The following is a 144,179-nucleotide window of genomic DNA, read 5'->3' on the forward strand; positions in this document are numbered from 1 at the left end:
AGTAAAACCTGAAATGTTTGACCTTTTGGGGACATTTTTTCGGTCCCCATGAGGAAAACAGCGGTTATAAATCATACTAAATGATGTTTTTTGAAAATGTAAAATTGCAGAAAGTTTTCTGTGAGGGTTAGGTTTAGGTTTAGGGGATATATAGTTTGTACAGTATAAAAACCGTTATGTCTATGGAAAGTCCCCATAAAACATGGAAACACAATATGAGAGTGTGTGTGTGTTTGTGTAAATAGATTATATAAAATTTTAAATTTGATTTATGTATGGAATATTTACTTATGAAAGATATTATTTATTTATATATGCATTTATTTGTTCTCACAAAAATAGCTTCTAAAAATGTAATGGTTGGAAAGAGGTTGGGATTCACTCTCAATACACAGTAAAATAAAAGAGGAATGGACTGACTTTCCTGTCGTCAAAGGCTGCAGCAGTGCACATGTTAAACCTTACTTGTGCTGTACTTCTGTTTGTATATCTAATATATTGGAATTTCTCTTATTCTCATTTTGTAGACATCTATTTTATTTGTATTTTTTTATGAATATGATGTAATTTGTGGATGTTAATTAGGCAGGTTCCTATTTAGACAAGGAAAAACAGCTTGGCTTCATGGCTCTGGATTTGTTGGTTTTAAACTTAAAAGGATGTTCACTGAGTTTGATTACAAACGAAAATAGCATTGAGCAGTATTTTTAAGAGGGATTGCGGATGATTGTCTATAGTGTTGGAATCTGAAAAGATCTGAAACATTTTTAATCCAACTAATTTAATGCTCAAGAATACATTTTATGTTTTCTTTATGAAAAATGTACTTCATTTAAAAATGTAATCTTTGCCGATGTTATTTTTAACACATATTTGCCAGTACAAGTAGCCATATCACCCTGTAGCTCAAAACAGGCTGCCAACTGAAGCTAAGCAAGGTTGAGCCTGGCCAGTACCTGGATGAGAGACCTTCTGGTGAAAACATTGGTTGCTGCTGGAACAGGTATTAGGGAGGCCAGCAGGGGGTGGTCACAGTGTGGATCTCAGTGCCCCAGTATAATGATAGGAACATTATATTGTAAAAAGGCACCATCCTTTGGATGAGATGTGAAGCCGAGGTCCTGACTCTTTGTGGTCATTAAAAATCCCAGGACACATCTTGTAAAGAGTACAGGCCTCCTAACAATCCCCATCCATTAATTGGCCCTATAAATCTACTCTCAAATAGCTGGAGTGGGGTTAGCACTGGTGAACTATGGCTGCTGTTGCATTATCCAGGAGGATGCTGCACACTGGTGGTGGTGGAGGAGAGCCCCTGTTTATTGTGTAAAGTGCTCTGAGTGTAGTGTCAGTAAAGTGCTATATAAATGTAACATACATTCATTCATTCATATTATAAAGTGTATCCCCTGTATAATGATGCATGCATAGATGTCACTGTGTTAAGCCCTGGATGTCCACTGACCCTAGAGCCGCCCCTGGCCAACTTCTTAAAATTATATGACCAGCTGTCTTATAAGTCAGCGCAACATAAACCAAAAATTGTGTGCACCTTTCTGGACAGACAATATTTTTCAAAATTCAAGAAGAATTAAATTATTCAGTCCGGGTTCAATTAAAGTTAAGCTCAATCAACAGCATTTGTGACATAATGTTGATTACCACAAAACCTATGACCTCTAATTTAACAGATAGAATTAATGTTAGAATTAAAGAGTTGAATTAATTTTTAAACATTATGCCACAAATGCTGTTGATTGAGCTTATCTCCTCAGGACTGAATTCTGAGACTGCTTCACTTTGTAGGATTGGATCTTCCTGATCAAGAATGTGGACATGTAATAGCTGTAAAGATCAGAAACACAGCCAGGAGGAAGGGAGAGAGCCTTGACTGTGTTTGATTTATTTAATGGTTTTAAAACTGGCACAAGAAGCAGAGGCAGCCTCTAAACACAGAAGATATACCGAGTGACAGTACGGATCTTTTGACATTTGATCTCACTGCACGTCTCAGACCTAAATTGACCACATCAACTCCTTTGTTTCTTCCTGTCATTACCCGATTGCGATGGTGCAAAAATGACAGCCCTCTCCTTTAAGCCTAGTACTCTCTCTGTGTAAACTATAAAATGTCATGTCTACCGCTGGTCGCCATGGCGCACATATTAATTTACTGCCTAAACACAGTCTGTTGTGTTTGTGTTCTTCCTTTCTTGCCTGACCTTCACTGATGAATATGTATGGCTTGGTCCCTTACTCGACAACATGCACTACTCTAGGCATGGGGCAACAGTGAATCCTAAAATCAGATCAATCACTAGGCTTGTCAGCACCAGCCCACTACATACTCCACCTAATCACATTTGGATTGCCTTGGAAACACTGGAAGGGAGAGCGAGAGCATTACATGCTGAAGAATAACCAACACTTGCATTCAGCTGATGACACATGGAGTCACATTGTTGTAGCTACAGTAACAATTTTCCAGTTGGATGACACAGTGTTGGTCATGGAGTGTTGGTCATGGGGTACCAAATTTGAGCATGTGGCAGGAGGATGGCTAATTGTCTCCTCTGGGAAGAGCAGATCTAGAGATACTCCACTGTGAGAGAGGCTATATAGCTTTGATGCACTTGCAAAAATGGGAGAGAAAACAACCAAACAGCCAGCATGGAAAAAGAATAGAAAAGGGTTTCAAAAATGATGAAAGATGACTTTTTTTGCTTTTAGCATCAAGAATGACTTTCTCTTCAATAAGGTCCGAAACACTTCCCCTGTCAACCATTGTTTGGTCATACAGATAGACCCACCCAAACTCAAATGGCTACTTTACAGTTGTCTCTGCCCATTAAGCGTGGATGACAGAAATAATTTTTAACATTAAACAAATTACACGCAGTAGCATTAGACTTCGACACTGGTAAATGCAAAAATGTTATACAACTTCTTAAGTGATATTTTTGTCCTAGACAATAGGTAAAGAAAAATAAACTGGTGGTACTTTATTTTATAGTACTGTTCTATTTACGTACTATATAATTACAACAACTACAGTAACTACTAGGTACTAACCCTAAACTTAACCCCAACCCTAACCCATTTTAAGTACATGTAGTTACCTAATATCACTCAGTTCTTTCTTGGGTAAGTACACTGTAAGTATACTGAAAGTACACATAATGTAAAATAAAGTGCAACCAATAAACAAAAATTGCAGTTACAATATGACACTTACACTCACCTAAAGGATTATTAGGAACACCTGTTCAATTTCTCATTAATGCAATTATCTAATCAACCAATCACATGGCAGTTGCTTCAATGCATTTAGGGGTGTGGTCCTGGTCAAGACAATCTCCTGAACTCCAAACTGAATGTCAGAATGGGAAAGAAAGGTGATTTAAGCAATTTTGAGCGTGGCATGGTTGTTGTTGCCAGATGGGCCGGTCTGAGTATTTCACAATCTGCTCAGTTACTGGAATTTTCACGCACAACCATTTCTAGGGTTTACAAAGAATGGTGTGAAAAGGGAAAAACATCCAGTATGCGGCAGTCCTGTGGGCGAAAATGCCTTGTTGATGCTAGAGGTCAGAGGAAAATGGGCAGACTGATTCAAGCTGATAGAAGAGCAACTTTGCCTGAAATAACCACTCGTTACAACCGAGGTATGCCAGCAAAGCATTTGTGAAGCCACAACACACACAACCTTGAGGCGGATGGGCTACAACAGCAGAAGACCCCACCGGGTACCACTCATCTCCACTACAAATAGGAAAAAGAGGCTACAATTTGCAAGAGCTCACCAAAATTGGACAGTTGAAGACTGGAAAAATGTTGCCTGGTCTGATGAGTCTCGATTTCTGTTGAGACATTCAGATGGTAGAGTCAGAATTTGGCGTAAACAGAATGAGAACATGGATCCATCATGCCTTGTTACCACTGTGCAGGCTGGTGGTGGTGGTGTAATGGTGTGGGGGATGTTTTCTTGGCACACTTTAGGCCCCTTAGTGCCAATTGGGCATCGTTTAAATGCCACGGCCTACCTGAGCATTGTTTCTGACCATGTCCATCCCTTTATGGCCACCATGTACCCATTCTCTGATGGCTACTTCCAGCAGGATAATGCACCATGTCACAAAGCTTGAATCATTTCAAATTGGTTTCTTGAACATGACAATGAGTTCACTGTACTAAAATGGCCCCCACAGTCACCAGATCTCAACCCAATAGAGCATCTTTGGGATGTGGTGGAACGGGAGCTTCATGCCCTGGATGTGCATCCCACAAATCTCCATCAACTGCAAGATGCTATCCTATCAATATGGGCCAACATTTCTAAAGAATGCTTTCAGCACCTTGTTGAATCAATGCCACGTAGAATTAAGGGGGTCAAACACAGTATTAGTATGGTGTTCCTAATAATCCTTTAGGTGAGTGTATAACGGAAGTGATGGGGCCAAATCATACAAATTTTAATACACCATGTTTCAAAAGTGCAGCAACAAAACATAAACAATATATATGTTAACATGATGTGTGTTATAAAATCTACATGAGATATCTTGTTTTAAGGATGTTTAGGTATTTTTACTGGTGTAAACATATTTTGCAGTTAAATATTAATTTTTGTTCCTCCAAAACTAAATAGACTTCAGTCTATTTTATAAGTGACCACTGGCAAATTTTAAGGCTGGAATATAGAAATATTAAAATCACCCTTAGAAATATTTGAATATCAATGCTAAAAACTTGCCTATGTTCTTCAACGGCAAAATCAACCTTGGTCTTGTACTTGAATCATTTATACATTTTAGTCCACAATAATATCATGATGGTGAGTCCATACTGTGCAAGTTTCAGAGAATGGTTATTTGTGTGAATGTGCAGTTGCAATCAGCAGAGTTGAGGTCTATAATCAATGAGCTGAGCAACCGGTTTCTCTCTCTGGGGCAGGTATCCTACCAGCCATCAGTCAATAAGCCAAGGACTCACACAGGAAGAATCAATACACACACTCAAACACTCGGCAGCTGACAAGTGATTTTCCCCCCAGTCTATTAAAGAGGTCTGATGAGGACTCAGAGGCAGTGGAAGCTGCTTAAAGAAACCTGTTTTAAAAGATGGGACTGAATCACAACCACTTTGAATCTCCCAGGAAACAAATGGACAGGTTAATACAGAGAGATCTTTAAAGTCATGACTGTCAATAAAAGCAATTCTGCGAGAGAATGAATTCTGTCTTCACACAATGGTGCGATTAGCAAAATGTCATACAGCATGTCTCTAATGAGACAGAGCAATTCAGTTATAAAGTCAATTTGTAGGCCAACTGAGAAGTCTAATTCGCCATGGATTCCCTCTGGAACTTCTAATGAGTTTTTCAAGATATTGATTAATGAATCAAAGGTCTATGGTAAAAATTATTTGAAGAGACTTTCACATTCTAAATTATACAGTAAATTACACGCAGTCATACCTCAAACATGATATGTGCTTTAAAACTTAAGCAGCTCTGTAGGTCCATACATGCAAGTGAATGATATGAGATCCAAATATCACAAAGGCATCATAAAAGTAATCCTCCAGTGGTTTAATCAATGTCTTAAGAAGCGATCCAATCAGTTTTGTGTGAGAACAGACCAAAATATAATTATGTGGTGGCATCCCCCCACCCAAGGTGATCCCCGATTTGTCCTCATTGAGCGAGGTCACCCGTACCCTCAGCGTGCTGCCCGGCTGGCTGGAGCGGGCGAGAGGAGTGATCTCCAGCGTGACCACGGCCACGTCATCTCCGCGTGCCCAGCCACCGAAGCGCACGCCACCCCCGGTGGGTACACGCCTGGTGGGCCTTCTCCCCGGAGTTGGCTTGCCGTGGGTTCAAAGACCCCGAGCCCGACTTCCCCGCAGGGAGGGGAGGCCGGGGCACCCACCCGGGGTCTTTCCCCAACAATCCATTCTGTCAAGCACTAGGAAGTGTAATCAAGTATGAAATCATGATTGTTCCTAGAGACTGCGATGGCAAGATGTACAGTGAAAAAGGAGTTACATTTTTGTTTGTTCTCACCCAAAACCAACTGGAATGCTTCAGAGGACATTTATTAAACCATTGGATTCTTATGGATTAGTTTTATGCTGCCTTTATGTGATATTTGGACCTTCACATTTCTGGCCACCATTCACTTGCTTTGTATGGACCTACAGAGCTGAAATATTCCTCTAAAAATCTTTCACAAAAAAGTAATACACTTCTGGGATAACATGAGGGTCAGTAAATAATAAGAGAATTTTCATTTTTGGGTGAATTATGTAAACATTCTTGTGGAAATTTAGTTTAAATTTATTTCACTTTAAGAGGAAAATGAATCACACGCTTCTCAAGGATAAGTTAAAAACGTATTTACATTGTGATCCTTGATATTGTACAACTTTGATGGCAACTGGTACACTGACATTGCCAGTATCTGTCAATTACATACTTGGTACAAATATATAACTTAATATAATATAATATATAAAAATGCATGTAATTACTATTAAGACTAAGATAATAATATAACTAAGAATCTAAACAAGCTTTATAACTTTTTGATTAAAACAAACCATACTGGTTATGCTCCTAATGCACACCTGTTTTAGTCCTTATGTAGCAACTTATCAACAACATAACGCACACAACAGCTTCATATCTGATATATAATGGTGTGTAGTTTTTGTTGTAAAAAAAAAAACCTCTTTCTTTCACCTGGAGTGGTTGACTATATAAATCCTCTTAAAATTACTACTTATCTTGGCGTGGAATTATTCTAGAAATAAATAATAGCTGAATATTCTAGTCATTTTAAAATTTATCATTTTAGTTGACTCAGACTGGCTCCTAGACTGTCGGCATGATGAGCCTCTTGTGGCCTTATTACTCAGCTATCTAGCAAAGGTATGGATGGTTCTAGGTCCTCACAAATCTTACACAGTAATGATCTCCAAAGGGACGATTCTCTAAGAGTCTCAGCCCATGAGCAAAACCAGAGTTATTCTTCAAAAAAGACTTAAGACTAGAGATATCTGTGCATAGATGCTCCTTCTAATATGAAAGTAATGGAGGTTCTTGCAACAGGTATCCTGTCACTGAATGACTGTAAACAAAACACTGTTTCCTGAAGGAATCACTAACACACACAAAAAGTAATTATATGACCTTCCATAATTTTAACATGAAATAAACTCCACAGAAATGGTTCCACAGGTCCCAGAAAAAAAGCAGACATTGGGCTAGAAGGAACGAGGAAAAAATGATAAAGACAGACGAAAGCATGGTTATACAAACTCCTGACAAGTCACAAGACAGGGCTCGACAGAACTAGAGCAGAGCCCCCTCTTCACCTTCCTCCTCCGCAAAAATCTGCACTCGTCTGCACACAAACACTGTGAAAGATGGCTCCCGGCAAATCTACAAGAGGGGAATTGGCAGCTAAAATCAGCCTCTACTGATGGTAGATATGTCTACATTAGCTTGCTGTGCTGCTTTGCATGGGCAGAGCAGGTTTTCTCTCACAAGGGATTGGATTATGGTAGGCACAATTGTTGCGTTTTGCCATTTGTTGTCTATTTCCTAGTACTGGGCAATAAAAACACTCAACGTCATAGATAAACAGCCATCTGTAAAATGCAGTAATCATACTGACACAGGAAAGAAGGCAACACACAGAAATGTTACTCACTGCTTTTAAAGTGGACAGAGGAAGAGGACAGGATCAGTGAGAGACGCATCCCTCAGCATATCTCAAGAAATAGAAAAATGCAACAAAGTTCAATGGTGTTGTTTTCTCTTGACATTTATGAATATTGTTACAAGTATAGTTCATCCAAAGTTAAAATTCTGTCATCATTTACTCACCCTCATATAGTTTCAAACCAGTTGTTTTGTGGAACATAAAATTAGACATAAGGCATAATGTAGGCCTCATTCACCATTCACTTTCATTGTGTAGAAAAAAGATGCAGTGAAAGTTAATGGTGTATGAGACTGTCATTATGCTTATCATCTAATTTTGTAGTCCACGAAAGAAGGAAAGTCATGCAGGTTTGAAATAACAGGAGGGTGATTAAATAATGATAACATTTCTGGGTGAACTATCCCTTAAGTGCAATGTGGCAATAAGACATTTATATATTTTCTTTAAAACTCATCCTATTTTAATTTCACCATTTGTGTTGCATTAGTCTACATTTAAACTGCACTATACATTCAAGACATTTATGCCAAATCACATCTATCTATAAGTGTAAGCAATGTGTATTTTACAGAATCAATACAAGGGTGCATAAATTAACACGACCACAAAAAGTTACTCAGTGAGAATTTATTATATTCTATTATATATATATGAGTCTGAGATCAAGCATATATACATTGTTTTGTATGTCTCATTCCACATATACTGATCTCTACATCTAGTCTGTTCAGCAGTGTGTTGCTTATTCAGGGCTGTTCAGCTGTAGTGCATAGACGAAACATTGTGGAAGAACATGCCTTAACTTTAAGAAAGCAGGTTGTCATAAATCACTCAAACCCCTGAGACAAACCTATGAAAGATTTAGTCTCAGCGTTCCACCTCATATTATTAGGTCATTGTATTTCCATCTCCCAGACTACTGGCCTGTAAGATAGGTCTAAGAATGAGGCAGAACATCACAAAATAGGGCAACCCCTAGAGGTTTGCCTTGCCACTGTGTGTTTCATTTATGACTGTTTTTATGTCTGCAGTTTGCTACTGTTTAATATTCTAAGACATTTAGCAGTCTGACTCAAGAAAGAACCCACAGTGATGGTCTTCACTGCTTGTGTGGTGTGACAGCAGGTCTCACTCCAACAGCAGTATCCTGAGCTCCTGTGGGCAGGTGATGGGGAGGGCACAGGTGAAGTTCTCGCACACATACGCAGTGGCTCTGTCATCCTGAGGAACCAGGGTGGAGAGGATAGACAGCCTCTGGTAAAGGAAGCCCTCTGTGTTACCATCTGCCAACATCAAGACCTGAAAAAAAAAGAGAGAGAATAAAGGTGTGGTCATTTTTACCTTCGCACTGCAAAATACAGTCATCTCAATGAGAATCCGTGCGATCGTAAATTTCGCACAACGAACTTCCGGTTATGAAGAATTTGCACTTGCGGATTTTGCGTGGAGTTCAATTTTGGTGAACTTAGAACTCCACGCAAAATTAGGTGAAATTAGGTGAATTTGTCACGTTGACTTATAGGAAGTTGCTTGGTTTGACAGTGACCACTGTGTGGGTGGTGCTTCATACATAGCAACACTGAATATTCAGTGGACAAGGATATAATTTTAGCAGTGAGTTTCTTTTTAACTTACAAAGAGCAGCATAAAAAGAGGTTGCTTGGTAGTTATTTTTTTGCAGATTTCACACACACCTGTGACCTGTCTGCCCATACCATCAACAGACCAGCATGCAAGTCCATAAATGTAGCCTAATAAATACAGTGCATTCATAAAGTATTCAGACCCCTTTTTGTTGTTGCAGCCTCAAGCTAAAATGCTTTAAATTATTATTATTTTTTCGTGTGATGTGACAAGCTTTGCACACCTGTATTTGGGGATTTTCTGCCATTGTTCTCTGCAGATCCCCTCAAGTTCTGTCAGGTTGGATGGGGGCCATCTATGGACAGCCATTTTCAGGTCTCTCCAGAGATGTTCGATTGGGTTCACGTCTGGGCTGTGGCTGGGCCACTCAAGGACATTCACAGAGTAGTCACTAAGCCATCCATTGTCTTGGTGGTGTGCTTAGGGTCATTGTCCTTTTGGGAGGTGAACCTTCAGCCCAGTCTGAGGTCCTTAGCACTCTGGACTAGGTTTTCATTAAGCATATATGTATAGTTTGCTGCATTCAGCTTTCCTTCAACCCTGACCAGTCCCCCAGTCCCTGCCGCAGAAAAACACCCCCACAGTATGATGCTCCCACCAACATGCTTCACAATTGAGATAGTGGGCTTTCATGTGTCTTGCACTGAGGAGAGGATTCCATCTGGCAACTCTGCCATAAGGCACAGATTGGTGGAGTGTTGCAGTGACGGTTCTCCTTCTGCAAGTTTTTCTCATCTCCACACATGATTTCTGGAGCTCAACCAGACTGACTATTGGGTTTTTATTCACCTCTCTTACCAAGGCCCTTCCCCCCTGATTGCTCGATTTGGCAGGTAAGCCAGCTCTAGGAAGAGTCCTGGTTGTTCCAAACTTCTTCCATTTAAGAATTATGGAGGCCACTGTGCTCTTGGAAACCTTCAATGCAGCCAAAACATTTTTGTAGCCTTTCCCAGATCTGTGCCTTGACAGAATCCTGTCTCTGAGCTCTGCAGGCAGTTCCTTTGACCTCATGGCTTGGTTTTTGCTCTGATATGCATTTTCGGCTGTGGAACCTTATATAGACAGGTGTGTGTCTTTCCAAATCATGTCCAATCAATTGCATTTGCCACAGGAGAGAAATGGGATGCACCTGAGCTAAATTTCAAGCATCATAGCAAAGGGTTTGAATACTTTTGTCAATGTGATATTTCAGTTTTTCTTTTTAATACATTTGCAAAGTTATCAACAATCTGGTTTTTGCTTTGTTATTATGGGGAATGCAGTGTAGATTGATGTGATTTTTTTTTTTATTTAAAGCATTTTAGCATAAGACTGCAACATAAAATGTGATAAAAGGGGTTAGAATACTTTATGAACACCCTGTATATATATATATATATATATATATATATATATATATATATATATATATATATATTGCTTCTATATCTTCTTGTAATCCCAGACTGACTCTGTGGGGACCATGACATCTGTTGCATGGCTCCCTGTTCTTCTATTCTATTCTATTTGCAAAAGAAATCTTTGGGAGTCTAAAACATTTCCTATTGACACACTAAAGCTGAAAATATAAATAACCATCTTAAGACAAATGTTTTTGCGAAGCATCTTATGTGCCTCTTGCACTGTGTGTGTGTGTGTGTGTGTGTGTATAGATTTAATGCGTTAATTCAGTGCAATTCATTTTTATTAAAAATAACGCATTAAAAAAATTAATGCTATTAATCGCAATGCCCCCATATTGTAATAAGGAAGATTCCTGAGAATGCAAGCTTGTAGTACCAACTGTTTACTCCAGAGGGCAGTAATTAAAATTTCAGCGGTGTGGCAACGCGCATTTTATACAGTGAAGAAAACAACCAAACAGCACAAAACAGACATTCTTTACATTCTTGCATTCAAAACATTTGGCGGAGTGCAAATCCGAACTAAGGGATCCCAAAATGTGTTCTAAGTATCAACCTATATTTAACTTGACACAGAGACCTAAAAATGTTTGTGTACCGAGACGGTACACAAGCATGTCTGACGCTTGTTGAAATTGATGGGTCCTTAAACAAGCCCTCATAATAAATCTCGAACTGATTGACAAATTCACTTGTGAAATGGATTGCTGTGACCTGTATGCCAATGATTGACTTATGATCAATAATATGGTAGTAAACAATACATTGTATTCTAAAGCCGGTTTTTGTATTGTCTTATTAATGATTAACTCTTCTGCTACAAGAATGTAATGCATTTTAATTATCTGAATATATATATATATATATATATATATATATATATATATATATATATATATATATAATTTTTAATATTTAAAGATATCTATGTATAATTATTTGATTATTATATATTGAATTATTGTTATTTGAGGGGCTTACTCAGCAAATATTTGCATATGTGATGAAATGCGTTTAATCACGATTAATTAATCAGGACATCGTGTAATTAATTCGATTAAAAATGTTAATCGATTGACAGCCCTAATATAATATATATATATATATTACATGATATTTTATTGTCAAAATATTTATTATAATAATAGTAATATTTTTAATTTATTTATTACAAACCAAACACAACCATGAAGTTAAACTTTGAAAAACTGACCCAAACCTGGCCTGAAACCTGACAGAGTCCTGTTGAGCCCGGGTCGAGCCTCTATACAGCATCCCATGTTGGGGATCAGCAAAAAAAAGGGGAAAGGGAAGAATAACAGAGTGAAGAGGGCGACGACTAAGTCATAACTGTCATCATGATGACAATTAGGTGGGATGTGGTCAAGGGTGAGTATGGCCCATATACTCTTACTCTAATGAAAAATGTATGACACCAATGGCTCGATATGCCTCCTTGGCTAGTAATAACCCATGATAAAGAGCAGAGTGATTACAGTGACAGCCCTATAAATGGTTAATTTCTAGGGTCTTTGTTTATATTTGGCTTCTCTATCCCTTGGGGATTGAACAAACCCAGAACCAAAGAATCTCCCGTGAGTGAGATGACCATTGAATTTCTGTCCTTCGCATTCACATTTTATAGTCATCAGGATATAAACAACAACTCCACATCTATACAACCAATTATACATCCTTTTACCACTTTGCAAAATATAGTCACTGACCATATAATAACCTCGGGAACATTATAACCACCTAAGCAATGCTATGTAAATCTTCTCTCTTAATAATTCTATTGATCAATGCAGACTGTAGCATAACAACCATCCCATTCTATTAGCTCTCTAAATGGGGGGGAAAGTCTGAAATAACTCCATCTGGGCCAAGTCTAGTCAGGGGGGCTGGTTGGCACAGCAGCAGGGGAGGACACTTGTTGTAGCTATTCTGGCTTCTGTCTTTCGAGGCAGAGGAAAATAAATTGAAACCTTCAACCAAACAATACCACAGCAGCTTGAGAGACAGAGCACAAAGAAAAAGCAAGAGGCTGAGCAACCCAGTGGCAAAGAGTTACCATAGGGAAAAGGATGAAAGAGCAAATCTACTTTTCCTCAGCGAGACGATTTTATTGCCAAGCCAAAAGCTGCCACTGCATGAAATCCAGGAGGAGGGCACGATTGGACTTGTGAACGTGACAGAGGTTACATTTTAGGACAGCTCTCGAGGCAGAGCTTAGAACCAGCTTTTTGTAGAATGTTCCAAGCCTAGCAAGAGTATGCTTCTAGTTCCCACTCTTGGTCTTCACAAAGGAAGTGTGTGATTCTCTGTGTGATTTTTTTTGACAGACATGGTTAACAACTCAACTCTGCGAGTTGTCCCTAAACCTGTCCCTGGACTTCTAAGCACAATATATTGTTCCTGTCTGTTTGCAAGGATCTTCATTTTATTGCAGCTCAGGGGCAGAGACAATTCTGCATCATTACTTTTCTGCTAGCAGCCTGGCAAGGCATTCTGTTATATTTGCCATGACCTCATACAGGCTGTCTGCAGACTGACTCAAAGAACTGAATAAATATATGTTCTCTGACTGCAATTTGAAACATTACTGTACTTTTGTACTCTCTTGACTACCTGATCTTTGCCTCAAGTTTTAGCCCTTAGTCTCACGTTCTTTGGAGTAGTCTGCTAATGTTTATGGGTTTCTCTGTCCTATGTACATACTGCTGTGTTTTTTGATTACGTCTCAGCTTCTGTGTTTGTTCATTTATTTAAAAAGCCTTGTAGCCCAGGATCTATCTCCTGATTCACAAATTCCCATGAGCTAAACTATGATTCCATCCTTGCAAGCTTGCATTGATACCCTCAGCTCCTACCTAGTCTCACCTAAACACATATACCAAACACATACACACACACAGTTGATTAGTCTGGGGAATTGCACAAGCTTTCTTTGCTGGCAGGTTGGAGGCTCTCAGGAGAGTGTGAGGCTGACAGCGCATACAAGTGGAGCACACAGCCATTAGTCATTTAATTATCTGCTGTAAGTTTATTTCATGGTAGGACAGGAGCAGAGCATCATGACCTGAATTATTCCTGTGTCTTTGTGTACGTCTCTCAAAAATAAAGGCCAATGTACAAAATAAGTATTTGGAGCATAGTGAAGTCAGTGTTTCTAGGACAGATCAAAGATAAGCCATCAAAGGAACTTTTTAATATGTTTGATAAATATATATGATTTGTATTGTCATCTAATGATGGTCTAGCAGCACCAAGAGAAAGTGTGGTGTTATTGTCATAAAAACTAATAATTACAACATCAACTTCAGTGCATTTAATGTTTGCCAACTATGTCTGATCTCTGTGGAACAGTCCATAATTTTCTTTATAGTCTAAAATAGAATATATTTATGTATTTGTTAGATCGGTCTCTGTTCATTTACTTTGTGCTGAAATGCATTTGAAAGGTTTTGTGGTGTCTTCACACTCATTTCTTCATGTTTAAAGAAAGCAGCGGCTTATAATCTTATTTCAGTGTGAATAATGTCCTTTTAAGTAATTATAAAAACTTTAAGTAATGAAAGCCGGTTTTACGTTGTTGCTCGGTAGCCGCGTGTTTCGTGTTTGTAATAGGAGAAAGATGGTGGACGGCTGAACGGATGGAAGCAGCAGCACTTGATCTTTTTGCGCTGTTGCGTGTCATTGAGCCCTCAGACATGACTTTAATCAGCCAGCATTTCGCTTTTTATGTCAGCTCCTTTAAGAACAATCTGACTGATCGCTCCCTATTTCCTTTATAGAGTATAGGGTACTGTTTGGGTTTATTGCAGGAAACAAATAAAAGGAGTATAGTATACATAAAATGTCATAATTATATTAACTAAATTCTTTTTACACAAAGTTAAATTTATGAAGACCCAATCTGTTTTCGATATTTTTTTTGATTGAATTGAGATTCAGGATGCAATTGAAGAATGCAACTAAATAATTTAATTTATTACAAAGCCTTGGAATGACCTAACTTTGGTTTACAAAAAGAATGTATCTTATTTATTTTTTCACTCTTTTTCCTCTTCTTTCTTCAATGTTAGGAAGAAATAATAAATTGTATTTAGTTCATTCTCTTTGTTTTATTAGCGTTCATTACAGTGAACACGGAATACAATATTTACATGATTGCCTCATTAAGAGATAGAAAACATGTTTTTATTGAGCTGAAGCAGTTGTGGGCATTGTTGTGCTTGCGCTGGCACATTTTGCACCACCTCTCGTGTCATCTATGGAAAATGCTTGCAAAAAGAGGTAGCAAGATCACAAAAAAGTGAAAACTGCCTTAAGATATGAGACGTCATCACTAAATGTAATCAAATGCAACCGTTGCAGATAGAAAAGTATTGACAAAAAGCTGCAAATGTAGTGTCGGGGTTGGGGGTTGGTTGGAATGGAGTTGCAGTGGCTGATCTTGGGTGAGTAAATGACAACATCATTTTTATTTTTAGGTGATCTATACTTTAAAGTTTATTTTCTTACACAAACAGCAAAATATTTTTTCTAGTTTTAAGCATAAATATAACAAAATTTATTCTGGTTGATGCTTTATGAATTTTTGATTTTAAAGATGTTTGAATATTTTTCCAGATAAACAAGACAAAAATTATACTCATTAAGAAAATTAGCACTTTTTAGAATTTGGTTGATGTTATTTTAACATACACTTACATTTTCTAAATGAAAAGTTGTATACATTAACATTTGTAAATGCATTATGAACTAACAAACTAACAATTCACGACTGTATTTTCAAAGATTAACATTAACCAAGAGTTCATGATGCCTAATGCATTAATAATGTTAACCAAAATAATTGTATTGCCAAGTGTTACCGTTTACTTTTGCACAGAAAACTTAGTACAAGACATCATCAATTGCAGAATGTACTGTATAAGGCTACCACCAACTCTGTCACTATCAAGCATGAGGCAATCAACAAAATTAGACTCAACAGAAGTAATGCAACAGAGAGAACATTCCATTTCCAACAAAGTTAAAGATCAACAACCCAAGCAGAGAACATTCTCTTCTTTTCTATTTAATCTGATCTACAGCATAACCTCTGCAGAATCTGCTCCTCTGGTCTGAGTGGCCAGGATCCTCCAGGAGACTGTGGAGGATTTAATGATGTTAAGGGTTGACAATTCCTGCAGGGTTGATGCATAGTTCGGTCTGCGCATATATCAGGATTGGCTCAAAAGATGGTCAAAGCATGTCTTACTCTTGACTCATGAGACATCCGGATGCCAATGGGACATACATAGGGAGACTGCACCATTTTTAAAAAGACGAAGCTAGCTGAAAATGAGGAGCGCTAGCTTGTCCGTCTGAAGCCCATTTCCTATAAAACACTGAGTTCTCTCTTGGATTGCTCATTAAAGATTGTCAGGGATTTATCTGTAGCAAAGAAACTCTAAAGCGACTTTTTCCCATGAGGTGGAGTACCTGAGGAAATGGTCTCATAAGGTGGATGAAAACTTGCAGGGGATTTTAATTATTTGAAAAAAGTGTCTCTCTATGCGGTTTGTGATTTGATGTAATCAAATCATTAGGTTCTCAAATTAGTTTAGGCAAATTAAAGGAACTGGAATTGGTAAGGTAAGGCCTTAAAAAATTTGTGCAGTAACACCATTTTAAATAATCTTAAGAATGACTATATGCATATACAGCAGTAAATGGTCTGCACTTACGTATATAGCGCCTTTTAACATTTGCGGTATTCAAAGCGCTTTACACTGAGTCTCATTCAACAATTCACACACACATTCACACACCAATGACGGCAGAGCTGCCATGCAAGGTGCTAACCTGCCATTTGGAGCAACTTGGGGTTCAGTGTCTTGCCCAAGGACACTTCAGCATGTGGAGTTGTGTGGGCCAGGAATGCCACAGCTGCCCCGTTAACTTAAAAATATCCACACACATTAAAAAACGAGAAAGACTAAATATAACACAAGCGTCTTGTCATGACACTGATTAACAGAGACAAAGACCTTGTTTAATCTGACAGCAGTTGATTTAATGAAGACATCCCTTAAGGGGCCATCTCATGGTATGACACACCTTAAAAAAAGTGTTTTGAGCAGAGCATACTGTCAGCACACAAAGCCATTAAAATATCTGAAACCCTATAACAATATTTAAGAATCAAAATTCTTTGCTTTATTTAAATTTAGGGTAAAGGAGAGCTCATTGATTCGCTGTAGGTATCAACAATATCCACTCATGACTTAACATCCAATCATTACATTATCTAGGATTGTGCAAATGCACTCTTGGTACCCTTCTGTTCAATCACCAGGGGCATTCATATATCCGCCAAAATCAGTAAAACCTAGAACAAATAAAGACATGAAAAAACTGAATAAATCTTACTCAAATCTCAGGGTATTTAAGTGTTCAGCATTCGCTCTCCTGAAAATGAGACCATTTCACATGGCACACTCCTTGAGCAGTTCAATATATCTTCTGTATAATATCTATCCATGCATCACTTATTGTAATGCTTTGGCATATATTTGGGGTTGAGAGATATTACAAGTTAAGCATATCAAGTATCACTCTCGGGGGCTGATTCTACACATGTCACTAAGTATTGTGGAGTGTGCGGGGGAGTATTTTACCGCCCTGTCCCCTGAAGATGAACATGCGGATTCAGATTCTTTATTAGACATGATTGATGATGATGATGATGTGTGACTTGAGTTTGGAAATATGAGTCGGGGCGAATAGATGACATCAAATATGTTTATAAAGAATAGACAAAGACCGATCATGGACTCTAAATCTAAGAAAAGTGATCAAAACAGAAATGTGATGTTTCTTTCATCCGTGCTTAGGAGTGATAGTGCTAGTTTTTAAGCAAATTGTTGGTACTGGGTGTGACCCTTTTTTCAGATTGTAAGAAAATAATCACAATCTTGCCTCCTAACCAGATCCACTATAATATAACATTGTGTTGTTTCAGACCTTTACTGAACATTTGCGACACCTGACTTCCATCCTTCTGTACTCTTTCTTTCTAGCTGGGTTGCCTCGGGATGTCTCTGACTGTTGTCACGTCTCTGCGGTCTTGTTAGAGAATCAAAGCCATTTATCTCAGTAAACAGACCAGAAAGTCAAGATCTCTCTGTGGTACAAAGGGCAACGCTCTACTGTAGGTATAAAAAATAAAAAAGCATACAGGGTGACCAGGGATTAGTGAATAAAATGATCTGATACTTAATTTTTTATTTGGCTTTAAAATATGGATTACTTTATATGGAACTTTAGCTGCGTTATACCAGCCTTCTATTTTTATCACCTCACTCATCAAAACAGTTTTAAGTTAAAGGAAGTCTTTAAAAGAAAAGAACAAGACAATGTCAATGAATATTTAAACATGTAAATCCTATTTTAACACAAATGCATTTAACATATTCATAAAAGCTTGCAGTAAGTTAGTGTTTCAACAATGTTCTCTTTACATACTAATACTGTATCTTGTACAAAACAAATTCACTAAAATAAATAATGTTTAAAGTAAAGAATGTGCCTTCTCAAAGTAATTTGATGCAAGATTCAGTAGTTTAAGATTACCATGAGCCAAATTAATCAAACCCTTTTGTGTTATATTGACTGTCGTGTTAACACTTAGAAGTCTGCTGTTATCACAAAGTATTGCTAAATGGAACACACATAGTTTGAAGTATCAATGTGTATCAAGCAGCTTGTCACTACACACCAATGAATGAGGACTGATGCTTAGCTCTGTGTTTATTGAGAAAAAAAATATATGGGTCAATCACCCATCATAATCAATGGCAGTGAAGACTCAGAAGTGGCAACTGAACTTTCAGAAAAAGTCTGGATTTCGGGCCAGCTTTAGCCCACATGCTCTACTATCCTGCCAATATCCCATCTTTCCTTTTTCCCACTCTGCACTTAAATGGATAGTTCACCCAAAAATGAAAATGACTGTCTTCTTTCCAATAACATGAATAATGACAAAGCTCACACAAAGTTATCTTGTGTGTTTGTTTTAAAACTTTCCATTGTAAAGCTTGATCCATTGTAATAGCATGGAAAACATATCTCCTTTTCTGTTTAGCGAAAGAAAGCAAGTCCTTTTTGGATGAACTATTCCCTTAAACAAAATAAATTACTAAAAAACATCCATTGATGTTATTTCAAAATAAATTAAAACTTTTAATTGAAAAAAAAAAAAAACATTTCTACACCTGGACAAATAGTGCAAACAGCTGTAATATATGCTCATGTATTTGGATGGTGTAAATTGATCTTCCAACAGGCTCTTTCTCTGAGGACAAGGAAGTCATGTGACTGCATGGAGTGCCTGTTCTAATGCCTTGTATTCTACTATAACAAGCCCCACGAGGACACGCACCTGCACCACACCACCTTTATAATCAAGAAAGACTTGAGCCTAATTAAAGAATATGGATAAATTTACCCCAATCATTTTCATCATGTCTGCAGATTCCATTTGGTGGAATTAATTGATTTCAAAGGGTGTCTTGTATTCAAGAGTCCTCCAGCAAATTTTGAATTTAATAAGAGAACAGAGATTATTTTATTGCATATTCCCTGCAGTTAAGCCCTCTGCCCTCAAATCAAGGAACAGATGACACAACAATTGGATTGCAATGGAAAAAACATGATCTAGTCTTGATGGCTAACGTATCGCGAAGAATGCATTTTTTCTTGGTGTGCTTTAATAAACCTTTACTACACTTTGCAGTGAGGTTGAACATGCCATTATCACATTGAGAGCACAGCAGGAAGCAATCAGGGGATACCCAATCCTTACAGTGGAAGAGGAATTATTAATTTTTGTGTTCAAGTCAAGCATGTAAAAGCCTCAGGTCACGAATAGAGAATTAGTACGTGAATAAAGAATCAGATCACCATAGGGACTGTTAGACACGTGGTCACATATTCATAAGCTGAACCAGTTTTCATGGAACAGCATCCACCTTCTTCAATGCACCTATATACCCTGAATATACCCTGGATGTTTTAATACTGGCAATTGCATGCACAATTAATAGGCATGTGAGTATTCTGATCTTATCATTATTTACATACACATTTTCCATCTCCAAACCAAATAAACTTGAATGCTTATTGGATTCAGTAATTTTCAGGTGGTATGTATTTGTGTAATGAGGGAGGGTGTGGCAAAAGTGACTAACACCTTATATCAAAGTGTGCATAATTATTAGGCAGCTGCATCTCAGGTAAAATGGGCAAAAAAAGAGATTTAACTGGCACTGATAAGTAAAAAATTGTAAAATGCCTTTCAGACGGATCCAACACTCTTGAAATAGCTAAACTATTGAGGCGTGACCACCGGACAATCAAACGTTTTGTTGCAAATAGTCAACTGGGGCGCAAAAAATGCATGGAGAAGAAAAGGCGAAAATTAACTGCAAAAGACTTGAGAAGAATTAAACGTGAAGCTACCAGGAAACCAATATCCTCCGGTGCCAACATATTCCAGAACTGCAACCTACCTATAGTGTCCAGAAGTACAAGGTGTCAAGTGCTCAGAGACATGGCCATGGTCAAGAAGGCTGGATATTATGGACAGATGAAATGAGAGTGATTCTTGATGGACCAGATGGATGGGCCCGTGGCTGGATCACTAATAGACACAGGGCACCACCTTGAGTCAGGCGCCAGCAAGGTGGAGGAGGGGTACTGGTATGGGCTGCCATCATTAAAGATGAGGTAGTTGGACCTTTTCAAGTTGAAGATGGACTTAAACTCAACTTCCAAACCTACTGCCAGTTTCTTGAAAGTACTTTCTTCAAGTAGTGGTACAGGAAGAAGTCCTCAGCATTCAAGGCCATGATCTTTATGCAGGGCATGCTCCATCACATGCATCCAAGTACTCCACTGCTTGGCTAAAAGATGCCCAAATAATGAATTGGCCCCCTCCCTCACCTGACATAAATCCAACTGAGAATGTGTAGGCCCTACTAAAACTTGAGATTTACAGTGAGGGAAGACAATACACCTCTTAGAAAAGCATTTTGGAGGATGTGGTTGCTGCAGTGAAAGTTGATCGTGAACAGATCAAGAAACTGACAAACTCCATGGATGGCAGTCTCATGGCAGTTATTGAAAAGAAGGGTGGCTATACTGGTCACTGAATATTTTTGAAAGGCCAAAAATGTTATTTAATTGTCATTTTGTGTTACTTATTTGTTGCGCTTACTCTAAAAATTGAGAATAAACAAATGAGCTGGGAGAAATTATTTTTGTAATTTATTTGCCTAATAATTGTGCACACTTTTATAATCCCCTGAGAAAGACAAAGCTCACTTTTCTTTGTTAAACATTCAGGTTTGAGGTTCAATAACATTTTGGATTGACTGAGCGCATTGTATAAACTTAATCCTGACGATTACAATTTGCCTAATAATTGTGCACGCAGTGTATATATATATATATATATATATATATATATATCTCAGACGTTGTCTCTTAAGCCACATTTTGGAATTCTGACAGCACAATAATAATGGATAATGTCTACTGCATTTCTATTCTATTAATAGAATATTCTATTCTAATCTATTCTGCAACAAAGTAAAAACTCATTTAAATGATGGCATAGTATTTGGTTCTAAATAAAACCAATTAGAGGAACCAAATTGTTAATTTTTGGACAGTGTTTCCTTCCAATCATATGTAATATGTACTGAAAATTACAGATTCATAACTCTGATAAAGTAAAATATGCAAACTTTCTTTGAGGAAATTACAAACTTTAAGACATGGCCTCACCACTTGCAGTTCTTACAATGCTAATTTAATAAAAACACGATGCCATGAACCTCACAAACTGGCAAATCCAGCAAGTGATGAGTTACAGACATACAATTCTCACTCTTAAAGACTGCACAAAGGTTGATATTCTAACATTTTATTTTTATTTTCAAGAACATTATAAAGCATATACAGCGATTAAAAACACACAACTGGTCTTAGGCGTGTGCGAGGACAATTAAAACAAATTAAAATAGATCCTTCCAAGGCGTTTAGAAAACAAAAGTTAATTTTGCTCATGGGAATCAATTCCACGTAGGGGCATGACATATTATCATCATTGGTCGTTCATATTTTTTATCATAAATAGTGTAAAGTATGCTTAATATTGCAACATTTATCGTACAAATTCACTTTGCCTTGATTCAGAATCAAGAAAAATAGTCTGGAATTGACTCTTGGAATCTGAATCCAACATTTCTCTAGATGAGACTAAGGTTAGTGGGGCCTTCTTGTTTTATTTGTAAATATTTGTAAACAATTTACTACACATAAACGAGACCTTGCTGATGTAACGTAACATGATGTAATTAACTGTTCAACATGCCTGTATTCAAATACCAGGTTTTTTAATTGTATTCATTTTAAATCACACGTGTCTGCTCTGTTTTTCAGATGTTTTTCTATGTAAACATGGACGTCCCTGACCATTGTGCCGCATCTAGAAAATTTCTGCATCTCCCACAGGACCACCACATTTTTTTAGACACTTTGTCAAGTTAAAAAGAACTTCAATATTTATAAACGCACCTCGAGGCACATGCGTTCCGTTTCACCATTTGTTACGCTGCATTTAGCTTTTTTTTTTGCAGAGTAGGTGTCACTAATATTCAACATCCTGAAGAAGTTCAGGTCGCAAAGAGGACTTAATTTGACATTTACAGTCACACAATTCCAGATTGTTTTTCACCTGGCAAAGTTTCAGTGCTTTTTAAATGGTGAGCTAATGTTTTTTTCCCCTCTTTTGCTCTGGTGTGCAGACAAAAATTACAATAAATAAATGCTAAACCATATTAAAATCAATGTATCCTGTAGAGACTAATAAACCGCAGCAGTGTAACTCCACACACGACAATACTTTCATTCGCTGCCTCACTGCATTTAACTTTTTTTGTCACATAGGAAATTAGATCATGCCTTTTACAGTGGGTATGGAAAGTATTCAGAAATATCACATGGTCCTAAGTATTCAGACCCTTTGTTCAGTATTTAGTAGAAGCACCCTTTTGATCTAATACAGCCATGAGTCTTTTTGGGAAAGATGCAACAAGTTTTTCACATCTGGATTTGGGTATCCTCTGCCATTCCTCCTTGCAGATCCTCTCCAGTTCTGTCAGGTTGGATGGTAAACGTTGGTGGACAGCCATTTTCAGGTCTCTCCAGAGATGCTCAATTGGGTTTAAGTCAGGGCTCTGGCTGGGCCATTCAAGAACAGTCACGGAGTTGTTGTGAAGCCACTCCTTCGTTATTTTAGCGGTGTGCTTAGGGTGATTGTCTTGTTGGAAGGTGAACCTTCGGCCCAGAGCACTCTGGAGAAGGTTTTCGTCCAGGATATCCCTGTACTTGGCCGCATTCATCTTTCCCTCGATTGCAACCAGTCGTCCAGTCCCTGCAGCTGAAAAACACCCCCACAGCATGATGCTGCCACCACCATGCTTCACTGTTGAGACTGTATTGGACAGGTGATGAGCAGTGCCTGGTTTTCTCCACACATACCGCTTAGAATTAAGGCCAAAAAGTTCTATCTTGGTCTCATCAGACCAGAGAATCTTATTTATCACCATCTTGGAGTCCTTCAGGTGTTTTTTAGCAAAGTCCATGCAGGCTTTCATGTGTCTTGCACTGAGGAGAGGCTTCCGTCACGCCACTCTGCCATAAAGCCCCGACTGGTGGATGGCTGCAGTGATGGTTGACTTACTACAACTTTCTCCCATCTCCCGACTGCATCTCTGGAGCTCAGCCACAGTGATCTTTGGGTTCTTCTTTACCTCTCTCACCAAGGCTCTTCTCCCCCGATAGCTCAGTTTGGCCGGACGGCCAGCTCTAGGAAGGGTTCTGGTCGTCCCAAACGTCTTCCATTTAAGGATTATGGAGGCCACTGTGCTCTTATGAACCTTAAGGGCAGCAGACATTTTTTTGTAACCTTGGCCAGAATTCTGTCTCTGAGCTCTTCAAGCAGTTCCTTTGACCTCATGATTCTCATTTGCTCTGACATGCACTGTGAGCTGTAAGGTCTTATATAGACAGGTGTGTGGCTTTCCTAATCAAGTCCAATCAGTATAATCAAACACAGCTGGACTCAATTGAAGGTGTAGAACCATCTCAAGGATGATCAGAAGAAATGGACAGCACCTGAGTTAAATATATGAGTGTCACAGCAAAGGGTCTGAATACTTAGGACCATGTGATATTTCAGTTTTTCTTTTTTAATAAATGTGCAAAAATGTCAACAATTCTGTGTTTTTCTGTCAATATGGGGTGCTGTGTGTACAATAATGAGGAAAAAAAATGAACTTAAATGATTTTAGCAAATGGCTGCAATATAACAAAGAGTGAAAAATTTAAGGGGGTCTGAATACTTTCCATACCCACTGTATATTTGGAAGTAATATGGCCAGTATGGAAGTGTGTTTGTGTGTATGTGTGTACGAGCATGCGTGTTTGCGTGCAATCCATGATCTTGTCAAGGCCAGGATTTATGTGACTATAATGAGGAAGAGCAAGCTCTGTTTTCCTTTGTTAATAAAGATTACCCAACGCCATGGTGCACGACCTGCAAAAGTGCAGGATCTGACTGATTCAGTGAGTTAAGATGACAGCTCTCATTACATTAATGAATGTCTTGACTCTGCAGGTGAGAACCATTTATCCCTCTCTGAATCAATGTTAATGTGACAGTTTCAAATTGTTGCTCAAAACAAACAGGAATTTTTATAGCACCACAGAGACGCTTGCGAATTCACTAAAGAGTTGTGGCACTTTTGCGTGTGGTATTTCAATGCAAAAACCTGCATATTCTCTAACCACACATCTTGAGTAAACAACTAAGTCATTTTAATTCCTTTCGGTGAAAAAAAAACACCTCCGTTCACTGTAAATCAGGCTCATTACAGATAATACACGGCAAAGTTAAATTATTTTACATTTTATTTAAAAGAGATATTTGTGAACATTTGTGTACATATCAGCAGTATTCATCAAATAATGATAAAATGATGGAGAAGAGCATTATAATCTGGCATATATCAAGATGTTTTTGTGGTAGCATTTGCACCGTGAAAAACAAGAAAAGAAAAAAGAAATATGCTTTTACTGGTCGCAATTCAAAGTGTTAACAATTTGAGAAAATTAAGCTACTAGCAGTCGTCTCTGCATATTAAGCTAGGATAAGAGAATATATTTTAACATAAAAGTTACACATTTCAGCTTTAACAATGGAGCTTTAATTAGAAGGTTAAAAGACATCTACCAATGAGCCTTACATAAACAGTGTTGTGCTTTTGAGAAAGTTAAAGATGTCTCAATAAAAAAAATAAATGCATTCTGTTCCATTCCTTTGTGATCTTTCTAGTGATTTATCAATGCAAGTATGCATATTATGCAAATGCTCAATAAGAAACGTATCTGATCAGGGTCAGGTGAACCAGAAACCACACTAATTATACGGGGGTTACTCGTGTCATTCAGGCAACCCAATGACTAAATCTAAAATATTACATTTTATTCTTTTATTTTTATATATATATATATATATATATATATATATATATATATATATATATATATATATATATATATATATATATATATATATAATTTATTTATAAAATAAAAATTATTATACAAGCATTAAAAGATTTGTTTGCTCAAAACTGTTGTTCCAAACATATATAAAGACAACTTTATTTTCCCATGGAACACAAAAGGAGAAGAAAGGCATAGGCTTCAGTCACCATTGACTTTCATTGCATCTTTTGTGAAAGTGAATGTTGGCTGAGGCTAACATCCTGCCTAACATCTCCTCATGTGTTCCACGGTAGAAATAAAGTCATAAAGGTTTGGAACAACATAAGCGAGAGTAAATTATGCCACGATATTTGGGTGAACTCTCCCTTTAAATGCAAGAAGTAACACTTTTCTAAAAACCACCCAACAATTTCTCAACACCAGAATATGACAGCTAAAGCAGTAATTTATCCATTTCTCTAAGAATAGCGAACCCCCCTGAGGTTTTAAGGCAGGAATGATGATTTGACTACAGGTTCAACTCAATAACAGAGAGTCATCTATTTTTCAGTAAGCCTAATGCAGCCGGATCTTTCGATCATGTCCAATTCAATTAAACAAACAATTCAAACCAGGGTCCGTCTGAGGCTTAGTCACAGCCAGGCAATGAGAAGTGTGTGTGTGTGTGTGTGTGTGTGTGTGTGTGTGTGTGTGTGTGTGTGTGTGTATTTATCAATTTGTGGGTACCAAATGTCCCCATAACGATAGTAAAAACTGAAATGTTTGACCTTTTGGGGACATTTTTTCGGTCCCCATGAGGAAAACAGCGGTTATAAATCATACTAAATGATGTTTTTTGAAAATGTAAAAATGCAGAAAGTTTAGGGGATATAAAATGCAGAAAGGTTTAGGGGATATATAGTTTGTACAGTATAAAACCATTATGTCTATGGAAAGTCCCCATAAAACATGTTCTCTTTATCAGTGCCTGACCAGATGAAGTTCTGTGTATGTAATAATTTGTATTACTTTACTAATTCATTACAGTCTCTCAGGGCAAAGTGGTTCTCTTTACCTAACAAATCCAAGGGATGTGCGAGACCTGTTTAGCATGTGGATTGAACACATGAGCACATGCAGTTGAATTTAGATCAAAAAGGAAAACAAGCCTGGGTTGCTGTATAATGTATGCTATTTGCAGAAGTTATCGTGCCAAAGTGATAAGTGAGACTGTATTCAGGAAAGTACAGTGAAAGGAAATCTCGGAGACCCACAGTGCCTTGTGCATGTCATCATGATGGATTTGTTTGAGCTCAAATGCTCCTGGAACAAATGGGTGAGACTCTGTTTACTCAGTAGGTCACAGAGATATGCGAATCACCTGCACAGGTGCTCCAGATTTTTCCTTCAATTCTGTGCGATTAAATTTGAATGATTAATGTACTCTGACACACACCAAAAAGCGGAGCTCCTATAATTAGTCAACAGCAAATGTGCTTATTATGAGAATAGTGGCAGAGATGGATTGGCAGAAATCATTCAGAGGAGAAGGACTCCATTGCATACGTTCCAGAATTATCAAAGCACAGGAAAATAGAAAAAACCCAACTCATAGTCATAGCTAATAAGATGAATTTTACAACTAGCTAAGAACAAGAAAGATTAGATATCTTAAACCAAAGTGTGTTGAAGAACTGTGTTAACTGCATCTAAAGCCATTTTTCCACCATCGGGACGAATGGTTCCCGATCACGGTACAGAATGATTACAGTGGCATTTCCACTAAGGCATGGTCCGGCACGATTATAAACAAGGATAGCTAACTGCACTCAGTCATGCTCAATCATACTTGTGGGATGACTTTAGTGTGGCGACTCCTTTAGTTTATCTTTAGCATTTTATTATGATGGTTTAACTAGTATTGTAGGCTACATTTAATTTTCTTCAGGGAAGTAGATTACTAGCTATTTAAACTCAAACTACATCCATATATTCTCATATATTATTTTCATATAATACTTATAGAACATTATGCCAATAAAAATCCTTTTTAGCTTGTCTGGTAACTTTTACCTTTCTGCATCATGCACGGTGGTAAACACAAGCCCTCTTGATGGTAAACCTCTTGCCTTTTTCTCTTTACTTTCCTTTTTGAGACATGGTCTGTGTCTTTGCTGTTTGTTAGAAGTGTAAAACCAGGGGGAAAAGTCCTACAAAATTTAAATATGCAATCATCCTCCACACCCCACTGCAGTGGCTCCATTGCATGAAGGATACCAATGAGCGGATCCCCCTTTTAAGTTCGAGGTGGTCCACAGGCTGGGGAGCAGATGGCTCTTTCGGATTTCCTCTCCAGAAACAGTGGAGAGTAAGTGCCAGGCTGGACGGGACTGAGTCGGGCGATGGGGGTATGTGGTGATGTGGGCATGGCCGAGCAATGTCTGTGGCGAGGCCGGGAGAGGAAGAGCAGTAAGGATTGACACCTGTGGGAAATTATCTCTAACAGCTGTTTTGTGTTGCAGTGAGAGCTGGAGAGGGATAAAAGGGCAATCCAGACCGCCGGAGGGGAGAGAGTCGCAAGAAGCTGTGTGTGTATGCAGTATATGGCTGAAAAACATTATTTTGTGTGTTACACTGATAAGTGTGTAGACCCTAGTGTGTATTCTGTTGTGCTTGATATTGGTATTTCACACTGAAAACCAGTAAGGACAGATTCACTGTGCATATGTGTGTTTGCTGTCTGTCGCAATGCGAGAGAAGAGAACAGGGCGGAGAAGCGCTGGGGAAAAGGGTAGGAAGAGTAAAAGGAAGAGCAAAAAAAAAAGCCAAGCCTAAGGCTAACGTCGATGGAAAACTCAAATTGTAAGTGTGGTGTGGTGGGTAGCTATTGTCTCTGCCCATGCCTTGTAGTATGTGCGTCAGCAAGCATCAGACAACTTGACCTTTAGCTGGAGATTACTTTGGTGAACTCATTAGCATGACTGTGCTCCAATGCATAGTACTTTCTGTGTAAACCAATGAATGTGTCATGTACAGGGGAAAATGTCTACATACAGTGAAGGGCCACTACAATATTTTAAAAAGGTCACGTTATATCAGCAACTTTAAATAATCAATAATGCTCCAAATTAAAAAATCTATTTTATGTCTACTATGCAAAATTGTGACTGACATTTAGCTTTATTTTTAGACAACACAATTAATAACAAACTTTCAATTTAGCTAAGATTATCTGAGATTTATATTTATGGTTTATGGAGATGATTTCAAAATGCTTTAGTTTGTTTTCATAAAAATAATGAATTAACAATATAATATTAAATATATTATACTACAACAATAATATATAATAGAAAAAAATGTGAATAGAATAAATATAAGTTTAGTTTATATTTTACTTTGTTGAGTACTAATTTTTTATTCATAGATTTATAATATTGGTTTTGGAGAAGAAATGCTTGTGCTTCACTGCTTCCAGCAGCTCATTCAAACAAATAAGGGATATAAAATGTGCACTCCTCCAATAATCTACACTTTGCATTATCAGGGCTCCAGACTAAAAAAATGACTTTGGAGCAATTGGCTCCTAAACTGGAACATTAAGGAGCCAAATGGCAGTTTTTGTAGCCAAATCACAGATTTCTCGATTTAGATTGCTGTTCAGAAACAAGATAGAAAGCCAAAGGAAAGGAAGTCAGCTGATAACGTATTAATCAAAGGTTTAATAAACAGTATATATGGTTGGAAGATAAGTTTGCATTCCTTTTGTCTAATAAATGTTCACACCACTTTCATAATTTATACAAATATGAGAGATAAAATATTTTTTTTTATTTAGTACTGCTCTTCAAAATCTACATTACAGATATTTACATAAAGTATAGTATGCATATAGTAGTGTGTTGTCTTCTTGTGCATGAATGAGCTCACTGAAGGCTGATTCGCTGAGCAAGTGAATCGGATTCAAACTGCTAACCTGAGCTCCTGAGTTCAAACCCTCAGTTCTTTTCGGATGATTCATGAAAAAGATCCAGTTCAAAAGAGTAATTTGTTCATGACTCTCTTGCGCTGGGTTTGTTGTTGCGTAAGCTGGGTTTGTTGTTGCGTGCGGTGCAGCAAGCTCATGAGAAACAAAATGGGTGAAAAGTGGCTCGAGACACACTGGTTGTGCACGTTCTAAAAATCTATTCAATAACTCACAAAATGATAACTGACGAAACCACATATGAACATACACAACCCGAATGTTGAGAGTAGCGACTAGATTGTAAATTATTGTCGCAATCAATTATTTCTGGTCACATTTGTCACCATTTTAGTCACAGTCTGGAGCCCTGTATAAACAATTAAAAGTAAAAATTGTCATATTTCATCAACACTATATCATCATCATCATCAACAGTTGATCTCTAATGATCGCTTGTCATAAATTTCCGATATGGCTTAATGATTGTGAACTGCTCTACAAAAGCAGAAAACACTCACAAGCCCCCACGTGCTTGAAGAAAATACACATTGCCATATTTTCACTCTGAGGGATGCAGCGCATGCATTTATTTTATTAAATCATATTCTTTTGATAATCACATTAGGTCATATCACGATTCCTGCCTTTCCGCTCCCAAATTTGAGACCTCTTTAAATAAAAAATTTGGTTTTTGTTGTATCATTTAGATATTCAAGACTTTTTAAGACCTTAAATTTTGGAAAACTGAATTTAAGACATTTTAAGTATTTTCAAGGATCCGCGGGAACCCTGGTAAAGCACACTTACTTTATGGGGTAGAAAAAGGGAGTTGACACAGGAAATCAAACTTGCAGTGTCCTCGGCATCAGGCTGGCCACAGATAACAATCTACAAGAAAAATAAAACATTGTTACACTGACCAGAACAACTGAACAAAAAAAAACTTATGAACAGCTGAATGAACAAATGAGAAAAGAATGAAAGATATGAAGAAAGGGTCAGTGGTGCTTGTACAGCACTGTAATGAGGTGGGCAGGTGTTATGTGGAGCAGGCTGCCCTTAGCTGGACCTCTAGCTTGTTATTCCTCCTTCTCTGATGACTTCTCCGCTGGTGAGCTCTGATGGCCATGACACATGTTCACAGCTTTTACAACTGTCCGGGAACAGAAGAAAACTTGGGAAAGTGCCATGACAGGAAAAACTTTTATCCAGCTACAAGACCAATCAGTCTAAGGGATGCGTTAGTCAAAATGTGACTAATCCAAGAGCTAACAATCATGACGATGACTGGCTATGAATGCTGCACTCATATTTTTTTAACAAACAGGAGCTACAAGGGTCATACCATGTTAAAAAAACATATGTTGTGTTTTGGATGCTGATCACTGTGATGGAATGCTTGTGTACTGGTGTCACTACCGAGCTTCATGACTGGCTTATCTAGCAAGGCCACCTTGGTCAACAAGCTAAGATTTCATGTTGAACAGTACAGCTATTGCTGATCCACAAGGGTTAAATATAAAGTATATACAATTTTATTTATTTGAGTCACAATAAATGTGTTTAAAACTGGGCAAAACATGCATGGAAACATGAATAAATACAAAAAAGCATCAAACAACCAGCAGGGAGCTGTGAAGGGCACAAGAATGTGATGCAAAGTACTTTTTTCTGCAATCTGACAATTCAACCTTGCAAATTAACTCAATCTTATCTGTGGCGCTAGGCTAATGGTGCTAACTTTAGTCCGCAGGCTGATGCATTAGAAGTGACAGTCCCAACTGGAGAGCAGTTCACTCTCAGGTTTTTAGAGCATTAAGAGGTTCTTCAGTGGGACTGGATTACATCATCAGCCGTGTCCTTAAATCCATCTAGCACTTGTGATCACATGGTAATATTACATCTATTAGTCAAACCACCATGTTTTAAAGACCAAGATTACTTAGCTTGTCATCAAGCTAAGGAATCTGGGTCATTGCATCTCTTTCAGTCTGTGGATCCTGGCATTCCTTGTGGTGGCTTTGAGCACTGACTCAATCATATCTCATCATTGAATGATGAGAAGGTCTACTTGGATTTGGTGGAGCCAAGAAGGTAATGGTGGACATTTTGGAGAAGGTGAATAGGGCCCCTAAGTGAGTAACAAGAATCAAGATGCTGAGATCTTTTTACCATGCATGCACAATTGAAAGCATCCTGTCAGGGTGTATTATTGTCTGATACAGTAGCAGCACACTGGCCTGCAGCGACATGTAGAGGCTTGTGCGGTCAACCGCACATAACACCTGTGGTGTACCGATCAAACCTGCAGAACATCTACACTAGATAGAAGCGCACTAAGGTGAGAAAAATCATTAGGGATCCCAGTGACTTGATCAATGGTCTCTTCTCAGTACTGTGGTCAGGAAACAGCTTTAGGAGAACTCAGAAAGGTGCATGAGGAACTAAATTAATTCAAGAAATGTGGATCCTAAACGACGGCCTCACTAACTGTACAAAAAAAAACAACAACAACCTTTTCCACCTTAAAGGGATAGTTCACCCAAAAATGAAAATTCTCTAATTGTTTACTCATCCTCCTGCCATCCCAGATGTGTATGACTTTCTTTCTTCAGCAGAACACAAATGAAGATTTTAGAAGAATTTTTCAGCTATGTTGGTCCATACAATGCAAGTGAATGAGTGTCAAAATGTGTAAGATCCAAAACTATCAGCAAAACTAATCCATACAACTCCAGTGGCTAAATCCATATCTTCTGAAGTGATGTGATAGGTGTGGGTAAAAAAAAAAAATGCACATGCCAAATTTTCTTGACAGTAGTAGGTTTTATATAAACATATACAGTATGAATATAGTGTTTAATAGCTTATTCATTTCTTTAGTACTTTAGCAGCCTTAATATGGCTTCCACAAAAATAAATTTTTAATTTGAACTTAAAATTAATATCAATTTTGAATGAATAACTTAAATTACTAAAAGTATATTCTATATAAATACAAGTATAGTAAGTTTAATAACATATTATTTTCTGTCATATCAAAATTGGAACAGAGAATTGTATAACTGTGAAATGTTGCTGATATTGGTACTTTTTGTCACAACCCTATTTGCTTTATTGAGTAGCTGTTCGGTAAACTGAGGTTACCTGTTTAAGGGTGTAATGTTGGGCCATTACACTGCGGACCATTTCTGGCAGTGCAATCGGCACTTTAATGAGTCTATCAGAGAAGGCAGCCAGTAATTGTTGAGAGCGTTGTATCCAATCCTGTCTGCCTGTGAGGTGGGAGAGCCGCAGCAAGTTCATGGCAGAAACAGAGTTTGCACTGGGCTCAGCACCATCCTGATCTAAAAAAAAAAAAAAAAAAAAAAAAGACACAATGGGAGTTTTTCGGTCAAACAAACAGCCCGATGTAACAACCTGTATGTTTTCCATCACACTGATGTAAACAGTTTAGCTCTGGAAAAACTGCCATCATAACATTGATGGTTCCAATATCAATTTAGCAGGGGCTCATTTATGAGGTCACGCAGGGCTTAGAGTTGCTGGTATCATGAGCAAAGTGGCTCCAGAGCTGTGAGCTGATTTTGTTTATCTGCTCTTTGTTTGTGAATGCGCGTGCTGGGAGTTGGTTCCCGTGCCCTGTGTCACAATGTAATGAGCTGACTGCATCTGGGAACTGAGAGGGACTGAAGAGATGAATGATGAATAACAGAAATGCTGTCCCAACCAAACACATGCCTGGTAGCTCGCTCTTTGTAAGACACAAGCACCATACACAAACACACACACACACACACACACACACACACACGGAACTTAACTAACTTATCGAATATGAAGACATAGGAAATACTCTTATTCTTTTCTTCTAAAGCTATTATGATTATAGACTAACCCTAGCCCAAATCCTAATAAATGTTTTACTTTGAGGATGACCACAAAGAAAGGTTTTGCTGGATTTAGATTAGAGTTTCCCAACCTTTTTTTTGCCACAGCACACTTTTTACAGCTAAAAAATTATACGGCACACCACTATCCCACATAGACTAACCATCATCAATATTTGTCCTTTTCAAGAACTTGTCCATCTTAGTAGCGTGTTTAATTGTAATGTTTAAAATTCGGCTATGCAAAAATGTCAAAAAAATTAGACCTTCTCATCGTCCGTCATATTGAAAGACAGGGCCTTAAAAATTCCGTCATAATCTATTATTACCCGTCATTTTAATTTTCATATTTTAATGATAATAAGACATTTAATAGCTTTATTTTCATTCACATTTTCATTTTTAATCATGAATTTACTGGACGAGCATATGATTATGCATTTATTTATTTATGAAGAGAACAGATGAACAACTGTGCGTAATGAAATGCATCAAGGGAGACTGATGCTGAGGCAATTGTCATTAGATTTAGCATCTTTGCCTCAGACAGACGACTTCTCTTGGCAGTTTTAATTTGGTTCTTGAAGCTGAACCCAGCATCAAGTGCCGCATTGCCCCTCCACATGACAAGATTTGTCACAGAGGGGCGATTTTACAAGTTTGCCACATAAAAAAGCGGGATGTGTGCACATTGAAAACATGTATTTAGAAAAGAGAAAAAAAAGCTTGCAGTTGCTTTGATACTGCAGAAAGTAATAAAAGGAGGTTGAAGCGTTTTCTTGGTGAATTTAAATTAGTTCAATTACTGGGGTCTCTGATATTCATAAAGGATAATGTAACATTCAATGTCTCTTCACAAATTTGGACAGTTTTTAAATATTTCTTGTTGCTTAATACTCTCAAAGACATTATTGGTGAAGCAAAAATGTGTGTGTGAAAAACACTTTGGTGTAGTCATTTCATAGACTTCAATGTATTCTGCAGTGCTGACATGAGTCATGTGAAAGCGTATAAATATCAGTCACATCTGCACAGTAATCATTTCTCTTCACAATCACAAAAGTGACAGATTATGGTTTTAAAATGGCATTTTTCATGCATTTATTTATTTTATGGATTTTGATCATTTTCAAATTGAAAGTGGCACAGTGGTTGGGAAACACTGATTTAGATCACACCTTTAGCATTTGTCCCCAAATGTCATCAAAAGGAGGTTTTGTCAGAGTTAGCTGATTTCTTTTGTCCCTGAAGTACTGCTGTAGTTATCCCCACACACAGCAACACACTTGATCTTTCATAAAGTCAATATGGAAAATAACAGACCATAATCTATAATAACGCAACCATACTTCACAAACAACTTCAGTTTTGCACAACACCAAAAAACCCAGAAGACTCTCAAGCCCAAAGAAACCCAATAGGTTTATGTGATGAGGAGGGCATTGCCAGGCCATGAGGGTACACAGCCGGGCACTGAATCAGCTGATCAATGGGAGAGACGAGATAAAGTGGGGCCGGAGATTCCAGTTTGAGAGAGCCGGAGAGGGAGGAGCTCAGGCTGGATGTGAAAATAAAAGCCAATCACAGCACCCCGGACACTTGCAGAGAACACATCTCACCGTCACAAGTCACGGACGTAACCCGGTTGCAAAGAAAAGACGTGTTCTCGCATCTTCATGGTCAAACGAACCTCATAAAACACAATATGGAAACAACCCCAGGGGTAGTGGTATGCAGTAATCACTAACAATTTCCCGAGCACAAAAAAAAAAGTGGGTCGAGAAGAATTAAAGGATGCTGGATATGGGGGTAATAGAAGAATCCCACAGTGACTGGGCAAGCCCTGTGGTGATGGTTCTGCAGAGCGATGACTCGGTCCGGTTCTGTGTGGATTAAAGAAAAGTCAATGCGGTGTCTAAATTTGACACATATCCAATGCCTCGTATTGACGAACTGCTCGATCAGTTGTGTGCGGCTTGCTTTTATTCAACACTGAATTTAACTAAGTGTTATTGGCAAATCCCCTTAACACCAATGTCCTGTGAGAAAACAGCCTTCTCCACACGTTTGGCTTGCACTAATTCGTGACCCTTCCATTCTATTTTTTTGGAGCCCCAGCAACATTTCAGTGCCTTATGGACCGAATCCTCAGATGCCACTGCCTATATGGATGATATCATTATATATAGTTATGATTGGCAGCACCATATGCAGCATTTGAGGGCAGTTTTGAGGTCGCTGTGACGGGCAGGACTCACGGCAAAACCCAAGAAGTGCACAACTGGATGGGTGGAGGTGTGGTATCTGGGGTTCCACTTGAGTCACGGGCAGGTGCACCCCCAAATTGATAGGACTGCTGTGGTTTAGGTACGCCTGAGACCCAAGACCATAAAGGAGGTTAAACAGTTCCTGGGGCTTGCTGGCTATTATAGGAGCCGTGTTGTCACAGGTAGTTGAGGGGTAGGAGCACCTGGTGCTGTACATTAGCCGTAAGCTTTCATTGAGAGAGGCGAGGTACAGCACCGTTGAGAAGGAATGTCTGGCCATCAAGTGGGTGGTTCTCACCCTTCAGTATTCCCACCTGGGATGGGCTTTCACCCTCTGTTCAGACCATGCCACGCTCCAGTGAAACGCTCACATGAAGAATACCAATGCATGGATTACCCGTTGGTATCTGGCTCTTCTGTCTTTTAAGTTTGAGGTGTTCCACAGACCGGGGGCACAGGTGGCTGTCATGGACTTTCTATTCCAGAAAGGGGGGGTACTGGCAGGCCAGATGGTCCCCCCCCTGAGTCAGAGATGGGGGTATGTGGTGGTGGGGGGTGTGGTTAAATGCCGATTTGGGAATGGAGAGCGAATTTAGAAGATGAGAGCGGTAAGGATCATCACCAGGCAATAATTGTCTCTATCAGCTGTTTGTCATTGCAGTGAGAGTGGAGACTGTCTTTTAAGAGTGAGCCAGATGCCAGTGAGGCAGAGAGAGAGCTGCATGGAGCAGAGTGTTCCATTGTGTGATTTGTATTGTGCTGAAAAGCCTTAATTTGAGTGTGACCTCTGTAAAGTGGAATATATATACACTGTGACGCAATGGGAAATAAAGCCCTTTTGAGTTGGATCTCGCAGTCTCCCGCTTCCTCCCTTGTCTTGAAAACTAAGAAATTTGTTACAGATTATTTTACAAAAAATATATAAAGTGGTTACACTAAAGTGTTTTTTATCCAACTGCAAAGCTGGCTGGTTTTGGTTTTGTCTCATTTGGGCAAGGCATAAATTGTAGAGTGCCAGATGCTTTGGGAGGCACTCCGTCTTCCACTGACATAAAGAGAGAGGTGAAGGGACTCTGACACGTGACAGCACCGCATGGATACTTATGGAGCCAACTCTGCATGCCTGGCTCACTACATAATGGCCCAGTCACTCAGAAAAGATGAAAGATCTGCCTTATGTCCATTTTAATTTATCAGAGGCAACAACAAAAACATAACGGTTAGCTTTCCCTCATCCATATCTCATTGGTGTCAGTGCCATTTTCACAGTGCCATCAGTCAAAAGCCCAGGTATGGCAGTGTGACTACATGCTCACATCAGCTCGTCCTTCCAATTCCAAGGGAGAATATATGGAACCATGCCATTTGAGACATTAAGCCCCAGTGCTTATACAGTTTGAAAGTATCTGTGCGGCAATTTTTCTTGATGTGGGAGAAAAATAGCATGACAAATCACCATCTCATACCAGTTCCACAGCACTGTCATGCAAAAGGTGATGAATGGCCCACAGCGTGGAATAATGTGGTTGTGATGCTTCTTCAAGGAAATATCAATTGCTTTAACAATGCAGGCTTTGATGTACAGGATCAGTCTTCTATATTGGTCATTTCTTTCCAGAGACGTGGAGGGGTGGAGGAGGAGATATTAGAATTTAGCAGAAGCAAGAAGATGGACTGGAAAAGAAAAAAAAAACAAGAGAGAGAGAAATAGGGGTACTCTTTGGGAAAGATGGAAAAAGAGAGGAGAAGGATATTACAGCATAACGAAAGACAGTAATGAGGTTATATAAGGAGAGAGCAGGGTGGTTTCAGCAAGGCATACCAGGCTGAAACACAGTTACCCAGGCAAGGCTCCGTAAGGCAGGGAGAGGAGTGTGGAAGGGTGCAGTGGTGGTACTGACAGCGACTGGGTGATGGGGTGATATCGGAGCAGAGTGACAGCTAGAAATCTCCATTAATCTTTCCATGTAAATCAAAACCACCTACACACTACCAAAGCAAAAAGCCCAGACCTGACAGGTACATTGCCTTTCCACAACCTTTGTAACAAAGAGGTCTATAATACCTGGAGAGAGCTATCTGTTCCCATTTCCATTCATCTCAATGCAGTTGCTTGGCTGGCACATGAATACCGGCCATCTTTGTTCAAGGGCACTGAGTTCTGGGCATATTCAAATTTGTGAAATGCCATGTGAATAATCACTCTGGAGCCTCAGGAAAATTATGTCTTTACACTGTTGATTGGCAGATGGCATCAAAAGAGCGTGCATAGTCTTAAGCTCTTCACTAGCGACTGTCTTGTCTGTACATGTGCTGTGACCCCAAATGCAGAATTTTAAGAGCCCTCCAAAAAAAATCAGGCACTGCCGAAACATCTACAGTATTTTTAAATGTTGCTTGGAAAAAGTTTTATGAAGTCAAAATACATGGCTACTTTTGAATAGCTGTCAATGAAGAAATGTGCTTTTTACATCCAGAGAGGCTGTCAGTCAGACCTTGACTCCATGCATTGTAAGAGCAGTATCACAAATGATGTCATAATGGTGCAACTCACCCTGTTTGAGGGCCAGCAGTAGTGTTGGATCTGATGGGTCACTGCAGAAGTAGCCGCTGCCCTGGGAATCCCAGAAGAGCTGATCCTGTCTCTGCTGGAGTTCTTCAGCCCATTGCAGCCAACGGACCCGCTGTGTGGCCTCATACAGGTCCAGCAGCCCACACACCACAAAGGCATAATCATCTAGGAAGCCCGCAATGGGGGATGCACTAAAGATAACATTACAGAGAACCTTAGTGTAAGATCAAAATGTTTCTTTCCGTGGTTCCAAAAACACAATGAATTCCATGTATGTATATTGTTGAGTTGACCTACATAACAGTACTATTAAAGTGTGTGATTGTTTGGACAGAACAGTCAAAAAGCACTGAATGTAATTTTTTTTACACTACACAGCCCTAAGGGGATGAATATACATCACACACATTCACAGGGTAAAGTTCCCCCATGAATTGCACCCTAATTCAGTCTATTACAATTGTTTATGTTCACATGGTACATTTTTTCTTACTTTGCTGAGCTTCACATTGATTTGCTGCCAACATAGGTCATTGCAATTCAAGACAGAGAATCTGTAAGAAATGTCAGAGGTCATTTGGTCTATAACCCCTCTCCGATTCTTAATCAATGAGTTTGACAGTCCTCTGAAAGAAGATTTGGATTTCACCTAAAACACTCAGTAGGTGCAACATTACCTTGCAAAATCGAGTGGGTTTAGGTTGGCTTGTGATCTGCCACATTTTTAGTATAGTTTACCCAAAATTTAAATTGGGTCATTATACACACCCTAATATTGTTCCAAATCTGTTTGTCACTCTTTTGTAGAACATAAAGGGAGATGTGTAGCAGAATGTTAGTCTCAGTCACCATTCACTTTTAAAAAATGTTGACTAACATTCTGCCTAAAGTTGCAGTCACGCATACCATCTCAATGGTAATCCGCACCGAAATGGACTTCCTGTGGAAAATAATTTCTTACGCTGATTTTGCCTTGAGTTCAAGTTTGGTGAACTTTGACGTTGTGCTGACCAATAGGCAGTGACCTCAGTGTGGGCGGTACTTCATACACAGCTACAATGAGTGGCAGATTCACTAAGAACTAATTGCGGCCAGTAAAAGTTAAGCGCTTTCTGTGCTGGTTTAGCGCCCGATTCACTAATGAAATTATTCAGATAAGGTAAATGGCGCAAACATGCCCACAAAATAGCTGCTCAACGCAATTTGCATGTGCAATCCTGAACTTGCTGTCTGATTCTAAGCGCTATATAGCAGAGAATGCCACAGACCACTGCATTTGGCACACGCTGCTGGAACTGTACAGCATCACTTTGATCCAGAGACCCCGATCATCTCTTAAACATGCAGAATGTGCACTTGATGACACAGCGCATGGATATATGCCAGGTTATAATGCTCTTTTTCATCATTTGATGATTATTTGATTAATTACTGCTGATATGGTCGGTTGAAAATTTTCACAAGCATCTCTTTTAAATAAAATTCATTTTACTGCCTACTTCCTTTTGGCAGTAACAGCGGAATTTAAATTGTGCCAGGCAATTTTTGTGAATGAAGTGCAATCTACAATGAGCCTGATTTAAATAGAAAGGAGGCATGTTTGCGCAGAAAGGAATGACAATGTCTTAATTTAAATACTCAAGATGCAGCGCGATTTTAGTGCTGATTGTGTCTGTTATAATAGATTGCAGGTGGTTAGTGAATAAGATGTAGGTTTTTTGCACTGAAATACCAAACGCAAAAGTGGCGCAACTGTTTAGTTAATCTACCCCTGAATATTCAAAATGGACAAGGATATCATTTTAGCAGTGATTTATAAAAAACATTTTGTTTCTCCCCTTTTTCTCCCAATTTGTAATGTCCAATTCCCAATTTGCTCCAAGTTCTCGCCTCAATTAGGGTGGCGGAGGATGAAATTCAGTTGCCTCCACGTCTGAGACCGTCAACCCGCGCATATTATCACGTGGCTCGTTGAGTGCATTACCACAGAGACATAGCGAGTGTGGAGGCCCACGGCATCCACCGTGGCATCTAAGCACAACTCACCAGGCGCCCCACCGAGAGCGAACCACATTATAGCGATCACAAGGATGTTACCCCATGTAACTCTACACTCCGTTGCAAATGGGCCAATTTGGTTGCTTAGGAGACCTAGAACGCCCTGGGATTCGAAATCACGAACTCCAGGGGTGGTAGCCATCGTCTTTACCACCGATCTACCCAGACACCCTGGTGAGTTTGTTTTAACTTAAGTCTCACTGACTATAAAGTGCAGCAATAAAAAAAAACACACACTCAACATCTGCCCACACCATCTTTGCCCACAAAATGTAGTCATGAGAAGGTATGTGACAACACCTTTACAACTCCTTTTGTGTTCCTTGGAAGTCATAGAGAGTCATACAAGTCAATAACTACCTGAGGGTGAGTAAATGATAAAAGAATATACATATTTTGGGTAAACTATCTCTTTAAGATGCAAAAGATAAGCTGCGTCTGTTGCTTGACATGCATAAAAAAAGGCATTTAGTGGGAGCTTTGTGTTATAAAAGCCACATGAAATTCCTTTTGGTTAGTGTAACCAAAGAAGATTGTAAAAGTCTTTGAAGTTAAAAATAAATGTTATTCATCAGAGCACATCAGGGCCCCTTCAGCCCTTGTTCTCAGACCCTTGAAGAGGGATGACACTGTGACCAGCTGAGTGTGAGGTAACAGATAGTGACAGCCCTGAAGATAACACACTGTCGGCATTAGGATGGACAAGTCAGTCTAAGGCTGGGAATGTAACCGCCATGGTTCTTAGTTCACTACTGGTTCAAACAACTGACATTCCGAGGGATGAAAAATGTCACTAAGGTATCTGTGAGGAGAGCACCCTCAACATCTGACCCTTTTATGTCATTGCCTCAAGCTGTCAGATCTAGTCCACTATTCACCTGTCATGAACAGTAAGTGTCAGGAGAATCTGTATAAAAACAAAAATGCTTGATGACTAGGTGCTAAACTTTTATGCTTTATTGTTGGACTCCTTTGTTGAATCTAAAGGTCTATAATACCTGGAAAAAGCGATCTATTGTTAAGTTCCATTTATCTAAATGAAAAGTCAGTTCCAAGCTTTTAGGAGCCCTCCAAAAAGTACTTTAATATAATAAAATATTTGTGTGTTACAATAGGGAAAACTTGGAATGGATGTCTAACAGTGTGTTAGGATTGTGTTTACATTGTGGACTGTGTACCTTTTTAAACCCCCCTACTTTTCTAAACAATCACCAAGAGAGACTGAACTGGCCCAGTGCCTCAAGGAAATCTCAGTTGACTACAACCCGACAGAGCTGTCCAGGTGTCCCGGAGCGAGGTAAGCACACTCAGTAATATACTGATGACTACATTAAACAAAAACACTGTTGTGGACCCTTAGACAAACAATAGGCAGATAGGTGGAATAGAACGGTTTACCTGTATGAGCCCACCGTTAACACTGTTTGTAACATGTGAAATATATATGTCTGCAATAATAAATAAATAAAGAATACATGACTACTTTGAATAGCTGTCAATGGAGATGGAAATGCAGTTTTTTAGTTTTACAACTTCCTTAAACATACAGACCAATTAGAGCAGAAAACATCCCATCCTCAACACACTAAAATCAAAAAGGACCAATCAAATGATAAGCCGCGATACAAGCAGTGATTCCAAAGGGAATTATGTTCTTGATTACAGAGCATTACACAGCTTAAAGACACGACAAAGCATCTCCACTGAAATGCTTTTTGGGCCCAGATGGTGTAATTACGGCATCTACCAGGGATATCTGGTCCAGCCAAACCAGTCCTTCTTCTCAGGGACACTCAGCCCAGAGCAGGGCTTCTGGGTTCAGAGAAAAATAGAATTCCTCTGTTTCAGTTATTGAACTCTGAGAGATCTGCTCCTGAATTCCTAGGAAGAACAGTAAGACAACAAAACAAATCAGCCTGCCAGTCATTTTTTAATGAACTGCACACCCTTCATTTTTCCATTCCCTTCTTTTTTGGTCTGTCTATTCTCCCCAGGTGTTACAGTCTCTTCAAAGGGCAACAAAGCTATATCATAACTTTCACACAAACCTGTCAGGAGACTAAAGGCGTAAAAAAAGCTAACCTCTATCAATCCCAGCAAACAGCAGGCTTCTCGTTCCAACCTGATATATCTACACATCAATACTTACAATGCAGTATGATGTTTATATAGCTGAACAAGATTTGGACCATTTGACCATTGCTTAGGACAACACCAATTAGTTCATGAATAAGTCACCTGCCACTACGCGTTTACCTGGCCTTCATACAACAGCATGTTTCTTCTATTAATATAAAGACCCTTAATTCCTTTTTTCAAAAATGTATGCTAGATTTCTCTCTAAATGTTTTTACTTGTTCTGGATGATGCAGAGAGATTTCACTGTGGATGTGGAATATTAGAAACAAAGCAAGGTTGAAGTTCTTCGTGAGGATGATATCATGCAAATCTGGTACCAAGAAACATTGCATTCCCAAGTAATTGAATGATCTTCAATCTGCTTGCTGAGACAAAAACAATTTTAATACATGTTGCAGATTGTCTAAATTTGGTCATTCCAATCAAGTCGAACCTTGCAGATCATTTGCTTTAAACAGAAAATTCTGTTATCATCTACCCACCCTCATGTCACTCAAAGCTTGTTTGAGTTTTTTCCCTGGTAACATAAAAGCAGTGAAATCTGCTCTTGTCCATACAATGGAAATGTATGGTGATCACTGGCTATCAAATCTAGTTGAAATGTTTGCAATAAATAAAATCTCATTTTAGGATAAAATGTAAACCAAAATGTAAACCACGGTCCCATGTCTCCTTTCACATACATAAAGCATATAAAGCAAACATATGTCTTGTCTCAATTATGCACCAAGCGATTTAGAACTGCTACTGGTACCCTCTCAAAAAAATAGATGCATGATACTCCTGTGGCACATTATTCTCTGGGAGGGAAATCCTCCAAAGAAAATTAAATGCCATTTTTTAGTTTTACAACTTCCTAAAACAAACAGACCAGAAGAGAACCATTAGAAAACATCCCATTCCAAAGGGAATTATGTTCTTGATTTCGGAACACATTCAGTTTAGATCAGTGATTAATGTTGTGCAGATTAACCTGCCTACGCTTGTGAGCAGTCAGCATTGTGGGATGACAGATGTGCTGACATGGAGTGTTAATGAGAGGTACAAATGAGAGGTTACACCAAGAGTGAGGACCGTGAATCTCTGTGTGCATGTGTGGGTGATTTTATAGGTGAAAATCTTTGTTTTGTGCCAATTCTGGGTCATTCCTACACTGGCAGTATATGTGCCAAGGCAATTAAGAGCTGAAAGCAAGACTGAATGTGTGCTAGATTTCTTGGCCTGCTGCAAAGGCAAATATGTAAGACGAACAGGTACTGCTTAGTGCTGGGCATCGCCAGCCACCTCATGATACGTATTGCGATACACATGTCATGATATGATATATCACGATACATCACAATATCCTGGTTCGATTTCGCTTTTAATTTAAATTAATTTGGGTATAGTTCAGTTATAATGTCCATTTTGCTTGCATACAGTGTGAAAGAAATTATCTTTCAGCTAATGCTGTTATTCATTATACGAGGGACCTTCTAACATGTTAAATTATGGACATATCAAATTTAAAATGTTTATTTTATCCATAGTTTTCATCATTTTGGTGACATTTTAGCTCTTTTTTTTTTTTTTAAATGTAGTCCATGTATTACGGCAATAAATATGGTTTATAGAAATAAATGTATGAATATACAGTATATTGTTACATGTTTGTTGTTTGAATACAAATTTTCCTATTTAGAAGTATTTACTTAGTTATGTAGAACAAGTGCTAAAATTGTACGGTCTCTTTAAGACCTGTGGCAGGGACATTGACAGTAGTGTCTGTTTGGTCGAATGGCTTCTTTACAGCATCCATGCTATGTGTGTTTAGACTTAAAGGCTTCTTTTGTTGTTTTTGATAAATAAGTGACTGTAGAGAACAGAAAGGATATTAAAAGATACATTTTAAAACATCAAATGGTTTGCTTTGATCTAGTCTTTGGACACTTTTACTCTCAGCATGCAGTGTAAGCAAATGGGAAGTATTTAAGCACGTCTGAATGTTGGGGGTTGCACAGCCCTAGTACTGCTACAGTCCCTTTCCATATTCTCTAATAACAAAGTTGACAAATATAGACATTTCCTTTTTTAAAGACTCTTTGTCATTTTAAATTGGCCTTTCTTTTTAGAATGATGGGGTATTGTATGTGGGGTATTGTATGTGAGCTCGCTCTCTCTCTCTCTCTCTCTCTCTCTCTCTCTCTCTCTCTCTCTCTCTCTCTCTCTCTCTCTCTCTCTTATATATATAAAGTGTTTACAATGCAGTATCATGCTTAGAAGGTAAAGTATATCAATCTCAGTGCAACTACAGGATATACAGAGGGGTCAAAATGTCTGAGACCACATAGATTTGGGATCTAAAATCTAATTTAAACCTGGAAATAGACAGAACGTTGCAGGTAAGACAAATAAATGTTACAATATACATCAGATATATAAATTAAAATAGATATTTAAGATTCTGCACAATTTCATGGTCATCGATCAAATAAGCAAAATGTCAGCAAATTGTGACATTGACCAAGTTAACTCTTTTTAACAAGATTTCATTGAAGCACACAAGACATTCTCAAATCATGCTGGGATAACATGGATCATCAGGTTTTTGAAAAACTTGTTGAGTCCATGCCAGCTTGAGAGCATGCTGTAATTAAAGCAAAAGGGCACCATATATAATACTGTAGTATTTCTGAATTTCAGTCTAAATCGCTGATAGTTATGCTGATCGCATCATTTTAAAAGAATACAATGTACTTAATTAGAGAAATGCAAAATAGTATCATTTTCAATAGCAGTCACAGATTTCTGGACCCCATTGTATGTATCTTTTGTTTTGGGGAGCTAGAAACATTCCTTACACTTGCTCCACCTCCATGTTATTTCCACGATAACAGGAATGGAGAATCCTCTGGCCCTCTTCCTCCCAGAGGTGTTCTTGAAGAAAACAAGCAGCCTGCTCAGCTCTTTCCAGTAGAGCCTTGTCCCCCAGCACGGCTCCGACACGTGCAAACCCAGACAACATAAGCCCTAACCAATCAAACAAATGGGAGTAGGCACAGATTACACACTAAGCTTTGAAGAACATAACCAAGAAAATTAGAAAAGAAGTTGGAATGCTGAAGCCCAAAGTAAATATTTTCTTTCTGTGGTTGTTCCAGGAAAATTTGTTTAGCAAAATAAGAGCAAAAGAAGGAATACACAAACATGTCAATTCTGTCATTATTTCTCAAATCCATGTCATCCAAAACCAATGTGCTGGTAAAGTCTGTTAAGCTCCAGAAAGGCAAAAAAAAAAAAGAATTATGCCATATGATAGCAATGTGTGATAAACAGACTAAAATTTAAGTCACTATTCAGTAATAATCTTCTCCTCCAGCTGTAAATTTGAGACCCAAACATTTTTATGATGCTTTTTTCTTATTTTTGGAGTTTAACAGATATGGTCAATGATGAACTGTCATTGTTTGATATTTCAAAATATGTCATTTTTTTTGGTCCTCAAAAGAAAGTAAATTATACAGGTTTGGAATGATTTGAGCAATAAATAATGACAGAATTTGAAATATTCAAATTAATTATTCCTTTAAAGTTCCAAAGTGCATATTTAAAACTTTTGGGAAGAGTTCTGTATGTGTGCCCCTTAGACACTAAAATACCTCTTAACTCGACCTAAAAACAGTTTGAAAAGATGCAACAGATGCCATCCAAGACAGAGTAGTTTTGAAAGTAGACAGTGAGACTATAAGATCTAAAGTACAATGTGTTCAGAGGGCTGGGAATCTCTAAAAGTAGTCTTGTGCTCTGTGTGCCCATAGCCCTGGAATGTCTCGCAGCTTTGTGAGAGAGCCTTTGATTTATGCAAAGGGTTACTCTGCAGGTAGCAATATCCAGTCAGTATTAATTAAGAATGTAATGGAGCATAGCTCTGGAAGAGAACAGTTTCATTAAACAATGTCTCAGGCTTTCTTTAATTAAGATATCAGCTCATTAGTCACTGTTCTGTGGGAGCTTTAGTCAGCCCAAGCTCTAAAGGGGCCTTGGCACCCTGTGAAGGCTTTGATATCCTTTCATTAAAGACAAAAAGGGCAAAGACCACAACCCAGAGGTCCCCTCTATGTGCTTTAAAAGGCCTGGCACCACATCTAAGCGGCTGAAATAATAACTCTAATATTATAGCGTTGCTATTAAAGAAAACCCAGTCAAACATTTTTTACGAAGTTTGTCGAACGCGGTAACATGTTCCCTGAACGTAATCAATAAACACGTAAAGTGCAAGTATAGGAAAGGGGTATAGCCTCAGGGGCTACACGCATTGCAAATTATATTCATGCCTCAGCCATTTATTGATTAATTTCCATTACAAAACGCACTCTGAAATGCAATTAACTCTAATTAGAGTCTTTACCTGGTTCAGTGCCCCGTATTTCTAGCAGTATATTACTGGCTGACAGATACCTTTCCTCCAATCAGGACTAAAAAATCTTACCATTCCAGGATGCAAGCATTTTGGTGTCAAGGTGAGGAGGTGGGCGGGCTCTCCGCACCTCAGCCAGCTTGGCCCGGGCATCAGCCAACAGCTCGGACAGCCTGTCCACGCTGATGCCAAAGTGAGCAGCGGTGAGCTCCACTGAGTAACGCACAATCAGCACATTCTGACCCTGCAGCTCTTTGTGAGGGTCCTACAGGAACATAAAGAGCAACAAGAATCAAAGATCAGCAAAACAAATCAGGAAATCTGCTTTATAAATGAATATGCATCATAAAATCTGCTTTGTTCGCAAATGAGGTGTTTGCGAACATTAAACACTAACATTTTAAAGGTTATGGCGCTCACAAAAACCTCAAATTCCCAAACCTGTGCAGGGTCCACATTGCCTTGCTCTTTCACACCATAATGATGCATGAATATATCCGCCTGCGTTGCACATCCTGTGGCCCCTTGCACGATGTCAGGAAGCAGCTCTCTGATCTCTCCTGCTGTCCACACACAGAACGCTCCCTCTCTCTTCTCAGTGGACGCTGCCGTGGGGAAGGAATCTGCATCTTCAGCGCTATAGAACCCACCAGACTGCAGAGGGCAGCACAATTCTCAAAATCAAATGTGTTTAATATATTTTTTGCCAATTGTAGGCTGACTGCAAAGGTACATTGTGGTTTCTTGTGGGGATTATTACTTCTTGGCCACCAGTAACCCAGTCATCATTAAAAACAAGTTATCATACGCACACAGTGGATTTCTGGACGCCGATTGATATTTGACAAGTGGATCATTTACAGTGCAGAGATAAAGTTTGTAGGCCAAGCTTTTCAGCAATGGTTTAAATCCTTTTGCAGAGTTCCCTTCCCACACATTTTGAACAATATTTTCCATAAATTTTCCAGTCAGTCATGATTTAGATAAAGGACTTCAAATTTTTTATAGAGTTTCCACTCATAGATTTACTAAATGTTTGCGTGTATAAAAACTCAATAAGATTGAGTCTTTCAGATGTGCAAAATAGCACGTCTTGGTCATTTTTGCACGTTTCCCCGAAAAGAATAAACAATAAAGAGGCATAATAAAGGGCGGTGTAGATGAAAATGAATCAAATTGCACCCGGAATGTGATTTATAAAGCCTGAAAGTAATTTCCGAATCCGAGACTCCCAGCAAATTAATATGAATGAAAGGCAGGTATTATTCAGATTTGCACTGTGCATCATGCTGTCATTGTGACAAAAAGGAGACTTTGAGAACAGATAATACGTAGAACACCCTTTATTGACACACATGAATGTGAAATTTAATTAAAAGTCATGAAAAAAAATATCATAACTGATAACATCAGAAACCTACTAACAATTTATACACAAATTATGTCGTAATTTCATGTTTTAAACATTGTTTTTAACTGCTGAAATATTGCAAAATATTTTAAGTAGCGGTTCTTTCCAGTACACAAAGCAGGCCGATACACACCTGTGTGCTGAACATGTTTCGTCTTGATACCGTGATACGAGGAAGAAGCTCAAGTTCTGTACCGTGCAGTTCCTGTGTCTTTCTTGTGTGCAGTTAACTTTGCCATGGTCAAGATAATAGTGGTTTGAAATTCAGATTTCATTTAAGAATATATCAATGGGGGTCTGGGTAGCTCAGCAAGTATTGATGCTGTATACCACCTCTGGAGTCATGAGTTCGAATTCAGGGTGTGCTGAGTGACTCCAGCCAGGTCTCCTAAGCAACCAAATTGCCCGGTAGCTAGGGAGGGTAGAGACACATGGGGTAATCTCCTCGTGGTGGCGATTAGTGGTTCTTGCTCTCAATGGGGCGTCTGGAAAGTTGAGCGTGGATCGCGGAGAGTAGCATGAGCCTCCACATGCTGGGAGTCTCTGTGGTGTCATGCACAACGAGCCGCATGATAACATTCACAGATTGACTGTCTCAGAAGCAGAGGCAACTGAGACTTGTTCTCCGCCACCCAGACTGAGGTGAGTAACCGTGCCACTACGAGGACCTACTAAGTGGTGGGATTTGGGCATTCCAAATTGTATTTTCTTTGTGCATTATGAACTTTTAAAGTGAAGAGTGTCATTTGCATTCTCATCAACTACTGTTAATAAATAAAATCCTATCAATAAACATAAATGCCATATTGAATAAAAAAAAATGGTATTTAGTGAGAGCTGTGCTGTAATTCTATTTGGTGCAAGTACCACACACAAAAGCCTCCTTTTGGAGGGTGTGTCCAAAATATTTGCACGTGTAATATTCGCAAATATTCTTAGTAAATCACCCGCAAAAAAACGTGCTCACGCAATTTGATAGACTGCACAAACAAATTAGCACCAGTTATTTGAGATCTTAAAAAAATCGGGGCCATAAATAGAAAATTCTTGGCAGTGAAATATTTTAGAGCTGAGGACAACTAGAAAATGTTTAATTCACTATAAACATTATCCTTTTACATGACAGGATATTATTCATTTCAATCCCTACAATACAAGTTCAGCTCAGCCGAAAGCATTTGTGGCATAATGTTGATTAACACAAAACATTATTTTGACTAGTCTATCTTTTTATTCAAACAATTCACAGATAGAGGTTACAGTGAGGAACTTACAATGGAAGTGAAACTGGCCAATTTTTGGAGGGTTTAAAAGCAGGAATGTGAAGCTTATAATTTTATAAAAGCACTTACATTAATTCTTCTGTTAAAACTATTATTTGAGCTGAAAAATTTAATTTTTACAGTCGTTTCAGTCTTTGTTGACATTAAATTGTCATGCAACGAAGTTGTAAAATTGGCTATGACTTTACACAGAAAGGCTTAGTACGTGATTTTATCACACTAAAATTATGCTTACGGTATACACATATTGTTTATGTCTTGTGGCTACACTTTTGAAACAGTAAGTATTTTAATGTTTACGTATTGGCCCCTTTCACTTCAATTTTAAATGCCTCACTGTAACCCAGATTTTTATGTTTTTTTTAAAGAAAAAGTCCAAATAATTTTTTGATAATCAATATTATGCCACAAATGCTGTCGATTGAGCTTAACTTGTATTGGAACCTTGTATATTCCTTTAATATCCTTTTCCAGGCCTGGAAATCACAATTTTAAATTGCCCTGATAATTCCAGGTTTACCATTACTTTTGGAACCCTACTTAAACAAGGGTATTTATTCTGGATCAAGGGGAGTTTTTCATGAAAACTAAACCCTGCAATGTACAGGACTATGACCTCTAATGTAACTCTCTCACACATACAAATGAATTAGACACATAGTGCACTTTGCTGGTACTTAATTACACCATGCATCATCACAAAGAAGAATTTCATAATTTAAGGGGGTTTTAATTGTGTGTTGTTTTTTCCTGTCAAATAATTCATCATCAAAATATGGCTACCACCCTGTGCTGGGTGCATTGAAGTGGTTTGACCTCAAATAGGGCTCCAACCAGGGTGATATTTCAGTGCTTTTCTGGGTTGGTGCTGATTCAGCATGGCTGATGCCAACAGCAGGTTCTAATAAGGGAAAAGATGGCTCACCTTGTCGTTTAGGTCTCTGGAGACGTAAAGCAACACATCACGAGCCACATCTGCAAAAAGCTGTTCCCCAGATACCTGCAGAAATCAACAGCCACAATAACACCGCACCCAATAAAATGCATCAGTTGCTCCATTAGAAAACTCTTAAAATTATCTTAACCTGCTTTATGAAAGCATATTGTGACAACAATAAATGAGGCTTGAGATATAGAAATATAGAATAACAACTATGGCTTGTAGTTTATTAAACATAAAAAGCATTAACAGAAAGATGTAACACCAATACATACAAACCTTATTATAGTGTCTTAAATTACAGAACTGTTTATTACAGAAAATAAATCTCATGCTGGACACAAGCAATAATCTTAAATAGCTGCACAACTATGTAAAATATTATTATAATACCATAATCTGCACAAACATGCATACTGTAAGCCCACACAAATATTCCCACCTGATAAGCAGCGATGTAGGCCACAGCAAGCTGTCCTTGATCATACAACATCTTCTCAAAGTGAGGAACATGCCATGAGGAGTCTGTTGAGTATCTATGAAAGCCCTGAAAGAAAGAAGGGGAACACTTTACAATGTTCCACTCATTAACATTAGTTAATGCATTAGGTATCAGGAACTAATAATTAATCATATATTTTTACAGCTTTTATAATTCGCTGTTAATGTTAGTTAATAAAAATACAATTGTTCATTGTTAATTCATGTTAGTTCATTATGCATTAATGTTAACATATACAATTTTTGATTTTAACAATGTATTAGTACATACTATATGTTAAAAATGCTGTAAACGTATTGAGCTATATGAGTTATAAAAGAAAGCTCATGAAATAAAAGGAATTAAGTATCTTAAATAACAGGCATGTTCTGAATACATGGTTTCTGTTAGTGCACGCACGTCACCTGTGCCACATGGTCATGAATGCCCCCTAGTGCCATCATTTTGAGAGTGTGAAGGACCATCTCCAGTGCTTCTGCTCCTTCAGAGGTGGCACGATTTACTGCCCAATATGACATTAGGAACATCAGGTTCACTGTAGCAAAGAAAAACAGAGCCATACTACATTCTTCATGCAGATAAGTACTTAACAGGTAAATGAGTCCCAAACAGGTGCTCAACAGGATCATGTGTTGACAGTTTTGCACCTCTGTCATAATTACAAAATAATAACAAACAGCAAATTCTGCACAAGTTGCAGTGATAAATCCTTTCAATTCAATTCAATGTTTGTTTACCTGGTGACGGGAACTTTGGTGCCTCTCGAAAGCCTCCATATTCTTCCTCATAAGAGTGAACCAGTTGCTGGAAACATCTGTTGGCAACATCTGGGCCAAATGGAGGAGTTTCTCCAGGGCTGGCAGAGATTGCTGTCCCCTTCCTAAGAGCTTCCAGTACCCTCTCTCCACTGGACTCTAGATTTCCTCTGTTACTCTGCCACTAAAACACACAATATGCACATGTATGCATTTGGCATATGCGTTTATCTAAAGCGACTTACATTTGGATAATGTACAGTCAGCCAGTTAGGGTCATGGATAGCTCTGAGGGGATGGCAACCCATCAGAGTGATATTTTGCGATAACAACCGGCTGACTGTACATTATCCCACTTATTACATGGCTACTAACCAAATAAATAAATAAATGATTGAAACAAATGCTTGACCAATGCTGGACTGACAAAATTTAGACAACATGAAAATTGTTATCATAACTGGCTTGAAATAAGTTATAAAACAAGTTGTTTTCCTATTATTGCAGTAAAGAACAAGAGGGAAATGATTTGCTTTTGTCACCGAAAGATCTTAGGGGAATAAAGATGAGTCAGAGAAAGAAGTCAACTGTGTAACTAGACAACCATTCGTGTAGAGGAGTGCAAGGTGTTAGAAGTTAAACGTATAATTTGGTTTAAAATTCAATCTGAGCAGAAACAGCTGTTAGCTGTTCTTACTTGTGCTATGACTCGTAAGAGCACGGTTTTCAGTCCAGGTCTTCTTTCACTGTCTCTGGGTGGGAAGTAAGTGCCACCTAAGAACGGCCGGAGATCTGGCGTGAGCCACACACTCATTGGCCAACCACCACCGCCACTTGTTGCCTGGGTCGAAAGCAATTAATCCAATTAATTATTCCTTCATTATGCATGACCCTTTATAATTTACAGTATCATAAACAATACATTCTACAATTTCAAACCTGCACAAATGTCATGTACACTTTGTCAACATCAGGCCTCTCCTCTCTGTCCACTTTTACACAGACAAAGTTCTTGCTGAGGATTTCTCCGATCTCCTCATCTTCAAAAGATTCCCTCTCCATAACGTGACACCAGTGACAAGTGGAATAACCCACTAAAACAAGAAAAAGCACTGTAATATGTGTGCCAGTCCTGTGTGCCAAACAACACTAAAACACTGTGGACCAACCATAATAGGCACATTTAACATTTAGGATGTTACCTGATAGAAAAATGGGTTTGTCCTCACTCTTTGCCTTATTAAAGGCTTCTTGCCCCCATGGATACCTGTTAAAAAAAAAAAACACTAGGAAATTATACATATAAATAAATAATAATAAAAATAATAAATTACATTTACTTATATATTACAAATCTATTCACAACTTCAAGTAATCTGAACTGTGGATGTGATTTCCATTAAGCCTGAAGATCCCAGATCTCCTCACCAATCCACAGGGTTGTGTGCATGCTGCAGTAGGTAAGAAGACTTCTCCTTACTCAGGCGATTGGTGTGTTTTGGAGTCTTTAATCTGTTTGTTCCATCACTCCCTGATGCCATGCTAAAGCAGACCGCTCCAGAGGATCTACATCAAATGCAGATGGGTGATCAGAGAATGTATCTGTGATAAATAAGCATGCACCAAGTGATTTGTATTACATTTTCCTGGATCACAATCATTTGTTGGTCCTAGAACAGCATTTCTAATAACCAACCATACCAAGGGCCAGCTGTCACATCAGTTCATGGGACCCAGGACAAAACTTCTACAGGTAAGCCCCACTGCCCTGGGCCTTATGAGTAGCCTATATACTAGGACTAATACGATTAATCGACGTTATCAACAACGATTCATTGTCGAATAGTTGTTTGATTTCATTTATCGTAACATGAGATCACATTAAATTCTAATGATGACACATGAGAGCAGCACAGCAGTTTGTGCCTGACTGAGGAGAAGAATTACACAGTTCACAGTCCAGATGCACGCCAAACTTTCCAAACAGCTTCAGGTGATGTAGATCACAAAGTATAAAGGAATTATACAAAAATACCAAATAAGTAAATACAGAAGCACTCTCGTTGTGGAATAAGTGGAGCCAGAGCTCTTTAAAGGAAACACCCCGGTGTTACATCTAAAATGCAGCTATATTTAATGTGTTAAAGCTTTATTAAAGTTCAAATAATACGGAAGCAGATCATGTAAATAACTACAAACTCCGAAACTTGCATTTCTCTGTGAGGTCAGCGCCTCTTCTATGAGTTGCGCGAATGTCCCGATCTAAGATTGGGGGCAGAGATTGAAACTGCATCCGGCTGAGGCACACTATGTCACGGGGGCGCTCATCCCTCGAGCGCGCACGCTTAATGCAGCTAGATTATAAAATGGCATTTTTAAAATATGATTGTGTCCTCTTTATTGTTAAGCACATTTAATACAATCTATTAGGTCGGGCACAAGCTGAATAATCGGTAAAGAGCTAATGATTAATCATTGCCATAATCGCTGAATAGTCGAACAATCATTCTAATAATCGATCATCTAAATAATTGTTAGTTGCAGCCATTCTACAATATATATGATAGGGGGCTTATCACAGGGCCCAGGACCAACTTACATGTTGTGACACCACTCTGACCACGACACTGATCTCTGTAACAACCCTAACTTTATCAATAAAATCAGAGGGCAATGATTGGTTGATCAGTTGAAAGATGTTGCAGGACCAGTCGAGGATATTGATCCATTAATATGGTACCAATGAAATAAAAGCAAGTTGCCTTCATGGCCTACATAGACAACTTCGACCAGGTCTCTATGCTGTTTAGGGGGCATTCAAGGTTCACGTTGTGTAAATGGTTTGCATCTAAAATAAGATCTCATTCTGACAATTATATGCTGCCTACTAGATTACTAGCACTTTCAATGTTTTCAATTTGTAAACAACCCTGAAGTTCAGGCAGCACATTCACAGCAGCAGAAGCTTTCTGCATGTAAATAATATTGGGGTGTGTCTCACAGCATGAAGCTACCTAGATAGAATTTTTAGGACATCATAGGCGCATTCTAACTTTCTTGCTATATCTAGGTAGACGGTTCGTTTTGTTTTGAAACAAAGTCGCCTTAATGTATCTGTGCTAGCTGCAGTGCTAACGGCGCTTGCAGTGTTTCATAATCTGTTGTGCAAGCAAACGAGTGGTTATCCATTCATAATAACTCAGCTTGGGGAGCATGAAAGTGACTCTCAGAGGTCAGTGCCTACCTGAAGCTGTCCCAGGACAATTTCAAACTGACAGGCACTAACTTTTGGCCAAACTGGAGGGCTTGTGCTGGTCCAGAGCACCGGCTCTTAAATAAAGTGTGATGTTTGTCTTTTCGCAGAAGGAATCCTGTGAAGAGCCTGGCGTATTGGATGTTTTTGATGGTGCTTGATGATGGAGACCGTACGAAGCCCAATCTCAGCATCATAGATCCGCATCGACCTTACCTGACCGTGCTGCGGATTCACGCAGGCATCTGTCAGTCGAGTGAAACTGTAATTCACTATATCGCCACTAGATGTCGCTGCTGTGCCATATAAAATCTAGTACACATTTGTTGACAACGTAAATACAGAAATATTTGTCCATAGTACAATTATTTGCTCATATAAAGCCATTGAAAAAACACACACGCGAAGGGGAGTGATATTAGAAATGTACGGAAGAGGATTAGGTCCAAGCAATAATAAAAAAAATAAAACCATCTCGAGATTAAAGTCATTATAATGCGAGATTAAACTCGTTAAATTTCGAGAAAAAAGTCGAAATACAATCTTGAGAATAAACTCATTAAATATCGAGATTAAAGTCATTATAATGCGAGATTAAACTCGTTAAATTTCGAGAAAAAAGTCGAAATACAATCTTGAAAATAAACTCATTAAATATCGAGAATAAAGTCATTATAATGCGAGATTAAACTCGTTAAATTTGGAGAAAAAAGTCGAAATACAATCTTGAGAATAAACTCATTAAATATCGAGAATAAAGTCGTTGTGTTTCGAGAAAAAACTCGTTAAATTTAATCTCGCATATATAAATATATATATTTTTTTATTATTATTATTGCTTGGCCCTAATCCTCTTCCGTACTTTGGTACATTTCTCAGATCACCATTGAAATTCTCAGAACTACTTGTTCATCCTCCACTTCATAGTTACTTGTGCACATCATAGCAATTTATCATTCTTCTGAACATATTACCAATGCTTTGGTACATTAATGCAACTGATTTTGCACAATTGCCTGCTATTATCAATTGCTTATGTCATGTTGATCAAAATATATTATACTGGTTCTCTGTTGAATAGTCTTACCCCAAAACATCTAGGCAGTTCATTGCATAAGCAAAATGGTTGAATGTTGTCATAATCTGTCAAGCATATTTCTATACATTTATATTAGACATTTTTTGTAAATTGTACTATCATTTATTGACAGACCAACAGTAAAATAGTAAAGGTGAATCCTGTCCAATCTCTTGCAATCAATATCCCGCATACAGTTTATGTGTAACTTTGTACTGTTGAAATTGATATAGTCCTATGCCATACAGAAAAAGTGCAGCCTTGTGCATTTTCAATCATTGCCATCAAAACCGTAGCCATAGTTTACATCAGGAAATAGCCTACTGACAGAGTACACTGTTAAAATGACGACTTGGCTAAGAAATTTGACTCTCTTATTTGTGAACAATGACACAAAGACTTGTCATTCTGATGGCACTGTTCATTGACATAAACACACCAATCAGCCACAACATTAAAACCATCTGCCTAATATTGAGTAGGACCCCCTCGTGCCGCCATAACAGTGCCAACCTGCATCTCAATATAGCATTCGAGATGCTATTCTTCTCACCACAATTGGACAGTGAGGTTATATGAGTTACTGTAGACTTTGTCAGTTTGAACCAGTCTGGCCATTCTCTGTTGACCTCTCTCATCAACAAGGCATTTCCGTCCATAGAACTCCTGCTCACTGAATGTTTTTGGTTTTTGGCACCATTCAGAGTAAATTCTAGAGAATGTTGTGCATGAAAATCCCAGGAGATCAGCAGTTACAGAATTACTCAAACCAGCCCATCTTGCACCAAGAATCGTCCATGTGATTATCTAATCAGCCAATTGTGTGGCAGCAGTGCAGTGCATAAAATCATGCAGATATAGGATAGTAGCTTAATGTTCACATTAACCATCAGAATGGGGAAAAACTGTGATCACAGTGATTTGGAGTGTGGCATGATTGTTGGTGCCAGATGGGCTGGTTTGAGTATTTCTGTTAATGCTGATGTCCTGGGATTTTCATGCACAACTGTAAACTTAATTTACTCAGAATTGTGCAAATAATTCAGCGGCAGTTCTGTGGATGCAAATTCTTTGTTGATAAGAGAGGTCAACAGAGAATGGACAGACTGATTCGAAGACTGATGACAAACTGACTGATGACACTGTTTTGGTGGCACGAGGGGGACCAACACAATATTAGGAAGGAGGTTTTTATGTTGTGGCTGATTGGTGTATTTCCTTTTGAGAGATGAACTCAGGATTTTGAGCAAGTTACAGGGTTTTGCAGGTAATCCATTGTGTGGTTCAGTTTTTACAAATTGTTTTGAGAAATGCACTTACTGGTTTGCAAATGTTAAGGATGATTCGAGAAATGTACCAAAGCAACTGAGAAAAACTATTAATGCAATTCCTGGTGAACAACTACAGTACCCGTGGTACAGCACTGAAAGATCCACCAATCAGAGAACCGTGGCCAAGAAAGTCAGCAAAATAAGACTGGAAGCGACCGCCCACTTCAATGACGCGCTCTGAATGACACACTTATATATGCGTATATTTCTAATAAAATGTTCAACTTGAACTGGATTCAACATTTTTTTTAAATAATGAAAAGCTATGGTACTTAATTCCAAATTGTATTTTATTTGTAAATTGGTGGTATAGAGTTCCTTCTTAAATGCGATTTCCATGTAGATAAACTCCTATGGGATCAAAATCCCATCAAAAGTATGTGGTCACAGATCCAAAAATAATTAGCTCAGATAAAATAATTAGCCAAATCAAAAATAACAAGCATGAATAAAAAATCTATACATATTACAATATGCTGCAAAAAAACAACAGAACACTTATTATTTTGATTCACACTTATTATTTTTGGATCCGTGACCCCAATAAATTTGATGGGGGTTTTGATGCATAACTCCAATTTCCACAGGCAGGCTCTTTTATGTTGGCTTCTAATTTACAAACATAATTTCTCTCCCAACAAACATTTGATATGAAATAATACAAATACATGATATAAAATAATTAAATCTTCTATAACAGATAGGTTAAACGCAATATTGGCTGATATCACAATTGGTGAAAAAGGTAAATTACACTGAATTACCTGCATGAGAATATAGCATTGTGTTTGACACAGTACCACCATGTTTTTAAGCAAGGTAGCAATATCCAATAAACAGTCAATGTTTATGAAAGCTTATGAAAGATGTTTTTGTATCTATCAATTTTTTTTTTTTTTTGTTTATTTTTTTTGCCTTAAAATAAAGTATGTAATGTTTCATTTTACCCCGGAGCTGGTTGGTTTGGTGCATGCTTTACAACTCTTTAACTAAGTTTTATTTTTAATTTTTTTAAGACTTTGGAAGAAATTAATGGGTGAAATTCTTCTGGAACCCAGATGCTGAAAAGTTTTTTTTTTTTTCATTTTTTTTTTTTCATTGTAAGTGCCTCTTTTTTTTTTTTTATTCAACTTTCATAAAAGCTTACAATGACATTTAACATCAAACATAAGACAAACAGATATTGGGGGAAACATAAAACAGATCTTACATTATACAGAGTAAAACATTAAATTCTACAGACAATTTTTTTCAAAATATGAGATGTTTTTATGCACTTCTTATTTGTAGTGATTGACTTCAATGAGTCATAAAATATTTTAAGATCTTTACAAAAGAAATTAAATGAGGGCGCTGAAAAGTTAACGGAGCAACGTTTTCATTCTTCCCTCACACGACCGTTAGAGGTCGCTCGCAATCTAACCTGAAAGCGGAAGTTACCTAACAAGACAACGCGTTGTCATGTTTTTCCGGTAAACGATAAAACAACTGCAAGATGGCAGAGATCGGTCAGGACGAGCTGAAAAAGCTCGAATATTTGTCTTTGGTGTCTAAAGTTTGTACAGAATTGGACACTCATTTAAGAATTAACGATAAGGACCATGGTGAGTTGATACATTTTAAGCTTAACGTTGTTAGGAACTGTTGCTTAGCTAGCTGGTTAGTCACGATGTTTTTTTTTTTATTTTTTTTGCACAGTTTACAGGAACGTTCATCTCCATTATAAAAATAATACATTGTGCAGATTCCAACATTGCGGGTGTTTTAACATAAACAAAACATAAACAAAAGACTCACATCATCACATTTTGCCAGGGGAAGTACGGATTTACAAAAAGATATCAAATTGTTTACACACATTCACAGTTTTTGTTGCCTTTTGATTAAGAGAATACTTAAGCGTGTTGACATATTGCTTAACCTCGTTGTTAAAAGCAATAAAAGATGTTTTGGAATGCGCAAACTTACATTTATGAATGTAAAATTTTGCCAAGAGAATAATGAGATTAATAATGAAAGTTTCATTAGGCCTAATCTTAGTTCTGTTGAGGTCATAAAGACCAAAAAGAACATCCTTCCAAAACAACGTGAAATCTTTCTCAATTTTTTTCTGCAATAAAATTACAAATATCAGACCAGAAACTTTGGACAAAAGGGCAGTGCCAAAACAAATGGGTAACTGTTTCAATACTCATAGAGCAGAAAGTGCACATTACATCAATGTCTTTTTTAATTTTTTTAACAATATGATCATTAGACGGGTAAAACTTATGAATTATTTTAAACAATATTTCTCTAATTTTGTTGGTCAGCAAATATCGGTTGGGTAAGAGCCAGACCTTCTTCCAGTCAATGTTTTTCACAAATTTATTCCAGTATGGAACCACATATGGGACTGTGATAATATCTGTTTTGAACAGGGCTCTAATTAGTTTATTGTTCTTACCATTGTTACAAGAAAAACAAATCTTACCAACTGAAGTGTTAGTCAGCGATAGTTAGTCACGATGTGCGTTTCGAGTTAGTGTGTACATCAATGAACTCCAAAATCAGTTCTTATGTTGCACTGTTAGTTTATCTGTAATCTGCCGATTTATAATTGAAATAAATACTGGTTACTGCCATTGATATGGTTGTGTCCTGTAAGAGCTGCATGGCATGGCAGGTTATTTATTTGAAAATGTACCCAGTTGCTCTTATTTTTACCATAGTCAAAACATCACACTGTTACCACAGTAAAACTTTGATAACTTGGTATTAATCACCGCTGTTATCAAGCACTCTTAAACATAAAGCCACATATTTTGCTTTATTTAGGGGTTTAGTGTTAGCAGTTATTTATTAACTGATCTTTTAATGGAAAACTATGGTTACTATGAAAAACATTTGTTGGGCACTAATTATTATTATTATGATGATGATTAAACTAAACTGAACTAATTTTTAAAAGATTGATGTTAGACTCCAATATTTCACCCGCTGTTTCACAATGACATATAGATTTGGCTGTAGTAACCATCTACTGTGTGTTTTGTTTTTCAGCTGAATTTGTAATCAGTCTTGCTGAGAAAAATCTAATTTTGTATGGAAAAAAAGAAATGGCTTTCTCTAGAAGCTCATCATTCAAACGTTGTCTTGAGGAACAAAGGCTATACAATGCTTGAAATTGCCAAAATATAAATAAAAGGATATTTCATACAAAGGTGTACACTACAGTCTTCAAAGACAAATGACAACTGGCTCTAACAAGGACAGAAAGAGATGTGAAAGGCCAGATGTACAACTAAACAAGAGGATAAGTACATCAGAATCTCTAGTTTGAGAAATAGATGCCTCACATGTCCTCAGCTGACAGCTTCATTGAATTCTACCTGCTCAACACCAGTTTAATTTACAACAGTAAAGAGAAGTCTCGGGGGGTGCAGGCCTTATGGGAAGAATGGCAAAGAAAAATACATTTTGAAACAGAAAAACAAAAAGAAAAGGTTTGAGTGAGCAACGAAACACAGACATTGGACAACAGATAATTGGAAAAGAGTGTTATGGATCTTTATCCCATTGAGCTTTTGTGGGATCAGCTAGACTGTAAGGTGCATGAGAAGTGCCCGACAAGACAGCCACATCTATGGCAAGTGCTACAGGAAGTGTGGGGTGAAATGTCACCTGAGTATCTGAACAAACTGACAGCTAGAATGCCAAGGATCTCCAAAGCTGTCATTGCTGCATGTGGAGAATTTTTTTGAAGTAGTTTAAGAAAAATTCAAATTTTTATAATAATTTTTCACTTTATTAATGTCCTGACAATACATTGTGATCAGTTGAATGCCACTTTGGTGAATAAAAGTACCAAATAACTTCCATAAGAGCAAAATCTGTACATTATTCCATCTCTGTATGTGTGTGTGTGTGTGTTTGTGTGTGTGTGTATGCGCACATATAAATAAATGCAATTACATTTTTTATAAAATAAAATGCTGCTCAACAGTGCTTCACAGTATTTGTGAAATCATTAATGGAAAAAAAAATCGGATTACCTGTCAAGGCTGCAATGGCTGAATCACAACATGCTGATAAAACGCTTTCATTTGTGATGTTGCCTACAGATAATAAACAACCATTTAATATTATATAATTGTTATTATGAGTATTATTGCTACTTTTTGAATATTTCATTTTTATTCAGTAGTTATATTTTTTTCTTCAATTTCACGCATCCAGTTGAAAGGAGATTTAAGCGGGACTTTTATTTTGACATATTTTTGAGTTCTTCCTTGTTGTGATGGGTTAGTTATATCAAGTTTCCCATTAATGCTGGGATAGTCCTGTCCAGAGCCATATGGCTCTGGTCCTGTCTAGAGATGGGTGATACCACTTTTCTTTTCGATCCTATACCAAGTACTTTCAGGTCAGTATCGCCGATATTAATACCAATACAATACCTCTAAAAAAAAAAAAAAAATATGTTTACGAATTACAATTGGTAACTTAAATTATTACTTACATTTTTATATGTTTATAGGCCTAAGCTGAAAATTATTAGGCTGCTTTGTTTACCTTTTAAAACAATTTGTTGGTATAAGCCACATATAAAACCACAAAATTAACCATAGATAGTATTATATGGTTATTATTACTAATTTAAAGATTAAAGAGCATTACCAATGTTTTAACACCTCAAAATTTAAATAAACTTGTAAAAATGGTCACACAAGCCCATTATAATACATGTCATGTCTAGATTTGTCATTACTTGGTGTGAATAACTCCAGATGTTGTTCTTCTGTCATGTCAAGATCATCAAGGTACACACTCTCTCTAAAAAGCTGCCTGAATAATGTTCTGCTGCTTTAAAAGGAGTAAAGAGCTTTATATTTGACTAAACTAGATATAATGCTTGATTGTAACTTGCTAGGGTAAGTGTCACTTACAGCATTCCAATTAAATTTAAATTGGACACATTGTGTTAATTTAGCTATTTACAATTTTATAAATGGTTGAGCATTTTAACCACTCACAGACATGTCAGTTGAGTGCATAAGCCTATCAGTAATGGTGTGACAAAGGTAGAACACTCTTATGATATATTAATGTAACAACAGTAAATTAATTAAGTAACACCATTCTTGGCTTGTTTTTGGAAATGTAGCCTACATAAAGAATGTGGCTTGCATTTGCCCATACAAAGTAATTTTCATGAAAATTCTATTAATTACAATATCAAGAGAAGGGGAAATCATGATTTTTTATTTTTTTTTTTCATAATCGTGCAGCTTTATAACCTGCATATATTCGTTTTTTCTGGCAGATCCCTGATGGATCTCTCTCCCAAGCAGCCATGGTGCAGAGTGCCTTGGCCAAAGAGCGACAAGAGGTGAAACAGGCCCAGAGGGAGGCTGGTCTGATCTACGAGGAGACTCGCGGTGTGTTGAAGGTGTTCCTGGAGAACGTGATCCGTGATGCCGTCACCTCCAGAGGGAGGCTGAGATGGACTCAATCCTGATGGGCCTGAACAAACACTGGGTGTTTGTTCACCCAGTTTGTTCACTGCCTGATGGTAAGACATTCAGACTAGCATTATAGCTTTATCCATAGTCTCTTGGATATGGAATAATGCTGTGTTCCATTCTAATTGGAAAGTGACAATGTCCAACTTCCTAAAAGTGCAGTCTAATGCACTTAAAGTAATAGTTCACCCAAAAATGAATATTCCCATCATTTACTCACCCTGATGCCTTCCCAAATGTGCGGTTTTGCTGCTCAAGGCAGCATAAAAATAATCCTTAAGACTAAATATTGATTTGTTTCTCACCTACATTTATCATATCACTTTTAAAGACATGGATTTAACCACTGGAGTCTTATTGTGCTTCTTGGAGCTTCAAAATTGTGGTACCATTCGCTTGCATTGTAAAGACCTACAGAGCTTAAGTATTCTTCTAAAAATCTTGGTTTGTGCTCAGCAGAAGAAAGTAAGTCATGCACATTTGGGAAGGCATCAGGGTTAGTAAATTATGAGAGAATTTTCATTTTTGGGGGAACTATCCCTTTCTGCATTGTTTGCACAAATGCATAAACATTGCTTAATTTGGTTGCCAGTGGATCTCTTTGTTGACAATCAAACACCTGCAAAGCTAAAGGTTGCATTGCCATTTTGTTTATGTATGCATCATCCTCTGAGCAATGGAATGGAAGAAGATATCAAGTACAAATATCCTACATCCAACTTTGAACTAAGTACATGAATATAATTAAATGCATGCAAGGCTATATGGTTATTTTCATGAATACCAGAAAGAAAGACAGTCTTTTTAAATTTGTAGTAAAGCTAGAATATTTGAATAAATTGAAGGGACTGTTGTGAGCACTTCATGTCCTCCATCAGAATAAAAGGGAAGGGGATAAGAAAGACACTGATCAGGGCCGATATACTTACTGCATATTTTCCTTACTGTGGGTTAGTGAGTTCATAGATGGCCATCTGATTTCCTGAGGTCTGCTATCGGGACAGATGGTTGCTGGTCTGTTCTTAACAAGCCTATCACTTCTGCTCGTATGCCCTCTGGCCTTGCATGAACTTCAGTCAGCGCATGGTTGCTATCTCTTTGTGCATCCCTAATAAATGCTTTTTCCTGTCTTCACACGCACACCCATCCATACAGCTGACGGCAGGCAAATAGCAGCCAACATGAAGGGCAGAGGTATGATGCCCAATGACATTCCAGAGTGAAATAGGCCTCCTATGGAAAATAAAAACTCAACTGTCCATCCTAGAGCAAAGAGAGAGTCTTCCCATCTACAAGCTGAAAGAGTAGCTCATTCAGGTGTGTGACTTGAACTTGTACAGTTGTTGCCAAAAATATTTGAATTCAAATTCCGAGGTCCACATGGTGAACTCTACTCTTCAGTTCCCCCCTCAGGATTTCTATGGTTCTGGAGACTGGGATGGCCATGGCAGAACCTTGATTGTGTGGTAAGTCAACCATTTCTTTGTTGTCCATGATGCCACTTATCCGAACAAGATGTCCTGGAACTCTGGCATAAAAACAGCCCCACAATGTTAAAATCCACCACCATATCTGATCGTGGCCTTGAGGTACTTTTCCATATGGCTACCTCTTTGTGTGTGCCAAACCAATCTCTGGTGTTTGCTGCCAAAAAGCTCTATTTTTGTTTTATCTGACCAGAGAACCTGGTCCCATTTGAAGTTCCAGTAGTGTCTGGTGAACTGAAGATGCTTGAATTTGTTGTTGGATGAGAGCTGAGGCTTTTCTCTTGAAATCCTCCCAAACAAGTTGTTGTGATGTAGGTGACGTGTGATTGTAATTTTGGAGACTTTCCGACCCCAAGACCCAACAGATTTTTGCAGTTCTCCATCTGTCACCCTTGGAGAATTTTTGGCCACTCGAACCATCCTCACCGTGCTTGGAGACTATAGACACGCGTCCTCTTCCAGGTTGATTCTTAACATCTCCAGTTGACTGGAACTACTTCATTTTTGCCCTGATGTTGGAAATGGGTATTTTCAGTGCTTCAGCTTTTTTCTTATAGCCAATTACTATTTTGTGAAGCTCAACAACATTTTGCCACACATCATAACTTTGGTCTTACCCATTGTGATAGATGACTAAGGGAATTTGGCTTTTGTGTTACTTCATATTTATACCTCTCTGAAACAGGAAGCCATGGCTGAACAATTTCATGTTAAAACTTAGTATACCCAGGTTTTAAGGCAGTATCTTAGAAATGGTATGTCACAAGTGACCCGTTGGAAACACTACCTAGGCAGCAACTTTATGCATCATATAAAAAGCGCTTCTCATGCAAAGACTCAGCGCACAATTGGTTTTAGTGTAAGTCTAATTTGCATAAAAACACATGGCACACACCAATGTTGGGTAAACAAGTCAGCTTTTAATTAGATTGGACTGTTGAATAAATTATGTTTAGCCTAATATAAAATGTATTTCTGTGGCTTTGTCTGCATCAATTGATTTTTTCACTGAGCTTTTCATAATTAACCTAATTATGCTGCTTACCTTTTGGAAGTGGCTTTGCCTTGGGCAACCCCCCTATGACGCTGCTTATGTAGAGCCTTAATGTCTCAATCTGTTTCTGTGTCTTTGTAAGTGGACTACACCATCCGTTTTGAGGACTGCACGAGTCCAGAAACAGTCATTAACTACATAACGGACGGTTTGCTGTTAAGAGAGTGTGATTGACCCTGATCTGGGCCAGTACTCTATCATTATGTTAAATGAGGCACATGAGAGAACCATCCACACCAGTGTTTCCCAAACTTGGGTAAGCATACCCCTGGGGTTACGTGAGCTGACAATATGGGTATGCGAATAACATTCTGAGATTTACCGTTCTTTCAATTTCTTCACAGTCTAAAATAACATTCAAACCCGGTTCATGTATTTCTCACTGGCAAAAAGTATTTTCTGTGCCCTCTAGTGTAGAAACACCAAAATGGTTGTGTCAAAAAGGTCAGATAAATATGCAGTGAAATAAACCTATATTTTGCGAAAGCAACCAAAGAGTTTTTTAAGGGAAAGAAGTGGAATGTTATGCAATGGCCAAGTCAATCACCTGACCTGAATCCGATTGAGCATGCATTTCACTTCCTGAAGACAAAACTGAAGGGAAAATGCCCCAAGAACAAGCAGGAACTGAAGACAGTTGCAGTAGAGGCCTGGCAGAGCATCACCAGGGATGAAACCTAGCGCCTGGTAATGTCTATGCGTTCCAGACTTCAGGCTGTAATTGACTGCAAAGGATTTTTTTCTTTTTTTCATCTGTCCCATTACTTTTGGTCCCTTAAAAAGTGGGAGGCACATATACAAACTGTTGTAATTCCTACACTGTTCACCTGATTTGGATGTAAATACCCTCAAATTAAAGCTGAAAGTCTGCAGTTAAAGCACATCTTGTTAGTTTCATTTCAAATCCATTGTCAAGTCAAGTCAAGTCAATTTTATTTGTATAGCGCCTTTCACAACACACATCGTTTCAAAGCAGCTTTACAGAATGTCAGCATTTAACAGACGATAAAACTGCACCATTGTGGTGGTGTATAGAGCCAAAAAGATTAGAATTGTGTCGATGTCCCAATATTTATGGACCTGACTGTATATGTGTTATAGAGGGGGTACACAAAAAGATGTTGAATGTTTGAAGGGGGTACGCCACTGTAAAAAGTTTGGGAACCACTGATCCACACAGATGTGCTCTTTGGTCTGCTCAAAAAGGTAAATCCACTGACTGAGGCTTTGTACAAACCAGCAGTGGGTGTTAAAAGTGTGGTATCCTGAATTGATGGCTCAGGTTAATCTCATGCATGTCAGAGCACAAACCAAGCCATGAAGTCCAAGGAATTGTCTGTAGACCTCTGAGACAGGATTGTATTGTGGCACAGATCTGGAGAATGGTACAGAAAACTTTCTGCAGCATTGAAGGTCCCAATGAGCACAATGACCTCCATCATCTGTAAATGGAAGAAGTTTGAAACCACCAGGATTCTTCCTAGAGCTGGCCGCCCGGCCAAACTGAGTGATTGGGGGAGAAGGGCCTTAGACAGGGAGGTTTCCAAGAACCCAATGGTCACTCTGACAGAGCTCTAGCATTTCTCTGTAAGGCAAGGCAAGTTTATTTATATAGCACATTTCATACACAATGGTAATTCAAAGTGCTTTACATAGAAGAGATTAAAATAAGAATAAAAAAATAAGAATAATTGAAACAGTTTAGAATAAAATAAAATAAAATACAGTACAAACAGTCGGACACACAGTGGCACAGTGATCATTCAGTAAATGCACAGCTAAACAGATGTGTTTTGAGTCTGGATTTGAATGTGACTGATGTAGGAGCACATCTGATCTCTTCTGGAAGCTGGTTCCAGCTGCGGCTGGCATAATAGTTAAAAGCAGACTCTCCTTGCTTAGAGTGAACCCTTGGTATTTCTAGCTGATGTGATCCTAATGATCTGAGTGATCTGTTGGGTTTATATTCAGTGAGCATATCTGCAATATATTGAAGAGAGAGGAGAACCTTCCAGAAGAACAACCATCTCTGCAGCACTTCAGCAATCAGGCCTGTATGGTAGAGTGGCCAGACGGAAGCCCAGGTGACAGCCCGCCTGGAGTTTGCCAAAAGGCACCTGAAGGACTCTCAGACTATGAGAAACTAAATTCTCTGGTCTGATGAAACAAAGATTGAACTTTTTTGCCTGAATGTCAAGTGTCATGTCTGGAGGAAACCAGGCACCACTCATCAGCTGGCCAATACCATCCCTACAGTGAAGCATGGTGGTGGCAGCATCATGCTGTGGGGATGTTTTTCAGCAGCAGGAACTGGGAGACTAGTCAGGATCGAGGAAGAGATGAATGCAGCAATGTACAGAGACATCCTTGATGAAAACCTGCTCCAGAGTGCTCTGGACCTCAGACTGGGGTGAAGGTTCATCTTCCAACAGGACAACGACCCTATGCACACAGCCAAGATAACAAAGGAGTGGCTACGGGACAACTCTGTGAATGTCCTTGAGTGGCCCAGCCAGAGCCCAGACTTGGGCCCAGACCAATTGAACATCTCTGGAGAGATCTGAAAATGGCTGTGCACCGACGCTCCCCATCCAACCTGATGGAGCTTGAAAGGTCCTGCAAAGAAGAATGGGAGAAACTGCCCAAAAATAAGTGTCAAGCTTGTAGCATCATACACGGAAAGACTTGAGGCTGTTATTGGTGCCAAAGGTGCTTCAACAAAGTATTGAGCAAAGACTGTGAATACTTATGCACATGTTTTTTATTTTAGTTTTTTTATAAATTTGCAAAGATTTCAAACAAACTTCTTTCACGTTATCATTATGGGGTATTCTTTGAGGAAAATAATGAATTTAATCAATTTTGGAATAAGGCTGTATGTAACATAACAAAATGTGACAAAATTGAAACGCTGTGAATACTTTCTGAATGCACTGTATATTCAAATGCTGAACTACTCCAATGTAATTTTTCAAATGAAGACTATTGTAGTAAAAAATCCTCTTTAATGTGCAGGTGACATCTTGTAGTTCATGATGGGTCAAGAGGAGATCGACACTGCTTGTAAGATCCTGTAAGAGCGAATTAAATCCCTTGGTCCTGATGTTCCAAAGCTAATTATCCTCCCAGTATGCTCTGCCCAGTGAAATGCAAACCAGGATCCAGCACTATCTGGAAGTAGAAAGGTCCCAGTCCCAGCTTTTTTTTATTTTTTATTATTAATTAATTCAATTCAATATACCTTAATACCTTAACCATCTGCATGTACTTTTTTTTAGGTGGTCATTGCTACCAGTATTGCAGAGATTTCTTTGACAATTGATGGGATCTACTATGTAGTGGATTCAGGTTTTGACAAATAAAATGGTTTATCACTCCAAAACTGGCATCGATCCCGATCTCAGGTAACATCTATTCCTAGTGACCGAGAGAACATGTTGTGAACATACAGTATTTACAGTGCCTTTTAAATGTAATGTCATTCATTAACCCAGTTTTTGTGGTCCATCAACCCAGGCTAAGCAGCGAGGACGCAGAACAGGACCTGGCAAGTGCTACAGATTGTACACTGAACGTGCCTTCAGAGATGAGATGCTCACCACCAACGGCCAGTACTGTACTGTCTCTCTAGGTATGCCACTAAATTAATTCCCTAGTTCTCTACAGGGTTATGGAAAACCTGGAAATTTTATAATGGTGATTTCCAGCCCTGGAAAAGTCATGGTAATCAAATGGATATTTCACCCAAAATGAAAATCCTTTCAACAATTGAACAACAATCAACAATCCTCCCCATGTTATCTCAGATGTGTATGACTTTCTTCTGCTGAACCCAAATGAAGATATTTAAAGGAATATCTCAGCTTTGTTGGTCCTCACAATGCAAGTTAATGGTTACCAGAACTTTGAAATTCCAAAAAGAATATAAAGGCAGCATAAAATAATCAATACTACTTCAGTGGTTATGAATGTCATCTGTAGTGATTTGATAGGTGTGTGTGAGAAATCAATCAATATTTAAGTCCTTTTTTACTATAAATCTTCACTTTCACTTCAAAAAATATTGTCGATTTTCTTTTTTTTCCTTCATATTGCCACCTACTGGAGGGGCTTGGTAAAAGGTGGAGATTTATTAAAACGTTTAAAAATATATATATATATATTGATTGATTTCTCACATATCACTTCAGAAGACATGGATTTCACCATGAGTCTTATGGATTACTTTTATGCTGCCTTCAAAGTTTCAAAGATTAAAAGTTCTGGCAACCATTCACTGTCATTGTTTGAACCTAAAGAGCTGATATATTCTTCTAAATATATGTGTTGTGCAGAAGAAAGTCATACACATCTGAGATGGCATGAGGGTTCTTATTTACTTGAAATCGTGGGAAAATCAAAAGAAATCAGCCAAGACCTTAGAAAAAAACATCGTGGACCTCCACAAGTCTGGTTCATGCGTGGGAGCAATTTCAAAATGCCTGAAGGTACCACGTTAATCTGTACAAACAATAGTACGCAAGTATAAACACCATGGTACCACGCAGCCATCATACTGCTCAGGAAGGAGACCCATTCTCCTAGAGATGAATGTAGTTTGGGGTGAAATGTGAAAATCAATACCAGAACAACAGTAAAGGACCTTGTGAAGATGCTGGAGGAAACAGGTAGACAAGTATCTATATCCACAGTATAACAAGCCCTATATTGACATAACCTGAAAAGCTGCTCAGCAAGGAAGAAGCCACTGCTACAAAACCACCTCCAAAGTTGTGGCAAAATGGCTTAAAGACTACAAAGTCAAGGTATTGGAGTGGCAATCACAAAGCCCTGACCTCAATCCGATAGAACATTTGTGGGCAGAACAGAAAACGTGTGTGTGAGCAAGGAGGCCTACCAACCTGATGCAGTTACACCAGTTATGTCTGGAGGAATGGGCCAAAATTCCAGCAACTTATTGTGAGAAGCTTGTGCAAGGCTTCCAAAAACATGTGACCCAAGTTAAACTATTTAAAGGCAATGCTACCAAATACTAACAAAGTGTATGTAAACTTCTGACCCATTGGGAATGTGATAAAAGAAATAAAAGCTGAAATAAATCATTACTATTATTCTGACATTTCACATTCTTAAAATAAAGTAGTGATCCTAACTGACCTAAGACATGGAATGATTTCTATGATTTAAATGTCAGGAATTGTGAAAAACTGAGTTTAAATGTATTTGGCTAAGATGTATTTAAATTTCTGACTTCAACTGTATGTACTGAAAAATAATGGAATGTACTCCTGTAAGGGTTTTGGGTATACAAGCATCAATTCCCATATCAACTGAACAAGATAAATGTTTCTTGTCTCTGTTTGTGTCAGATGGCTGAGGTTCCCCTGGAGCCCATGCTGTGTAAGATGTTGATCATGTCTGTCCATCTTGGCTGCAGTGAAGAGATGCTGACCATTGTGTCAATGCTCTCAGTACAGAACGTCTTCTACAGACCAAAGGTGCTCCTCCAGGCAACACTGCCCATACACACAAACTGTTTCCAGATCCATGAGTGATCAAGAAACAGTTTAAATCAATAAGACAAGTCTCTGTCAACTCCTATAAGGAATGCAAGCAGACTTAAGATATTTATCTCCTCATGTCTTTCATCTGATTCTCAGGACAAACAATCTCTGGTAGACCAGAAGAAGGCCAAGTTTCACCAGCCTGTAGGAGACCACCTCACTTTGTTGGCTGTTTATAACTCTTGGAAGAACAACAAGTTCTCCAACCCCTGGTGCTATGAAAACTTCATCCAGGCGTGATCTCTCCAATGCACTCAGGACATTCGCAAACAGATGCTGGGTATTATGGACAGGTGAACTTTATAAGGCTTCCCTCATGTTATGTTACACACTGTACACTTTACACTACATAACAATTTAAAAATCTTTGTGTCTCGGATCAGGCACAAACTGGACATGGTATCGTGTGACAAATCTACAGTGCATGTGTAGAAGGCCATCAGTGGTTTCTTCTGGAATGTAACCAAAAAGGACCCACTGGAAGGATACAGGACCCTTATAGACCAGCAGGTGGTGTACATCCACCCATCTAGTGCATTGTTCAATTGCCAACCAGAATGGTAATCTTGCAGAAGGAGTGTTATTAAATTAAGGGTCTATTATTATGTATTTTTCTTGTGCTAAAGCTGGTTTTTCTCTCATCAGGCTGGTATACCATGAGCTTGTGTTGACCACCAAGGAGTACATGAGGGAGGTGACCACCATTTACCCGAGGTGGCTGGTAGAATTTGCTCCAGCTTTCTTCAAAGTGTCCGATCATAAACGCCCCAGCAAGCAGAAGAAACAGCAGAAGTTGGAGATCCTCTACAATCGCTATGAGGAACCAAATGCCTGGAGAATCTCCAGAGTCTTCAGATGACGCTAGAACATTCTCACAAGGTCCTCATAGACTGCAAGTGTCTGATGCTGCTGCTGCTGGCTGAAGCAAAGACTGGGGGCTGAGTGGAGGATAACATGAACAGATGCTACAAAAATGTGCTTAAAATCATTCTTTCTGTAAGGGCCCATTTGTAGGTGCCAGATTCATCCCTCTACTGTGAACTGCATTTGAATTTTTGAATTTGTTCAAAAATAAAGCTGACCTGATGTTCTGCTTCTACTCTATGCTTTTTATGTCTCGCTTCTGTTTATTTTACACTGCTGAGAGGAAAAGATTCTCACTTTGAATCATGTAAATAACTAAATATGAAATAAAATTGGTAAACATTTATAATAAACATACATAACATTAATAGCCCAACAATAAATGTTAAATCTGGTCAGTTTAGTTTTTGGACAAGCCATTCTTTGAACATGTCAAACTGATCATTTTTATGAATTAATGAATGTTACATTTATAAAGCGCTTATCTGACACTATACTCAAAGCACTTTACACAGTGAACAGGGGGCCAAGAGTCACACCATCAGTGTGCAGCATCCACCTGAATGATGCAACAGCAGCCATAGTGCGCCTGTACGCTCACCACACACCAGCTATTGATGGAGAGGAGACCGTAGAGTTATAGAGCCAATTAATGGATGGGGATTATTAGGAGGCCATGATTGATAAGGGCCAATGGGGGGAATTTGGCCCTTATGGAAAAGAGTAGGGGGTGTAACCCCGGTGTCCTGGCCAAATTGGGATTTGTAATGACCACAGCGAGTCAGTTTAACATCTCATCTGAAGGACAGTGCCTTTTTACAGTGTAGTGTCCCCATCACTATACTGGGGCATTAGAACCTGAATGGGTAAGCACACCATGCTGGACTCCCTAATACCTCTTCCAGCAGCAAACCAAAATGTTTTATATAGTTACAGCCTGTGTTGTCCTATCTTGGGATCATTTATGACAGTTTAAATTAAACTGTCTTTTAAAAAGGCTCACTAGGATTGTTGTGTTTCTGCCTTTTGCCAAGTATTCAATTGGTTTACTATTGGAGTGTATATTACATGTAAACTCTGTGGCTACATTTTTGGTAATTCCCCACAAAAATATTACTTAAATTAAGGATAGTTTTTATGAAGGCAAATGAGGAAAAAGTAAAGAGACAATATATTTAATATATGTCGAAGATGATTTTCTTTTATGCTTACAGAAAATGATATAGTTACATGTTGCAAACTTTAACAAGAATCTCAGAGTCTCAAAATAAAATTCTAATTCATGTATTTGACAAGAGATGAGCCACAAGATAAATGTTTGTAGCAGTTAAACAAAATATAGGTACAATTGTTGTGCATAGTTGACCAATCAAGTCTTTATTTCAACCATAAACAAAGTCTCTAAATCATAATTGGTCATAAGACATCATCTTATGTATGGATACATGGGAGTTCCCAAAGGCTGTCTACTCAAGTGTGCCCTCTATTGCCACTAACATACTGTATATAAAGAAATGTGTTTTATGATTGTCAGACTTTATATTCTGGGTTAATAGTTAGTGGAGACAAGGACTAGTCACTTTTCCTCAATAGTCAATTTCTGTATAGGCATATACCTTAAAGTCTTGGGTGCAAAAAAAAAAAGCTTTGAACATTTATAAAAGATATGGTTGAAAACACGTTGACCAATTGTGTCAACATGCCCCAATAGTAGGGCCCAATAGATCTGTTTGCACACAAAAGAGCTCAGCTTTATTAATTGCAATCATAAGAAATAGAGACTGTTCTCATGGTATAGTAGTAATATTGGGTCTTTATTAAGCAATCTCTTAAACCACAATAATGTGTTTAGATTAGAGAGGCCTCACAAGTGAGAGGAATGCAGAGTCCCTAATGAGATTAACTTAAAAAAACAAAAACATAGCCTTATATACAAGTGGATGGGGTGGGCATGTGCAACAGATGCAGGGCGAAGTAAACTGGACAGGGATGGGGGACATGGGAGAATGTTGGTGGCATTAGTACATGTAGCCTTTGGAGTATGGCTGAGAGCCCATGTTGGTGGCAGCTGGTTCAGAAGGGTAGGACACCCCATCGTCGAGGTGAGATAGCGGTACGGTGTCCTCTTCATTGACATAGCGCTCGAATTCTGCCTTCAGACTTGGACGCTGATTGTCAGGAAAAGCCAAGGATATAAGAGCTTCTGGCTCACACACAAATTTGTAAACATAACGCTCGCCTGCCACCTAAAAACAGAAAGTTTCATTTTAGTGAACAGTGTAATGAAATAGTAATCAGAGCTGGTGATATTGAAGTATTACTTCTTAATAGGTCCAACTAAAAGTGAAAACAGTATTAAAAACAATAGAATTATGCCATACCTTTTGCATAATTCCCTTCTCATAATAGTAGCGCAAAGAGCGACTCAGTTTGTCGTAGTTCATGGCTGGGCGGTTCTTCTGCATCCCCCACAATCTTGCCACCTTGAGTATCCAAAACAAAATTATAATAATAATTATATTATTAGAACAGTGTGTGTGTGTGTAATATATATATATATATATATATATTACACACACACACACACACACACAGTATATTGTTGACCAATATCTTTATCCATATTTCACACTGTTCTACATTTAATTGGGTCATAATAGCACTAGGGCTGCAACTAATGATTATTAGGCAGTTATTGCAAGGGTTAATCATTAGCTTTTAACAGATTATTTAGCTTGTGCCCAGTCAAAAGATTGTATGAAACATCCATACTAACAATAAAGAGGACTAAATAATCTTTTACAAATACTCCTTATTAAATTGAATTCAGTAAAAAAAAATCACTGCAAAAGAAATCCTATTGTTATCAAGTGTTTTTGTATTGTTTTCCATTTAAAATTGACAAAAAATCCTTAAAACAAGATACATTTACTTAAGAATCAATGTATAAGTTATTTAGACTTGCTTTAAGAGAATGTATCTTAAATATATAATTATATTTTGTATATAAATGTATTTGTTCCACTCATTCTCCTGTGGAGTGCAGTAAAGACAAAATATACTAACAATTATATTTTGTAATATATTTGTTAATAGTAATAGATCCAAGATCTATTCTCTGAAAGCAAGTATAAATATCTTATATGCTGCTTATCAGGTGAATGCAAGGATTTTTAATATTACTTTCAACATTCACAGTTAACAATTTTTCATTCTGCAGTATAGCTGCTAAAGGAGTTTTAGATATTTATATTGGAAAACAAACCAAAACAAAAACAAGTCAAAACAAAAATATATTTTTTTGCAGTGTGTAATGTGGTGAGGACAACTCTCCCCTTTCTGTTCACTTCAATCTATCTTTAACTCACAAAAAAAAAACTCTCTTATTAATAAAGCTGCGTATTATCTTTGCGATAAGAAACACACAGTGAGGCATATATTATGATTCAATAAATCACGAGCCATCATATTATAATCTATCTGCAATAAAGGGGACCTATTATGCTAAATTCATTTTACATGGTGTTTGAACATAAATGTGTGTTGGCAGTGTGTGTACACAAGCACCCTATAATTATAAAAATCCACCCAGTCCTTTTTTTTAAAATCCCTATTAATCATAAGCACTGTCTCAGAACAAGCCGGTCACAGATCCTGTACAAAGTGACGTCAATTTGTACAGGCCCTGCCCACGACTGTTGACGGACACTGCCAAAGAACCGTTTTGTTTGTGTGTTGTTTCATTATAGCACATAGCAAATGTTTTGGCAGTATTTGTGTGTGTGTGTGTGTGTGTGTGTGTGTGTGTGTGTGTGTGTGTTGCTCATCCATCATTGCAAAATTGCTGAAAAAAACTCTACAAAAAATAAATACATTTATCAAATAACCATTCTGAAATTTCCTGGTTCATTCTCAAAGTTGTTACTTCTGATGGAGTCTCTCCCTCATCAGTGTCTGACTACGGTTAAAACATATGAAGCTGAACAGCACTATTTTTTGCTGTCAATCATATTGCTTATGATGTCTAGTTATCTGAAGAAAAGATGTAAAAACTCCCCCCTATTCTGAATACAGGGCGGGGAGCACCAGCTCATTTGCATTTAAAGACACAAAAACAGCTAATTTTTATTCCCACCCCAAAATTGCCATTTTCAACATGGTATAATAAATTATCTGTAGGGTATTAGGAGTTGAAACTTCACAGACACATTCTGGGGACACCAAAGATTTAAATTAAATCTTATGAAAAGGGGCATAATAGGTGCCCTTTAAGCATGCGTGCTCAAGAAACAAGTATCCGCGCGATGTATGCATCAACCGGATGCAATTTCAATCTCTCCCCCTTAAGCTGCGTTCACACTGCCAGCGACACAGAGTGACAAAACATTTTCAATGAGAGCTGGCGACTTCCGGCAACATGAGCGACCATTGGCGACTGGATGTGGGCGTGTCCAGCGACACACCAAAGTTGAGAAATGTTTCATTTATGCAAATAAAGAGCGACTTTTGGGAGTGACAGCCAATACGAGAGAAGATGGAAGAGCTCACGCAATCCTAATATTTTAATAATAATATTAATTGTAAAGAAACAGTGCCATTTAGACTCTCCATACACACCACTAGTGACCTAACTGCCAGTCACTGGTGACATGCAGCGACAAAGTAGCTGGCAGTGTGAACGCAGCTTTAGATCGGGACATTCGCACAACTCATTGAAGAGGCACTGACCACACAGAGAAATGCCAGTTTTGGAATTTGTAGTTATTTACATGACATGCTTCCTTATTATTTTAACTTTAATAAAGCTATAACACATTAAATATAACTGCATTTAAGATGTAACGCCGAGGTGTTTACGTTCAACACGCAAGTTTTGCTTTAGCGGAGCAGCTGTGAATGTTTAGAGCGCATCTGGACTGTGATTTCTGTAATTCTTCCTCTCTTCAGTCAGGCCCAAACTGCAGTGCTGCTCTCACGCATCATTGTTAAAGTTTAATGGGATCTCATGTTACGTTAAATGAGACTAAATGACTACAATTTTTGTAGACAATTTTTTATTGTCGACGTTGTCCAATCATTTCAGCCCTAAATAGCACCCAAAAATGTGGTTACACCACTGTTTATTCAAAAGAATACAGCGGTGTTCACAGTTAAGCAACTGTTAAAATTCAAACTTTATTCACAAATGTTCTTGTAGCACCCATAGAAATGCATTGCATGTTATGCTTAACAAGAGCTAAAAAGGAAACTGCATAAGATAATTCAACGACTATTTAAATGGCACATTAAATGGCACAATATCCTCATTAAGAGTTTTACTCCAAAAGAAATTAATAGTAAGTTTGAAACATCTTGCATAAAATCATGTCCACTAACATTAAATTAAAACTCTATATATTATAAAAGTGGTTTTATTCTACATGCCATGGAGAGGGTCCCTTCATGGGATGACCATTTTAGGATCACATGACCAGCCGAATATTACTTACTTAATCTCACTTTCACTCATGGATTAAATTAAACATGGCTGACTCTGAATAGGGAATTTTGACAATGGCATCTGTAACTGAAAACATATGCTACATCCAGGCCCCTAGGTCAGTTAGTCCAAGGTGACAAAAAATATTGTTAAATGTCAGTTCATGATACCAAATGCATTTACTCATGTTAAAAAATAGAACCTTATTGAAAAGTGTTACCAAATTATCTGTATCAGTCCTAAAAATACAATATTGGTCAATCGCTACCATGTTAGCTGTATTACAGCTGGTTTGCCAATATGATCTGTTTTTCTGTTTGTACTCAAAAGAGCAATGACTTCATCTGAACACAAGGGGTCATTAGTGAATGCACGATAGCTCCAAACCATGAGACGGAAGGGCGAGTCCCCACAAATGTATTCTGTTCCCTTTTATACAACCAAATTACCATGAAACTATGACCAAAAACACAACACAGCACACTGTTCAGGAATCTGATCTTAGCTCTCAAACCTAGAGGAAATACAAATTTATCCTTCAACAAAACTTCAAGGTTCAACTTGAGGACCCTTGAGAAAAACAATCTCTGTACCACAGGCCTGTAAACTTGTGGGGATACTGCCATTTTTTTCTCAGAGGAAAATATTGTTTGTTTGGAAAGCCAAGCCTCAATTGTGATAGTAAAACTTTGTTAGTAATGAATGTTTCATATGGACAGTAGGGCAAAACTGATGGATGCATCTCTGCATGCAAGTCTGCTGAGTCATGCCATTTAGCCGTCTACTGACCACAGACAATGGGAGGTTAACGTCCGTGTCTCGACCGCTGCGGTGTGCTTAGGCTCCGGCAAAATGGAAGGTTGTAATATTTGGTAATGGAGCCATTCTCCACTTTATTTCACTATGCTGTTAAGCGGGGTAAATAATGCATGGCAGCTAATGGAAAATAAGCATTGTTTGGATGAGTTCTTAGACCCTAGGGAAGTGTGAGTTGATTGCAAGCAAATCTCTAAAACCCATTGTTTATTGTCTTTATACTCTAATGATAGTTGAAAAAAAGACCACATAGAATTGATCTGAAAACCAAACATTCATTTTGTCCTCTTCTTCTTGAATGATCAGTTACTTCTAATATCTTTTGGATAAAAGTTATATTTTGTGTGACATTTTGCATCACCTCCTCTGGTTCAATGAGTTTGAATTCCATGCCACGGCCAGTCCACGCAATGAAATGCACATTGCCAGGGTCGTCGAGGAGGGCCACCAAGAACTGCCAGAGCTGCAGTGAGCCACGGCGCTGATAGGGGGTGCCCTCACGAAACACGCCACCCCCTTCTTGCTTCACCTCGCCTAAACACAGAAAAAAGATCATCCATGAATTCACCTGTAAACTATAATTACCTTTAAAAAATGTCTTAATCCAAGCTAAAAACAAATGATATCTGTAATGCTGAATTAAGACCAGGATTAATGTTTTAAAAGGGTGGATGAGCATCAGAACAAAGGAATAGAAGGTGTGATTGCGTAAGTCTATCATTTCCTCTCTTGTCTATAATTTCCCTTTAAAAGTCAAGCCTTAGTGGCAGTATGCCTATGTTTGAGCATGGGAACACTGACAGTAACTGACACCACAGCTGGCTGCTTCTACTATTTCAGCTAGTGCAATATCCTGCAACAGTTCAAGACCTGACTTTCAACTGGACTGTGAGAAACTGACAAATTTGCTGCTTCACAAAATCCATGGTCATCGTCATGTACCCTCTTAACCAGCTCAACTCAACAATACTTATACACTACTAGTTGTGCAATTCAGCACTGCTATGGCAAGCCAAATTTACTTTTAATCATGTGCAAGAGATTCATTTTAGGTATCAACAATTACATTTTAACTAGTTAAATAATTCTTGAAATGGGGAATAGAATTACATTTGCACTAGTAAAAATGTAATTCTTCATATTATAAATGTCATTATTACTCACAGAAATATACATTCTTGATATAAAAAAATTGAATTTCATCTAGTAAACAGTTCAGCTTGCTTGAGCAGTACAGATTTTTCTTTCATTACAAATGATTCTTAGTATAACAATTATGTGAAAGTTGAATTAAATTTCTCAGTATTTATTATGTCACCCTTTTGCTTCAATAACAGCATGCACTTGTCGTATTGCAAGGCTAAGATGCAGATAAATTAATGTTCTTGTTTTTGTTGGTGTAGTTTTAGTTGCAGTACTAATTGACTGTCGAGACCATAGACGTTATGTCTGGACATGTAAGACTCACCTTCAAATTTCTCAGGAACAAGGCGGGAGTCATTTTCAAACATGTAGCCTAAAGACAGGACAGGGGAAGTGTTAGTGCACAGCTTTGATAAGGGTCTTTGTACCAGTCAAGGATACAAAGACAATATGAGAAATATTGTTAATGCATTAATGGCAATCATTATTAATAACATATCCTCAAGGTACAGTACAGTAACTGAAGATATATTGCACTGGAATTTATTATACCACATGAGGCATGGGAAACATGTAATCTTGATGGTGTTATATTTTTGGTTCTGTGAAGCAAAGGACTTTAAATTTCTATATCTAATGGTCCATTACAGATCATCTAACAAATGAAAATTCCCAAAATGGTGCGGCAAATGCAGCGAACGGAAAGGATGGTTATTTTTCTTCACTCCAGGAAAAACACCCGCCTTTTCCAGTAGTAATATTTACCCAGAATTCTTTAAGCAAGGGAGAAACGAATATCTGTGCCAACAGCAACACAGACCCTCAGGTCTGGTTAGCCAGTGACCGCACAGTTCTGGCAAATCCTGATTTGCTTTAAGTGTGTACACTCTAGAATTATACTAGAAGAACAAACCATGTCCTGAGACTAGACCTTTGTTAGTGTGCTTCTAACCTTCACTGTTGTGCTGTGGGTTGTGATAGCCCTCGTTGTGATGGTACATGGAAGCGCAAACAGGCACATCTGTGGGGTAAACATAAATCCATGACCCTCAGTAATGAATGAATGCAAATTAAATGACAATCTTTATCTCTGGTACATCTGCAGAATGATAACCTCTGCCACTGTGTGCAGCAGGACAAAAGGAGCATTTGTCATAAGTGTCATTTGTCATAATATCACCTGTCTGCAGATTTTTAGGTATTAAAGAGCATGGATGTAAAACAGTCACTAAGCACTGCAAAAGATAGAGCACAACTGTCGTACCACTCTTCTGTCTCAATACAATTTTAATGTGCTTTATTGGCATGACAAAAAAGCTACATTTGTATTGTCAGTGATAGCAGTGTAGTTGTGTATGTACAATGACAAGGAATATCAAAATGCAAAGAAGTAACATTAACAGATAAAATGAAATGTCAATTGTGCAAAACAGTCTAAATGTCAATAAAAGGCAGATGCTATTTGCACCTTGGTGCAAATAATGGTATATGCTATTTACACCCCAATGCAAATAGTGGCTGATATTATTTGCACCCCAGCCCTGGTGCAAATAATGGTAGATACTAATTGCACACCGGTGCAAGTGGCAGATGTTATTCAAAAACCACGGTAAATAAGTTCAGAGATGAAAACACAGTCAGATCACACTGTTCCTCATATTGTGCACCAAGTTGTTACTAAAGAGCAGTTCTTGTGTTAATCTAATCTCTCTCTTGCTCTCGCCCTCTTTCTATATGTACTGTTTAAATAAGAAATTGTTAGTTTGTGAGGTGGATCAGTGATTCATGCCTGGAGAATGCAGTGGCCGAGGCCCTGATAAGAGGTCACCAGAGAAAAGAGCTCTCGACTCTGAAGGACTGGAGTACTTTTCTACATAGGCAGCTCAAATGAATGTTACTATTGACTGAGATCTTAGACTGTAAGCAATGAAGGGGCAAACTTGTTCACTCTTATACTGTAATGTTGCCATGTGTGCAGAAACACCTGCAAAGGATCCCTTAAAAAACAAAAAATGGCATGGCGTTCAAATAAGTGTCAGTAAATTCCAACACTGTGCTCCTTTTTCATGTTAGCAAGAAAATACAATGGGTTTCAAAAGTCTGAGACCAAATTGAAAATCTGGGTTTCAAAATCTATATCAAACCTAGAAAAAATAAAGTTAGGAACTCAAATATTTTAAAACAAAGAAACATTAAAACAAACGAATAACAAATGTTGTTCTCTCTTTCTAGGTCACTAATCAAATAAGCAAACTTGTGACACTAACCATGTTAACTACTTCGTACAAAAGGCCAGATTTACTTGCTTCCATTGAAGGACACAACATGCTCTATAGAACATTCTCAAATCATGCTGAGATAACATGGATCATCGATATTTGCACACAGTCTGTGCGAGCTAGAGTACATGCTGATATTAAAGCAAAATGGGGGCACACCAAATAATACAAAATAATTAAATTCACTAACACTCAGTTTTTCTGTTTTAGCTCTTTGTTTTTGTTCTGTAGCAGTGGGGCAGCCACTGGGCTGGGCAGGGATGAATCTACTGATAATGTGCTGTACAAACAGGGGCTTTACCTCAGACAGCACAGTTTATCCACACACAAATATCATTTTGCTTCAGGCTATCCCCACCAAAGTTGCCACATTTCTGCTTACATGACCTCTAAAAAGTATCAAGCTTTGTCAAGGGCATTTGTTAAATAAGACAAATAGTACCACAAAAAGTAAAAAGAAATACCAGGAGTCAGGTGATGCCATGCGAGGTTCTGATGGGTGAAGGGCGAGCTCTGGGCACTTTGTTAGTTTTAACACTACTGTCATAAACCGGTGAGATTCGATATACTACAGGAGTAGTTCTAGGAAGACAATATGAATATGAATTCTAAATCTTCGGGGTCTGGAGACATTAAAAAGACACTTACATGCTCAAGCTGACGCCCCTGACAAGACCGCGGACCAGGGAGCAGATTTGGCCAGGTGAATTGGGAAATTCGACAGTAGTTCTTGAAATTATCAGTAATGCTGACGAAGGTTGTTGCTGACTTGGAAGATCTTTATATGTTGATCTATCACTGCCATGGAGACAAAATTCACTGAAGTGGTTACAAGAGTTGGGGACGTCAAGAAATGGACTGATAATCTGGAGTCATCAGAGAGGGAATTAGCCGCGACCAAGGTGGATTTGGAGCACGTCTGGGAGAAGCTGGAGGATATTGAGAATCGTAGTCGGCGAAATAACATCTATATTGTTGGATTTCCTAAGGAAGCATAGGGTCAGAATATGGTGGAATTCCTGGAAGGGCTCTTTTTTAGTCTGCCATAAGATGGAAATCGAGCGAGCTCACGGGGTTCGGCTCGGGGATTCGCTGAGGGAGACTGAGAGATCTCAAGCTGAGATCATCTGATAAAGATCTTGTGTTATGCGAGGCGAGGAGTAAAGGAAGGCTTTCTTGGAAAAACCACAGCATTTTTCTTGTTCCCAGACATTGCGAATTCGACAAGAGAGAAAAGTGATAAATTCAAGGATGTTCCCGGCCAAATTGGGATTAGATGCTAAGGATGGCCATAAAACATTCACATTCCCATATCAAGCATTGTCCTTCATAAAGTCAATGGAGTGTTATTTTGTGGTACTCACGTTGCAGCCAAGTGGGCCTGACTCACTGAACATTCACTTGACAGCTTGAGGAACTGAGCACCTTTTTTGTTTCTTTTTGTGCTGGTTCCACCTAGCGGCTGGAGTTTGTTTTGTTGATTAACACTCCTTCAGGACAGTGTTGTGGATGAAACTGCACGTTCTTTGAGCTTATCCCTCCTATTGGCTGGAGTTTGTTTTGTGGAGTATTTCTTGCAGGACATTGGAGTGATTAGGTAATTTGTCTCTTGTTTTTTTTCTTTTCTTTTTTTTTTTAGTGCTGGTTCTGCCTAGCAGCTGGAGTTTGTTTTGAGAAGGAACACACCTTCAGAACAGTTTTGTGAATGAATCTACATGTTCTTTGTGTTTATTCTGCCTCTTTGCTGGAGTTTGTTTTATAGATTATCTTTTGTTGTGTAATTCTGTCTCACAAAATTTGTATAGAACCACCAGACTTGAGCATTCCAAAGGCAAAGTTGTCACGGGGGCTCTCGTAGGCGTACGTGTACTGTTTGAGTTTAGAGGGAAGTTTGGGGTTTGATTGTTGCTTTAATGTTGGAATGTGGTCTTTAGAATTTTAGAATTTTAGACATACAATCCATTTTTTCACATATGTCAAAATGTAAAATGTTAATATGAGTGGATTGTCTCTCTCCACGTGGAATGTGAATGGGTTGGGGCACCCCATAAAAGGAGAAAAGAAGAGAAATAACCTAAGCATAAGAAATGTGATATACTGCTTCTTCAAGAAACACATCTTTCCCCAAAGGAAGCTGAACATTTTTGGAAGATATGGGGTGGACAGGTTTTCTTTAGAGCTGGCTCAAGTAAGAGCTGGGGAGTCATTACAATGATAAGTAAACATATGCAATTCAAATGTCTCAAACAGATTAAAGATAAATTAGGAAGAGTCATTATTGTTCAAGCAGAAATTCAGGGGCAATCAGTCTTATTTTGGCTAATATTTACGCACCTAACGTTGATGATAAGGGCTTTTATAACATCCCATCAAGCTCTATTAGTCTATTAGATCTATTAGGGAGTGGTGGTGGTGTAGTGGGCTAAAGCACTAAACTGTTAAGCAGAAGGTCACTGGTTCGATCCCCACAGCCACCACCATTGTGTCCCTGAGCAAGGCACTTAACTCCAGGTCTCCAGGGGATTGTCCCTGTAATAAGTGCACTGTAAGTCGCTTTGGATAAAAGCGTCTGCCATATGCATAAATGTAAATGTAAATGTAAATCTATTAAAGTCGCTGGCACCCCTCATGATATAATATTGGGAGGAGGCTTTAATCTTTTGATGGACTCCTTGATCATAGTGAAGCAAAAGTGTGCAAGCCCCCTAGTGCAACATTGATGCTTCACAGGATGTGCAAATATCTTGGTCTTCCAGATATTTGGAGACTTTTGAACCCATCTGGTAGGGACTATACATTTTTTTCATCAGTCCATAAGATTTATTCTAGAATAAATATTTTTTAAGTCCCTCATTTTAAGTCCATCATTTAATCTGCTGTTGATTGCTCAATTGGAAACATCTTCATCTTAGATCACGCCCTTGTGAGTTTAAAGGAGTTACCGCATACGGAGAAAAAGAAAAACCCAAAAAAGTCAAATTCATGCTGTCTTTGTTTAAAATAGTTAGATTCAGTTTTCATGACCATAACACTTTTTTATGGCCATCTATGTCTGTTAGATCACTGTTGGTAGTCTTTTACAGAACACCTACGCAGGGTGTTGTGTTTCTACCCTGTTTCAGTCACTAAGCTGAGTGGGAGGAGGTGAGCTCATCCGGGTTGTGAGTGTATCGCCCGAGCCCCCCAGCTACAACACCATGCCCCTTCCCTTCAATACAACTTCCCATCGCTCACCTCCCTATCCTCCCTCATGCCCCGCTCGACCATGCCAGTGCACAGACTCGAGTTACTGAGGCTATGCTCATTTTTCCTAAATGAGTTCATTTGTCTGCAGAAAAGAAAGCCGCTGCTGCAACCCTACACCCGCAAGCTCTCCACTGGGGATTCTAGTCTTTCCAGTGTCCTCCATTTCTCAATGAAATTCCTATGCCTACCTCCCCTCCCTCTTGAAGAACAGAAAAAAGGGGAGGGGTGAAGGAGTGACCAGAGAGAGAAGTACAGAAATATTGTTGAGACCTTTGCAAAGTGTCAGTGGATGTGGATGATTTTGTTTGAAGGGCACAGAGAAGACGAGAGAGTAAAACAGAGCGCGAGATTTAGGGGTTACATCTGTGCTGATTTTCAATTGTTTATCCATTTAAACAGCTTTGACCAGAGCATCTCATATCCCTGTTTTTTTTTAGCGTCTCCCGCAAAGTGGCAAATTTTTTTAGATGCTGTGAGAAGGCAGAAATATTTCAACTTTTAAAAATGCATCTTTAGATAAGTGCATTTTGTGATATTCATTATGCAGTGTCTAGCTTAAATATTTTGTACACTTTGACAACCAAATTAACAGCATTAGGGGCTGTTTAAACAGGATGCATTCTTGCATTCTATCTGCACTATTTTTTTTAACTGTTTGTCTATGCACACATGCTTCGGTTGGATGTCTTTGGCCTGTGCATTGCATCTTGATGTGTTTTTAGCATCTTAATGATATGGTGTCACGTTCAAAGTAGTTCAACTTTGAAAAACAAATCTCAAGAACCGTTTGGTTCCATTTTGTTGCATTCTGTCTTGCTTTTTGTAAACACAAGAATGCATCCTGTGTGAATGGCCCCAAACAATGCAAATGACCCTTTCTTACCTGCTCAATTCTAATAGAACATGTACACACTGTATGTACAATATAATATATGTCTATAATATATAGATCTAATAGCACATCAACAGAACAGACAGACGGGTAGAAGTGGAGGAGAGCATAAGTGAGGAGACCGGAGACAGAAGTACAGAAATACTGCTGAGATATTTGCAAAGTGTGAGTGGAGAAGAGCAAAGTCCTTTGAAAGGGAAGGTGAAGGAGGGAGAGAGAGAGAGAGAGAGAGAGAGAGAGAGAGAGAATTTTTGTACATTTTAACCACCAATTAACTTTTTACATTGCTAGTCTTAACCACAGTCTTTGATTTTCCAGAAACAGAGAGGAGAAGAGACACAATTTCAAAGCTTCTCACATGGCTCAAATTTCAGCATGAGTAGGACTCTGCTGTGATCTTTTTACTGTTCTTCGAGTGAATTATTTCAGTGTCAACCTTTTCCACAACCTAGTAAGTTGCCTACATAGTCTGCATTTAGAATCACTAGCAACATGCTGATATAAAACTTGACTGGATTTCCTTAGTGAGTTGAGTCTCTTGTCCGGAGTTATATTTGTTTGGTGTGCATGTTACATGCAGAGAATTCCAAATCATTCACCTATAAGGTTCCATCTCTGTTAGGAAGATTCCTTAAAAGGTAGCTACCTATGTAGCCACTACATTGGTACAAACCCTGACTCTCTTACCAGGTTCATAAGTGTAGTCAGTGGGTTCCTGTTTGACCATCAAAAGGGCAGGAGGAAACCGGTGAGGCTGTGGCCCAGCCATGTGGGTAGCCCGGTCGTACAGAGGGTCCAGATACTCCTGCTTGAAATTCTGCTGAGGAGGATAAGGCAAGCAGGGGTCAGAGTGCTGCCGACAGTAGCTTCCACTTCCACTCCCACTGGTATGGGCAGGATGAATTCGCTGCATTGCTTGGCCTTGGGAACTGAATGGTGGACACATCTCTGCCGAGCCGGAAGGGAACCTGGAACTGTGGGAAAAATATAGGATGAAGCCTTGATCATCACAAAAACACTGGTAAAATAGAAGGATCCATTACATGCTCTCTTCTAATTAAACATTTACATATATACTGTAGGTATAATATAGATCAATTACGACATTGAACAGAACAGTATTTCTTAAACATTGTCCTAGAGGACTCTAAATACAACACATTTTGGATGCATCCTTTATCTAATACACCTGATGCTATGCACCAACTCATTAATAGAGGGCACCATGACCTGAACAGTGTTGAGGATCCTCCAGCACCAGATTTGAGAAACACTAACAGATCATAGGTGTGACTAATTGACAAAAATAAGTGAAAAAGTGTGTTTATTCGATGAGTATCTTTCCGAACAGGAATACAGAGTGTGTTAGTGGCATTACCTAAGGTTCATGGGGTAATGGTGGCTGTGACAAGCATGGGACTGGCTGGCTGAGGGAGGATTCATGTACCCTGACTCCGGCCGAGTGCCCACTGTTGGTTTTGGGGAGTAATGCTGCATAGGAGACATGGGAGTCCCTGGGCAAGAGCTCTTTGATCCTGTTGCTGCCATTGCTGCCACGGCTGCTCTTTTCTGCTCATAGGCACTGCAGAGAACACAGACAATATCAAACTCAACAATGCTTTTCTTTCTAGTTATAGATCATGTCTGCACCATCAGAGTGTTTAGAGGAGTCTATATTGCTTGGCTTGTTTTAACTGACCTGGCGTAAAGGCACTGCTCTCCATTGGGGTAGCTGAAGCTCTGCTTGTGGCTGCAGGACTGGCTAGGGTCTGATCCGGGACTCTGAGGCTCTTTCTTGATCTTCACAGGTGGGCTATGAAATGCAACTGCTGCAATACAGAGAGAAACTGGTACACTAAAAATGGCAAATATGTTGGACTAAAAATACTACACAAGTTCATGACTCACAAATCTAAACAAGAGTACAAGGAGAAAAGATACACATTTGAGCATTCCTACTACTTTATAAGGTCTTGGTTTGTCCTTGGCTATAGTGAGGGCAGTAGAACATGCAAACATGCAATCATACTTACACACCCACACAAGCATTTAAGCAAATATTTGTAACTTCTCACCTAGATTTAACTCCACCATAGTTGACATAGTAAAATGTATTATGTTCCCTGCACTCAACTTCAAAGGACATCATAAGCAATTAAACAGTGCTGTTTGAACACTCCAAGATCATGCCAAGTTCTGTGCACAGTCCTGTTCCTGTGCCACTAGAGATTTCCTCCACATAGGATGCTCTACTACGGTAAATCACTTAAAATTCTCTTAAGCTGGGTCCGAAATTAACTTTTTGCCACATCTGTGTGGTCAAATTTTGCTGGTCAAAAACATTTCTTACAGACCATGAAACAATATTTTGCATTAGTTTTATCAACAACAAAATAAAAAACAATCCTCTCACATTTATGGCAGAAAAATTATTGTGTCACTAGCAGCAATATAGACAAAATCTCCATATACTTGAGGGGCAAACTTGTTCAAACAATCTGACATAAAACATGTTATGTTGCAGTTGCATATACTGGCCAACTGGCATGTAACCCCATTTAGATTACTCCAAGTAAAATTTTGCTTGTATTTGGTAGTGGTTAATTTTTCGAAACTTGCAAGTCAATATAATTTCTATTAATCACTATTGAAAATGAGATCGAACAATTTTATTTTGGGGGGATTCAAAGAGCAGAACTGCTAAAAACAATTGATTGTGGTTAAATGAGTATGTCTTTTATAAACACACAGCAGCTGGTCATTTACAAAATAATTGTAATGTTTCTTCAGGCCAGCTTTTAGAGGAGATTTTGGCATTTGGCTGAATAGTAGCAGAGGAACCACCCAGCTTGCATGGGGTCTGGGTCTGAGCTGCAGTGCTGTTTATTATTGGATGGGAGCAGCCCGGCTCACAGACTGCACAGTACAGGATGTTTTTCTGGGCTGCTCAGGTTAAACAGCAGCAGCTGTGCTAGCCCAGCTGAGCAGAAGCTCTGTGTTTATGGCTGTTTATGTGATGATTGTTGTGGGCGTAGACCTAATAGAACAGGCACTGCTGAAACACAAGCCCAGGGAATTACACATTTCATTCACAAAATAAAGAGGAGGGAATGGCCTTCCTATACTGTAATACTGCAGCACAATGTGCTGCCATCTGACAGGCAATACTAAAACAGATAGCTAGAGAGAGACCAAGTCAGGACAAAGCCAGGTTAAGCATTTACAAGTTTTCCACAGTTGTAAAATAAAAAAATTCAATTGTGATCTTCAGGCCTGGAAATGTCATGTGAATTAGACAAATCTTAATAAAAATTCTTTATAAAAATCCATATAGTGAAAGCACATTTTTCAAGCTTTGCTCTGCCTGAAATATTTAACTGCCTAGAAAGAGTCTCTTTGGAGACTCATTGGGGATATTATTGTGTAAATGTTTGAATTTAAAAGATTTGTATCTTCACACCAACATTCTATATCAAGTGATTCATAATATATCCTTAATTCCTATATCCTTAAATTACCTGAAAAAAGGTCTGTGAAAAGTCTGTGAAATTCATTGTTCAAAAAGTCTGGGAAACCTGCATTTATCTTGTTTTACCCATGCTGGACGGTGTTGATATTGTCTTCCATTCAGCCCATGAAAACATCTAATGCGGAAATATTGTAAAAATAGAAATCACTCTAGAAAATAAAACCATTTCATTAAAAATAGTTATCAATCTTCTCTAAATACACTTAAAATGGGAAGTAACAGAGTAGCTTTTTTTTCCATAGATAGAGGGACACCTTGGAAACATGAAACATAATCATAACATTATATGTCCAGCTGTTGTTAAATATCCCTGAGTTTATAGACTGATGGCAGCCGAGTAAACAGAGAAGTGACAATGAAGGAACGTCCTGTTCTCTTTTTTCAGAGTCATTTACCTCAAGCACTCCATTTCTGCTTTCTCTCATTACAATTCATGTGAAAGTTGCATCACAAAAGTTGGGGGAGGTACTAAATATGCTTGGTTCTTCTCCTGTTAATTGCGTGGGCAATGATAAAGAAAGATTCTTCAAACTTACCAGAGTGCTTGCCAACATAATGCCAAAAAATAGAAAGAGGAATTCTTTATAAATATGTTTAAATTTAGGTTTTACTGGAAAGACTCTGTAATCCATGCCAACTCTGTTACAGCAATAGCTCATCAAATAGTTGAAATCAGTGGTGTCAAAACACATCAAAGCAGAATGACTTGAGGAAAAATATAAATATATATAAATATTCTCAAAAAATATATATGTCCATTGATCGCATTGAACTACAGCAGGACAGATTAACTTGTTCAATTCTTGTGTTTCTGTTTCATGTTATCTCACATCCTACAGGGGTTAAACCTTTCTTTTAACGATTTGGTGTTCATGCACATAATTTACTATTTTCAACAAACTGGATCTGGGTCATACAACTTCAGGGTGACCCATTTCATTTTTTCAGTTTAGCAATAATGATGATGTGTGCAAGGAAAGTCACCACTGAATGATTATTAGATAAAAGATTTTTGTTGTTTTAATATTCAGTTTTATATGGCTTATTAGAGCTACTAAAGTTATCCAGCGAAGTGTCTCTTTTTATCGTCAATATTAGACTGATCACAATGTAAATTTGGCAGCAACATGTCAAACGTTTTGATTTTAACAAAATTTTAATCACTGCCTCTATGTGGCCAAAGCTGGAAGTATTGTTAAAAGTATGGGTACATGTGAACTCTAGTTTCAGGGTGAAATGTCCACAGAATAGTGCCAAAAGCAGTACATTATGTAATACATTCAACAGGAATGCATTCTTTATTAGCTCTACCCCTTAACCTAAACCCAACAGTCAATGGAGTAGAAAAAGCAACCTCCGAATGATGCTCATCATTGATTATGAAAACGTGATTACTTCCTGGTTTCCATGGGACCAGAACCCATGTCTGGGAGGCAGCATCACAAGAAAAGATAAACACATTTGAATTGTAGCAAAAAATTTCTGGGGGGTAGCGTTTGTCTGTTATAAGGCTAAAAGGAGTCTGTCACGGTGCATGAATCATGTTGTCATTATTAATGTTTGTTAAATAGTCCTTAAATACTAATTTCATCTGTAGGCCTTACATGTAATGTAAAGCCTCTGGTGAATTAAATGAAGAATCTATTATTTTAGTTCCTATTTTTCTACCCATTTAGGTTTTTAAAGCAGTATTAATTTAATTTTAAGCTCTAGAAGAGCATGTTCGTGGGTACATCAAGGTTTAAAAGAAAATGGTCTGTATAAAGTGACATTTTGTCCATGCTGACCATGAGCTTAAAATTAGTATGATTTTGACACCACAAATCAGCCATTATTATAAACTTATTTAAAGAATCCTCTCCTTACTTTTGATTGCTGATTTTAACAATTCACATATCCCTTCAAGCTACATCTAAGTGTGAAAAACCAGTATCATTTTACTTAAATGACAAGAGTGTCTCCATTCAGGATGGGCCTATAGAGACAGGCAGGGCTAGAGGTGGGAACTGGACTTTACATGTAAATAGCATGATTCAGTGAAGAGGATCAGAGGTGAAAGGTGATGGTCATGGTTGAGTGCTTTAGGAAGCAGGGGATCATTATAGAGGGCTATTCAGTCAACTACCACCACAACTAAATCTCAGGACCTCGATAACCCCCCACCCCAGAGAAAAAAGATCCACCAGCTGTGACAGATGGAGGTAAGGTGGCTAAACAGAGAGCTCTGAGGTTTCGTCCACTGGTTGTGTTCAAAGTACAAGTAATCAATAGCCAATTGATAAAAAAAAGCTGCCAAAGCTACTGTCCAAGCTGTTCTTTTCTATACAATAAAAATTAATGGAGACTACGGCTGTTATACAAGATTCTCAAGGCAAGATTTTCACTCAATGTCATCTAAAATTTCAGTCTGTTCCTAACACAAAGCTATTATTTGGCATTAGATTACTATTAAGATTTATTTATTGTAAGATAGTGTATGAGTCATATGGATTATTGTGAACTATCCCTTAAAAGGCTGTACAAGAACTTCTCATCACTTTACTTTTCAGTTAAACCATACCACTAGTGATTATCTGGACAGTTTAAAGCACTGTATGTTCAAGGATTACATTCTGGTAAATGAAAAATTATCATCTCATGACAGCCACACTTAAGGCCAAATCCTCATCAACTCAATTTAAACTAAAGTTTAAGTAATAACATCTCTAGTCTATAAACATTTACTACACAGGAGGAACATGACTGCTGTGACCTACAGTTAGATAAAGCACAATATCCTGAATAGAATGAGTTATTACGACTGTTGGATAAAACTTTGAACAAACAGTAACCAAAGGATTATCGCATTGGGTTTGGTGTGATGGAGCAAATCATTCATGTAGGTTTGATATTTTAGCTGATGTTTAGACAAAATCTGATTTTAGATTATGATAACAGCCTCAGTCAAGAGATGCCACCTGGCTTCCAACTGGCCATTTGAGACCAACAGTGACAAATCAATAAGTACAACAAGGAATCCAATTATGTCAGAATGGCAGGACTGATTTTGGGAAGCCCACTTAACACTGCTCTCTAAGCTAGCCTGATGATATTTTTTCATCTGGCTGTCATAGGAAGTACATCAGGTGTTTAATATAAATAAAAGTGACAGCACTGCGAAACAGAATGTCTACTCTAATAATAATAATTCTATTTCAGAGTGTCAAAACACTGTCTACTAAAATAATGATTCTATTGTGGAATGTACATGTCAGATAAAACAGATCCAAAGTCCCAAATTCTTAAAGAAATGTATGGAAACAGACTGGGAAATGCTACAGATAAAACTTGTAATTAGACAGTAAAATGTACATATTTTCAACAATAATTGTTTCATAAACATTTTCCATAAAAATTGCATTCTGACTGTCAGTGATTTCCCATTCAGTTTTCAGATGGCTATTTGTAGCTTAAAGATTGTTGACAATCTTGAATGACAAGATAAGTACAAACTGACAAACCTACAAGGCTCATATCTCATGTGAACCCATATATGTGCTCTCTCAACACATCCTTTGTCTGGAAGAGCATTGACACAGCTTTTGGATGCTTTGTGTGTTTAAGTGTTTTTGTGTAGAAATGTCATGCTGTGATTGGGTGTGGACAAGACTGGCTGGAGGCATGTGGCCTGAATGATGTCCAACATGTTTTTGTTAACCCTACACTATCACTTCCCTTTATGACAGATTATTATTATTATTTTTTTAATGAAGCCCTAAGCCAATAAAAGAAATGCACCATCCTGTTTTTAGAAGAAAACCTCACATTGTCACAAGACAACCTAATAAAAGATTGACTTTGGCTTTTAGAAAAACAAAGACTAAAGTGGTAAAAGTGGATGAGCATAATATATGAGATAGAGTGATGTCACCCAATGCAACATGATAGTGTTTTATGTGGAAAGAGTAATCAAATATCATTCTCCCATTCATCAGCTCTCTACCCCCTCTTAATGTTTAAAGCATATATTGATTTTCTTCTCATTGCAGAATTTGTGTAATGAACTCTACTGTAGAGATTGCCATTCAGAACGGAGATGTGTAGAGTGTCTTTTTATCTCTGAAGTGAGATAACACCTGCCCATTGGATTTCTGTCAAGCCTGTGAGAAATACATTTCTACCGAGTGTTGTCTTGTGTCCCATCTGTGCTGATATCTTAATTATACAGGGCGAGATAGAGAAATGCTCAACCTTTTTCTTAAGGTACTTGATCTACAGCTGGATCACCCTGGATCAATGGATCAGTCATTGCTTTTTCAATACGAGGCCTGACCCTTCACGTTTCAGCCGAACTGCTCTGAAATAATGCTGAACCAATGGACCAGAATATGTGATTTAGACCTTGTGACTTGCACTAGAAAAAGTGCTGGAAAAGACTAAAAATGGTTCCAAATTTTTTTGACCAATACATTTCATTAATTTATCCATGATATTTTCAGTAGTTCGAGATTGCTGGGTAAGGCTTTTTAGAAATAGTTTTCATTCATACCAATTTGCTAATGAATCATTCAGACCAATTTGCGAACCTGTTTGCCCAATGTATCAAAAAGACCGGATCCAAAAGTATGAATCACTTACAAATTAGAATCAAATTGCTATGGCTTATGAGCTTGTTACTCTACAAAAGAGCAATATCTAGCCATTTTTTTAGAGCAGAAAAACATATTTACTATAGTAATTTCCTTGACTTTAAAGATGTTATTTATTATTACTGTTATACAACAGTATCCAAACACTGCTATCACAGTTCACTAGAATCATGGGTACTGGATTCAGCCTCCAAATCTCTGATATCTATTGATTTATGTATGTTAAGTTGCAAGTGTGCCATGTTATCATTAGCCTTTATCTCAGTGTTTCTTTCAATATCAGCAGGACAAAAAAAAAAGAGTGGAAAAGAGTTCCCAATTTCCTGCCAATTTTCAAGGGCAATTTCCTGGGCAAGTTTAGAGTGTTTCCCCCTTAGCCTGTTCTATCTCACTGCCCCACTGATGCATTAAAATACACACTGCTGTCCATTCAATGAGCAAAGTTAGTTTCAAAGTTCCAAAATCAGGAGACTTGTTTTCACACAAGCCTCTGAGCTGTTGTTTACAGGAACTTCCAATCTGGTATGTATTCAGCTTACAAGAAAACATCTTTTTTGAGAACAACTGCCTGGTCTTGAGCAATGTTCCTCTAATAAACTTTCAGACTTAAAAAATAAAAAAAGGTAACATCTAAATTAAATAGTTTTATTATACACCAGCAAAAGGAAGCTTTATAACACCTCACAATAAGGTACAATAAGGTAAGATTAATAAATGCTGTAAAAGTATTATTAATTGTTAGTTCATGTTAACTAATGTTGTTAACCAATGAAACCTTATTATAAAGTGTTATCAGTAATTCTTACTTAAGGTCTACAAAGAAAAAAAAAAGATACAGGAAAACAAATCTTTAAAAGGTGGTGTTCAACAGTGCAGCTCTTAGGCAGTCCAAATCATGAATGGAGATTCCGTTTTCACTTAATGTGCTGCCTCAGCCAGTCCCTCACAACCAGCCCATTCATAAAAAATGTGGGGCTTAAATGTGCGCGTGTCGGTGTGTGTGTACGCGTGTGGCTTGTTTCTCTACAAAAGTTAGTGAAAGAGGAAAGACTGGCCCCCTCTATGGGGTAGAATGACTGGTCTCTGCACTCTTGAGGATGTTTTTGTAGACTTTGTTCCATAGCGGCTGTATTTTGGAAAGTTGAGAGCTTTCGAGCTGCATATTTTGCTAGAGGAGGGGGGGTGGGGTTGGGGGAAGAGTACGATAGAATTATCCACGATATATCAGTTAATTTGAGAGCTAACGTAAGGGCAAAGCAATCCGAACAAGCTTGAGAATTCAGGGACTACATCTTTCTAGATTTTCTTCTCTCTTGCTCTTTTTTTTCTGTAGACTTCTCTTCTGTTTAATTAAATTTATAGCCACAACTTCCTTTATAATTACTACAAGGCACAAAACCAAACAACGGCCATCGCAACACTGCATTTGCTGGATTAACTTACATCTTGGAACACTCAAGTGTTGAGACAGAGAGAAAGGGAGAGTAAAGGCTGTCCAAATGTTCACATTTCAGCTCACTTAAAGGAGAAACGGGATGGGGTGGGGTTAAATCTTCATTCAGAAAAAGGAACATGAGGGGGTGGAGTCTACCCTGCTCTTGGGCATTTTCATGAATGGGAGAAAGACTTCTGTCCTTTGTGCAATTACAAACAGTACAAATGCTGTTAAAAAAAACTAAGCTTGCATTAAATTAAAAACTATTTCACTATTAAACTATAAAATAAAAGAAACTACAAGACAAAATCAACACTCAAAATCTATTCAATTTCTTAAAGGTTATGTGTTAGTTTTGTAATCCGTTGTTCTGTTTTGTTACCCCTGGCCGCTCCCAACAGTCCTTTCTACAACAGTGTCTAGTCTGAAGTCCAGAGGAGTCATGAAATGCATTCCATTGTAAAGAAATATTCTGGGTTTAATGCAGGTTAAGCTCAATCAACAGCATTTGTGGCATAATTTTGATTACCACAAAAAATTAATTTTGATTTCTTAAATTAAAAATCATGGTTACAGAGAGGCACTTACAATGGAAGTAAAATGGGCCAATCAGTAAATATTAAAATACTCACGGTTTCAAAAGTATATCCACAAGACATGAACAAAAATTTTATTAACATACTTTGTGATAAAATTGCATAACTTTTTCAGTTAGATGTTATGCAATTTTACAACTCTGTTGCACTGTAATCCAGCAAATATGCCAATTTAAACAAATTTACAGCTCAAATAACACACAAGTTTTAACATGTTTTAATAGAAGGGCTTCACATTTCTGCCTGTAACCCCTTAAAAAAATTGGCCCCATTTACTTCTATTGTAAGTGCCTCACTTTAACCTCAATTTTGCATTTTTTAAATAAGAGTCAAAAGTATTTTTTGTAGAAATAAACATTATGCTGCATGTCGATTTACCTTAACTATTATTGAACCCAGAATATTTCTTTAACGCATTCACTTTAAATAATAATACTATTATTAATAACAATTTTACAATTATTTATTTTTAATTAAATAATTACATTAAATAATTTTATAAGCTTACATTTTTTTTTGTCTTGTTTTCCAGTTAAAAATATAGGCATTCTTTCAAGAAGACGTATTTACATGAGAAGCAAAATTGCATATATTTGTTTTCAGAAAATATATATATATATTTTTTGTTTTATATATAAATAAATTAAATGCATTTGACAATTTATTGAGATTTATGCATCAAACAAGAAAAAGAAAATGCTGATGGGGTAAAAAAATATACAGATATATATTCTTGGAAAACAAATCTTACTCAATTGTGCTCCTCAAGTAAGTTGACCATTTATATATTTTTATTGGACAAGACAAAAACACTGATTAAGAAAATTATTTGTACAGTATTTTACATACATTATTAATGATCCCCAAACTATAGAATTAGTCAAAGTGGGTGCACTTATGTGCATATTCCAAGTTTACAATTTGTGCATTAGTAATCCAACCAACTGCTGAGTTTTATTGCTGATAATGACAAACAGAGGTCACAGCAACGGCAAATGGAGAGTCTCAATGTGTGTGTGTGTGTGGGGGGTAGATTTGCCAGATGTGCAGGTGTTGCACAACAGCATGTTCACATCCCCCCACTTCTTTAATCTGGCATTCTGCTCTGTCCCAGTGTTTTAGACTCTCAGTTGTGCCCAGACTGGAAACAACTTTACTGACAAAACAACTGAACGCTTGACTCGATGTATATTGTTTCGCCACTGATGTATTTACAGACAAAAGGCCAAGAGACAGAAATGAAACATAATATGATGACACAGTTTAGCAAAACATCTGACTCACCAGAATGTCATGTTAATCTCACTACATACAAATGCTCTACCGAGGAGGCTGTGTATTTTAATCTACCCTTCTGAAAAGACCAGCAAACTGGTAACCAGCATAGATTTGGTTTTGGATGCTGGTGTCCCCAAGAGAGTTATTAACTATCTTAACCAGCAAGACTACCAGCTAACCAGCTACATTTATCTGGTGAATAATCAGCACTGACCAGCATAAACCACCTTGAAACAGCAAATTCAGCAAACAGCAAACTTGAATATGCATGCTGGTTTTGTCAGCAGGGTATAAAGCTGGTTGCATAAGTAGACCCACACCATAGAGACCACAAATCATAGAGACAACAAATGTGGGAGAACATGTTTATATTTATAGCTGCCTTGTCAACTCAAGCATTTTCTCAATGAGAAACCTCAAATGGAGAGTATCCATGACTTATAACTGCATTACATCTAAATGAAAGGGTGGGTGTTGCTGTCAGTCAAAGCTTTACGGCACTTAACTAATGTGACAGGCCTGTCAGCTTGAACTCCCATCTTCTCTGTGATTTTTAGGAAGGCTGTCAATGCCAAAGAGTACTGGTGATTGGTTATGTCCTGATGGGGTTAAGTAGACATGACCTTTTCCTGCCCCAGATTTCATCTTCATTTCCTCCCCCTCATTGTTGCACAACAGACATAAACAATATGTTATGGGGAGCATCTGTCTGTCACTAGAGGTCAAATTTAGAAAGGGGTTCCATTGCAGTGTTTGCAAACACAGGTTTAAGGATTACGAGTCCTGAAGAAGGGAAGTCCTCATTCTCAGCAAGCCACCCACTGCCCAATTCATGTTACAATTACTGATTTGGAAAAAACAAATTCTCATTTTCTATGAGTCATACCTTGAACTCTACAACCTTTGAAAAAACTGCTACCAATGATTCCACCACAGGCCACAATAGACTTGCCAACGCGGTAAAGACCCAACCCAATACGTTGTGAATGGCTCCAACAAAAGGTTCAAGGGGAACTGTTTACAGAGTGCACACCACAAAGCCTGGCATGCAATTGACAGTTTCAACAAAACAAGGAAGCCAGTTGAAAAGGCAGCCTCGGTGTTGTGCGGTACAGGAATTTGCTTTACCATTTACACCTCTGATGGGCACAAAAGGGAATCTTTGTGCTTGACTACTGAATGATCTTTTACTGGTTTCCTCAGCTGCTCAATTGAGCCTTTCAGCCACATGCAAATGGAAGGTGCTCTTTAGTACGAACATCCAAATGCGTCAGTGTAAGAATAGTAGGTCATGTATCAAGTGTTTCTCACAGTGCTCGCAACGCCGAGCCGGAGGAGATGACTGGTCCTCTGAAAACATCCACACCCCAGCCTCCAGCAGTTTGTTAATCAATCAGTTTTTGGACAATTGCAGAAAAAAAAAAACTTCTTCCATCTCATTACCTCTTTTTCATCTCTCTCAGCCTCTCAGGTTTCAGATATTTAATTAAAGCTGAATTGTGTTAATTCTGGGCCACTGATGTCACCGATTGGAATTACAAAAATAATTGTTTTCAAACAGGCAGAGAGTCCTTTCCAAAATTCAAGCCATTGGTTGAGCCAATGTTGCTGGGTCAGGCTGGCTGGGATGCTCAAACAAACAGTAATGTTTTGATAGTGCCAGAGTATTTACACTTTTCTTGGGTGTCAACCTACAAATGGCTTACTTGTCTCTGCCTTTTAAAGGACTCAATTTATGCTAAGCTCATTTGTGCCATAATGTTGATTACCACAAAAATGTATTTTGTTTCATCCCTCCTTAAAAAAAAAAAAAAAAGAGGCACTTACAAAGCAATTGCAATTTTTGGATGGTTTAAAAGGCAGAAATATGAAGCTTGTAAATTTTATAAAAGCACTTACAATAATTATTCTGTTAAAACTCATTTATTATTTGAGCTGTAAAGTTGTTTACAGTCATTTTAGGGTTTATTGATATTAAATCGTCATGGCAACATAGTTGTAAAATTTGTTATAACTTTACATAGAATAGGTTAGAAAGTGATTTTGGAATTAAAATCATATTTACATGAATATTATTATGTCCTGTTGCTATTCATTATTTTGAAAATTTTCATATTTTATCATTCACAATTGGCCCCATTCACTTCCATTGTGGCCTTACTGTATCCATTTAAGAAAAGAAGGGACAAGTCAAAATGTATTTTTGTGGTAATCAGTATTACAGCACAAATGCTGTCAATTGAGCTTAACTTATATTGAACCCAGAATATTCCTTTACAATGGATTAGGGGACAGTATTCAAACATTACATTAAAAAGTACACTCTACAGCTTTAATGCCCATGCAAGATATTAATTTAAAGGATGCTGTACTTACAATTCTCTGAGTGGAAGTCAGGAACAAATTGTTCATCACTGTCAGGAACTTGAGCTGCAGAGACCACCAAAGAGGTCAGTCAAAATAAGCATTATAAAAAGATTCATGACAAAAAATATGAACCAGATATTTTTACTCACATTCTTAAAAATGTTGAAAGCTTTTAACAATATTTTATGGTAGTTTAGATTTATGTTTTCCTGTGACTTGTACTTCCTGCCCTCTGTGATTCAAAGATCAGACTCCAAATGTCTTCAAACCAAGTCATTATTTTTGAGCATGCATAGCCTAAATGGACACTGGGGTTTGATGAAGGGACGGGCTGTCCATTAGCCTAGCTTGTGTCTCCCTTTATCATCTCTGTGAAACCTGAGTTACTGCCTCTGGACAGCCCATGACCTTCACCTCCAATTTTCCATGTGCCAGCGCTTTTCCACGGGCAGCAGATCAATATCGTGTATGCGCATGTGAGTGTGTGTATGTGTGCAGATATCTTGATTACTGCTGAATTCCATCAGATGAACTGTAGATGGTCTATTAAACTGAAAAGGGGTGATCAGACGTGCTGTCCTCCCACTTACCCATTACCAACACTCTAGCTTGATCCTGCTGATAGATTTACTGACTTTCAAGCTGATGTAGCCAATTATCTAGCTTATCCATCGTAAGCCAGTTTTGACAGAATAAAAGGGGAATCAGAAGAGAGAATATCAAGCAGTATCGCGTTAATATGACAATCTCTCTTCATGTGCAGTGTACACATGCAAAAAAAACTAAAAGGACATTCTCAGACAATGTTGAGGATCTCTGCTTAGTGAAGTGTTCTGGAATTCATCACCTGCTTTGAAGTCTTTGAAGAATGGCCTTTAAGGTCATGCAATAAGTGTTTGGGGAAAGAGAGGGAGCAATAGAAAGAATAGAGCAGATAAGTACAAGGGAAAGTAGGGGAAGAGAATGAGTGCAATGTGTTTCCAAAGTTTAATGAATCTCTGCCAAGATAACTGATAGCTTTGATCCTATTTTTATGGAAAGATTAGTGCATCTAGCATATTTCTTAGGTGTTGAGAGAGAGTTAAATGTGTATGAGATTATGTTGATCTTAAATGATGCTGTGTCTGTGTTCTTCAAAGATCACACTGGTGAAATCAGCTGACAAAGTCAAGCAATGGAGCTATCCTACACACTGATTGCATAATTATGCACAGTAAAAATCTATACCGTCCAATAAAGGGTAATAATAAAAACCTACAGTTTTGCTGACTCCATTTTTTTGTGTATTTGTACATTTCCAGATGGGATCAAAATTGGAATACAATTCCATGAATCGCCACTGAATTCGGGTGGACAAAAAGGCCTGAATTCACAAGTTTCTATTCTGTACTCTGCATATGATGCTGATAAAACAAAGCTGTCAAATTAAGATCTCAAACAGCTGATAGTAGTACGAATAAAGACAAAGACGTGGTCACACTGTAATGTGTTGGAATACAACAGATAAGATGTAACCATACTGATACAATAAAGGCTTCCGATTTCATAAGCACTGGTCATATTCACTTCCCGTTTATTGCAATGTCAGTGTGAATTTCCCCAAGAACACTTTCTGGAATAAGCTTCAAATAATGCCAATAATACTAATAATAACAATAAAAGACTTTATGGCTTCAAATAGTTTTTCTTTACACCGGCTTCTGTAAGCACCACAAAATAAAATGCTAGATAATTCAGGTTGTTCCTCATTTCTCCACTGTTCTGTCTTGCAATCCTCATGCAATCGCTCAGTCATGTGGGCTCGCACGAACAGTGACAACTCTCATTTTTCTTTTTTACTTGGACATGTTCCCTTGTTCCAGCCAGCAGACCATAAACTCAGACACCAGAAATGTTGGAGATTTAAATCCATCTCTTTAACATTAATCTGCCACGTCCTGTGTGTCGGAAACTGTACTTATGCCCTTTTGAGTGTGCTCTAACAAATTACATTAATTTCATAGATGCTGCCCTTATCCTGTTGCTATACTGTAATTATATTAGGACCATTTAAGTTTTCTTCTTTTCTGCCCCCGAGGTGGATCGTTTGGCTGCTTTTATGAGTCAGAGCTGAGCCCAGTATTCGGCCCACCAGATCAAACAATAAATCTTTCACTCTTATCTCAACATTTCTGAAAAGGAACACGTGCCATTTTTAGAGACAGAAGAAAACTTTGAATGTCAGGGCTGACAGAAACCAACCCATATCTCTCTGCCTCTCTTGTTAGTCTCTGAGTGTATGTGTATGTGAATGCATACATGGTCACATCAGACCATGTGTCTGTGTATATCTGTGAGTGTGTCTGTGTGTGTGTATGTTTGTTTCAAGCCAGTACGCTTCCAGGAACCTCTTGTCTAGGGCTTTGAAATGCAAGTCAGCACATGACCCAGGTTTGTCTGTGAGCATGGAGACATGTTTCCTATTTTTCGGAGGGAACCTGAATGAGTTTGTTTTTTTTTGGTCAGGCAAATCCTGGGAGGAGCCATGAAGTCCATCTTAAAAACTGAAAAAAACTGCTGACATGACTGGACATGCTTTTTATTAACTACTTTTTCCTCTTTCTCCATTGTATCTTACCCTTTAAAGTGCAAAACCCCTCCAGCTCTGTCTGTTTTAACAATATGGTGCATTACTCATCATAATCACCTAATAATAAGCCAGTTCTTCCAAAAATAAAAAAGTTCACAGCGAGCAAAAAGTGTGCGAGAGCAATACATTTGTTCCCTGCTCAACTTCATAGTAGCTTAAGCATCAGTGGTACTCCTTTTCTGTTCCACCTGTTACATTTGACTGGACTTGTTGTGGAGTTTGAGATGGGTCTCACTGTTTCTGGTTTTCAGTCATTGAACTTCACACATCAGTTAGGAGACAGATGAGGCAAAGTTTAACTCTACATAATAATAGCTGACTGTTCTGTTCTGAGGATGAGGGAAGCAAAATAGTATGCTGATAACTAAAAAGATTTATTCTCTTATTCTGGTTTGACTATGCATTAAAGGTGCACTCAGTAATTTTTTCCCCATAAAATGTTTTACTCCTAAAAAATTAATTTTAATTTTAAAACATATGTATAAAATCACCACCACTCACATGAGACGAGGACTCCAGTCATATCAGTAACCTTATAAAAGCTGTTTTATACTACATGGGGTAGAGGCAACCTCATGGGTGATATAATTTTAACCATCACATGACCAGCTGAATACTCCTTGCTTAATCTCAGTAACCTCGTTATTGAGCACTTTCACTCATGCACATGATTAAATTAATCATGGCTGATTGTGAATAGTGAATTTCTACAATGGCATCTGTAACTGAAAACTATTGATTTTGAATTGTGCTGCATCCACACCACTAGGTGTCACTGTAAGTCTAAGATGACACAAACAAAAAGTTTGAGTGCACCTTTAACAGATCCCCCAAAAAATCCCTCTGCACATAAACAACTGCATATGGCCTGTAATGTATTCCAGACACAATTAAGCATACTTAACTTTAAAAAAAACATCTAGGATTCACTGGTTTACAAAGTGGAAACAATGAATGAATTAATCATAGGAGGGAATATACTGTAATTGCTTCTTAGTCCCGGTTACATCCCCAAATAATTTTGGGATTTAAGGTATATTATCAGAAAATACTCTATTCTTGTATATGCCATATTCCATCTTAACTGCATGTGATTCCAAACAAGTTGTTTTAATTTCTGGAAAACCATGCAACAAAAGTATGCATTTACATTCTCACTAATATGCTTTTAAATTGCATTAATTTCACCTCTTAATTTAGATCTTAGCATACATATGACGTTTGCCACAGGACAGATGCATAATTCATTCAAAACAGCAGGGTTCCAGCCAGCCAGTCTCATTGACAGCAGCCTTTGTGTTCTCCACTCTCTGACATGTACACAATAAATTGTTTCTGGCAGGGTTCATTTAAACTATTTGCCTCCAGACTGTCCAGCTTTAATGCTGTTTGTTTGCATTGTCTGTGTGTACTGACTTTAAAGGCCACTGTAAGGAAATTCCAAATAAAATGTGCTTGGCATTGTATAATCAAGTATTTTTGTACGTTTAACATAAACAACAAATTTACAACATCCTTCTATAAAGCACAGCTGCCAAAAGCTATTTAATTTTTAATGCTTTTAATAATAAATCAAGTTAATGACCAAATGATTTTGTGTCAAATAAGTGTGTCACATTATCATTATATGGCTACTGTACCATATGATGACAATGACTGTGCTGATCTACCGCATACAGAATCTTAAACATAGGCCTTCAATACTGTTTTAAATTACCCCAACTATTATTTATTATTACATTCTGAAGTTCTACATTTCAAAAGTGGAAGACATTAATTATTTCCAACAACAGCCTTGATGAGCAAAGAAGCCATCCCAAACTGTAAACATATTTCTATTGTTTTTGTATGAATCCCTTTGTCTCACCAAACACCCTAACATTTGCTTTACATAGTTTGTCCTCCTGTGACATTTCCTTAAAAACTGCCACTAGAGGGACATATTTATTTCAGTACAGATGCACAATAAATGCTTAGAAGAGGTGCATACCTTCGGTGAGCCATGTCTCCTGAAGTTGGCTTAAATCCTGAAAGAGATCTAAAAAGAATAGAAATGATTACCACACTGGTCTATTCTTTAAAACAAGTTACAAACCTGAATGCATTTGTATCAATAAAAAAAATCATTATTTATTAAAAAAAATAAGTCTGCATTTTGTTTTAACTCTTACCCCAACAACAATAAAATGAATAAAAAAATAACATGCCCTTTTCCAGACAGCTGTCTCAGTTCTAAAACAAACCAAGTTGTTTTGGATTGTTGAGTTAATGTAATTTTTCTGACTAAACAGCTAGATCAAACAATATCAAGTTTTTTTTTCCACTTGATGTTACTTTACCTTCAGATTCCTGGGGGGGTAATTCGGTGTCCATGTATTTCCTTTTCGTCGCCATCAACAGTCTATTTAGGGGCCCATTTCCTTGCGACCTCTACAAAAAGAAAGCAGATTATGTAAGTGGAAAATACAGTACATACACAGAGAAGAACACTGAATCTTCAGAAACATGATGACAAATATTTAGGCACACTCTTAATAGGGCCTTAAAATAAAATTGACCTAAACAGAATAATAATAATAATAATAAAACAAAACAGTACAAAAGTGCTCTTTATTACAACACACCATGCCAAGGTACAAAAATGAAGGAAACTTCCAAAAGACAAGTCTAATACTTTTATGCCTTTTTCAGAGCAGTTGGGGTGATGCCTCAACATCTAAACTCATTACTGTGCATTACTTTCTACATCAATAAACAGTGTGAATAAATTCAAACAGTGACAATTCAAGTACCTTCAATGAAAATGGAAGTTTTTGTTCTATCTGGTACACAGTAAGCAACCATACATCATCGCATCAAAATTGAGAAAAGAGTTGTGCTGAGAGGATGCAACTTTACCTTTGGAGCACAACATACAATTCATGGAGAAAAAAATATATAGTATTTAGTAACTGCGGCAGTTCTACTTCCTTTCAGCCCAAACTGAGAACAGTTTTCAACGCAGCAGCGCTTGTCTAAAACAAATCAACGACGATAGAGCAACAGCAAAACATCCCCGCGTGAAGCCAAACGAAGCTTTGAGGTGAATAAACCCATACTCACATTAGCTAAAGTATAAGGCACTTGCTGATCCAGATATCCATCCATCTTATAATTCATGCCTTAACCGTTTGTGGTCATTTAGGCTGTGTTTTAATGAGATCCACGCAGACAGAGAAGGTAAGGAAGACGGACAGAGGCAGCAGCAGCAGTTTGTCAATGGAGCGCGAGGAGGCTGCATGCGTAATGAGCTCCATTCACAAAAACACCAGCGTAAGTATAAACACTAGACTCGCTCCTAAATCAAAGTTCAGACAGCGCGAGACCGCTTTTGAGGCAAGGCGCTATTGTCTGCAGAGTTTTGGAAAGTGTGTGTGTGTGTGTTGACAGCATTTTACACTGAGAATCCTAAAATTAACTATTGAAAATGCCACGTTTGCTAGACTATACAGTATAGAAGTGATTTGTGGTGGTATTTAGTGCAAGAGTTGTTCTTTGTAATTCGCACAAAATAATCGAAGCAAATAAAATGACAAATATAGACCTGTGAGTGATATTTATTTGTATTTGTGGTCACATGGCTTTGGATAAAGAAAAATATAGGCTACTTTTCCCATTTAAATTTTTTTTTTGTTTTGCTGACTTTTAAGTTGCGTCTCTTATCTGTCGGATGTTTACTCGGTTGAATGGATTTTGATTGGCGGATTTTCTCTTTCAAGAGCTCAAATTTCTTGTCTTTGTCTCTATGAATGACTTTACCTATGAATGAAACCTCTCTACATCTTCTAACCAATCAAATTCAACGCTTAACCGAAGGCGGAGCTTACATTCTTGCAGCCAATCACTGCTTGAGACTCCCAAGGGTTTTCCCTTTTAGGTTGCCAGTTGTTTTTCATTCACAAAAAGGGGAAAGTCGAGGAAGCAAAAACATGCCATTCATAAAACTTGCCTCGGCAGGAATGTTTTATGGTTGTTTTCACCGTTTGCTAGATTAACAACAGATACAATTTGCAAAAACATCACGTGGTCCATCCTGAGCGAAGCCGACTGCACGAACGTGAATGGTTGCAATCTCAGCAGTGAAATGCACAAAAACAGAAAGTAACACATGCTGTCCAGTGTCCACTATACATCTGAATAAAATATGTAAAACACATGTTCTGTAGTAAACTAAACTAAACTGTATACGCAGAAACACAACAATCTGTTACAACTAACAGATGTTTGGCCATTTCACGCGCTTTGCGCGGACATTTTGAAACAGCAAGTGCCTCTTACAAAAAATAAAATAAAATTCAAGTCGTGTTATTTTTACTACAATAAAATTGTGTTAACTGGAAATTAAGCAAAATCACAAACGTTTTTGTACGAATATTATTTGAAAACATGCTAATTAATTATATTTTTTACAGGAGTAACAATATTCTGTATGGTATTTTGTCTTATTTTTTACTTTAGTGTTTTAGAATAAGACATTTTAAAATAACACATACTGATACATGTAAGTGGGTGTTTTAGTAGCCTGTAACTAACATAAAAAAAAAATATCCCACCCTTTATTGTCACGGGCTAAAAGGTAATATGACTGATATATTACTCACAGCTGTTATTGTATTTTTCTTGCTGTTTGTTAGACAGCTTTATGAACCAGGGCAGTGATGTCTGTGTGTTTTCAGTAAGTGTCAGTCATCCATGTGATGTAAGAGACGAATGAGAAAAATAAGAATGCGAAGACTGTTGTTCCCCAACATACACAAAAACACTCCACCCCATCGAAGAACAAAGCCCTTCATGTTTCTTTAATACTTTGTAAGAGTAATGTTTACTAATGCATGTATTCCTTTCATTAAAAAGAGATTTCCTGAAGGTGACTTGTAACCTAGTCTTGTAATCTAAGTCAAAACACTGTTTTGTGATGATATGCTAAATCTAAATTTAGAGCATGCACATAAAAATTTTATCCTTGATGGGATTTCCATTATCCCATTTGCCAGGGCTGTTACTGTTTATGAAATGACAATTGTGTCCAGAATATTTAAAGCAATAAAAATAACTCACCATAAGAAATTATTATTATTATTATTATTTGCTTCTTTTTTTCTCCAAATACCTCGATTAAAACATTAAGTGAAAACATAGCTTATTTTGGATATTCATTTAATATTTCTGAGTGAAATTTTATTAAAGGTTTGAATTTATTAAGTAACAGTAGGCTAGATATTGAAAATGTTAATCACATAAATATAATTTCTGTTTTTATTTTTTAAATATTTTAAATGGTTTTTAAAAGACCTTTCAAAAGTTTTAAACAATAAATAAAGCCGTAGCTTATTCACTAGTCACTCTGTTCTTTGACCCCCTGTTGGGATTTTCATTATCTCCCTTGCCAGGGCTGTGCCATGTGTTCAAGACATGAAAAGTCTGCTCACATTTTTCCTGCCAATTATTTATCCTTTCTCTTTAGTGTGTATATATCGGTGGTATCAGATACTTCATTACCACTGTCTTTATTTAATATGTATCAACTGACATGCTTAACATTGTTTTAAAAATGACTTCTTAATATAACAGTTATAAGAATCACAAACAATTCAGTTTCCTCCATCATGCATGATGTGACATTGACATAATTTAAGAATGAGGGAGTCACAGTATATGAGACAAAATCCCACTTTCCACATCACAGACAATAATATGGCCATTGGTGTCCAGTGGGGCTTGTAGCATTTAGAGTAAACAGGAAGTGTGTGCATAGGCAGGCGCTTGGTAAGGTGCCGACCCTGGGATGTTTACAATGCACTGAGCGTGCGACGAAGGGCAGCTCACTGGGCTGGGCCATGTCAACTGGAAGGAGATTCCCAGTGCAAACAGTGCCGTGTGAAACTTGGGAACAGGGCATGTGGGCAAGGGCGGGGGACAAACTTTTTCATCCATCATCTACTAAATACCATCACTAAAAATAAGCCACACAGACGTGCTGGCCGCTGACTTATCTGACATCCTTTTTGTGCCACGCTGCCAAATTTGGAACTGGGCTGCATTACATCCTGTACAGCAGAAACCAAGGCGCCAATGAGCACATCCTCAGATTTCCTTCAAATAGTACAGACTTGCATTTTCTATTATTATTATTATTATTTAAAACCCTGCAAGTCTGTTGTGATTCAGTAATAGGCCAGATTGGAGGCTGGTTGTCACACTTTTTACTCCAGTGAATATTTCTCAGAGTAGGTTTATTTTTGAAAGTCAGTTTTTCTGAACAGCCACATACCCTGAAATCTACAAAAAAAGCTACCAAACTTTTTCACCATTCTTGCCCAAGAAAAAAAAGATGCAGTTTATTTAACACATTTTTGTAAAAACTGGGGCAAGTTGTCACCGTGTAACTTGCCACTGAGCCAGTGACGTATAGGTGTCCCCAAAATCACAGCTAACGAAGATAGGGATCCCTCTTTAAAAGGATCATGACATTCTTTTCTTATTCATTGATGTTCACTTATAATATTAGTAAAGTTTTTAGCACAAAAAACATTAATATATTTTTAAAACATGATCATTATTCACTTTCACTGTCATAACTATACCTGGTCTCCTCTACCTTAATTGTACCTTAAAGGAAGAGCTCACCCAAAAATGAAAATCATTTACTCACCCTCATGTCAACCCATATGAGCATGACTTTCTTTCTTCTGCTGAACACAAAGAAATATTTTTTTAAAATATCTCAGTGCTGTAGGTCCATACAATGCAAGTGAATGGTGACCAAAATTGTGAAGTTCAAAAAGCATCAATGTAGCATAAAAGAAAATCGCATGACTCCAGTGGTTAAATCCAATTCTTCAGAAGCGATATGATAAGTGTGAGTGAGAAACAGATCCATATTTAAATCTAAAGTATTTTCTCCACCACTAGTGCAACCTAATGGAATTGCAAAAATAAACAATGTTTTTAAAAAAAAAATTCTGCATACACCCCAACTGTCGCTGGATGAACAAAGACATAGTCCCGCCCCAACTCACGGCATTGGTTGAGTAACATTGGGTTTAAGCGGGTCACTCAAAACAAATAGAACAATTTCCAAAGCTCCACACAAAGACAGTGCTTGCTGTTTCTGAGAAAATAAACCTATGAATGACTTTTTTAAAGTTGTCACTACATAATACGCTTGGATAGAAGAAGGTATTTTAACACAGAAAAATGTACACACTTCAGAAGATCTTTTTTACTTTTAAATTCTCCCCCAGCCCAGTAGATGGTGATATGCATGAACAATGCAAATCACCAAAAAACAAAAGGAAAAAACTCTTAATAAGGCTGTTTGAAAGTGGGGAAAAAAAAATCTAAAATATTTTGCGTTCTGCTAAAGAAAGGAAGTCATACAATCTGGGATGTCATGAGGGTGAGTAAACGATGAGAGAATTTTCATTTTAGGGTGAACTATTTCTTTAAGTGGGTTAAAGATTTCAGACACTGTTGATGTTTGAAATGTAAATTAATAATGCTTGTACAATTCCATTTTGTTTTGTTTAAGAATGTATGCAATTTATAAGCATCACATTCACCATGAAAACAGCAGATGTGAATACAAGCATAATGGACAGAAAATGTTGTAAATCATTGTGTGGTACAACTAAATCATAAATGCCAGACAGTTTGCCAGATTTACAATCTTTGGCACTGGGTGTTTGTGTCACGCTGCCTTTTCCTGCTGTTCTGCACCAGCTCACATTAATTGATTTCCCACTATCCGATGTGGAATGTCTGACACTCTGGGATGTCATGGGTGAAAAATCATGTGTATTTTTCACTGTTTACTTTGTTTCTGAATGTGTGAGTATCATTGTGTTGGTGTCTTTTCTTTCTCGACAGAATCAGTGTTTTGGACCGTGTGTGAATGTGTATGTCTGTTTTGTTTTTCTGATGGGCATCTATGTGTGCTTTGACACCAGTCCTTGCCCATTATTCATTCCTGCTGGGAGTTTGGCCATTGCCAGGATGCCTTTCTGTGTCAGACTAGGCAGGAAATGTCTCTGCTGGCATCTGAGCATGCACACGCAGCTCGAACCAAAGCATGGCCAAAGCACCTGCAGCTCCAATGTCCTGCCTCAGACAGAGGCCTGCTTGTTTGTCAACAGGCCCCATCCCTGTTAAAGTCAGGGTCTCCCCGTAAACTCGGTGCCATGGAAGATCAATCAGACTGCCACAATGGCCTCCTGCTTTATAGGCCTGTCCTCGAGCGGGATCTTTCTGATGCCCACACAGCTGCACAAGCCAGCTGAATGTACACATCAGACACAATGACCTCTCCCTCTTATGCCCTCTGCCAGTTTTTCTGTGGCTGCCAGCAGCACATCAGGAGTCCGTGGAGAAAGACCATTTTTTGTTGTTCTAATTCTGGTGGGATCGGGATGCTGCGAAGACACAGAGGAGTGTTGTTAGTGTCTCTGACAATGCTGTTTTTGTTTAAACACTCAATTGTTGGTTCAACAAACTAGATGACATTTCCATTTATATCCCATTTTCCAGGCTATTTCTTTGCTAATTTAAGGACAGTAAAATCACATGTACATCAGCTATAGTAATGTACTTGTGTCTGGGTAAAGAAGGGGGTAGGAGGAATTTCTGTCAAACTGCAGTGAAACAACTCTGTGTAACAAATACAACTGTAAAAAGCAATTCAAAGAATTAATTCTGGTTATGCATGTAACCACACCAGTTTGCTTTGTATTTAAAAGGTCTAACAGATGTTACACAGTTAATTAAAAAACACAACATTCCATCCATATCTTCTGTTGTGTTTGTAATTGATATCTTAAGTGTTACGTCCCTCCCCATCTAGGGTTGGGAGGGGGTAACAAGGTAATAATGAGAATGGAGAAATTAATAATAATAATAAAAAAAAATTAAAAAAACAACAGGCAGCTAAAGCTGTCCCAGCTCTCACAAAGATCACTCCAATCTTAAATCAAAGAATCATATTTAGTCACAATCAACAACAAGATTACACATGAAAAAGGGAAGCTTCAAAAGGGGACCAGGCCAAAACAACAAACATAAATTTCTTCTGACTCTTTTAAAAAGAGTACTTTCTAGCCATTACAAATAAAATTTAAATCAACAACAAAACTCTTCCCTTACTTCCTCTCTAAACCAAAAACAGGAGAAAACATGATCAATGACAAAAATGGCATCCTCCTCCCTACGGCTTTCAAAAAAAATAAACAGTGAACTTAGGATTCTCTAGGAGTATCAATATATAACAAAGATTTAACACTTACCACCGTTACTTCAATCAACAACAACAACAACAACAACAACAACAACAACAACAACAACAACAACAACAACAACAACAACAACAACAACAACAACAACAACAACAACAACAACAACAACAACAACAACAACAACAACAACAACAACGGAGAAAACCGTCTCAGCAGCCTGGACACCAAAAAGGCCTCCATCAAGTGAGTTCACTCTCCAGCTTTATCTTCAAGCTCTCCATCCAGCAACCAATCAGAACAAGGCAGCAATCAAAAGGTAACCATTGTTGGCTGGTGTCCATTAACCTTTGCAATGAGGAGAGAGAGTGAGAAGGAAAGAGAAAGAGAGAGCAAATACCACAAAACAGCGCCACAATACAGACAACACATACACAGGAAGCAATACAATTATCACTCCCCATGTATCACATAAATAATTACGCCCTGGGACGTAACAATAGTTATATATATGTACAGTATAGCCAACCCTGTAATGAAACATTTTGCCACATAACGTGCCATCTGCAGTCACCAATTTAAAATGGGGATATGTTAATTGAAAAAAGCAATAAACAGCACTCTGAGCTACATGTGGTTTGTGAAATAAAAACTGTTAAGCATGCACAAAAGTGTTGACCATAGGAATTTTTGCTGTGTTTGTAATCACTGAGTAGCAAATCCCCCTCCAGATTTAGTATTTTTCCACTTTGAGTTTTCTGAAGGGATAAATCTAGAATCAGTTAGATTTCGAGTTGTAATTAGTCTGCATTCATACAAACAGAGAAATATAAACAATGTCGCCAAATTTTCCTCAAAATGAAAACAAGCCGATTTGGGAGTGCAAACAAAAAGTTTTGAGTGTTTAGTTTAGGCTTATCCGGTTTTGTGTTGTCTGAGAACATTCAGCTTGAACACAGATGTACAGCTTGACACCCTCTTGAAGCTGAAACAATTTGCTAACTGACTGAATTTCATATATATTTAGTTTTATCATTAATATTTAGCATCATTTTGCATTGACTTGTAGATATGAAATTTTAGGTTCGAGCCCTTGAAAATCGCCACAAGTGTTTGAAAGTCTAAGGAGAACTACCGGCCAAAATGTACAAAAATATTTTTTTTTTCAAAAAGCATTCAGTTGACCAAACAAACAAAAGTCCTACCCCAAAGTCATGCCTTCAGTTGGGTGAATGTTGTTGTGTCAGGCTTGACAGAGCACTTGAACAAACAGAGCATTTTTAAAGTGCTTTAGCGTCAATGTGTTTACAGTTTTCGAGGAAATCAACCTAAGAATATTTTACTTATATTTGTCTCTGCATAATAAGCTGGGATAGAAGAAAGTATTTTCACCCTGAAAAGGTTACATCAGCTTTAAACAGCATTTTGCTAATTCTTTTATAACTACTACAATCATACAGACAGAACCTTTCAAAGAAGTCAATGGAATTTTTGATTGTGTCTTACAAAAAAAAGTTCAATCAGGTAGAAATTATTGGCAACCTCTGGCAAGTCGGGCGGACATAGCTTGATAACTATAGGATGAGTTAGAATAAAAACAAAATTGTCTGTACTGTTTTGAACAATAGCATTGAATATTTGTATGAATATTTTTAAAGCAGTATTTATCAAGGGGGCCTGGGCAGCTCAGTGAGAAAAGACTACCACCCCTGGAGTCACAAGTTCAAATTCAGGGTGTGCTGAGTGAATCCAGCCAGGTCCCCTTAGCAACCAAATCGTTCCAAATTGGGGAGGAAAAAAAGTACTTGTCACATCAGGTATTAAGGTGATTAAAATTGTAAAAAACTCAAAAGAAATATACGGTACACTTTCCTTTAGATGTTCAAATACATTTGAATCTAAAATCTTGATGTTGATTCTAAAAGTTCTAACATGATCACTAGGGAAGTTGGCATGTTGTTTCCAATAGTTCCAAAATCCTAGGATCGGCCGTATTATGCCTACTCATTGACAATCACCATTTTCTATCAGACATTTTTGCATCTGCTCCAGCATGTTAATCTTCAGAAGGTTGATTTTTCTTTAGCTAAAATCAGTCTATGCTTACTGAAATGTGAAACACGTCTTCTCCAGTGGCCAAAGTGATAAGTGTTGTTGGGCATATGGGCATATCTAAGCTCCATTTTCTGAGCGTAATGTCAATGAGGTGGCACCAATAGTGAGTTGTGAAGCGAGTTGTTTTGAGCTGCACAGGCAGTAATACAGTGACGAGAAATGCTTATTTTATCAACTGTACACCCCCCGCCCCCCCAGCCCAAAGACCAAAAACTTAATTTACATTTTATGTTAGAGGTTAAAACGCTACCTCTGAATCGCACTCATCAGTGATTATGCAAACTCGATTACTTCTTTGTTTCGACGAGGGATCCAAACTCTGGTCTCCCACACTGCTGACGAAACATGCTTCATGTCGTGCCACAGTGTCATGTTGTTTCTGAAAGTTCAAGGGTATTTGGGATTTAGGAGTTGGCAATAACTTTCTCTAAACCCTGTTAATCTTGGTGAAGGACATACATATGAAGAATGATGTGAAAGTTTTACTATGTTAAATGCAGGCTTGAGCTATGGTCATGAAAGGCAGCTAGAAAGTACACATCTGGCATGTAGAACCTTGGCTCTACTACAGTGCCATTTGTTTGTGGAAAGAGTAAAATGCCTCCATAGTTCCTGCAGTCATTTGAAATGAAATTTGTCCACATGGATTGATGGCTCACATTCATCATTAAACAGGCTGAGTATTGAAGCCTGTATGAAAACGAACCAACTGTTATTGTTATAATTTAATAATTGTGAAGTTGTCTTTTTAAAGGTGCACTCAGTTTTTTTCTTTTTCTTTTCCCTAAATAAATTCATAGTAATTTTTAAACATTGGTATAAAATTATGACAACTCACATGAGATGAAGGCACCAGTCATATCAGTAACCATATTTAAGCTGATTAATTATACATGGAGAGAATCCCACTCATGGGGGCTTCCATGTTAGGATCACATGACCAGCTGAATTCTACTAGCTCAGTCTCTAATCCCTGTTATTGGACACTTTCCAGTGGAGATTTTTAGTTAAAAAAAAGGACATAAACATTGAGCTGTTTCTCACCCTCACCTGTAATATCACTGACATGGATTTAGCTACTGGAACAATATGGATCGCTTTTATGATGCCTTTAGGTCCTTTTTGGACCTTGTGAGATTTGTTCTCCATTCAACATTGTATGGACCTACAGAGTACCGTATTTGGAAAGTATTCACAACGCTTCACTTTTTCCACATTTGTTATGTTCCAAAATGGATTAAATTCATTATTTTCTTCAAAATTCTACAAACGATACCCCATAATGACAACGTGAAAGAATTTTGTTTGAAATCTTTGCAAATTTATGAAAAAAAACAAAAAAACTCACATGTAGCCTACATAAGTATTCGCAGCCTTTGCTCAATACTTTATTGAAGCACCTTTGGCACCAATTACAGCCTCAAAAAATATTTACGTGTATGATGCTACAAGCTTGGTACACCTAATTTTGGGCAGTTTCTCCCATTCTTCTTTGCAGGACCTCTCAAGATCCGTCAGGTTGGATGGGAGCGTCGGTGCACAGCCATTTTCAGATCTCTCCAGAGATGTTCAATCAGGTTCAAGTCTGGGCTCTAGCTGGGCCACTCAAGGACATTCACAGAGTTGTCCCATAGCCACTCCTTTGATATCTTGGCTGTGTGGTTAGGGACGTTGTCCTGTTGGAAGATGAACCTTCGCCCCAGTCTGAGGTCCAGAGCGCTCTGGAGCAGGTTTTCATCAAGGACGTCTCTGTACATTGCTGCATTCATCTTTCCCTCAATCATGACTAGTCTCCCAGTTCCTGCCGCTGAAAAACATCCCCACAGCATGATGCTGCCACCACCATGCTTCACTGTAGGGATGGTTTTGGCCAGGTGATGAGCGGTGCCTGATTTCCTCCAGACATGATGCTTGCCATTCAGGCTAAAGTGTTTAATTTTTTGTTTCTCATGGACTGAGAGTCCTTCAGGTGCCTTTTGGAAAACTCCTGGCGGGCTGTAATGTGCATTTTACTGAGCCTTCCGTCAGACCACTTTACCACACAGGCCTGATTGGTGGAGTGCTGCAGAGATGGTTGTTCTTCTGGAAGATTCTTCTCTCTCCACAGAGAAATGCTGGAGCTCTGTCTGAATGACCATGAGGTTCTTGGTCACCTCCCTGACTAAGGCCCTTCTCCCCCGATCGCTCAGTTTGGCAGGGAGGCCAGCTCTAGGAAGAATCCTGGCGGTTCCAAACTTCCATTTTTGGATAATGGAGGCCACTGTGCTCATTGGGACCATCAATGCTGCAGAAATGTTTCTGTACCCTTCCCCAGATCTGTGCCTCAATACAATCCTGTCTTGGAGGTCTACAGGCAATTCCTTGGACTTCATGGCTTTGTTTGTGCTCTGACATGCATTGTTAACTGTGGGACCTTATATAGACAGGTTTGTGCCTTTCCAAATCATGTCCAATCAACTGAATTTACCACAGGTGGTCTCCACACAAGTTGTAGAAACATCTCAAGGATGATCAGTGGAAACAGGATACACCTGAGCTCAATTTTGAGTGTTTTGGCAAAAGCTGTGAATACTCATGTACATGTGAGTTTTTTCGTTTTTTATTTTTAATAAATTTGCAAAGATTTCAAACAAACTTATTTCACGTTGTCATTATGGGGTATTGTTTGTTGAATTTTGAGGAAAATAATGAATTTAATAAATTTTGGAATAAGGCTGTAAAATAACAAAATATGGATAAAGTGAAGCACTGTGAATACTTTCGGATACACTGTATTCTTCTAAAAACCTTAATTTGTGTTCGGCAGAAAAAAAGAAAGTCATACACATCTTGGATGGCATGAGGGTGAGTAAATGATAAGATCATTTTCATTTTTGGGTGAACTATCCCTTCAAGCCGGTTCGAATTCAGGTTTCCATATCTTTTCTAACTGATCATACTTCCAGTTCCCCGTCTGTCGCTCTCTTCGACGTTGTGTCAGAGAAGCGACACTAGGGGTCTCTCTTGAGCACCGAATATACCTCTGATCAATGAAAAAAGGCCAATGAGAAGTTGGCAGCTAGTATTTGCATACCCCGCCCCCGGACATACGGGTATAAATGCGAGGACATACTAGAGTTCATTCAGAAAATTTCTTCGGAGCCGATGGTTGTGCATGCTGTTCGCGAGAGATCACACCAGTTCCAGTTTTCCTCTGAAGCTCTGCATGCTGTTGGATTGACGGCGCATTACAGCGGCAATTTCTCCTTCTTGCACGGCTGTGCAATTGCCCCTGGACGCTTCGACAGTGCAGAAAACCAAACTCTAAGAGAGTTATTTAAAAGAGTGATTTCCTCTAAAAGAGTGATTTTCTCTAAAAGAGCAATACACAGCGGCGTTGAACGTCCTTTTCAGGACACGTCTTTATAGAGATGCCTTTCTGCCCCTGTGTAGTTCCTGGATGCGGTAGAGTGCTCTCCGCTTCAGACGGCCACAGGCGTTGTCTCGTGTGGCTGGGTAGCGATCACACCAAGGCTGCATTTGTGGATGGTTCATGCTTTCACTGCGAGGGCATGACCATGGCAGCGGTGTGGTCGCGGCTCGCTTTCAAACGAAAGCAAGCCACTCCAGCCGCCCCCCGCATTGCTCCTTCTTCCCACAGGATTGAGGGCATGGCGAGTGGCGCTGGAAGCGATCTGGGGATGGCAGCGGTTGCGGCTCCATCGGGTACCCCCCCTCGGACCACCCATCCCCTGGCACGTTAGTTGACTCCCGTCTGTGCTCGAGGCAATAGTGGCTCGCCTCACAGCCAGCCTGCCTATCCTCTGGAGCTCGAAGCAGATGAGCCGCAGCGTCAGACGTGGATGACTCCCTTGGGCTGCCACCTTCAGGCCACCACGCCCAGACATGCATTCCCGGTCCCGTTTTTCCCGGAGGTGCATGATGAGCTGACGTCACTGTGGAGAGCACATTTCACCACAGTGAAAGGTGGCTCTCCCTTCCCAACCCGTCACGCTGGCTGGCCCGGACCATCCGACTCGGTTACGCAAATCAGTTTGCCAGGCCCCCGCCACCTTTCGCGGGCGTCCACTTTACCGCAGTACACGGCGAACATGCCAATCCCTGCACGCGGAGATCGCTACTCTAGCGTGGGAATGTGCAATCTGACACAGCTGGTCGTCTTGGCACGTAAAACACCTGTCCGCTCCTGTGTCAGCAGAACACGTACACGGCTCAGTGCATGGCATGATTTAAATTCGACCCCTAGTGTCGCTTCTCTGACACAACGTCGAAGAGAGCGACAGACAGGGAACGTCTAGGTTACAGATGTAACCTCCATTCCCCGATGGAGGGAGCGAGACGTTGTGTCTTCCCGGCCATGTCGCTGAGCCGAGCTGCTGTAGTGGCCGGACCATTTCCGGCTCCTCAGAAAAATCCTGAATGAACTCTAGTATTTCCTCGCCTTTATACACGTATGTCCGGTGGCGGGGTATGCAAATACTAACTTAGATTAGGTCGAAATAGAGGTAACAACTGCAGGTTACTACTTTTTGCAGTAAAGAATTACTTTTGAAAAAGTCTTTCTGACTGATGGCAAGACCTACAAAACCTTTACACTTCAGTAATTCAAAATAATTTTTACTTTAAAAGTTGTCTTGACAAACGTACCCTTTCTAAAATCAGTTTGAGATTCATATACAGTGGCCCCAAAAAGTATTAATCCACAAAGTAATGTCATTGCTTTAGATAACAAAACATCAAACCAAGGAATGTTTATTTAAAAGAAAGATAGCACATGCACTCATTTCACTCTTTCAAGGAAGTGTGTTAGGTTTTAAATGATAGATATAGTTGAGAATTATTTGGGCACTTTTTGGTTGTCAAATTTAGTGGAACATGTCTATACTGATGAACTCCACACACAAACACCAAAGAAAAGTAAAATTTGTCCTATCTATGTAGAGTTTGCACATTTGTTTGTGTGACTGTAGATACAAATACTCTTTGGGGCCACTGTAATAGCCCACTTAATGAACAGTATTCGCAAGCAAAATTAAACCTATAGCATAGCTTAAGTCTAGTGCTGTGTAATGTTATTTTAAATAAACATTACCCTCAATTTAAGGAGTCTAGCAGGGAGCCTATGACTGATCTGATATCTCTGCCTAATGTCAGTAAATGAAGTCAGTGGTTTATGAAGGCATGAGCTCATTTTTCCATTCATGCACGAGGTAAAAGACACCTCCACTCTACTTCAATTTAGATCATTAGATGAGCACACACCATCATGTTTTCTCACCTTCCCGAAACCTCACTCTGTAGCTATCAGTACAACCCCCCAAACACCCACCCATGCACCCACGCACGCACACACACACACACACACACACACACACACACACACACACACACACACACACACACACACACGCACACACGGACACGCACACACATAGAAAGAACACACACAATCATACAATACACCCATATTTTTAAGTAAGTATTCAGGTACATCTATTTCCCTGTGCAATTTAACAATAATCTGACAGTAATTACGGGGTGCATATCGAATGGGGTTGTATAAACATTAAAATCGTCTCCATCACCCTTCCCCTTCAAACCTCCACCTTATCCATCACACTATGACATCAGCCCTCGTCTCGGTTACACATCCTCCATAGAGTCCTGATGGCTGAGATAACACAGAAAAGTCACTGATTAGCTCAGAATATTGTTACATAGAGTAATAGGGGTGACTACTTCTCTCTGCATACATTTCAAAGAATTGTATCAGATGCTAAACCTTACAATGAACCCTGCAGAGTAATGATCTGAATTCCTCCTAGGTTAAATGAGGAACAGTGTGTAGGCCATCAAACTTTGATCTCTCTGATCTTCAGAAGGTGATGATTCAGGTGAGTCATAGGACTGGGCATATGAAGTCTGCCTCATTTAGCCATAGCATATCTCTCACAGCACCTGCTATGTTCGCCTGCTTTGTCCTATTTGAGCTCCAACCTTCCATCAAATCTGGACCACATGCATTGGACCACAATGCATTTTCTTTAAGGTGCCTCCATAAATATTTTAGCCAAAGATGTTTGTAGTGTGTGTGAATGGGTGTGGCTGACTGGCTACAGAAATATTTTTCACCCAGCTATTCAATTACGCTATTGCATAATCATAATCATTCATAACATGTCACTTAACCATTTGTTATTTAAGCTCATTGGAGAACCTGTTTGTGTAGAGCATCATAGTCCATGGGAGAATACTAGAAGTAGGATTAATTTCACATTTAAGCATTGCTACTGTACATGATGGCCCCGTTTCTTGGCACACTCAAATTTCACATTCTAAAGCCAAGCACATGTATACTGAAAACATCAGAGGGGTAAAATAGATTACTTAGACATTTACAGTGTGTTGTTTCTATTCACAAAAAGTCTTGCAAAATCTCTCAATTCCTAGTGATGTGATGTGATATTGTTTTTTTTTTTTTTTTTTTTGTACACTACAGTCTCATTCTGTTAACTTGGGACAAAGTACCAAGGTTAATCTCAGTTTCGTTACCCTGCATGCCCTGAACAGAATAGTTGGCACATCATCTTTAACTGTGGCTATCAAGTCTCATTCAGCCCTGGGCAATCTGGAAGCATCTCCTGTTACCCCGAACTGAGCATCCTGGGACTGCCATGGTGAAAGTCAATACAAACCCTCTAATGCACAAAGGTGGCATATATGTCTATGTCATTGAGCAAACATTAGAGTGAACAAACAGTTATGTACCCACATCGTCATCATTCTCTAGGCCCAAGCTATCTCACTCTTCTTACATTCATATGTCAGTGGATGTCAGAAGGAACAGATGGAGTAATTCAGCAAAAGTACTCGATAAGGTTTATGGCTCTATCTCTCAGCAACAGAACCCAATAAATTAAATACAGAGGCCTGTTTGTTGGAGGTAAACATTTTCCAAGGTCAGTGGGTTTTCGGTAAAGCACCTGACTCCCACAATATAATGCTGAGCTATATATGTTTAGAAAACTGAAAGTAACACATCAGTTTCCATACTTTATACATCAATGTTGGTTCTATGTTAGTGATTTAATTCATTAATTTTACAATATATTCCTGTTTCTGTAGCTCAACTAGTAGAGAACTGGTTGAATATGGTGGTAACAATGGGTTCAATCAATAGGAAACTGTAACAATGAATGTTGTGTTCCTTTAATGCCAACACATTGCTGAGTGTGTGTGTAATAAGTAACCTGTGTTGTGTGGATTTAAATATGACCAAATATAAAAGATTACAACAGGAACTAATAAAATGAACTGAATGCACTGTAAGGTGCTTAGGATAAAATTGTCTGACAAATGCATACACCTACATATTCCTAAATAATAACAATGCATTGTTGTGAAGAAAAAGCAATACTTTTGTCTTTTAGACTGAGTTAGCAGGGTTGTTCAGAGTTCTAAGACAACTGGAATCATACACCATAATTGTTGGCACACTGACCTTTCCATTTCCAACCACGAATCACAATTTTTACAGTAATGTTGTGGTAGAACATGCCACCTTTTGGTCATTGCTGGAACATTTGTCCCTGATGAACATATCTGTATCACGAAATGTATGCTTACCGAAGGTAAAAAAAAAGGCAGGATTTTCTTTTCTTTTTTTTCCAAGGAAAAACTCTCTTTTTTTCTTTTCTTTCTTCTTTTTTTTAATAAATAACAAGATAAGTTTCTGTATTTTAGTTCACTGGTGACCAACTTAATTGAGTGTTATGGTTTATTCTGTTAAACCATGTTACTGTATCGCATTTATGTTAGGGAATTATGCATAGTTGGAATTGTATTCATTTTGATAATGTTTTTGAATACTTACAGTCATCAAGGATTTGCTCCCTTGAGTTGGAATATGCATCTGCTCTCCAGTAGATGGCAGGACAAGCATGTGATGTCAGGATGTCTCCCAACAGTTCTGAAAGTGTAGAATGAATTAGCTCCAAATTTAAAACTCAAACAAAGCATAACAAAGTTAGTTAGCTTTCAACATTTACAACTAATTTCCTTGCCCATCATAATATAGTCATACATAATGCATTAATGTATTAAATTAATTGTGAAATTGTGTGTGTGTGTCAATCAAATTAATCATAAAAATGCAAAAAGTACTTTGATTGAGAAAAAAGAAAGACTTTGTGAGAGTAAGTGAGAAGCAAAGAACGCATGTAAGAGGGAAAGTGAGAGAGTCAGAGAGTGTTTGTATAATTACTGTAGATGTGCTGAGCCCCTTACATCATATACCAATTTGTAAGTGTGAATGGGAGCAACCAATGGAAAACTTGTAATGTCTTGTGCTTTCCAGAACTTTCAAAACTAATTAGAACTCATGCTCTGAATGTACACAGAGACACATATCCGTGCATACCTTCACTGCATAATAATCTTGTATAAATATTAAAACAAATCTTTCCTAAACAGGGAAATCTAATATCTTTAACACATTCACCAGGTTCTAAACATTTAAAAGGGTTGGTCAGTCTTTAGATCACTCATTAAACCTCCAAAACATTTGATTTCTATGCTTCATTTCTCCTAGCATGCATTTACACTCATCATCTTTCCTTTTTCCTTCTATTTTCTACCTCTCGTTCTCTTTCGTTTGCCCTCTGTTCTTTTTACCCTTTCACTCCACATTTCTGTTGAAATATGGACAAGTACATAAGTGAAAGCCAGCCTGTAGTGAACCACATGGGCCGTATGAGAAGCCCAGAAGGTCGGCAGGTAATAATGGCAGGCTTCTTGGAATGGACTTGGATTTCAGCAACATTTTATTTTCTGTTGATGAGGAAAAGAGCAGACAGGAGACCATCTGGAAGTGTAGAATAACACCAGTTTGGCTGGGTGGCTGCAGTAGATGACAGATTCTCTATGTTTTCCCTTGCCTATTTGCTGGTGCGTCTATGGAACATTCCTGTGTTCAAATAAGACTTCAAAATCAGTTTGTTCTGTGAAAGGCATTGTGCAATCCACTGCAAGCATGTTAAAAAAAGGGCTGTAATAGACAAAAGCACTCAAATTTGTGTAGTGTTGATCATTAAAATGTTTATATTTTGTAAGTAAAATGTCCCTTTCTCACTGAATATTTTTAAAGGACAATTAATCATATTCTGTCAGTGCATGTGTTTTTCTCTCTTGTTTGTTGTAACAGGTGCAGATGAGTAGCTTTTGTTTACCTTAGGTTTAAAAGTTTCCGAATCTCTCTGCCATCCAAATTACTTTTAGGATTACAACTGATAGAATAAAAGTATATGATTTAAACAGTATAATTTCTCTCATATTATTTTTGTATTTTCGGTTGGCTGTTAAAGGTGCGCTCAGTCATTTTCCCCATAAAAAGTTAAACTCCTAAAGAAATTAATTGTAATATATTAAAACATATATATATAATCATTAACAATCACATAAGATGAAGACTCCAATCATACAAGTAATCTTATAAAAGCTGTTTTATTCTATAATACATGTAGAGGGTTCCCTCATAGGGGCGGCCATGTTAGGATCACATGACATGGGGCCGGTTGCACCAGCTTTGCATAATTTAAAACTTAGCCTAGTTGTGTTGTAAATGGGCACTAAGTCACAATTTACACACTACTAAATATTTGAGCATTGCACCATTCATTTTAGTTAGAATGTAACCCTACATATGAAATTCATATTTATGGAAGACTCTGAGCAGGAGTAACAGTTGGAATGAAAAAGCAGGCTGATATTTTATGACATCAATGAGCTCATATTTTGCATTACAGACATCAATCATTTAGACATACATTATGATGTTGACATTTACACTCGTTTACATTTACGAGAGAGAAAATAAAATGTACTTTTAAGTTGCTCTTCAGCATGAAACCGATCTAACTGTGCTGTTTTCAGGGTGTATCGCCCGATGTCAAGTTTCAAAACATTCAAAATATATATAGGATATTAAAATGAATAAATGTCTATTTTCCCAGCCTGTTGTATTAGTACCCTTTTACTTATTTTAGATACAGTTCCTAGCCTATATATTGTTATATAAACAGGGCAAATATACTATTTATTAAATCTACATTTATTACATATTGTATTTCAATGGGGATATAATTTATTACAGCTGACAGTTACGTGATTAAACAAGGTTTGAACATCAACCGTAACAAGATCAAACTAAAGTTCACATCTTTTTAACACTTCTGTGTACAAATTTGAAGGCTGCTTATTGGATCAATACAGGTAAATGTCATAATATGTGACTACTCATCACTTTACGGAGAGATTACGACATACTAGTTAAGTCTTGCCTTAAGAACAGGTGGTGCAACCAAATTAAGCACTGACTTACAAATTAACTAGTAGTTACTAAGCCCTTAGTGTGAACTTTACATCCCAACTTACATGAGACCTCATGCACAGCTGGTGCAACCCTACCCAGCCGAATAGTACTCGCTTAATCTTAGTAACCGCCCTGTTATTGGACACATTCACTCGTGGATTATATACATTTTTGCAATAGCATTAGTAACTGAAAACTATTGTTTGAATGATGCTGCATCCAGGCCCATAGGTGTCAGTGAAGTCCAAGATGCAGCAAAGACCCACATTTAAATTATTTCTGCATCATTTTATTTCATCGTCTTTTAAATTACAATTCCACAATAAAAATTCTTAAAATTTCTTAACAAGAAAACACTGAACATGTGCAGCATCCGTTTTTGGTTCTGGTACTGATAACACCAGCGTTAATTATGGTGTGCCTAACTCGGTGTATAAAAAACGGATGGACAAGAATGCATCAATTATCAAGGCCAACTGTGTGGTCCATATTCTGCACAACTTTGGGAGGCATGCAGGCAATAAGATGAGAATTGACATTGAGAACATAGTCACAAATGTGTACAACCACTTTTCATCTTCAGCTAAACTGAATTAATGGAAGTGTTCAGTTTGAGGACGAGGAGTACTCTGCTCTTTACAAGAATGTGCCGACAAGGTGGCTAAGTTGTGGCCTGCTATCAAGCGTCTGCACGACTCCTGGCCAGCTGTCAAAAGCTATTTTTTTATCTCATGGAGAAGAGCGCTGTCCACCAGCACTTTGGAAATTGCTCGTAAATGGCGAGGATGGAGAGGAACTCCAATCATACCTGATATTTTTGCAAAATAGTCTAAAAGTTTTTTCTACGCAGTGCTTAAGGTTGAGGGAGACAAGACAACTGTGTGTGAGCTTTTCGAGTCGATGACCAATCTTAAATTGAAACTCGGGCAAAGGGAAAAGGACCAATTCTTTGGATTGGAGACCAGCACTCACCTGCAACAGTTTCCCACTGCGCAAGTTGCTGTTATAGAGCAAGACTTTCTTATGTTCTATCAAAGAGTGCTTGCTTACCTAAACAAGTGGTTTGATTTCACTGATGGAATCTACCAAAAGCACATCCCATGCCTGGCCATCAAAAGGGAATTTAGCTTCCAAGACTTCCGTGGAGCAGCTGAAGCATTCAAAAATAGCTTTAAACTGGACATGAACCAGCTGTATGATGAATTCTGTATTCTTTTGCAATGCGTAAAGGAAATCGCAACAACAACCAATCCTGTTGCATCAAAGTGGACAGCTCTGCTGAAGCACGTCAGTGCCCCAAACATGACAGCTCGGGTATCTTTTGCATTGAGCATTCCTGTCACCCACGTATTCGTGGAGAGGGTGTTTTCACTGATGACCGCTGCGTGGACAGAGACAAGGAACCAAGCAACTGTGGATCTCACAAAAGTGAACTCCTGGTGAAAGTGAATTGCAGCTACACCTGGCAGGAGTACAACAGACACATAATGAATTAGAAGGTACTACTCGAAGCTGCCAGATTAGACAAAAAAATATAAATTCAAGATGCACTGAATTGAATCTTTCAAGCCTTTCCTAATGGAATGTAAGTGCTTATTTGGAAATGTGCTTTTTAACGATTAGATTATTATTTTACTTTATTATATTTACATTCAGTAGGTCCATGCTGCTAAAATTAGTTTGTATCATAGACCTTGTGCCAAACTGAGTGACACTCAATGTGCTGGTTAGCGCTCATTAACATTTTATAAAGCCTGTTAGCGATTTAAAGCATGTTAACGTCACTGCAAAAAGACATCTAATATCAAATCTATAATTATTCACCTAGTACAATAATAGTAAGTTATCGCTCCCTCGTGTACCGCAAAATCAGGTCTCCTGACCTGCAACAGAGCAATGGCCAGGTGGTCACGCTAGGGGTCATCCCAAAAACATTTTGCTACTGCACTTGGCACTTTTTGCATCTTACATCTTTTGCTCTGTTTGGGGCCTTTGTATAAATAAACTGGGTTTTTTTCCTGTTTTGATTGTGGACTCAGTTTTTCCCTTTTGATTTATTTTTGGGTCTATGCACCTGGAAAATGGGCTCATTTTTTGAAGCTTGGACAGGTATTTGGTGCTGTGTTTTATTGATATATTGCTGGACATTTAACAACCACAGAATTCATTTTTGTGCCCTATTGTAGCCTACTGTGTAAATAGTGCCAGGGTGCATGATTAATGTGGTAATCAATCAGCACCATGATAAGCAAATTCATCTAATACATCACTGTACAGTGGAACTGACAGAATAGGCTACTTTTTAGAAGTAAATTTGAAAAACTGTAACTTGTGTTGATATATTTTATGAATAATTCTTCTAGAGATGCTTTGTCTTTGACTGTATGCAACTAGCACTTGGCTCGTTAATGTGTCTTTTTAATGTAGAGAAGTTGGTAGCTTACCTAGGTAAATGTTTTGACTTGCTTTCCCAACTGAGAACTGGTATACATGAAACGCTCAAGAAATGTAATTTCAGGTTTGCACACATGACATCACTGGACCCCTGCTGGACCCCCTTTAGTTTGCTTACTGAGCAAACAGGTCTGTAGATGATGCTGTCAATATGGGACTGCATTATATCCTGCAACACCTCGACAGACCTGGGACTCATGGAAGGATCCCATTTGTGGACTTCAGTTCAGCCTTCAATAATCATCATGCCTGATCTTCTCTCAACCAAACTGACCCAGCTCTCCATGCCCACCCCAATCTGTCAGTGGATCTCCAGCTTTCTGACAGATAGACAGCAGCTAGTGAGACTGGGTAAACTCACATCTGGGAACCTCACTACTAGCACTGGTGCGTCTCAGGGATGCATTCTTTCTCCACTGCTCTTCTCCCTTTATACAAATGATTGCACTGCAAACGCCTCTGAAGTTTGCAGATGACACCACGGTCATCTGCCTCATCCGTGATGGTGATGAGTCTGCAAACAGATGGGAGGTTGATCAGTTGGCTGTCTTATGCGGTCACAAAAACCTTGAGCTGAAGAAAGTGGACTGCAGGAGAAATCCCCCTGCATTTGGTTCTGCCACCAAATCAGAAGGAATCTACAACGGACAGTCAGGACTGCTGAGAGGATTATTGGTGCCCCTTAGGCAATTTTCCTCATCAACAATTAAACTGCATCAAGACTCCCCCATTGTGCAATAATGTAAATACATATCTCATGTACATATGTAAATTCACATTTTTAATTCAATAACTGTACATACCCCTTGCTCATACATTACTACTTGCACGCCATTCTGTTATGTGTCCTATTATTTGTATGTCTATTTATACTCTTAACTTTATATTCCGTGTCTCACTGTAATGTTCTGTGTGCAATTGTTTCTCCTATCACCCAAAAAATGAATTGTGTACGTGAGAACACTTGGCAATAAAGCTCATTCTGATTCTGATTCTACCTCCTCCCAAATTTATAGATAGTTTCGGTAAATTATAAAAATGTCTTCAGGTAATATACCATTTTAGTACTAATAATGATTAGTGCTGATTATAGCTTTTCTGTATTCTGACATACTGTTAAAGAGTTGATATCCGAGAACAAAATTACTCCATTTCCCACTTGATACAACCACAAACAGCCTTCCAGCTGGAACTGGGACTTTGTTTTTTTTACCCTGTTTTTTTTTTTTTTTTTTTTTTACAAGTATTGCCTTTGTTTAGAGAGCGAGAAACGTTTCTTGTTTTTTACTCCTTTCCTAAGAACGTTCTCTTTTCTTTAAAATTATCTCGATTATCCTGGTGAGGATTAACTATCCGTTAATGTGGCTTTTTAATGCAGAGAAGTTGGTAGCTTACCTAGTTAAATTTTTTTATTTGCTTTCCCAACTGAGAACTGGTATACATGTAACAGTCAAGAAATGCAATTTCAGGTTTGCACACATGAAATTAATTCCCCTAACTCCTACCAAATTTATAGATAGTTTCAGAAACTGATTGTTTTTTTTACAAAAATGTCTTCAGGTAATTTACCGTTTTAGTACTAATAATGTGCAATTTGAAAGTTACACACATTTTCTGGCCTACTTTTTTGGCAATATTATATAAATAAATAAATATTACATTCTAAATGTAACCACAACTTGGTCCAGTGGACGTGTTGGCATAGAGAATGCACCAACATTAGGGCAACCCAGTTTACACTTGCTCTTAATTTTAATGTTTGGATGAGGGAAAGATTAAAAAATTCTGTTTAATTACATTGATGCATTCAAAAGTGTCTGTTTTATGCTTAAAGTAGTTACAAATTATCTTCCACATTAATTGGTATGTTGTGTGTTTGCAAGAATTCTGATTTCACAGTTAAAGCTCATAATAAACATTAAAATGACATCAAGCATTAAATACTGTAAGTATTTTCAGATATACAGTGTAATCATGTACCTTAACTCTGCCACAAATATATTTAAGTTATAGGAATATTTGTGGTTCAATACAGGTCAAGCTTAATTGACAGAATTTGTGGCATAATGTTGATTACCACAAAAATGGAAAAAAATAAAAATAAATATGAAGCAAAAACGTCATGGTTACTGTTGTAACCTCCGTTCCCCTAGGGAAGGAACGAGACGTTGTGTCGAATGAAGTGACAAAAGGGGTCTTCCTGGGACGCCATAGGTACCTCTGAACCTGAGAAAAGGCCAATGTCAAGTTGGCAGACTGTATTTGCCTGCCCCTCCCCAGACATACGGGTATAAAGGGAAGCGGGGCAGCGAGTGCCATTCAGGATTTTGCACTGAGGACCTGAAAATAAGGTGCGGCCGTTTACAGTGGTAGGTCTAGTGCTGTGGCAGGAGGGACACAGAGGTTACAACAGTAACCATGATGTTCCCCTTCTGTCACTCACTCGACATTGTGTCGAATGAAGTGACACAAGGGGTCCGATATAAAAATGACACGCACTGACCGTGTTAAGTTAACTGTCGAGACAGGTGCAAGCAGGCTACTGCATGCTAGATGCACCTGTGTCGGCTGCACGTAGCCCTTCCCAATGCACCCAAAGAGATGCCACATACAGACCTTAGGTTCTGCGCACCCCTGAGGGGGAGAACAGGTGCTACATGACTAGCATGGGAGCAAGCCCAGCAGTCGCGGCCTTCTTTCTCACTATGTCTCTCACATAGGACGTGAAGCGGCTGGGGCTATCTTAACACTATGAAATGCATCGGGGAAGGCGGTCTTTCCCGGTCCTATTCTTTCAGGGGGAAAAGACCCTGCAGAGGCCACATCCTGCCCAGTCTAGGGGGAGGTAACATGTGGCAAATACACCACGAGGGTTGTGAAACCGTATGTGGGAAATGGTGCGGTTGTAGGTCCAGCCTAATGAGGGGGGACTCTACAAGCATGGCGACCAAGGCAGTGGGGCTGCCCAAGGGAAACACGGGTCCGCCAACAGGGGAGCTACATATACCTTCAAATTGGAGGGGGACAGCCCCCCAGCCTCTCCTGCAGGAATGAAAGCACTGACCGAACTGCGCACCTCTGTGGGTCTTCGGCTTGGGAATAATACCAATTTGCGATCAAGCGCCACTTTAGGGTGTAAAGTTGCCTGGTGGAGGGAGCTCTGGCTTGGTTGATCATGTCTACGACTGCAGGTGGTAGATCCACTAGATCTTCCGCATCCTGTCCAGGGGCCAGACGTTGAGGTTCCAGAGGTCTGGGTGAGGGTGAGGGTGCCAGAGGGTGAAAGAAGATCCTTCCTCAGGTACATTTTTCAGGGAGTTGCTGTCGCGAGGAGCGTAAGATCCGTGAACCAGGCCCGGGTGGGCCTGTAAGGGGCCACCAGAATGACCTGTTCCTCGTCCTCCCTGATCTTGCACAGCATCGGTGCAAGAAGGCTCACTTGGGGAAATGCATACTTGTGCAGCCCCCGTGGCCAGCTGTGTGCCAGCTGTGTGCCAGCGTGTCTGTCCCGAGAGGAGCTCCTGTCAGGGAGTAACAGAGCGGCAAAGAGATCTATCTGTGCCTTGCCGAATTGGTTCCATATCAGCTGGACCACCTGGGGATGGAGCCCCACTCTCCGCTGGGCGAAACCTGCCATGACAGCGCGTCCGCCGTCGTGTTGCGGTTGCCAGGGATGTGAGGGGCGCACAGTGACCTGAGTGACAGTGAGGCACTTACAATGGAAGTGAATGGGGTCAACTGTACAGTTGTTTAAATTGTCATTTAGCAATGTAAATGGTCAAAGTGTACATTCGATTTAGGGTTTACAACGTTATGTTGTCATGGCAACAAAGTTGTAATATTGGATATAACTTTACACAGAAAAGGTTAGTAAGTAGTTTTATCATACTTAAATCATGTTAATATGCATATTGTTTATGTCTTGTGGTTACTTTTGAAACAATGAGTATTTTAATTTTCACGGATTGGCCCCTTTCACTTCCATTGTAAGTGCCTAACAGTAACCAAAATGTTAGCTTTTTTATAAAGTAAACAAATACACTTGTGATAATCAACATTATGCCACAAATTCTGTTGTTTGAGCTTAACTTGTTTTGAACTCAGAATATTCCTTTAATTTATGATGGTTGAACAAGAAGATAAAATGTATGTGTATCTTTTAATTTGCACAAAAAAGTACAAGTACAAAATAAATAGTTTTTAGACAAACGTTCAGTCCCAAAGCTGTCTGGTACGACTCTACAGCAAGTGTTCAGACGTTCCCCCCTGTTGTGGGGACAGACCCCCACTCTCTCCTGCCCTATCCAACCTGGAGCATCAGCCCCCCACTGGGTCCTGGCTGTTTATCTCTTCCGAAGCACACGTGATTAATGAGGCCCTGAACCCATCCTCTTTCCCCATAACCAGCTGAAAAAACAGGTTGCGTTATTCCAACCCAGCCTTGCCTGGGAGCTCAGCTACAGGTTGCCGCAACTCCCCAAGACCCCCTGCCTCTCTCCTGGGAAAGCCCTCTCACACACAGGGAAAGCAGAGGGCGATGAGTGGTATAGCAGGACTTTGTACTTCTGCACAGAGTTGAGTACGGAAACCTTGTTAGAACTGAAATTATACAAATGAGTGCTTCATTTTTTTACATCAGTTTTAAAATGAGCCATTTTCTCAGCATTTGGGGTCCAAGACCATTTGAATAACCTGAAAAATATGCTTCAAGTGATAGTTTACCCAAAAATTTTAATTCTGTCATCCTTTACTCACCCTCATGTTATTCCAAACTCATATGATTAACACTAAATTCAATCTCATCAGAACATGAGGGTTTAAATATCTCACTTGGTGAAGTTTCGACCACAGAACACTGATGTTTGGCTGTTCTGTTAGTTTGTAGCCTTACATTTGGCATTGAGCTGAAAGACTAATTACAGTTTTTCTGTGTTCCGACATACTGTTAAAACAGTGAGTCGATATCAGAGAACAAAACCACTACATTTCCCACTTGTTTCAACCACAAACAGCCTTACAGTTGGAACTGGGACTTTGTTTTTCACACTGTTATTTTTATCATTTTTTTTACTAGTATTGTCTTTGTTTAGAGAGCGAGAAACATTTCAAATTTTTTACTCCTTTCCTAAGAACGTTCTCTTTTCTTTAAAATTATCTTGATTTCCTGGTGAGATTACACCTAGAATTACATCTACTTTTCTGTTTTTGAGTCCATTAGGGCCTAGTTTATTTATTTAGGAAAGACTGTGGTGCTAGAAGTTTGTTTCTCATTCACTGCTCTGGTGTCAAAAGTTGTACTCTCCACTTGGCAGGGGGCTTTCCGCAGTGACAGTCCGGGGTTTACGAAGGCCATTCCCTCTCTGGAAATGCAGTAGTGTTTTATGTGTGCCTTGCTCCCTCCACAAATAAGGCCATTTGTCCATAAGCATTTCCTCCTCTGTCTGTTTATGTTTTTTCCCGTAGCGTCTGATCTCACACCTCTCAAACTGGATCTGATCATTGAGTTTGACTGATTACCGATCCTTTAAAAGCTTCCGTCACACAAATGTGTAGGGGACCCATCGCAAAACCATTACAAATGGCCAATTGTGCTCACTAATAAGAGCAGTCTGGACTTAAAACAAACAAAAGCTGGACTGAAAAAATACTCTATATATAAAGAACAAATGCTAAGATGGGCAACCTCACTTTAACACTTGTGGGTTTGTTCAAGTTTTTTACATACCATGATCTAGAGCTGGGGTTTTCAAATTGGGGTCTATGGGGTTTTCTGTCTGGTCTGATAGAATCACATTGCTATATCTACAGTTTTGGAAAATTATTTTTAGATTTAATTTTCCCTTTCACACAAATGTTTTACTATAGAGCATGACTTAAAACTACATTTGAACATCTGTATAACAGAACCAAGACGCGAGTCGACACTTGAGCTTAACGTTGTGGTTCCTTCAGCAATTGCATTTTTCATGTCACATTTGCTTTTTTTTTACACTATTGGTTAGGTTTAAGATTTAGGTTAGGGAGGTATGTTTTGCTTTAAAACCCCACAGAGCATTAACCTCATTCACCTCAACCTCTGTTTGAGAGAAGATTTCACACTGTTTTTGTGCTTCGCAGTGGACGTTTCTGTTTGGAACAGCCTTGAAACATATAAGGAACCATGTAGTAGCATTTTGCAAAAATGTTATCACAGTCATGTAATTTTCATAAGATTTGGCTGTAGAATCTAAGCAATTATTTATTTTATTTAGTACAATGCTTACCCTTTTTCACACTCTTTTAGGAAGGGGTACTTCCTAATTATTTGTCTTTGGCATCGAAATGTTAAGTATGATCAGGAAATCACTGATCTAGTGTACAGGGCCAGCATATTATAGTCTGTTGGATTGCCTTAAATAGTGGATAGTAAAGAGGACCCTGGGCCTGTGTGGTGAGTCAGAGAGGGAATGTGTGGAGGTGTGGGCTGAGGAATAGGGAGTAAGGGTGATTATTGATGACAGGGACTGCAGACATCATCTCAGCAATACTCAGCTTCCCTTTCCTCATAACCAGCTCCTCTTTGAATTTTTCCCCATGGGGACTGAGACCTGACTGAGAAACATATGGAGTATGGTGATATGCATGTTTCAAAACGCAAGATATTACTTTGAAAATATTCAGAATTTTCCAACATGTGGACAATACTTGATGTGAAATAAAAGAAGAAATTGAAGCAATATGACATAACCATCAAAACGGTATAACATGTGGGATGTCATTATCCACATATGATGACATGATCCACATATCAAATGTAGTACTAAATTGGCAAAACTACTGTTTTAGCCCACAAACTGAAGTTAGCTCATAGTTACCATGTTTGAGGTTATGTATGGAAACATAACTGTGGTAGAACTCAAAGAGAGAGAACCACTAGATGTTTTTTGGGTGGTTTTGGAGCTTGTATGCATATTTGATGAAATAAATATTGGAGTAAAATGTCAGCTCAGATTTGTCTCAAGTTATTGTAGGTATATTTTTATAGAACTTTAATTTCAACGTTAATGTTCAAAATACAGGTTTTCACTCACAATCTCTAAAGACAATGGAGGAATAGTTAAATTACATAATATCATATGGAGTGTTTTACTGATTTAGTGCTGTTTTACTATTTCAGCAGGGCTGAGATTTGGTCCAAAGAACGATTTCGCCAGCCAGGTGCCACAGGTAATCACAGCCGTACTGACAGAACAACAGCATGATTGCAAGTTTGGTATTGTTTTCATGCAACAGTTCTATAAACAAGAAGTTAATTTCAAGTAATGTACAATTTAGACAAAGAAAGGCCAGTTTTTTTTTTATTCTATTTTTTTTTTCTGCAAATGAAAATTGTTCCAATGAAGCAAAGCAGGATAAAGCAATGTACGTTTTTGAGTCTAGAATGCCACAAATACAGACAGGTGGAGTGAAGTGTCACTGTGCTGTTATTCTACATTTCAGCACGTTTGGAACGCTGCTTGTCTAATTCAATTGGAGAACCAGAACTGACTTGTGTATGATGCATTATGATTTTTTGGGAAAAGAGAATGTTTTTATTACAGTCATTAGAGCTTGGAAGTATGTGAGTATAAGTACTATATCTGTACTGTCAAGCAGTGTATGTGTGTGCGTAAAGGGGTGGAGGTGGACAGGCTGTGGCCTTCATGTCGGCGGTAAGTATTCTCCTGAGGCACCTCGCTCATACGTGGAAAAGTGCTTGACGCTCTTCCTCACTAGTAGCGGAGTAGTGGCCGAGGTGGAGCCAACTCAGAAGAACACAAACAGAGGTGCTGCGTGAGCCACAAATCCCTGCTTCCTCTGAAACTTCCAGCCTTCCTGTCTAAATTCCACAGCCATTAAACTTTTCCTGGCATCCGTTCAGAAAACAACAGCACAAACCTCACCCAGAAGCCCCCCAACTGCTCCACACCAGCACTCGGGATGTCGGAGATTGTCAGCCGAGCTCCTTTAATAAAAGTCTGACATAGTTGTTTTTGCTGTGGATCAGGTTTCCTCAAAAAATGTCTACTGGTCTTCAAAAGGGGCAAAATGAGGTGTTGGTGAGAATGTGGCTGCTTTCAAACTATTTAGTCTCCACTGTGTCTGATAGCATCTCCTAAGAGATTACAAATGATGTAAAACATTGATAGATTAGCACAGAGTAAAATTTAGATTTAATATGAATTCATCATTGTTTTATCAACACCCTGTTGGTTCATTGGCAGCCAATGCAAACAATATCTCAGGTGAAATAACTCACACTGCAGCTGTGCTGGTTTCAAATATTATATACTTGAAGCAGTACTTGTCTGATAATACTGAATTGTTCATGGTTTGTTTATAGTTATGATGCATTTGCTTAGATGTACACTAAACTGTCAAAGAGTGTATTATCAGACTTTAAATATCATCAAATCAGTAGTTCAGTAGAGGAGACGTGGGGCAATTGTACATTTTTTTACACTTTACTTCAGATCTCACAGCCTACTACAAATCTACCTGTCAAATGTTGGTATAAAAACATTGTATGCTAAAGTAAACACACCATTTAGAGACTTCGATGAGAAAGAATAGATCATAATGCGCTATATACATTGTTACAAGAGTGTTTAGGGCAATTTTGTGGTTGAGGACAATTGTAACACTTAAAAATGTTTTTATTAATATTACTGAATACTTTTTTTTTTTTTTACCTTTTATATGGTACTAATTCTTTGGTACTAAAGTAGCTGTCAGGAATATTTTGGTTAAAGCAGAAGTCTATGTGGAGATATGTATATTACAATATGATTGTATGAAACAACATAAATTCCATTTATTAAAATATATTAATCAGCTAAATATCATGAACAGTTATCAAGTAGATATTTTAATGAAATAAAATTATTTGTATATGGGACCAACATTATAATTATATGAAATAACTTAAGCATTAGCATGAAATCAACAGCATTAGTGGCATATTGCAATACATTTTGACTCGTCCCTCCTTTTCTTAAAAAAAAAAGCAAAAAGTCGAGGTTACAGTGAGACACTTTTAATAGAAGTCAATGGGGCAAATTTTTGGAGGGTTTAAAGGCAGAAATATGAAGCTTATAATTGTATAAAAGCACTAACATGGATTCATATGTAAAAACTTTCATACTACACATATGTATTATTTGAGCTGTTGTTTAAATAGTCATTTTAGGGTTTTAGGGTTTGTTGACAATTTACATTACATCAGCATGGCAACAAATTTATAAAACTGGCTATAACTTTTCACAGAAAAGGTTAATAAATTATTTAATCACACTAAAATCATGTCAACATACATATTATTGTTTTACATGTTGTGGCAATACTTTTGAAAAAGTGAATCTTTTTATGTAAAGAAATTGGCCTTTAATTACTTCCATTGTAAGTGCCTCACCATCACCTCAATATTTGCTTTTTTTTAAGAAAAGGATGGAAGAGTAAAAATATATCTATGTGGTAATCAACATTATACTACAAATGCTGTTGATTGAGCTTAACTTGTATTGAAATACTCCAATTCCATTTAATAAAATATATTAATCAGCTGATAATCAAATAGAGTCTTCAAAATAGATACAGTCATCAAAATGAAAGTAGATCCTCTGATGAAATATCATATTTTATAGATTGAATCTTTCAAATCACACTTTACAATAATGTTACATTTGTTAACATTAGTTAATGCATTATCATAAAATAACAATGAGCAATATATATTTTTACAACATGTATTAATCTTTGTTAATATTAGTTAAAAAAAAAAAATTATATCTCAAAATATTTTTTTGTTAAAAAATAAATATCAAACTGAAATGATCACATTTGTTTACTATGCCAGAGAGAGAACTTTATTGAACATGTGCCGAGTAAGTGTTATCACATAGCTTTTTTTGTGATTGAATAAATGTAGCATGTTACGATTTGCCTCTGGTCTCTCCTACTGCAATTCATTAAAAATTATAAAATTGTGTCACTCAAACTCACTCTGTAAGCTACAGTAACTAAGAGATGTACTGTCTCTCGTCTCTGTCCCTTACCTTGCCTTTTCTTTTTACCGCCCCAGAGGAATTACTAGAGGATTCCAAGGCCTGACCAGCTGCTCTGAGTTGTAAAAGGCAAGGAGAAAATGACTGAGAAGAGAGAGCAATCCATGTGAGTCTAGGGGCAGATCTCTACCGCTAAATAAGAACAATCTGGATCTTCTTGTGAACTGTGAGTCAGACCAAACAACACAGAATAAAAGTCAGACAAAATCAGAGAATGTTTTTTCTTAGGAAAAATCAGAAGAATGGAAATAGAAGGGAAAAAAAATCACTGAAGTTCTTGACCAGTGTTTCCCAATCCTGGCCCTGATTACTCCCAACACACCTTTTGTTGTCTCCTTAATTAATTACACCTGATTCAACTCATCAGTTCATTAGTAGATGTTCCATGACTGAAGGTGCATTCAACTCCTTAGGGTGCCTAAACAGTGTTCACTGCACCCTAAGCACTGAGCATGAGGTATCTGTTGAAGTTCACTTTACTTGATCAAATTTGTTCATTTGGAATACCCTGAAATGCAATCAAACACAGACACTTGAATCGTGCTCATTATGGGTTTCAAGTAAAATGACAATATACTTGAACTAATAATAAATAAATAACCAATAATAACCTATAATAAATAACAATAAATAATCTTACATTTATATATTTAAATTAATAAACAGTATTTCTACAGATTTGTAAGTGTAAGTGACTGTTGCTGTTTAATATAAAAAACTTTTTATGGTTATGTGGTTAATTGATAATATGTGTATAATCTTAACTGTTATAATACCAATTGTCAACATAATGGATGTAAAGGTTGCATCTCGTCCTCTCTGCACTCATGCACAACTGCATAGAAAGCAGACCTGAGGTGAATTAAGCTTAATTAAAACATCCCAAACCTTTGTATTTTAGTGTTTATTTTAGCCTATATATGTCAGTACTCTGATGGTTTTCAATGACTGGTTGGTCAAGTTTCCTCTCCACTTCCTGTCAAATGATTTTTTTATGTACACATATTCCCCATGCCATTTGGAGTGCCCTTCCAACTGAATATTTCGCTCTCCACTTCCTGTAAAATGATTTATGGATGTACACTTATTCCTTATGACATTTGTAGTGCCCTTCCAACTGAATATGTACTCTCACTAAGGATTGGAATCTCACTTAAGAAGGCAGAACAAAGTGTGAAGTCCAATTCGGAGGACCCTAATGGTTGATTGGAATGCACCTATGAATTGGTTGTGTCAAATAAGGAAGACATCCCAAATGTGCAGTGTTGGGGGTACTCAAAGACTAGATATGGAAAAACACTGTTCAAGTCAGAAAGTATGAAAGCAACAGAAATCAGGCCTGACACCTGTGCCGTAAATCCCAGCATGTAGTGGGGGTTGATTCTTTGACAAGATGAAGGGTGCTAGGCAGAGATGGGCCACATTGTACTAACTTTGGGGCCAGCTCTGAAAGCTGATAGCCTGGCAGGAGCTGGTTTTCAGCCAGTCGTCCAGACTGGAGAGCAAGACATGTGGATGCTGCTTAGACTTCCTCTTTAGACTTGAGCAAATTTCACTGTAAACGCTGCAAGAGTAGATTTCCTGTCTTTAAATTGAAAGCAGGAGGCAGAATAGCATAGTCTTGATTGTGTGGTGAATGGTGACAAGTGGAGAGGGTGCTGCAGACAGCTGTCAGAAAGCAAGAGACCCAAGAGCAGAGGAGCAGTTCACAGGATTTGTTGACAATAAATTAGAACACAGCAAGGCTGGCAAAGCGTGGGGAACATGGCATCGACTGAAGCAGGAAGGCGGTGAGTGTGTTTGTAGATGTGTGTCGTGGTCGTGTAGAGAGCAGGACCCCCAGCCAGAGTTACCTTGCTGGAGGTGGAATTGATCAATGAGGGCACGGTCCAAGCTGGGACCCAACAATTCTCCTGAGGTCCTTAACCCCCCCAGTCAACCAGGTACTGGAACCCTCTGCCCCTCCACTTGATGTCGATCAACTTTTTCACCAAATACGCTGGAGAGCCCTCAAATAGACGTGGAGATGGTGGGACGCAAATTGGAACAAAAAATCGGTTTAATTTAAGAAACATGGAAAAGAGAATGGATACATTTGATGTAGGGAGGTAACTTGAGATGGGCCGCCACCGGACTAATGACCTTAACGATGGGAAATGGCCCAATAAACTTGAGACCCAGCTTACGTGAGGGGAGTCGGAGCAGAATGTCCTTCCTAACACAAGCACCTTTCCAGGTGCGATGGCACATTTGGATAAAGGCGCGAGCGGACGGGCCCCGAACGTCGGGCTCTTAGTCATGGAACAAATGTTGGTAACCCAGTAGACGATGATTGCAAATTGTTGTGGGCATACTCGATGCAGACTAAATGAGAGCTCCAAGAAGATGGATTACGGGAGGCCATACAGCGCAGGGTCTTCTCAAGTTCCTGATTAGCCCGCTCCAGCTGCCCATTTGTCTGGGGATGGAACCCAGAGGACAAACTCACAGTAGCCCCCAGCTGTAGGCGGAATTATGCAGACTTCCACCGCAGTCTAGCACTGTGGGTAATTTGGGGAGGGAAATTAAGTGAGCCGCCTTCGAGAACCAGTCCACAACAGCATGCTAACGGCTGAGCTTTTCCTAGTGAACAGGGGACTATCCTCAACAACCACCAGTGTGCAGCATGCACCTGGATGATGCTACGGCAGGCATAGTGTGCCAGTACGCTCACCACACACATGATATTGGTGGAGAGGATAGAGCCAATTAATGGATGGAGATTATTAGGTTGCCATGATTGATGAGGGCCAATTGGGGAGAATTTGGCCAGGACAGGAGGAGCCCGACTAGGAGTTGACTGGATTATTTATTTGAACTGATGAACTGGTGTACGTTCTGTGCTAGCAATGGCCACAAGAATCTCTGTCTAATGAGCGCCTGGGTGCAAACTGCCACTGGATATCAAGCAACATTGGATGAGTGGCCCCACTGTAGGACGTGCGTCCAAACTAATCTCAAATCTCAAATTCGAAACATTGAGATACAACAATATGAGAGAACGAAGTCGAACCTGGTGAAAAACAGTGCCTAGTGAGCCTGTCTAGAATTAAGTTGCGTAGCACTATGGACATAATTTAGGTTCTTATGATCAGTCCAGACAACAAAAGGTACCCCCGAACCCTCTAACCAGTGATTCCACTCGCCCAAAGCCAGCCGGACCGCTGGAGATAAACGGTACGAGAAAAAAGTGCACAGAGGCACCTTTCCATCCGAGGAAGAGCACTGCGACAGTTTACTGCTCTTCCTCGGATGGTACTGCTCTGATCCCAACCTCCGACACATCCACCTCTACCACAAACTGACATGAAGGGTCGGGAGAACTAAGAATAGGGGAGGTGGTAAAACACTGCTTCGGCCCGCGGAGATCAACAAAAGTCAGTGCGGGTGGAGGTGAGATCCATAAGAGGTGCAGCGAGTTGGCTGTAGTTACAAATAAACCTACAATAAAAATTTGCAAACCCCAGAAACATCTGCAAGGCCTTGCGGGAATCTGGGGTTGACCAATTGGAGATGGCTCTGACCTTGGCAGGGTCCATGCCCACTCCTTCAGACGAAAAGATGAACCCCAGGAACAGAATTGACTGTACATGGAAACCGCACTTCTCCGCTTTAACAAACAGTCAATTCTCTAGCAGTCGCTGAAGCACATTCCTGATATGCTGGACATGGTCCTGGATATTCTGGGAGAAGATAAGAATATTATCTAGATAGACAAATGCAAAACGGACAACCATGTCTCTGAGCACATCATTCATCGAGGTGATGACCGATCTGAAGGCATAACCAAATATTTGAAGTGCCCCCTATAGGTGTTGAAAGCCATCTTTCCCTCATCCACCTCCCTGATTCGGACAAGGTGATAAGCATTGCATGAGTCCAACTTCGATGGACGCTCCCTGCAAGATGTCGAAAGCTGAAGACATCAACAGAATAGGATAACGATTCTTCACTGTGATGTCATCCAGCCCCTGATAATCAATGCAGGGTCTAAGCAAACTGTTCTTCAACTCCATGCAGAGGAAACCCGCCCCTGCAGAGGAAGGGTGAATGGACTGCCGTCCTTGTGGAGAAGTGCCAGGGAGCAAATCAATAGCACAGTCGTAAGGGAAATGTGGAGGAAGGGTCACAGCACGGGACCAGCTAAACACCAGGAGAAGAGTACGTAGTCCTGGGGTTTTGCTCAAGGGTGATGTACTCGCCTATTGATGAGCAGTGGCTTTTATTGAACAGGAGGCGGAGACATGGCCAGGATGGGCACGGATCTGCATGGACTTTGCCTCTGACCGTTATTCCGATGGACTGGCTGGAACAGTGGACTGGGTATAGCAGTCAGCCGCCCGGTCAGGTGGAGAATGGTGATGCGGCAATACAGGGTCAGGCACTGATCCACTCAGATAGCCAGGTCCACCAGGTCATCGACATGGGGAGGCAGGTCCAAGGCATAGATTTCATCCTTGATGTTGTTAAATAGGCCATGCAGAAACCGGTCCCATTGAACGTGATCATTCCACTCAAAAGATGCAGGGAGGATGTGGAACTCGATGGCATAGTCATCTCATGGATCATGGATCTGCCAGTTTACCTGAGACAATCCAGATAAAACCCTCGCCACATCACAACCTTGAGCCGAGCTATCGAACACTTGCTTGGAGAATGCTTGGAATGAAGCGCAACAGGGATCTCCGTTGGCCCATATGGCGGTTCCCCATTCCCTGGCCCTTACTCTGAGGAGCGTGTTGACTTATGCAACCTTCATTGTCTCTGATGGGAAAACAGACGTGTGGTGATGGGGACATGGTCATGTGTCTGAGTGGTGTGGCTTGTCAAGCTGGCTGACATAATTTCTAACAGCTGTTTCTCATTACAGTGATAGCAGAGAGACTCCTTAAAACAGCTGAACATACCAGTGACACATCTGTTTATATTGAGTGTTTGATCATCTGTTTATATTTGAGTATTGCGAAGAAGTTTATGTTTATATTCAGAGTGAATAGAGTCAAAAGCCAACAAAAGTACATATGCTTTGCACCATAGGAAGAAGAGAATAAAAATCTGACCTGAAGCATGTCATTGCTCCCCATGTCCTCATTTCCACACAAACACCTTGATGTGGTGTCATAAGAGGGCTGTAACGAGAAGTACAGGGAACACTGTGAAAGAAAGGTGCGGCAAGAACCCGCCTCACCTGAGAACAGGGCTGGAGGATTGAGACGAGGCTCAGAGCATCCAGAAACTTGGGTAACCGCTGGATCCAGTGAGGGTGCTTCCTGGGTTAGACTGGTATCGGGAGTCTGGCAGAGTTGTTGGACAACAGAGTTGAGCTCAGTGAACTGCAACACCATCATCTCCAGAGCCCGATTAGAAGTGGAGATCTGATCCTGCTAACATCCCAGTAAAGCTCCCTGCTGAGAAAGGGTGTAGCGAAGAGTGGATTCCTCCACTGGGTACATCCTGGCTGGATTATTCTGTCAGAGAGCAAGAGACCGAAGAGCAGAGGAACAGTTTAAAGGATTTATTGACAATAAATTAGAACACATCAGGACTGGTGAAGCTTGGGTAACCCACACTGACTGCAGCAGGAAGGTGGTGAGTGTGTTTGTAGATGTGTGTGCGCCGTGGTTGTGTAGAGAGCAGATCAGTGAGGAATCCTCCGTTGAAGAATGTGTGGGTAGAAAGACAAGCACAGCAGCAAACTGGAAGGTAACCGCACTCCAGACACCCACGCAGAGACAGGCAACCAATACAGATAAATGAGACAGGACCAACAGAGGCAGAGAGAGCGAGGTGCGTTACTTGAACACACAACAACAATCTAGCAAAGATCATGACAATGAAGGGTTGAAGTATGCAGAGAATCTACAGAGAACAGGTGCTGTCAGCATGCTAATTAGTGGCATGATCAGCGTTCCCATGGAAACAATCAGTGTTCCCATGGAAATGTCGATCATGCATGCCCTCAGCGCCTGAGACACATGAGGCAGAGAAAAAACTAAACAAACAGAACAAACCGGCGAATTCACTGGGACTGTGACAACAGCATGTTATATCTTGTTCCTCTCTACAGCTCTACAGTGTTAATCAAAGGCCAGTTTTTTGTATATCAAAAGGCTGTTGTGTGTTGCAGGATTAGGACTGCAATCTGCCATTATGTCCAGCTATTATGTGCCTTGCTGTAGTCTATATTCCTGTGAATTACACTGTTAATATCTAAGATACAATCTGTGTCAACTTGCTCAAAGCTACATGGATGCTAACTAAAACTCAAATATCATTTGGGGACATACTCAAAAATACATTTTATTCTTGAATAAAATAAAAAAAGTCTTAATTCACTTATAAAAATGTCAAGTTATATTTTGAGGCTAGTATTTGGTTAAGTCTTATCAGTAGCGGTTTTAGGCACGGGCGAACCGGGCATTCGCCCGGGGCAGCATTTTTTCATGTCACATGGGGGGCGGCACGAGCAGTTACACAAAAAAAAAATCCTCTGCGCCGCGAAGCAGTTTTCTACATAGAGGTTTTCTATTATCTATCATTTCACCGTGTGGGGAATTGGCAAATAGGCGCCCCTGCGTGCTGAGAAGGTGCCCTGTTTGAGAAGGGGAAAGGGGAGGGGGGCACAGCAGGCAGGGGATAGTTCACCTCTGGGTGACTGACTGGGGGGGGTCCACTGTATTACAGAGCAATACTCTAATGAAATTAGTGGGCTAAAGTCAGTCACACTCGACTTTCTTCCAAATAACGCACATTTTATTCATAATATTATAAATACAGGCCTATAGTTCCTGCACATTTTTGTTTTTCTGTGTGAAATGGCTAATAAAAATAAGTAATACAAAACGATTATGTGGTCACCTCACCAAGGTGAATTGGTTTAGTCTTGACTTCTGGCCGTGACTCGTAACGTGGTGAGTGAGTGACAGTATTGGGGGATGGGAAATCTGTTGATTGTCGAGTGCCAAATAAACAGGGATGGATAGGAAAAGGTCAAAGCCATCAGGTGCACAATTTAGGAAAAAAAGAAAAGAAGAAGAGGAGAAACGAGCAAAAGATAAAGGTATGCAACTATGTTCTCTCTGTGATATAATTACGGTATCCATGTTGTCATGAATGAAGGGCTAATGTTAATTGTTGGTAACTCTTACGTTTGTTAGCCTATTTGCTATGATGCTTGCTATGCTTATACAACAATAATTCGGTTTTAAGTCAACAAACTAGATATCTAATTTCACCATAATATTGTGCTTTGAAACCAAACTGTTACAAGTTCAGTTATTATTTATTTCCATCAGCTGGGTTACATTAGGCCCTGTAATTAGCCAACAGATTTTTTTTTTAAATCTGTAGGTAGTTTCAAAGAGACGACATTTGCCATTTATTTACTACTTATTTGCTACATGACACATGCCATGAATATGAAGGAGGTTTTTATGCATGTTTATGACAACTGTTATTAAGTGTCACTCGCTCAATAATGACATTTTTAATGCAAATATGACATTATTTGTTTGAGATGCCTTTGTTGACAACTTGACATTACCAAGACATCATAACCTGTCATAAATATGTCATAAAAAACATGACATAGCAGATTAATTATTAAACTTAAGAAACTACTTAGCTTTATGAGTTAACATTACATTAAACTGCCATGTTGGTTTTGACATTGGCTGTCATGAAGCCATTATAACTGTGTCATGAATATTTTTCTTTATTCTTTTTTTAGGAAATTAAGAACTTCCCTGAACTGCCATCAAAGACCATGAGCCTCCTTGAGCTTATCACTTTTATGCATGATAAGGATCTATCGGAGATCTACCACAATTTTTTGGACT

The 144,179-nt window shown here is 38.5% G+C and overlaps 2 protein-coding genes, 1 long non-coding RNA gene and 1 pseudogene across 7 annotated transcripts; 2 read left to right on the forward strand and 2 right to left on the reverse strand.

Annotated features, from left to right (window-relative positions):
- Window positions 1–8,341: 8,341 nt before the first annotated feature.
- Window positions 8,342–55,076, reverse strand: spata20 (spermatogenesis associated 20). Of its 4 annotated transcripts, none has more exons than XM_052113172.1 (16): window positions 54,812–55,076; window positions 52,996–53,133; window positions 52,770–52,834; window positions 52,507–52,661; window positions 52,265–52,408; window positions 51,550–51,751; window positions 51,217–51,347; window positions 50,753–50,857; window positions 50,296–50,370; window positions 47,118–47,330; window positions 46,749–46,941; window positions 45,121–45,289; window positions 38,066–38,274; window positions 32,502–32,701; window positions 30,162–30,242; window positions 8,342–9,029 (listed from the first exon to the last, which is right to left on the reverse strand). In XM_052113172.1, exons 1-16 carry the CDS (start codon window positions 55,015–55,017, stop codon window positions 8,859–8,861), a joined length of 2,457 nt encoding a protein of 818 aa, XP_051969132.1. In that variant the 5' UTR covers window positions 55,018–55,076; the 3' UTR covers window positions 8,342–8,858. The 4 variants fall into 4 exon arrangements, 3 of the variants coding, with proteins under 3 accessions (XP_051969132.1, XP_051969133.1, XP_051969134.1); XM_052113173.1 differs by having other exon boundaries at window positions 53,048–53,133; window positions 54,812–54,853; XR_007969259.1 differs by having other exon boundaries at window positions 8,962–9,029; window positions 30,162–30,507.
- Window positions 55,077–58,690: 3,614 nt separating this feature from the next.
- LOC127633848 (uncharacterized) lies at window positions 58,691–60,302 on the forward strand. The gene is made up of 2 exons (XR_007969266.1): window positions 58,691–58,833; window positions 60,272–60,302. It is a non-coding gene; the product is annotated as an uncharacterized LOC127633848 (long non-coding RNA).
- A 5,276-nt stretch (window positions 60,303–65,578) lies between these two features.
- Window positions 65,579–71,918, forward strand: LOC127633847 (ATP-dependent RNA helicase DHX8-like; annotated as a pseudogene).
- Window positions 71,919–73,497: 1,579 nt separating this feature from the next.
- Window positions 73,498–105,368, reverse strand: etv4 (ETS variant transcription factor 4). 2 transcript variants are annotated; one of them, XM_052113269.1, is made up of 12 exons: window positions 105,122–105,368; window positions 104,359–104,449; window positions 104,010–104,057; window positions 99,400–99,453; window positions 87,257–87,386; window positions 86,936–87,139; window positions 86,245–86,531; window positions 80,093–80,161; window positions 79,466–79,513; window positions 78,359–78,531; window positions 74,084–74,185; window positions 73,498–73,948 (listed from the first exon to the last, which is right to left on the reverse strand). In XM_052113269.1, the coding sequence occupies exons 1-12, from the start codon at window positions 105,176–105,178 to the stop codon at window positions 73,721–73,723; spliced, it is 1,491 nt and encodes a 496-aa protein (XP_051969229.1). In that variant the 5' UTR covers window positions 105,179–105,368; the 3' UTR covers window positions 73,498–73,720. The 2 variants fall into 2 exon arrangements, with proteins under 2 accessions (XP_051969229.1, XP_051969230.1); XM_052113270.1 differs by lacking the exon at window positions 105,122–105,368 and adding an exon at window positions 104,918–104,987.
- Window positions 105,369–144,179: the final 38,811 nt, after the last annotated feature.

The sequence above is a fragment of the Xyrauchen texanus genome, chromosome 40 (assembly GCF_025860055.1).
Source record: "Xyrauchen texanus isolate HMW12.3.18 chromosome 40, RBS_HiC_50CHRs, whole genome shotgun sequence".
Taxonomy (NCBI): domain Eukaryota; kingdom Metazoa; phylum Chordata; class Actinopteri; order Cypriniformes; family Catostomidae; genus Xyrauchen; species Xyrauchen texanus.

Bases quoted from the DNA above. Each gene is read 5' to 3' on its own strand.
- spata20 (XM_052113172.1), bottom strand. From the start codon at position 55,017: ATGATGCTGAGATTGGGCTTCGTACGGTCTCCATCATCAAGCACCATC. The intron at 52,662-52,769 runs GTAACATCCTAA...TTCTTGTTTTAG, and splicing joins CAAACCCATTTTTCTATCAG to TGGGTTATTCCACTTGTCAC. The intron at 32,702-38,065 runs GTGAGTTGCACC...TTTTTTTTTTAG, and splicing joins ACTGCTGGCCCTCAAACAGG to ATCAGGATGGTGCTGAGCCC.
- etv4 (XM_052113269.1), bottom strand. From the start codon at position 105,178: ATGAATTATAAGATGGATGGATATCTGGATCAGCAAGTGCCTTATACT. The intron at 78,532-79,465 runs GTGAGTCTTACA...TTCTGTGTTTAG, and splicing joins TGTTCCTGAGAAATTTGAAG to GCGAGGTGAAGCAAGAAGGG. The intron at 74,186-78,358 runs GTGATGCAAAAT...TGGATACTCAAG, and splicing joins AACTCATTGAACCAGAGGAG to GTGGCAAGATTGTGGGGGAT.